At 45.5% G+C, this 144179-nt stretch overlaps 1 protein-coding gene across 1 annotated transcript; it reads left to right on the top strand.

Moving 5' to 3' along the window:
* The first annotated feature begins 28504 nt into the window (after positions 1–28504).
* On the top strand, positions 28505–83927 carry LOC124805043 (translation initiation factor IF-2-like). Its single transcript, XM_047265464.1, has 3 exons — positions 28505–28715; positions 70230–70461; positions 83702–83927. Exons 1-3 carry the CDS (start codon positions 28505–28507, stop codon positions 83925–83927), a joined length of 669 nt encoding a protein of 222 aa, XP_047121420.1.
* Positions 83928–144179: the final 60252 nt, after the last annotated feature.

Here is a 144179-nt window from a genome sequence, read left to right as displayed (position 1 = left end):
GCGCAAGGATGCGAGCTGGTGCCAGTGCCATAGAGACTCGCCACTTGCTCAAGTTCCACCAGCGCCACGGGCGGTGTTGAGGATGAAAATATAGACTTCGCCTACGCCAACTGCCGGCCTAGTACAGTACGCCAATGACTAGATGACAACGGACAGATGCCTACTAGCAAGATAGAAGAGCAGCTCTCTCGCGTACTTGGTTACAGATCATCGTCCAGGGCTGTTTCAGACAAGCAACGTCGTTTAGTTAACTCTTAGAAGTGAACAAACAGTTGTTGTAAATTGCATTTGCTACGTACTGTGAAGTTTAGCTAGGCTTATTTGCACTTAGCCATTGATGACCTTTTTTTGTGTTATATAACATGCACTGTTGCGGACTTCATTATTCGAAAAACCATAAAGTTAAATAAATCTTTTTAACTCCTTTGCGAGACTTTGTTACTAATTTGTTGAGTGTTGTAGAACCTTCGTTCTCCTATCCTGTTACCTGACCCTGGGGTATAGGTGTGTAATAGTGGCAGGGAGAAACTGCCTTAGCGGTGTACTGCACCTGAAGCCGTTCCACGAACTCACAAACTCGACCTACCTTAAAGCAGGCTCAGACATGGTAATTGGATGTCTGTATAGGCCCCCTGGCTCAGCACCTGTTGTGGCTGAGCACCTGGAGGATAATATCGAAAATATTTCGAGTAGATTTCCCCACCATGTTATAGTTCTGGGTGGAGATTTTAATTTGCCGGATATAGACTGGGAGACTCAAACGTTCATAAGAGGTGGCAGGGACAAAGAATCCAGTGAAATTTTTTTAAGTGCGTTATCTGAAAACTACCTTGAGCAGTTAAACAGAGAACCGACTCGTGGCGATAACATATTTGACCTTCTGGTGACAAACAGACCCGAACTATTTGCAACAGTTAACGCAGAACAGGGAATCAGCGATCATAAAGCGGTTACTGCATCGATGATTTCAGCCGTAAATAGAAATATTAAAAAAGGTAGGAAGATTTTTCTGTTTAGCAAAAGTGACAAAAAGGAGATTTCAGTACCAGACAGCTCAACACAAAAGTTTTGTCTCAAGTACAGATAGTGTTGAGGATCAGTGGACAAAGTTCAAAACCATCGTACAATATGCGTTAGATGAGAATGTGCCAAGCAACATCGTAAGGGATGGAAAAGAGCCAGCGTGGTACAACAACCGAGTTAGACAACTGCTGCGGAAGCAAAGGGAACTTCACAGCAAACATAAACATAGCCAAAGCCTTGCAGAAAAACAAAAATTACGCGAAGCGAATTGTAGTGTGAGGAGGGCTATGCGAGAGGCGTTCAATGAATTCGAAAGTAAAGTTCTATGTACTGACTTGGCAGAAAATTTGGGTCTTATGTTAAAGCGGTAGGTGGATCAAAACAAAATGTCCAGACACTCTTTCACCAAAATGGTACTGAAACAGAGGATGATAGACTAAAGGCCGAAATACTAAATGTCTTTTTTCCAAAGCTGTTTCACTGAGGAAGACTGCACTGTAGTTCCTTCTCTAGATTGTCGCACAGATGACAAAATGGTAGATATCGAAATAGACGACAGAGGGATAGAGAAACAATTAAAATCCCTCAAAAGAGGAAAGGCCGCTGAACCTGATGGGATACCAGTTCAATTTTACACAGAGTACGCGAAGGAACTTGCCCCCTTCTTGCAGCGGTGTACCGTAGGTCTCTAGGAGAGCGTAGCGTTCCGAAGGATTGGAAAAGGGCACAGGTCATCCCCGTTTTCAAGAAGGGACGTCGAACAGATGTGCAGAACTATAGACCTATACCTCTAACGCGATCAGTTGTAGAATTTGGAACACGTATTATGTTCGAGTATAATGACTTTTCTGGAGACTACAAATCTACTCTGTAAGAATCAGCATGGGTTTCGAAAAAGACGGACGTGTGAAACCAAGCTCGCGCTATTCGTCCACGAGACTCAGAGGGCCATAGACACGGGTTCACAGGTAGATGCCGTGTTTCTTGACTTCCACAAGGCGTTCGATACAGTTCCCCACGGTCGTTTAATGAACAAAGTAAGAGCATATGGACTATCTGACCAATTGTGTGATTGGATTGAAGAGTTCCTAGATAACAGAACGCAGCATGTCATTCTCAATGGAGAGAAGTCTTCCGAAGTAAGAGTGATTTTAGGTGTGCCGCAGGGGAGTGTCATAGGACCGTTGCTATTCACAATATACATAAATGACCTTGTGGATGACACCGGAAGTTCACTTAGGCTTTTTGCGGATGATGCTGTGGTATATCGAGAGGTTGTAACAATGGAAAATTGTACTGAAATGCAGGAGGATCTGCAGCGAATTGACGCATGGTGCAGGGAATGGCAATTGAATCTGAATGTAGACAAGTGTAATGTGCTGCGAATACACAGAAAGATAAATCCCTTATCATTTAGCTACAAAATAGCAGGTCAGCAACAGGAAGCAGTTAATTCCATAAATTATCTGGGAGTACGCATTAGGAGTGATTTAAAATGGAATGATCATATAAAGTTGATCGTCGATAAAGCAGATGCCAGATTGCGATTCATTGGAAGAATCCTAAGGAAATGCAATCCGAAAACAAAGGAAGTAGGTTACAGTACGCTTGTTCGCCCACTGCTTGAATACTGCTCAGCAGTGTGGGATCCGTACCAGATAGGGTTGATAGAAGAGATAGAGAAGATCCAACGGAGAGCAGCGCGCTTCGTTACAGGATCATTCAGTAATCGCGAAAGCGTTACGGAGATGATAAACTCCAGTGGAAGACTCTGCAGGAGAGACGCTCAGTAGCTCGGTACGGGCTTTTGTTAAAGTTTCGAGAACATACCTTCACCGAAGAGTCAAGCAGTATATTGCTCCCTCCTACGTATATCTCGCGAAGAGACCATGAGGATAAAATCAGAAAGATTAGAGCCCACACAGAAGCATACCGACAATCCTTCTTTCCGCGAACAATACGAGACTGGAGTAGAAGGGAGAACCGACAGAGGTTCTCAAGGTACCCTCCGCCACACACCGTCAGGTGGCTTGCGGAGTATGGATGTAGATGTAGATGTGGAACAGCGGCAACTCTGCCTCCACAGCAATAGCGACGATGACCTTACAAAACTGGCGACGAGGGTTTACAAAACATTCGCCTGTGACTTCAAATGTTCAAATGTGCGTGAATTCCTTAGGGACCAAGCAGCTTAGGTCATCCGTCCCTAGACTTACACACTACTTAAAGTAACAAACTAGCTTATGCTGAGCACAACACACACACACACTCACGGCCTCCAGCGGGAGGGGCCGCGCAGTGCGTGACATGACGCCTCAAACCGCGCGGCCAATCCGCACCGCTCTGTGACTTCATTTTTATGGATAACAATACGCGACTGCACCTAACAACGAAGGTGGAGGATCTCACGGTACGAGAGGATATTGTATCAATGGACTGGGCTATCCATTGCCCCGACATCAGGCACGTGTGCGAAACGTTGCGGAAACGTACCGAAGAACGCCCACATGCACTACCAAGCTTCCAACGGTTGCCAAACGAGCTGGTAGAGGAATGGAACTCGTTAGCACTGCAGCTCCGTTGCCAGCTGTGGAGAACATTGCCGTCCGCGGTGATCACGCACGCTGATAAGAACCATATCCCGCCTTTCGTAATGTTCAAGGGAGCATCATAAGTTGGTACGACGTCGGTGCAGCTTTATCTTTGAATGAAAGTATCATTTCTGTTCGTCTCTTGGCGTATTTCTTTTAGCTACCTTCTTTACTGTACTCTAACAGTCCTTTCTGTGTATGGTCCATGTTTCACCAAGCTATGCTACTTGGCAGTGACACATCGTGCGAAAGTTAAGTCTTGAGACAGTGTAAGTAACTGTCGTGATGCGAACGTCGGAAGACCCAGTAAGATGTTTGAGGCTCATCGCGTTGCATAAACGCTGCTTATAAAAATAGGAAGTAGTATCTGCCAGAAATAGAAGAAACGTTCCTACAGTTATACGTCGGGAAACCAATGCCTGTTGTGTATGGGCAGTTTTATTCGCTGCAAGTAATCCTGTGGCAGTAGACTTTCCTCACCACAACGTCTCAAGAGCAATCGATCGATCGAGACCTGAATCCGTCGAATTTCTAGTTGTTGTTGTTGTGGTCTTCAGTCCAGAGACTTGTTTAATGCAGCTCTCCATGCTACTCTATCCTGTGCAAGATTCGTCATCTCCCAGTACCTACTGCAGCCTACATCGTTCTGAATCTGCTTAGTGTATTCATCTCTTGGTCTCCCTCTACGATTTTTACCCTCCACGCTGCCTTCCAATACTAAACTGCTGATCCCTTGATGCTTCAAAACATGTCCTACCAACCGAACCCTTCTTCTAGCCAAGTTGTACCACATACTCCTCTTCTCCCCAATTCTATTCAATACCTCCTCATTAGTTATGTGATCTACCCATCTAATCTTCAGCATTCTTCTGTAGTACCACATTTCGAAAGCTTCTATTCTCTTCTTGTCCAAACTATTTATCGTCCGTGTTACACTTCCATACATGGCTACACTCCATACAAATAGTTTCAGAAACGACTTTCTGACACTTAAATCTATACTCGATGTTAACAAATTTCTCTTCTTCAGAACCCGCTTACCTTGCCATTGCCAGTCTACATTTTATATCCTCTCTACTTCGACCATCATCAGTTATTTTCCTCCCCAAATAGCAAAACTCATTAACTTCTTTAATCGTCTCTTTCCTAATCTAATTACCGCAGCATCACCCGAATTAATTCTACTACTTTCCATTATTCTCTTTTTGCTTTTGTTGATGTTCATCTTATATCCTCCTTTCAAGACACTGTCCATTCCATTCAGCTGCTCTTCCAGGTCCTTTGTTGTCTCTGACAGAATTACAAAGTCATGGGTGAACCACAAAGTTTTTATTTCTTCTCCATGGATTTTAATTCCTACTCTAAATTTTTCTTCTGTTTCCTTTACTGCTTACTCATTATACAGATTGAATAACATCGGGGATAGGCTACAACCCTGTCTCACTCCCTTCCCAACCACTGCTTCCCTTTCATGTCCCTCGACTCTTATAACTGTCATGTGGTTTCTGTACAAATTGTAAATAGCGTTTCGCTCCCTGTACTTTACCCTGCCACCCTCAGAATTTGAAAGACTGTATTCGAGTCAACATTGTCAAAACCTTTCTCTAAGTCTACAAATGCTAGAAACGTAGGTTTGCCTTTCCTTAATCTGTTTTGTAAGGTAAGTCGTAGGGTCAGTATTACCGCATGTGTTCCAACATTTCTACGGAACCCAAACTGATCTTCCTCGAGATCGGCTTCTACCAGTTTTTCCATTCGTCTGTAAGGAATTCGCGTTAGTATTTTGCAGCCGTCACTTATTAAACTGATAGTTCGGTAATTTTCACATCTGTCAACACCTGCATTATTTGGGATTGGAATTATCATATTCTTCTTGAAGTCTGAGGGTATTTCGCCTGTCTCATATATTTTGGTCAAGAGATGGTAGAGTTTTGTCAGGACTGGCTCTCCCAAGGCTATCAGTAGTTCTAATGGAATGTTGTCTACTCCCGGGGCCTTGTTTCGACTCAGGTCTTTCAGTGCTCTGTCAAACTCTTCACGCAGCATCATATCTCCCACTTCATCTTCACCTGCATCCATTTCCATAATATTGTCCTCAAGTACATCGCCCTTGTATAGACCCTCTATATACTCCTTCCACCTTTTCTGCTTTCCCTTCTTTGCTTAGAACTGGGTTTCCATCTGAGCTCTTGATATTCATGCAAGTGGTTCTCTTTTCTCCAAAGGTCTCCTTAATTTTCCTGTAGGCAGTATCTATCTTACCCCTAGTGAGATAAGCCTGTACATCCTTGCATTTGTCCTCTAGCCATGCCTTCTTAGCCATTTTGCACTTCTTGTCGATCTCATTTTTGAGACGTTTGTATTCCTTTTTGCCTGCTTCATTTACTGCATTTTTATATTTTCTTCTTTCATCAATTAAATTCAATATTTCTTCTGTTACCCAAGGATTTCTACTAGCCCTCGTCTTTTTACCTATTTGATCCTCTACTGCCTTCACTGCTTCATCCCTCAAAGCTACCCATTCTTCTTCTACTGTTTCTTTTCCCCCTTCTTGTCAATTGTTGCCTTATGCTCTCCCTGAAACCCTGTACAACCTCTGGTTTAGTCAGTTTATCCAAGTCCCATCTCCTTAAATTCCCACCTTTTTGCAGTTTCTTTAGTTTCAATCTACAGTTCATAACCAATAGATTGTGGTCAGAATCCACATCTGCCCCTGGAAATGTCTTACAATTTAAAACCTGGTTCCTAAATCTCTGTCTTACCATTATATAATCTATCTGAAACCTGTCAGTATCTCCAGGCTTGTTCCATGTATACAATCTTCTTTTATGATTCTTGAACCAAGTGTTAGCTATGATTAAGTTTATACATGTCTCAAAAAATACCTTGGCGGTAAAATGAGAGATATTCGAAGTCATACGGAGGAACCTTGGCAGCCGTCGTTCTTGTCGTACGCCATACGCGAACGGAGCAGGAAACGGGGAAGTGACAGTTGTACACTAAGTACCCTCCGCGACACTTCGTACCGTTGATTGCGGAGTACACGTATGACTGTAGAAGAACACAAGTACACGTAAGCTGCCTGTTGCAACTTGGGTCCCGAACAGTGTTGATTTGTAACTAACTGTAGGTCTCAGAGAAAGTGTCCCCCACATACTTATCGTGTACGGCCTCCGTGAGGTTAGTAAAACACGTTACGAACCCGAGCCTCGCAGGCTGACAACAGGATATATATGGCCAGAGAACGAAAGCACTGGCCAGTTGTGTGACGGTAGGAGACAGGCTTAAGTGCGCCTCTGGTAAGGGGAGACAGTAAAACTCGCCACAACACAGGGCACAATGCGCAGATGGTCCTTAGCTGTGAGCAAACTGGTTGCGCAGGGCGCGCCTTCCAAACTACGCCGCCGGCCGCGGTGGACGAGCGGTTATAGGCGCTTAGGTCCGCAACTGCGTGACTGCTACGGTCGCAGGTTCGAATCCTGCCTCGGACATCTATGTATGTTATGTACTTAGGTTAGTTATGTTTAAGTAGTTCTAAGTTATAGGGGACTGATGACCTCAGATGTTAAGTCCCATAGTGCTCAGAGCTATTTTTGAGCCAGACTACGCCGGTAAGGAGTTCTTCAGAAACGGGACAGCGTCTGACTGACGTCCCAGTGAAAACTGCATTCAAATAGCATTCGGTTTCTCTGCGTGTTTACTGAAGGAAACGTCTGGGCTTTCAATCGTCTGCAGATGTTTTGTATCCTCATTTCTTATTTCTAACGTGTAGTCTGCAGAAAAACTGAAGCAAGATGACGTTATTCACTAGAGGTAACAGTTTTCTTGCTATATGGAAATCATGAGGCAGGATATGGGAAAATTTGGGGGATATGGCATCCTCCTTACTTGGTGTACCTCTCCTAAGCTGTTCAGTGCTTATTTTCGTCGGGAAAGTCTAGGTATTCAGCCTTTTTTCCACTTTCTGGACAAGAAAACAGAGCCAGCGCGACAGAGGCTGCCTTTAGAGTGTGGCGCCTCTTGTAGCTGTACTCCCGTCTTCGTGTGTCATGACCAGTTCCACCGAATCTGCTGTTCCACACTAAGCAGACAAGTGGGTGTTTCTCTCTATGCACTCCTGTATCTTGTTACTAGGGAAGCTGTCCAGTTTGAAAAAGGGTAAGCGTAGGGCAGCTGCGTCTAGAAAAACGATGCCATTCTGTCGCTAAACTTGTGCTTACGGACGCTTCACGTCAAATTCATCTTTCTGTACTTAAATAATATTACATCACGTTACACTGCATCAGTAATGATGAGCAGAGTCGGGTCCGCGGGATATAAAAAGAAGACAAGGATGTGCAATTTGTTCGGGTAGAAGAATATGAAATTATTGAATATAGTAAAACATTAATCACAGTGCTAAATTTAATTTCCTAAAACATTAATTTTAAGAGTGTCTGTTTAGGTATTCTTCGATTGAATAGAAGGAGTTGATGAACAGAAAATTCTTGGTTCAGTTTTAAATCTCTCCACTTACACCTTCAGAGATTTGATATGCCACGGTAGGTGTACATTGATGTGACACGTTTCTCTACTGGGATTAAGCCCTTGAAGTCTTCACAGAGCTTAATTTTAGTCGTTGCATTATATTCACGTTATCCTTATTTTCTTAAGAAAAGGACAATATTGGTGACCACAAACGGTGGTAATGCGTATATGAATTGCCAAACAAATGTCAAAATATTAAGTTTTTAGAATAGGTCTCTGCAGGATGTTCTAGGCTTGACGCCAAATATAATTTATATAAAACCTTTCTGTATTCTGTAAATACTATCCTCATATGTTGAAATTCCTCAAATAAATCATCCCGTATCTCATTAGTGAGTGGAAATAAGCAAAATACTTTCTTGATTTTTAGATCATCCCTATCAGCAACCATGCCTACTGCAAACTTAGATGGACTAAGGCGCTCCATTAATTTAGATTGTCGCTTTTGAATTAAGAATGTGAGCTACTTGTTGTCCAAGTAGGTAACACTTTGCATTTCTAGTAGTTCATAGTTGGAACAGACTGTTTCTGCGGCCCGTGTTGTTCTATGAGAAGTACTGAACTGTACCTACCGAGTCCTTGTCACAACTTAATGATACTGTATTTGCCTTGAATCACGCGTTGATGCTTAAAAATACTTCGCTAGCTGGTTTTTATGTAAGAGGACGGTATACTAATACACAAACAGAAGTTTTTGCAGCAAAAGTGAAATTTCGTGAGCATTTGTAATGATGACAAATTGTTTCGTACAGGCTTCTGTTTGTGTCAACTTTATATTCACGGTGTCTCTAAGAGTCGAAAGGCGCATTTTCTCTGGCGTTTCGGCAAATGTCTGCAGCGTGCACCTGGAGTCAGTCCAGACAATATCTGTTCATCGCGGCTTTCATGTGACGCCCTGTGTCAACAGCAAGCTCCGCTTTGTTGCCCACTACAAACAAAAAAATTATTTTTAAATCGGAATTTTACGTGCCCATTCGAGAGAGGGATCCTAAATTAGTCTAGTCCGACATTCATTTTATCGACATGTATTAAAAGGGATTAAAAACTTGAAGAATAAACAGCATCCAGCAGCGACTTACTAGCGCTGCATGTTTGGCGCTCGCAGTCAACGCGTCCAAAGGCAGTACTGTCCCTCTTAATACACGTCGATAAAACTAATATCACATTAAACTAATTGGCACCGTTATGTTGAACGGGCACGTAAAATTCCGCTTTACGAATCATTTTGTTTGTAATGGGAAACAAAGGGACGCTTTCTGTTGACTGATGAACACTATTTGGGCTGACTACAACCATAAAACGCAAAAAAAAAAGCACTGAGAACATATGCTGAAACAAAAAGAAAACATGCACCTAGCGACTCTTACAACAGACATCGTAGATACTACGTACAGGCTGAATCACCTAAAACTTGCACCGCAAGTATTGCGGAAATGGAGAGCGCTGTTGACGTGCTGTTTTCACACAATGTATTGGAAGTCAGGGCCTCGTATTGTTAGCCAATACACGGATTGTAGCAATACTTAGAAAGCATCCTTTTTTGTGAAAACATACACTTTCTAGAAAGGAACAATGCCTATTGACACTAATAAACTGAAAGTAGGATAAATTAGGATCTTAGTTGTGTTTGTTGCAGGATTCTAGGGCGAGTCGTTTACGAGATATCGTATTTTGAAAAGTTCCCATACTGATACTTGTTCAGTACGTGTAGTAGCACACACTAAAGAACACACTAGTTACATAGATTCTGACCAATAACGAGTCAATTCACCATTACAGGTTGAGTTCAAAATGACCACCGGCAGCTGCAATACAAGCTTCCAATCTGGTATAGAACCACTGCTACCCACGTGCTAGCATTTCAGCGGAGATGTACGAGCAGGCTGTGTAATACGTCGTTGCATATCATCGGGTGCAGCTGTTATGTCCATGTACACAACGTCTTTCAGCTTTCCCCGTGGAAGAAAGTCTACGGCCGCCAAATACAGGAACTGCATCCAATCCAACTATTTGGAAACAATTCGTGGAGACACGCTTTAGTATTTTGTGCACTATGGCCTGGAGAGCCATCATGTTGGTACCACAGGTTCCTCCCAGTCTGCAGAGAAAAGTCTTCTACCATCTGTGGGAAGTGGTCTGTGATACGCATTCAGTGTTCCGTCTATGAAAAACGGTTCTATGAGATTCTGGTTCAGTATGCCACACCAGACGTTTACATTCCATGGACGCTGACGTTCCACCTAACGAAGCGAACGGAGATTGTCAACAGACCAAAAGTGCATGTTTCGGCGGCTTAGGTGGCCGTGATTGGTAAATGTGGCTTTGCCACTAAACAAGAGACACGATACATCTGGAATATCTTGCTTTACTGCCCATGTATTGAACAGAATACGATTCTCATCTTTTCCAGGCAGCTCTTAAGGGATACGGATATGAGAGGGGTAGTTCAAATGGTTCAAATGTCTCTAAGAGCTATCAGACTTAACATCTGAGGTCACCAGTCTCCTAGACTTAGAACTACTTAAACCGTACTAACCTAAGGACATCACACACATCCATGCCCGAGGCAGGATTCGAACCTGTGACCGTAGCAGCAGCGCGGTTCCAGACTGAAGCGCCTAGAACCTCTCGGCCACAGCCGCCGACTGTGATAGGGATGGAACCTATGTCGATAGACAATGTGTAGGATACTTGCCTGATTCGTGCCACTTCCTCGTGCGATTGTGCGATTGTGCGAGACCTAAGGTGCGGATGAAGTGTAACAGCAGCAAGAACATTAATTTACTCCTGTTCCATCGTCACTTGTTCCCTTCTATTACAATGCCTAGGACGTTACAGTACCACTTTCACGCAACTGGTTAAAGAGGTTGATCGATAATTGCCGAGATGGTTGATGTCTATTGAGATGTCTTGCTGCATATACCGTACAAGAACAAACTGCATTCTTCCTACACTCTCCATACCCCGTGAGCATCTCGGCTTTTTTGCATTGGGAAGTCCCATCGTTCGCTCAGGACCTACTGCTTGGACTGCCCCACATTGACTAACTACCAAGTCGCAGTGCACTCAAACGAACCCATAACCCCGCTGTAAGCCAACATAACAGCCTCGTACCTAGCGACTACGCTGACTGAATGGCACAAACTAGTGTCGGTGTGGAAATTTTTCAAAATACGATATCTTGTAAACGACTCGCATTAGTGTCCTGCAGGAAACATCACTGACACTCTGATTTACCACACTATGAGTCTGAAGTTGACAATAGGCACTGTTCCATTTCAAAAAGCGTATGTTTGCTGACAAAAAACACTTTCTAAATATTGTTAAAATCTGTTTATTTTCGAACATTGCGAGCCCTTTACTAGCAATCCATTCTATGAAAAACACATCAATAGCTCTTCCCATTTCCGCAGTATTTGCGGTGCAAGGTTTGGGTGATTCACTATGAATGATCTGGTGTTCCTTGCTTTCACAATTTGTTCGTTGCGCGACAGAGTGGAGCGGTGTCAAATACATTCTTGTTTGACTTGATCTTAAATACTGTGGTGAGGTCGAGCATGTTTAGGGAGTACGTAGCAGCCATTGTAAAATTTTATGCGAAAGTTACTGCCGAAAGTTTTCTCTCTCTCTCTCTCTCTCTTTTTTTTTTTAAATCGCGGTGATATATTGTCCGAGGAATTATTTAATTGCGTTTTCCGGCGCGGCGCACTTCCTCTCTCGCCCAAGTCCGCCGCCGCTCTGCATCTGGTGGCCCCCCACGTAACAGCCTGACAACACCCCCGGTGACTGCGAGCTTCCGCGACGCCCCGCCAGAGGTCTCTGCGGCGCGCGCGGTGCCGGCGCGGTCTGCGGTGACGCGCCAGTTGGCCGCCAGCCGCCGGACAGAGCGGACGTGTGGGTGAGTGGTCCGGCGCCTGTCGCGTGCGAGTGCTGCAGGGACGTGTCGACGGCATCCGGCCCGTGGTCCACGCGTCACTGCCAGACTCCTGCCGCCGGGGAAAGAAGAGGAACGCCTCCCGGTGTCCGTGGACGGCGCCGCCGTCGTTGGCCAGTCTCCAGTAGAGAGGTTAGTCTCTAGGCAGTGAAAGTGAGCTGCTGACAGTACCGTGCGAGTTGAGCGTGGTCGGCGAAATTCTGAGTGCGGCCTCTTGTCGTATCACTATATGTGTGCCTACCGTATTTAGTTTAGAACTTTCGTGCGTCCACGAAATGGAATTAAGGCAGTACTTTTTTCCGTTCGAAAACTTTCACCCTTCTTTCGGTTGCACCTTTTAAATGGAACTCGTAGCGTCAGTACAGTACTTTGCCGATTTCCTAATGCATCCGTAACAATGCTTATTCCAGTCGAGAAAACATGGTTTTTCTTTCCTTTTTACTTACAGGAAGTGATGCTAGTCTTTCCTCCTTTTCTGCTATTTATAGATAAGAACTGCGTCGGGAAAACGATCAGAGCTGCAATAATGTGCAATTTTTAAAGGAGTTTCGGTCAAATGAGCATCTTCAGTTCACCATTACGTCAGATTGCAAGCGCATACTTATCAGTTGCAGTATTTGTCTCTTGTACATGCGTCTATTGTATTACGCATTTTTCTGTCAGTAAGTGCACAAATTGTCGGTCCATTGGAGTGTGACATGTGCTGTATCACCAAGACAGTACATTGCCATTTGTTGCAAAGATCAGCTTTTGATTTTAATGTGAGTGGACGCCACAGCCTAGACAGGTCTGAAAAAAGACATCATTCATCATTCTATTGGGCTGTATTTTAACTTACTGAACTTAAGTTCGTGCACGGACCATTTTCAAATGCATCTGTAACAGATATTACACAGTCTCCTTATACGAATCTTTCTCGCCATGCGTAATTGTGCATAGCGTGGTCGTGAATGTGCGTGATCTCGTGATTCATAGCTACAAAACATATCTATACACAGCTGTTTATGGAACTGTTACATGTGGGCAAGTGCCACCATTTTATATCCAGCCAGAAATTTTTTTAACATACTCTGTCCCTATCCTGGTCGTTGGAGAAACTTTCTCTCTCAAACTGCAGCATCCCGTGAGATTTGGAGTAATTTCTTAGCGCCTTTCTGATCGAGTGGAAAGTCTTCGGCAGCCTTCTGTCCCAAAAGTCAGCTTCGGCACGCGATTGATTCACTGCGCTGCCTGTGTCCAATACACGTGTAAAAGAAGATACTCGTCGTTGAACTACAGGTGAAAAGCCTATCTTGTGTACACGAAGTCGAGTGCGTTTGTTTCGTATTTATTGTCCAGCCCTACTAACAAACTATCCCTAGCGCGCCTGTGCCCTGACGAACAGAACAGCTCATTAACTGTAGCACTGTGCCGGCAGACAGCTGTCTGCGCCGCACCTCCCCGCCCCCGCCACATCGTCGTTAAGCCCTCGCGGCCGCCAGAAGCCGGCGAGGACCGCTACGCCGACAATGCGTCGCTGGCGCGGGTCCGCGGCGCGCTCGTTTGCGTGCTAACGAGGGCGACATTCGCCCAAAACAATGGCTTCGTTTCCTGTTTACAAGCGGCGGCGGCGGCGGCGCTGCGCGTGCCCGCCAGGCAACCCGGCAGCCCGCACGCTGCTAACGACCCTCGCGCTAAGTGACGCCGCTCGCGCCCGGAGCACGTCTCGATAGCGGCCGGCCGGTCTCTCCGGCGCCACACAGTTCCGCCGCTCACCGTGCTAGTGCACTTACAGCCGTTAGCCCCCTACTCCGCGCTCTCGCCTAATACCTTCTACTTGCACGACGTAAAACTTCTTAAAGGAAAACAATAGATTCAATAGCGATTGAACGGCAGTTTAAATACGATTCTATTACGGTTTTATGTTTAAACTGCCACCAGTCGGTACACGGACACGTAATCGGTATCAGTGGTATATTATTTAGTGCAGGCAAAATTTTGGATAGGGCTCGTAACTTCCAGAGACTTTATTTTTACATTTTTATTACTAGTACCACACGTAACAATGAATACGAAAATGTTCACTTTCCTTGCTAAGTTTAAGAATTGATCACGACTAATTTTGCAGTATCGAACGCTAATCCGTTCACTGCTATTACGTTTAATTCACTCTGGCACTTTAGTAATCTAGTACTGGCTGGCGTGTGGTCATATACAGACACAAACACACTGTACGTACTTAATCCAGTAAGCTGAGCCCTCGCAGTTTCGGTAGAAATCAAGCGTACCAGGAATTAATCTGCTAGTTACCGTCTGGCGGCGAGAAAACACGTGTTGATCTTAAAATTTAGTCTATACCGCACCTACACGTATGAGTTTCTTAAACTGCACAGTGACATAGCTATTACTTTTAGTCCGATATTGTTTTCCTGCGTAGTTGGCGCATCTTGATCATAAAAACATTTAGCGCTCCCTGCATTTTGTACTGCTCAAAATCTTTTCGCTTTTCGCAAGGACCTAACAGACTCGGTGATCTGTAACGATCTCTCTGTAACGCAACTTCCTGAAAGATTACGCATATTACGAGCTTCGCGACAGTGAATGGAGCAGTGTTTCGTTCCATGCTAACGAGTGGAGTTGCACAACGAATGAGATGAAATACGTAAACGCGATTTCCTCGCTATAACTGCAGAGCTGTAATATATTTGAGAATCTTCCTCGTGCCACCAACACAAGCTATTTTTTTATGTTTTTTGACCGACAAGTACAGAGTGGCCTACATAAAACCGGCCTCTGCGCTGAAAGGACTATGAATGAAGAAAATCAAAGTACACCACCGCTTTCTTACGTTTGCATTGTACATTTTCATTATTAACTATGTAATTAACAGTTTGAGTAACAGATTTACTTGTATTCGTTTAATAAGCATATTTTAGAAAGGAATTTAAAGTCAGTGTTCAAAATGTTCTCCGCCAACATCCAAGCAAAGTTGTGCACGTCGAAGCATGTTAAGCAGAGCACTTTTCATTACTCTTTGAGCAACGTTCGAAATTTCTTCACATATGTTGATTTTTAATGTGCCAAGTGCTCTGGGATTGTTGCGGTAGACTGTAGCCTTTAGAAACCCCAGAGGTGAAAGTCACATGGTGGCAAGTCGGCAGAGCGGGGTGCCCACAAGCCCTTACTAATGGTCCTCTCTTCTGTGAAATCAGTGTGTATACGAGCTAAGGACAAATCCGACGTAAGAGAACTTGCCCCCTTTTGCAGGAAATATGCACATTTTTCGTTTGGAGTTACCAGAGCCGAAAATTCATTGTAGAGTTGCAAGTAAACATGTGTGTCGACAGTCTCGTCGAAGAAAAATGGCCCCATAATTCTGTTACCAGATACAGCACACCATACACCAATTTTTAAATCGTGTAACGGCTTTTGCAGTATTCCATCAGGATTCTCTGTAGCCCAGTGTCTTGCGTTTTGTAAATTAACGTAACCCGACAGATGAAACCAAGCTTCATCCGTCGAAAAAATGACGAACGGATCAAGATGTCCCCCAGCGACATTTTCCAGCAACCACTTACAGTAAAGTGTACGCTTACCCTTGTCCGTTTCTTTTATTTGCTGTACGACACTGAGACGGTATTTCATTTTTAAGCAGTGAATGACGCGTTGACACGAGCTGCGAGATATTCCATATCACTCTGGTAATCGTCGTGTTGACTTGTAGGGGCTTCTTTCAGTGTGTGCCGTCACGTTTCCCTCAACTTCAGGTGTACGTACAGTCGGTGCCTTACTTCCTCTTTGAATTAACAACACTGCCTGTCGAACGCCACACTTTCTCTACATCCTGAATCGTTGATTTTGGAGGAATAGTACTTTCAGGAAACTTTTCATGAAAAGCGTCACGAACAACTTTAATGGATTCAGACCGCACATATTCTTCAACAATGAACTCACGTTCTTCAATGGAGTAAGGCATGACAGTGAAGTACACGGTTTACAGCGACTGCTTTCCGTATGGAAATGGGAATGAGCGTTTGCCGTCATTGGCCGGGAGGCCACTTACGGGGCAGGTCCGGCCGCCATATCGCAGGTCTTATTACATTCGACGCCACATTGGGCGACCTGCGCGCCGGGTGAGGATGAAATGATGACAACACAACACCCAGTCCCTGAGCGGAGAAAATCCCCGATCCAGCCGGGAATCGAACCCGGGCCCCTTAGGACGGCAGTCCCTCACGCTGACTATTCAGCTATCGGGGCGGACACTTCCCGTATGAACTACTCACACACTACTGGTGTTGGATGGTGGCAAAGAAACTGACGAGCTAGTAATGCTACTCACGCGCGCTCGAATTCCCGTTCGAGCCGGTTTTGTGTGCGCCACTCAGTAGTTCCGCTCAAATAAACAGAAAATGTAAAAGACATCACGATGACTTACACCGTGTAAGACGCTTACTACTCCGTTTTCGTTAAGTTCAATACCTCCGGTGTTCCGACGTACCTTACACTTGCATAGTTTCCATAGCTCGTGCGAAGCGAAACATCGTTGCGAAGCTCACAATATGTGAGGTAGATACCTGATTACAAATCACCGACTTTCTTAGGTTTCTTTCTGAGTGTGAAGATTTACTAAAAAAAAAAAAAAAAAAAAAAAAAACACTATACGAACCGGCCCTGAATGCCCAACGGCACCGACTGGCTGCCGTGTCATCCTCAACCCTGAGGCATCACCGTATGCTCATACGGAGTGTCATGTGGTCAGCACACCGCTCTCCCGTCCGTTCTCAGTTTTGGTGACCGGTGCCGCTACTCCTCACTCGAGCAGCTCCTCAATTGGTCTCACAAATGCTGAGTGCAGCCCGCTTGTCAACAGCACTCGGCAGACGTGGACGGTGACCCAGTCAAGTGCCAGCCAAGCCCTACAGTGCTTAATTTCGGTCATCTGACGGGAACCGGTCTTACCATTGCGACAAGGTCGTTGAGGTGAAACTTTACGAGACAGTTCAAAATATAGCAGGTTTTATCACGTCCGTGGTGCATCAGTTGTGTTGGAAAGTCTCATCGTACGAAGAATTAAACCTTTCATTCTGTATATAGAATGCAAATATACGCGAGACACAGGCAGCCCTTAGGATTACCACCTGTTTTCTGCGTGCTGGACGGTGGTTAATTAATTCCACTCATATTAAAATCCATGGAAAAGAAATAAAAACTTTGAGGTTCGCCGATGACATTGTAATTCTGTCAGAGACAGCAAAGGACTTGGAAGAGCAGTTGAATCGAATGGACAGAGTCTTAAAGGAGGATATAAGATGAACATCAACAAAAGCAAAACGAGGATAATGGAATGTACTCGAATTAAGTCGGGTGATGCTGAGGGAATTAGATTAGGAAATGAGGCACTTAAAGTAGTAAAGGAGTTTTGCTATTTGGGGAGCAAAATAACTGATGATGGTCGAAGTAGAGAGGATATAAAATGTAGACTGGCAATGGCAAGGAAAGAGTTTCTGAAGAAGAGAAATTTGTTAACATCCAGTATTGATTTAAGTGTCAGGAAGTCATTTCTGAAAGTATTCGTATGGAGTGTAGCCATGTATGGAAGTGAAACATGGACGATAAATAGTTTGGACAAGAAGAGAATAGAAGCTTTCGAAATGTGGTGCTACAGAAGAATGCTGAAGATTAGATGGGTAGATCGCATAACTAATGAGGGAGTATTGAATAGGATTGGGGAGAAGAGAAGTTTGTGGCACAACTTGACCAGAAGAAGGGATCGGTTGGTAGGACATGTTCTGAGGCATCAAGGGATCACCAATTTAGTATTGGAGGGCAGCGTGGAGGTTAAAAATCGTAGAGGGAGACCAATAGATGAGTACACTAAGCAGATTCAGAAGGATGCAGGCTGTAGTAGTTACTGGGAGATGAAGAAGCTTGCACAGGATAGAGTAGCATGGAGAGCTGCATCAAACCAGTCTCAGGACTGAAGACCACAACAACAACAACATCCACGATTTCCGCTCAGATTATATAAAGTGATGCAGACGTATTGGTTAAGTATCCACAGTCTCTCTCTCTCTCTCTCTCTCTCTCTCTCTCTCTCTCTCTCTCTCTCTCTCCCTACCTCCCTCCCTCCCTTCCTCCCCCTACCTCCCCCCGCTTGTGACAAGCTCCCTTTTAAAAACAAAAGCCGTACAGAACGCAGCTTACTATACTACAGTCATGTTTGAACTGGCGTTCAGTCACTATTAAATCTAGCCGAAAAAATTCTCTGATTCATGTTCTTCATCTGTTTCTGCAGTTAGATGTAAATAGCTAGAAACTAGTTGAGTACTAGAGTAGCATGACAGTCTAGTAACGTTACATCCGCCAGTTTCCCTTCGTCCTGAATCTAATCTCTTGTTGGGGCAATAACGCCCATTCTTCCTGCAGAGCTGCTCACAAGCCTTGGAGAGTGGTTGGTGGATGCTGACGTGGTGCAACTCGTCTGCGTAGTGCACCCCAGACATGCTTCATGGGATTCAAATCGGGAGGGCGAGCAGGCCACGCCATGCATGCAATATGTTCCGTTTCCAAAAACCATCAACCACCCGTGCTCTATCAGTTCGAGCATAATCGTCCATCGATATGAAGTCTTTTCCCACAACACCTCGCAACAACCACGCGTTAGATCCCAAGATCTTCTCACGGTACCTGACAGCAGTTAAATCTTTCTGATTCAGCCGTACCGTTTCATGAAGAGGTGTTCGAGTGGTCAACATAATCCCTGTCCGCACCATTACGTATCCTCCTCGATATCGGTCTCTTTTCACGATGTTTGGGTCCTAAAATCGTTTTCCACAGGCCCTCTAGATGCGAATACCTCGAGAATCACTCTCCGAACTACATCGGAACTCATCTGTGAAAAAAACGTGTGGCACGTTGACGGCTCCACTCTAGGCGTTCCCTTCTGTGAAGACACGCCAGAGGTAAACAGACAGCATGTTTCCAGCAACAAAGGTTGAAGCCTTCCGTATACCGTTTGCATCTATACAACTCGTCCAGGGGATGCTGCGAGGTCAGATGGCAGTTGCAGTGCGGTACTAAGGCGGTACCGTCGGGCCCTTACAGCCTAATAGCGGTCCACTCTTTCTGATGTCACACGTGGTCTGCCCTGTCCTAGTCTCCGGGACACAGTTTGGTCTCCATAAACTGTCGCCTCATCCGAGAAACAACGATTCACATTAAGCTATGGGACCACATCAGTTTGCGACTGTTCTGCTTCCATTCTCTCTATGGCCCTCCACAGCATAGAGTCTGCACGCATCTTCTCTGTGCCAAACTGCGCTGTCTGTGACTGTGTACACAGCGATTGTGCATGTGGGACTAACCTGCACAAAACTTGATAGGCGCCCTGACGTCTTAGCTGTCGTGGCTGCCCGTTGATCGAAATGCCATCTTCCTTTCAGAACACGATGTTAACGGCATCTGTTCACTATTTGTATGATTATATAGTGAATTAGACACAGGATGGTGAAATACCAGTTTGTTGCTTTAATTTTGGACACCAGTGTGTAATGTGTATTTTCGTTCACCGTCCTACGTGCCAAGTTCCCAGTTCTTAGCACAAGTGACTAACAACGGCGTGAAATGGAACAGTGAGAGTTTTACCAGCTTATTGGTAAGAAACTTCGGTAAGATCTATATTATTAGTAAGTTGTAAACATTCCACTGATTACTCTCAGCAGCGGATCTGAACCACAGTATATGACTGTGGCCAGAAGTTTGATCTCGCACTTCGTAATGCTTCACGACGGTTCGAGGAATCTAGAGTCTGAAACTTATTAGACTGAACACTCAGTTACGAACCCGGCCAGGGATGCAGTGCCACGACACAGGTCTAGCTGTCGAAAGGATATCGGTTTAAATCCCCGGTCAGCCACCGAGTTTAAGGTTTTCGTTGGTTGCCCAGAAATGCCTAAGGCAAATTCTGGGATGGCTGCTTTGAAGAAACATATAGTCGATTGGCGTCAGCGTCCTATCCCAATCAGAGTTTATGCTCCATCTGTAATGATCGCGTCGCCTATGTAACGTTAGGCTGTAGGCTTTCTTCCCGTTAACATGATTACATACCTGTACAAAAAATTTGCATGTCAGTCGCCCTGCCCCTACTGTCTTACCACGCTTTCGATATAAAACTGTTCCAACAATCGAGCGAAATGAAAATGAGCATGAGAAGTACAACTAGGATGATCGATGAGTTAAATTTTGTGGCTGTTCCTGCCTTCTGTCAGATTGGCGCCGCGCGGTCCAGGGGCGTCTTGTCACGGTCCAGGGGCGTCTTGTCACGGTCCGCCCCCCCCCCCACCCCCGTCGGAGGGAAGTTCGAATCCTCCCTCGGGCATGGGTGTGTTTGTGTCGTCCTTAGCGTATGTTAGTTTAAGTTTGATGAGACAGTGTGTAAGCTTAGGGACCGACGACCTCAGCAGTTTGGTCCCATAAGACCTTACCACAAATTTCCAATTTTCCAGATTGGCAGTTTATGTGCCACTCACTCATCTGCCTCGAAATAAAGTATCGAACACTTTCTGTAGTCATCAGTCTTCTAACCAGTTTGATGCGGCCCACCACGATTCCCTATCTTCTGTCAACTTCGGTTCAGAGTAACTCTTGCTCCCTACTTTCTCTGTCATGTAATAAATATAGTCCAGTCTCTATCTTCTCCTGTGCTTTTTATCCTATATAAATCATTCTAGGACCACGGAAGTTACTTCCGGATATTAACTGAACTGAACTCCGTCCGCACAAGCCTTGGAAGGTCCAACGGTACCGACCGGCCGCCGTGTCATCCTCAACCACAGGCGTCAATGGATGCGGGCATAGAGGGTCGTGTAGTCAGCACACCGCTCTCCCGGACGTGTGTCAGTTTACGAGACCGCAGCCGCTACTTCTAAGTAGCTCCTCAGTTTGCCTCACAAGTGCTGAGTGCACCACGCTTGCCAACAGCGCTCGGCAGACCGAGTGGTCATCCATCCAGGTCCTAGTCCAGTCCGACAGCGCTTAACTTCGATCTGACGGGAACCGGTGTTACCACTGCGGCAAGGCCGTTTGCGATGTCTTAACACACATCTTAACAAGACGTCCCTTCGTTCTGTCCGTAAACTCCACATGTTCCTTTTCTCACCCATTTTGTGGAGAACCTATTCATTGAAACTTCCTGCAGATTAAAACTGTGTGCCGGACTGAGTTCGAACTGGGGACCTTTGCCTTTCGCGGGCAAGTGATGTACCAGGCTTAGTGTCTCCGCAATATTCTTTCTCCAGGAGTGCTGGTCTTGCGAGTTACGCAGAAGAGCTTCTATGAAGTTTGGAAGGTATGACACGAGGTACTGGTGAAAGTAAAGCTGTGACGATTGTTAGTGAGTCGCGCTTGGGTAGCTCAAACGGTAGACTACTTGCCCGTGAAAAGCAAATGTCCCGAGTTCGAGTTTCGGTCCGGCACACAGTTTTAATCTGCCAGGAAGTTTCATATCAGCGCACACTCAGCAAGCAGAGTGAAAATTCCATTCTGGACACCTCCTCACTCCTTGCCTTATGAGTCCATCAAATTTTCGAAATTCTTCTGTAGCACTACATCTGAAAGGCTCCGATTATCTTCTTTTCCGGTTTTCCCAGAGTACGTGATTCGTTACCATAAAGTTCTGTGCTCCAAACCTACATTCTCAGAAATTTCTTCCTCGAGTTAAAACCGATGTTTGATAGTAGCAGACATCAGTTGTCCAGGGATGCCCTCTTCGTCTTTCTCTAGGTTACCCTCAGTCCGTACTCTTTAAGGGTTATACTGTTGATTCCACTCATCATGACCTGTAATTCGTGTTCACTTTGTCAGGATAGCAATGTCGTCCGTGAATCTTATCATTGATATCTTTTCACCCGGAATTTTGATCATGCTCCTGGAACTTTCCTTTATTTCCATCCTTGCTTCATATATTTTACAGCAGGGGCTAAAAACTGTATCGCTGTCTTACACGCTTTTTAATTCGAGCGCTTCGTCCTTGGTCTTCCATTCCTACCGTACTGAAGTACGTACTAAAATACAAGACAGGTAACCACGTGTACTGTCGCCTCCTGAGGTTAGTGTTTAGCATTGGTGGTTACTGACACGGGCGGCCCAGGTTCGATTCCGGTTAACCAGCTCGAATTCTTTGTCGTGTGCAAAGTGTTGGAAATGGCTTGCACCAGGCTGTGAGCCATACTGCATTACTGTCTGTACGTAGACTGACAGAAGGAGAGAAAAAAGTGACTAAATTGGTCCTCCGTGCATTAATCTATTGTAGCTTAATGTTCACAAATGTAGTCACTAGCTACTTGCAAAAATGTTGTCTTTCTAATGAGCCACGGGAACGAACCTGACTGAAAAAGCATTCAGTGGTTTGAATGAAGCCTTTGTAAGCATTGTCTTGTGGACACTTTGCCTCCCTAAATTTTCGAAGTCGGAGTGACTCTCTCGCTTTGTTGTAGAGACGAATTCCTTAGAAGGGAGGGTTGGGCGCAGTCATTCCTTACGTCGCACTGGTGCCATTTCCTAATGACAGTACAGGCGCCATCTGAGACTCAGTTGTTCATGCACTGCGTGTCTCTAAGGTGGAGAATAAGTTTCTTTGCTCAAAGTGACCTCCACAATTTGACTTGGTCATTCTTCGGCAAATCGTGAAATTGCTAAGAACCAGAGACTGACTGACGAATTTAAAGACTCTGTACACAGACCTTGGCTTTATTTTGGAACTATAAATAGTAAAACACTTTCTCGCTACTCTACTCAATTTTAAAACTCATTCTTTAACCACGACACGTTTCAGAGGCGCTGCTCCAACTCGAGGTAACTTCGGCAGTGTTACTCTCTGGAAAGAATCGAGTTGGAATTTGTAAAGACGATTCACATTTGGTTTTGTGAGTACAACAGAATTTGAAGTATTAACAAAGTAACACACCGTTTAAAATTGATACGGACTCCTGCAGTTCTTTCATATCTGCGTTGCAAATTTTTCTAGAATGCTCACCCAGCGTCAGAAGTTTAGAATACGTACACTGTTCGCAAATGATAACAAAAATGCCGTTTATGGCTTAGAAGTGAAAATTGTCTTGCACTATTTTTATCAAATATATCATTGTTTTAGAGGCTGGCTCATTCCTAGCCTTTTTAGAAAATGTACCTTTACCTACAGTTTCAGATACTCTTCACGCTACAGCTTAAATCTGTAAGCTTCCCAAATAAAAGGAACCAACTTCCTGTGACCCGCGCGTGTCTATGAATTCCTCCCATCGCCGCATGTTCCACAAAAATAGTGACCTAAATGTCTGCAGTCTCTAATCTGACGTTTCGCACAGTTTTCTGTGCTAACCAAATCGAATCAGCAGAAACGACCTCCCCTGAAGGTAGTGGTAGGGTCCGCATGTTTTGCGGATACAGTTTCCGCTTTCATGGCGAGCATAATGGCTGCTGCTTAGTCGGCGCCGTTTTTACCGTTCACCTGCAGCGGCAGCTCGCTTTGTTTCACGGAACAAACGGCTGATCAGCAAGTCACTCGTACTAATTGAACGTCACGGTCATTTGAAAAGGATAATTAAGTGCGAGACGGAGCAAATGATGCACGGAAGGCAGAAGAAGGCAATCGACACTCTCTCTTTTTAGGGTCTTCATCAGCAGCACGTCAAAACACTGGCAGAGGAGACACGTGTAAGTCTGTTGAGAAAAGTACGCTGCTGTTGTCGTTGTAAGCTGAGTGGGGAATTTTGCTTCATTAGTCCTCTTCTTATTTCAGACGAATTTCTTTGGCCAGTGGTATTTAGACTTGCGTTCGCAGGTAAGCGAATGGTGAGGATAGGGCGAAGTACGTGCATGCAGCTTTCTTGACGGGCGCGTTGCATATTTTCAGATCTTCCCACGAATGTGTCCGGTGCTGTTCCTCTACACCGATGTAGTTCTTACACGAGGAGGTGAGCGTTTCTCTGCGAGATTAAAACTAGTAGCTTTTGTGTACCGCGAGACTGAGGAACGGAAGATCTGTGTATTTAACGACATTCGACTGCGTTTAAAAATAAAAATATACTGATATTACTCTTCTTAAACAGCGAATTAAAAAAAAAAACAAATACAGCGTTGAAATTTGCTAAATACGAAATCAAAGTTTCTAAACAGTGTATGCCGTGCTTTGTACTGATTTGATGATGCACCGTTTCATTAAAAAACACCGCAGTTTTCATCTCTTGGTACATAAAAATGTTTAGAATGTTCAAATTACAGAAAAATATACACTCTTTTACATAATGTCATCTCCGAAAATATTTCAGGTCTGTCGAGTGGTGTGATGCAGTGGTTAAAACCCTACACCGTTTTTGTAATATTGCAAAGACGATTGCAGAGACAGTCATATTCCGTATCGTAAGTTTTGTAATGTAACATAATCGAAAGTAAAGTCGGCAGAGGTAAGGAGGGTCCTGTAATGCACAAAAATCTGTCAGTCGTCATAAACAAGACACATCGCCTGTTTATACATTGATTGTTGTGCATGTTTGCCCATTTTGATACCTCCAAGAGGATTGGGTAAGGTGCAACATGCAGTAACTGCGTCCACGTTTGGGTCTCAAAGTAACCGTTTCGCCACGCATGTAAGACGCCGGGTTATCAGCTCTGTCGCTCGCTTTAATAAGGTGGATGCCAGCGGTTGTAACCGTGAGAAACTGCGGGAACCCAAGTCTTTGCTGAATGCCCCGATTGACTGACACAGCATTAAATAGTTCACACGAGGTCGCAACGCTTTTGTGTGTCTGGTTTCAATACAAAGCCCGCCGTTAGTTGGTTATCTCTTAGTTACTTAGTTACATAATCGCCGGCAATCCCAAAGCCTATACAGCCAACACGAGATAGCGTACAACGGTCCGTACAAAGTACTGCTCCCTCTTTTTTTCGTGCCCTTTTTAAATGACTTTACGTAGAAGCTGTTATTCATTTACCAGAAAATGCACAATTTTGCTCAAGTCTACCCTTGAATTAAAATGCACAATTTTGCTCAATTCCACCCTTGAATTTACGGTCATTCAGAATTTCCAGTAGTAGTACGTAAGTAATTGTTTTAGTGGAATAATTATCACAGCTGCGTTTCTGTCTTGTGCCGTCTTCTTTGTTCCACCCGTCATCGCTCATTGTTTCTTGCGGAATACGTAACAAGAATTGTGTGGAACGTAAGATATGCCTTTCACTTACGTGTTTTACGCTTTTTCAGATGCCATCTTATGAAATTCGGTCACCTTAGTAAAGTAAGCAATAGCTATATCCAGTATCTGAACACATTGTACACCAACTGCAGTATCAGCTCGCGATTAGATCAGCTCATATGAGCGGCGTCTGAGTCACGTTTGTCTTGCACTGGCGGTCCACATTTTCGCCGATATATTGCCGAACAGATGCCAAAGGAAATGGGCACATTCCTTCCGAAGGGCTTTAATATGAGAGCAGCCGTCGATGTGGTCAGAAGCTAGAAAAAAAACAACCAAAACATTCATTCTGGTTGAAAACATAATTACAAGGAATAGTCTGTAGAGGGAACGTGTTTCGAACTGAAATAGTTCAGCTGTGATTAGTGCAAAATTCTTAGTCTGGACTTGTTCACTGGTCGTGCCCATACTGCTTTTTTATATTTTTCTCGAAGTAAGGCATAAGAATATCCGTGCAACGTTTGTGTTGCAAGTCCCCAAAAGCCCCATACCTCTCCTGCAGAGCGGAACAGTACTCAAATAATCGCCCCCCTTCAGTTCCTGTAGGTATCATCGATTGCGGTAGATGTGATTTCCCCAAACTTCTTTCAAGCCTACACAATGCTATTGGAACACCACGAAGCACCTTATTCTACTGTTCCGCGATGAAGGATACAACACAGTGAGCACATTAAGATACGCAACTCATCGAGCGGAGTTGAAAACCTCGTCCGGCCATGTTGACTTTACTACTGTAAATCCTTTGCTGAAGTGTGACGTGATTAAGCCAGCGTAACATAGACACGCTTTGTTTTCGTAACACAGCAACGTTTGCACGAGGCCTTGATATTTTTCGTACTACTGTTCTTTCACAAGTGAGATCAAATATCTGATAATGAAAGGATATTTAAGTTTTATAGCACCTGTACGAAGAAAAGGTCTACACTGCAAACAAATAAGAACGCATATTGTATAAATGTTATTTTAATGAAAGCTCTTCAGTGAAAACGTTACATTTATTTGACGGCAAAAATATTTCTCTTTGTTACTCGGCACTTATAAAGAAAACAGGATACAAATGATAAAGTGAAAAGACGCTATTTACTGCCTGTTAATATTGTCTGATACACTCGAAAAAATAATTTATGTTGTTTTCAAATGTTTGGACTACTCTTTTGCTATCCTTTCAGTACATAGTAGTGTCGAGAGGTTACTACCATACGATCTTTGTCATGGACATCCGTTACGATTTTTATTTGGTTATCAACGTAAATGTCGTGTGACTAGAGCCTCCCGTCGGGTAGACCGTTCGCCGGATGCAAGTCTTTCGATTTGACGTCACTTCGGCGAGTTGCGCGTCGATGGGGATGAAATGATGATGATTAGGACAACATAACACCCAGTCCCTGAGCGGAGAAAATCTCCGACCCAACCGGGAATCGAACCCGGGCCGTTAGGATTGACATTCTGTCGCGCTGTCCACTCAGCTACCGGGATTAGTAATATTCCGCCGCTACGGGCCGTCGACAAGCAACAAACAATACCGAGTGACAAAACAAATAGCAAGTAAGTGTGTCAGTTTGACGCAACAATTAAATTATCGTAAACAAAACTAGAATATTTTCATTTCAATTATTTTTTAGAGGAAACAACGGACTGTCCAAAACAAAGTAAAAGTATATTGCTGAAATAGCTCCGTAACAATCTTAAAAACAAATCCATTATAACTACAATAGCTCTGGCGCAAATATATATCTGTCAGTCGAAGACGAACGCAAGTAACGACTCACTCAATAGTTTCGTTGTTTTCTTGTCCTGCGATACAGCGGTGGGTCTTGGTTCTCTAGATACTGTATTCCTCGTACCTCCAAGCTCGGTGGGGGTTCGAACATTCATTGCCTATTGTATGAAACAGATTTTTCCAAAAATCATTAATAAAAGGATTTTCCCCTCCAAGTCGCCCTTCTCCCAATAGTTAACAACAACTTGAAATTATTATGTTCGTAGATTTATATTTGAAACTAATGCTTTATCGGGGAATCAAAAAAAGTGTGTAACTGGATGATCACTGCGGTGTAGTCGAGAGGCGTAGCGCTGGCGCCAGCTATCGCTGGTGACGCCAGTGAGGCGGAAGTGGCGAGAGTCGCCCACGTAACTGCACGGCGCTACAAACAGAGAGGCACACGGACACGATGTCAGTCGTACTTGAGGCTGCGACGAGAGTTAGAGGGAACCATTTCGACTCATCCCGTTACTCTGCAGGTCCTTGCACATGTTTCTGGACTTGGACTTTGAACTGTGCTACGAGAAAGTGTTTCTCTTGAACAGTGCATAGAGGAATGTTGCCAACGATAGTCTGTTTCAGCGCAAGTGTTACACTGGCTCTATCAGTGTACGTAAGTGTACTTACGCTCTGACCAATAGTCACAGCAAATAAGTTGTGTAATGAAAGATAAGTGTTCAGTTTCACTATAAATATAATTCTTACATTTTACGCGCCCAATTATCATGTCATTTACTATCTGTTCAGAATCTAATTGATTTGTGACAACTCGCCACAACAATTACACCTGACCTTACCTAGACGAAACCAAACAGTGCTGCATTTTCTGAGTCGATGGATCCTGCTACAGAGCTGCGGGATGACGCAAATGAATCGCTCCGAAAGAACAGACACCACGCATTCACCCAAGTCCAGTGATTTTCAGGTGGCAAAAAATGGTTCAAATGGCTCTGAGCATTATGGGACTTAACGCCTGAGGTCATCAGTCCCCTAGAACTACTTAAACCTAACTAACCTAAGGACATGACACACATCCATGCCCGAGGCAGGATTCGAACCTGCGACCGTAGCGGACGCGCGGTTCCAGACTGAAGTGCCTATAACCGCTCGGCCGGCTCATGTGGCAAAAGATGGCTTAGGCGCAAGTAAGTGCGAGATTGCAGTGGAACAGTAGCATCTATCTGCGGATGTAGGCTCCATCTCTTTGTCTGGGCCACCGCTCTCGAATACGAATCGTCTTAGCACAGAGCATTACTTTATACGAGATACATTAATTAGCCGATCACACCGTGTTCTACTCAGGTACAGAGTGAAGAACTCTCTGAGAGGTGTAGCTGCTCTTGCCCTAGGCCTGAGGACGGCGCGCCCCTGCTGCCGCGGCGGCCGCTCGCAAACAGCGGCGCCGGCGGCGGTGGGGGGTTCCCCGCGACCGCTAACGATGCGCCGCGAAACGAGGAGCAGCCCGCCGCCAGCCGCCAGCCCCCAGTACTGGCGGTGGTGGCTGGCCTGGCCTGCCCGGCTCGTTACGCGGCTAACAGCCCCTGCTCCAGCTCCAGCTCCAGCTGCTGGTAGCGCCGCCCGGGCCAGGGCCCCCGCCGCCGCCGCCGCCGCCGCCGCCGCCGCCGCCACCGCGGCCGCCTCTGGACAGCGCTAATGAAGCGCGCCGCACCCCGCCAAGACTTGTCGCGGCTTCTGGCTGCTGCTGCTGCTGCTACTACTGCTGCCTGCCTGTCTGCCAGCCACCCGCATGCTCGCTATCGGCGCCAGACGCGAGCGGGCTTCATTAGCCGCATTCTGAGCTGCCGTACAAGGCGCGCGCGTTGTGTGGCTCCAGACCAAGATGGTACAGGAGCCCAACTGATAAACGCTGCAAAAGCTAAGCATGCTCAGGAAGGATCGAAAACGGAAATAACAGGATTTTTAATTATGTTTCTGTTAGGGCGCTACCTTGCCTCAGTCTTTTCGATACAAATTTTGGTTTGTTTTTGAACTAACTTCCCCATAAGCCAGAGCGTTGAGATTTCGAACACAGCTCAGAACTGGATGAGAATACAACATTAATTCGATTTCTTTGCTGCAGGACTGACATGTTGTTCAGGTATATTCCGAATGCGTTCTAAGTGACACAGAAACGGACGAGTATCACTGAGCGCAGAGAGAGAGAGAGAGAGAGAGAGAGAGAGAGGGACGGAGGGAGTTCTGTACAAATTTTGCAATTGATTTCGAGCTAACTTCCTGGTGAGCTACAGATACGACTTTCAACATAGCTCAGAGCTGCCTGGTAATGCAGTACTAACTCGCTTTCTTGTCTGGTGTGTGGCAGAGGGTACTCTCTGTACTGCTATCGTTTCTCTCTTTTTCTGCTCCGGTAGCAAACCGTTTGTGGGAAGAACGATTGCTGGCAAGCCTCTGCACGAATCTCTGTAATTTTTGCCTTCGCGGTCGTTTTGCAAGATATACGTAGAAGGAAGCTATATATTTGTTGAGTGAACTGGAGAAAAGCTAAAATAAACCTAAAATTTACGACGTGTCTCCATTCTAATCTCATAAAAATGTTTGAAATCGTTCGAAAAATTTCACATGCGCACAGGACTAAAAAGCAGAAAATAATTATTTAAACAAAAATGAATTTTTAATGTTCCACGTTTCCACAACTGTGTAAAAACTCTAAAATGTTTTATCTTAGCCTCTTGGAGACTCCTAACCCCATACACGTAGTCCTGAAAATTTGTGTCTGTGAATAACAATAATGGCCATGAAAATACTTGTAAGATTTAGAGCGAAGAATGCAGAGCACGTACAATATGGTTTGACAGCTCATCACCTTACTATTACACCATTTACTAATTTCTGCATCGATATTTCACCACCTCTACCGCATACGGCCCATTATTTTTGTTTTAAACCCTTCAAAGTTATTAAAAACTCACCATCACGCATTTTGAGGACTACTTCTCTAGGGTTAGGAAGGTGCATGGACGACAGGAGAAATTATTTTATAATTTGTAGACCGATTTAAGAACTCGATATGTCCAAAATTCATTTATATTTAAATAATATTTATTTATATGTTTCCCCATCCTCAGATCGCAGAGCGTAAACACTAGACAAGCGGCAGGCGCGTTGTGGGCTCTGCGGGCTATAGTGCACTCCCGGCTTCGAGGCGTCAGTCTGCGCTGAGTTTCGGTCACATAAGCAAGGCCGCCTCGATGATTGAATCTGCCGCCAACTGCGAAGTCTGAACCGTTCTTTCTTAACTGCAAGCAGAAGGGATTAGTGCAACAGAAATTTAGGCTATAAGAAAAATGTTTGTGCTCGCTATGTCCCAAAGATGTTAACTGACAACAACAAAAATTGGCGAACGGCTCCGGATTTGACGTTGCGCAATCATTACGTCGATAAAGAAGCTCTTTGAAATGAGTAATGACAGGAGATGAGACCTGCAGTCGGTATAACTCACCCGAAACAAAGCGACAATCACAACAGTGGATGTACGCAAATTCACCAAACCTTCAAAGAACCGAATGGTTATGACTACTGCTGTGTTTTGGGACCAGAAAACTTCATTTCGTGTGGAGTGTATCCAGCCACGGAATACGATTAAAGCAGCTGTTTATTGTGAAATGTTGCGACGCTTGCGAAGAACGGGAGGCACGCCTACTTCTGGAGTTGTTCTGATCCACGATAGAACACGTCCTCACGGTGCTGGCCCTCCTTTAACAATTTTAGTGAGGCATTTCCGATCGTCCACCATCCACTCCCGACCTAACGCCGAGTGACTTCCATCAAGAACTGAAGAAGTGGCTATGGAGGCAGCGCTTTCAAATTCACAAGGAACCTCAAGACAATACCAAGCCTCATTTCATTTCGCCGGGGGCAACGTTTCATGAAGAAGATATGGAAAGTTGTCCACAGATAGGAAAAATGCCTACATCATTACACTTACTTTGTCGAAAAGAAACCATAGGCAAACGTAACTTGAAATAATAAAATATTTTTACATACACTGGTCTTTCATTTATGGCCTATCGAAGGCTGGAGAAAAAGAAAAGCCCTCGTACGTGATCCATGAAATGTAAAATCCTGGCCGTTTTCTACTATATCTAGTACGTCAACGGCTCCTCAGCGCCCATGCATCCCAGTATCTAGCATCAGAGACTGAATACCTCTCATTATAATCCAAACACAAAGCCTCACTTATAGAATATCCCAGCTGTGTCCACAGCATCATCACTCGCAAACTCCTTGCCTGTTTCTGCGGTGCGCCTCTGAAACAGGCTACCCTGCACCCTGTGAAAAATTCGGTGTCCTATTGTACCTTAGAAAGAGTCGAAAACAATTCCTTCTGTCAGCCTCGTACCACCTCCTCAAAAAATAGCGCATACGGCGTTTTCTGTGCCGAAGACGCAAATGCTCCCCCCCCCCCCTCCCCCGCCCCTTTCACCGTTACGCTTCTTTCCCTTTTCATTTCTCAGTCCGTCACGCCACTTTCCTTTCCACCATCTTCAATAAGTGTTAGTTTCCCCATGTCCGGATGCTAGCCCAACTGTTGTTCTTTTAATGAAACACCGCCCCACTTGCTTTTTTTTTTAACTTTGTCACACGACCGGTTTGGACCTTTATATTACGCCATTATCAAGTGTTCTGAAACTGCCAAATGTTAAAGCCTAATACACTCATCTAGAAAAGTTTTGCATCACCCCGGTTCCCAGAACTCCTGAAGACAGACGTTGGCTGGATATTGTATCACAGACACAATCCGTTTGACTGTACAGACATGTTACTAAACACGCCCAGAGATGTAAACAACTATACATGAGCAGCGCCTATTAGACGGAGGGGGTCCGACAGCCGATCAAACCCAGTCATTCCACCAGGAAGGAGGTACACGGCTCTTGTTATCTGTAGTTCAACCATGCCTAGACGGTCAATACCTCGATTCGATCGCATCTGCATTGTTACTCTGTGCCAGGAACGGCTGTCAATAAGGGAATTGTCCAGGCATCTCGGAGTGAACCAAACATGTTGTTCAGACATGGAGGAGATACAGAGATACAGAGAGACAGGAACTGTCGATGACATGCCTCGCTCAGGCCGCCCAAAGGCTACTACTCTAGTGGATGACCGCTACCTACTGATTATAGCTCGGGGGAACCCTGACAGTAACGCCACCATGTTGAATAATTCTTTTTTTGCAGCCACAGGACGTCGTGTTACGACTCAAACTGTGCGCAATAGGCTACATGATGCGCAACTTCACTACCGACGTCCATAGCGAGGTCCATCTTTGCAATGACGACACCATTTAGCGCGGTGCAGATGGGCCGAACAATATGCCAAATGGACCGCTCAGGATTGGCATCAAGTTCTCTTCACCGATGAGTGTCGCATATGCCTTCAACTAGACAATCGTAAGAGACGTGTTTAGACTCATCCTGGTCAGGCTGAACGCCATAGACACACTGTCCAGCGGGTGCATCAAGGTGGAGGTTCCCTGCTGTTTTGGGGTGGCATTATGTGGGGACGTACGCCGCTGGTGGTCATGGAAGGCGCCGTAACGGCTGTACGACACGTGAATACCATCCTCCGACCGACAGTGCGACCATATCGGTACCATATTGGCGAGGCATTCGTCTTCATGGACGACAATTCGGCCCCCCATCGTACACATCTAGTGAATGACTTCCTTCAGGATTACGACATCTCTCGACTAGTGAGACATGAACCCTGTCGAACATGCCTGGGACGGATTGAAAAGGGCTGTTTGTGGACGACGTGGCCCACCAACCCTTCTGAGGGATCTACGCCGAATCGACGTTGAGGAGTGGGACAATCTGGACCAACAGTGCCTTGACGAACTTGTGGATAGTATGTCGCAACGAATACAGGCACGCATCAGTGCAAGAGGACATGCTGCTGGGTATTAGAGGTACCGGTGCGTACAGCAATATGGACCACCACCTCTGAAGGTCTCGCTGTATGGTAGTACAACATGATATGTGTGGTTTTCATGAGGAATAGAAAGGGCGGAAATGATGTTTATGTTGATCTGTATTCGAATTTTGTGTAGAGGTTCCGGATCTCTCGGAACCGAGGTGATGCAAAACTTTTTTTGATGTGTGTATAATGGGCGTATAGATATTTTTGTTTTTATAATAAATCAGAGACAGTGCTTATATATGAAGAGTCCAAGTGCAGGAATGACACACAACTTACATTTTGCTTTTGAGAAGCGACGCCAGATGATAAAACAGGAGTAGTCGAGTGGATATAAAGAAGTTTCACGCCCAATGACGTCATGAGAAAATAGGTGTGTCGTAATTATAAAAACGTGTAATCAGAAGAAAACTGTTGATTTGCTCTAGATTAAAATAGTTAAATTTCATATGCTTAAAAATAAAAGCTGGACGTAATTTTTTATAATTAATAAATTTGTAAAATAAATCGCACAACAGAATTAAAGGATCACTTTTTCGAAACCCGTAACTGTCTCACATTGCAACGCGTAATCCATTTTTTTTTTACTTTACACCTCTGTGATGGAGGTCAGAACTACGACGCCCAGCACTCAAATTCAAATTTGAATGTGTGAATTCCTAAGGGACCAAACTGCTGAGGTCATCGGTCTCTAGACTTACACACTACTTAAACTAACTTAACGCTAAGGAAAACACTCAAACTCATGCCCGAGGGAGGACTCGAGCCTCCGGCGTGAGGGGCCGCACGATCAGTGGCATGGCGTATTTAACCGCGCGGTCTCTCCGTCCGGCGCGCCCAGCACTAAAATCACGCAGTTTAATTATGGGTGGCCGAGGAAGACATTTCAGACACCCCTTGCCCACCCCCCCCCCCCCTCTTGGGGGTGGCACAAAGGGCGTTATTGAAACCACTCCTTCCCTTGGGGCGTTGACTGCCACATCTTTCGCAGTCGAAAGCGACAGTTTGCAGTGCGCAGAGCCACAAGACGAAGTTCTTGACAGTCTTTGATACTGCTGACATCTCCCAGATGCTGCAACCCTTTTCTAATGACAGTGTGGGGCTGCAACGTCACTGAAACTAACCGTAACAGTTTGGAGTGCAGTGCGACTGCAAGTTTTGCTCTCGTGTACACGGTGAAGCAGGAAAATGTGCTTATGCTTTTTCAGCCCTTCTGTTTCCCAGCCCCCTGTTGTCTGATCCTGGAGAATGTGCGACATTGACAATGCACGAATGAAATGGCAAAGAGTCCCTAGAAACAACCTCAGTGGCAGCTGCCCAGGTTTATTGAGAATTTAAAAAAAATTGTGCCTTATAGAGAGAACGTGAAGAGGACCTAGGCACCTGCAGGCAGGCAACTAGCATTGGAATGATGTCAAGTGGTTGACTTCCTACAGGCACCTGGGGCTACTCCACATGTTCTCACTGTACAGGCACATTTTTAAAGTCCTCAATAAATGTGTGAAGGTGCTACCGAGGTTATTACCGAAATAAGTGTGTTAGAGGCACCATTTGCCATTTTATTCACGCACATGTCAATGTCGGATTCTCCCCCGGCTTTCACGCCGTAGGAAGACGCAGAACAGGAGGGCTGAAGAAGCATACGCACTATTTGCTGCTTCGGATCAGATGCAGATTTCGTGGATTAGTTTTGAACAGTCCCTAGTGGTTGCTGGCGGAACAAGAGGGCTAAAATTGTGGCCACGCTGCTGCACTCCAAAAGTGTGAGATCACTTCCAGTGGGGACGGAGACCCCCTATGTCCTTACAGAAGGGATGGAACGTTTGGCCGTGTCAGCGGTATCAGAGGTTTCCAAGAATGTCGTCCTGTTGCTCATTGCACTGAGAACTGTCCTTTTCGATCGCGAAATGTTTGGGAATCAACGCCCCGAGGGAACGGGTTGTCTCATGAAAGCCTTTATGCCATACCTGAGGCCGTTTCTATTCCATTCTAAGCTGCAGTATGGCTCAAATGTTTTCCTCGGCTACCCATCTGGAAATGCCACGTGTCGCGTTTCTGAACTCCATCACAGAGGCTTCAAAGGAAACGTTAAAATGTGAATAAGACGGGCTGTGACAATCTTCCCATCGGGTGACACGTTCACGATGGGGTTGGCCACAATTGTGATGAAATTTCATGCCAGTGTGACATCATTAACCCACCTTACAGCTCGTATGGATTTATGAGCTCTGGCCTTTTCTTCACATGCCTCACACCATGTCGTCTGGAGCGTAGTCTCACCACGATTTGCACCATTATAGATGAAGGTTAGCCAAATTTCAAACTTATTTTTCAAGATGGGAAATAATTACGTTGTTTGGAAAAAGTGATCCTTCAGTTCTGTGGTGGAGTGTAATTGCAGTGTACGAGATGTCAAAGTACGACCTCTAACGAGCAAAAGTACAACAATTTGGAACAGTCTAGGGCTTTTGCATAGCTTGGACTTTGTTTTACATCTTAATGAGTAAACTGATTGCATTTTAAATTTTTTAAATTAGGTTAATAATTCTATGAACTACTGAAAATCAAATTTTTGTTGCTCCTGCAAGCCGTCAGATACGCATCTTTCGACTGAGTGAGGATAAGCTGCGTACCGAAAGGGCGGCACCTGTTGGGTGCCTTCGCCTGCAGAGGGCGTCCACACAGAGCAGCGATTCTCCAGGATTTCAGAGAGACTGGTGTAGAATCACAGCTGTGTGGTATGGTTCAAATGGCCCTCAGCAGTATGGGACTCAACATCTGAGGTCATCAGTACTACTTAAACCTAACTAACCTAATGACATCACACACATCCATGCCCGAGGCAGGATTCGAACCTGCGACCGTAGCGGTCGCTCGGTTCCAGACCGTAGCGCCTAGAACCGCTCGGCCACTGAGGCCGGCAGCTGTGTGGTAGCTTGCAGGTGGTTGTGAGCTGGGAGGGGCCGTGATGACACATCGTCGACAGGCAGAGACTTCCTGCAGGACGCCAGGTCTCGGGGCAGGGACTGCCGCTGAGCGCCGCCCACGCGTCACGTCCCCTGCCGCACTGGGGCGCCCGCGAGCAGCATGCTAGCGAGTGGGGGCGTAGCCAGCCAGGCCAGAACAGCCTCCTGTAGACTACGCCAGTCTGTGTACAAGCGGAGCACACCAAAAACACCAATGTACATACCCGTACCAATGAGGGGGTAACACGGTCACCACATCGCATTTGGAGGTGCCTATCTAACGCCTTCCAACGGCAGCAAAAATTTGATTTCCAATATTTCAAACAATTACTGACGTGATGTAAAAATGTGAAATGCTGTAGTAATATACTCGCTAAAAGTTATAGTCTTAACTTGGTTTAACACAATAAATGACGTATTGCAGTTAGAAACTATATATGCTTTTGAAGCAGCTTAACTCAGGGCCCGCAAAATACCCGGACTATATTGTTTGAGAACGAGACCACTTACCGACTTTGAAGAACTTTACACATAATTTCAAAAGTTTTTGAAACTCTTTCTCGATGTCATCCCGTATAAAATAATGAAAGGAAAAAATTATCGCTTACCCATTTTTCGCCGTACATGAAGAAAAACTTCAGCATCATACCTGACGTCTTAATTTCTTACTTCTTTTCTGCTAATCCTATTAGCAGTTTATTTGCAGACAGCAGTATTCACATATACCACAGAATGTATCTACAAAATTTTATCATTGTATGAACGTAATTTCATGAGATGTGGCGTCATAAACATTGAGACGCGTAAAAAACTAGCTTTTCTTAAAACGGAGATTATACTCATACAGTTCAGATTTTGCCTCTGTCTTTGCTCTGTGAGTGAATAATCCGAAACTAAGGAAAGCAACATAATTAGGGTTTTGCGTCCTCAATTATAAAAGTTTTAACGTTAAATATTTAACATATTAACTCATTTACAAAATAATCAGGTAACGGAATTTTTTTTAGACACTGCAGTTCGATTTTTTTTATGCAGTGTGATCATTAATGAAACCGACAAACCGCAGGGACAGATTCCTGACTGAAAATGTGTCCGGAAATGGACGGTGTGCTTGCAGTGACAACAAATCGTCCCGGAACACTTCTCGCGTCCGTCGGTCGTCGTAATTTAATTTATTGTTTACTACAGAAATTTATTGGTAGCGGTGATTGTTGCCGACTTACGTGGTGGGCCTTTATCAAAATGGTATTTCATTCAATTTTGATTTAGAATTAAATGCTTTTGTGAAGTGCTCTTTTTTTTAACAATATTGATCTTCAGTGAAAATTATTTCTTACGTTAATGAACGTTAGACTCGCTGAATCTTAAAACATGAACATATAAGTTGAACAGTGGAATAAACTTTTCATATTAATTTCCTCGGCTAGTCAGTTCACATTGCCGGCCGAAGTGGCCGTGCGGTTAAAGGCGTTGCAGTCTGGAAACTCAAGACCGCTACGGTCGCAGGTTCGAATCCTGCCTCGGGCATGGATGTTTGTGATGTCCTTAGGTTAGTTAGGTTTAACTAGTTCTAAGTTCTAGGGGACTAGTGACCTCAGCAGTTGAGTCTCATAGTGCTCAGAGCCATTCAGTTCACTTTAAAGCGAAAAATCTTTAGTTATTAATTACAATTGCGGCCCACAAACTCGAGAGAGTATTTTTTCTTACCTCCGTTAACCATTGCATTGTAGTCGGAGTCCTGGCTCTGGCTCTCGGCTGTGGTACTGAAAATAAGAATCTTAAAGCTACGTATTCTCTGCAACGTCGGGCGGCTGTGGAGAAAAATGTATATTATGTTAGCGGGCGAGTTTTTCGCTTCCGCTAATTTTTGTAAGTTAATATCGCCACGTAATGGCGTCGTTGGCTGCATCGGCCGCTGCGATTGTTGAAGTGTAAATTACTTGAATGCAGGTTAATTCAAAGGAAGGCGGACATGAAATCGGGATCACCTCTTACAAATTAAAAATGAAGAATAATATTAAATCAACATATTATCTGCTTAATTAGTACAAATATGCTTACATTTGCCAGCGCTCACAAGATGTTCGTCTACACGCAACCAAGACAAGAGAAGAAGTGAAGACGACTAAAAAATTAACAAAAGAGCGTATCTTGTCGTCTCTTTAGATCATTTTGTTATATTTCTTTGCCCTCGAAACTTACACAGAGAAATTATAATAATACGGACATATGAGAAAAATGTATATTATTCAACTTTTAAATGTCACTTCTTTATAAATAGTGTTTTTTAAGTCTTTTCGTATGATTTCACTGGGGACGCTATACACTGTACAGAGCTGCATCGCATCCACGTCACAACAGATGTTCAAAGTGGCCTCCATGGGATTGCGGGTGATGGGGATTGTAGCGGTTGTCGTGCAGGATACACACACTCGTACTTTGGCGGGCCACTTGTCTGGAGCCTGTGCTAGGGTTCGTCTCAACATCCTATAGACCCTGGTCCTCCAAATCAGGTGTACGCGCAGTCCGCCGCCCCCCTTTACGCTCGTCTGTCTGAAAGGACCCACGGTAACACAGACTCCCAAAAATTGCTTGAAACGTCACTGATGTTGTTGGTGTCTTGAGGGTTCTTGTTTTGGTACAGCCGTGCTGCCTCTCGACCGTTTCCATCCGCTTGGCCGTACAGAAACACCGTCTCAGCTTGTTCCCGACCACAACACCGGACCATTCTGCTGCTTCCACTACCCTGCGTCTATCACACAGCCTGCCATACAAAAGGAACGCACGGCACCTGGTCAGACGAACTGTGATTCGTCAGCGCCGTCTACCGTGGCAATGATCCATTTCCGGACAGGACGTTTTTCCTCCACTCCCAGCCAAGAGCCCGTCCCTGCAGTTTGCCCGTTTTGTTAATGTTCACCCTGTATAATGAGAGATGGGGGTAATTGGTTTATATTATCTTCTGGACAATACGAGAGACCTACTATACAAGTAGGTAACGCTTCATATGCGATCGGAAATTTGCCCGTCGAATTTTAACTCAAATTCTTCAAAGGTTTTCTGTCGGTCTGAGTTGTTTCGGCAGTTAGGCGTCATGTCGTCTTCAGAGGGCTGCTTAGGAACAATGGCCTGGTCTACTGCATCTTATTTTTATAATATTATCGCATGCCCCAGTCCCAGACAGACGGTCATTATCATCATTTTGCTGCCCCCCTCCCCACTCCCGTCTCCCAGAAAGGGGGCTTCCGTCCCTCGCTAAGACCAAATCTGCAGCCTTTCCTTATCAGGTTCCGCTCAAGTCTGATTCCTACCGCTGCTTTAAGCACACATCCGCGGAACCTTTCTTTTTTCACAGTCTAGCAGAGCTTGGTCGGATTTGGCTGCGCTGTTACGGCGTGGAGTATGCCGTGCTGCTGGCCGACTGCTGTGGTGTGAGACACACGCCGTGCCTCGGAGCGGTCAGCAGATCAGCAGGGCGACGCGCTCTCCGTGTTCCTCCCCTTCCCGTCGCGGTGTTGCGACACGGACGGCCGGCAGCCGCCGTCGCAAGTGCGTGAGGCACGCGATGTAATTACACCCCGCTCTGTGAGGAAAACACTAGCTGCCCGACCGGGATCAATTTGCCGCGCTCCAGTTGCTGTTAAATAGTTTTGCTGAGAGTCACCAGCACCGCTTTGATCTGAGACACAAGGCGAAGCCGATGCTGCTCTGGCATCACTAATGAGATAGCTGTGGCAATACCACTGCTCTCACGTGGCCTCTTAGTTCTCGTGGAGGCTTGGAAAAAATATAGGGCGAAGAAGTCCCTAGTTAACCTCCACAAAGTTCTTGTAACGTCCTCGGATTTTCGAAGGCGTTAAGTCTCAATGTAAGAGTCAAGCGCCGATATGAAATCAAGCACTGCACAGCATACAATACACTTGAATGAGATTTTCACTCTGCAGTGGACTGTGCGCTGATATGAAACTTCCTGGCAGATTAAAAATGTGTGCCGGACCGAGAATCGAACTCGGGACCTTTGCCTTTCGCCATGTCTCCGCTTTATCCTTTCTTTCAGGAGTGCTAGCTCTGCAGGGTTTGCAGGAGAGCTTCTGTAAAGTTTGGAAGATAGGACACGAGGTACTGCAAGAATTAACCTGTGAGGAAGGGGCGTGAGTCGTGCTTGGGTAGCCCGCGAAAGGGAAAGGTCCTGAGTTAGAGTCTCGGTCCGGCACACAGTTTTAATTTGCCAGGAAATTTCAATACACTTGTTTCCTTCCTGCCTCACACAACGTAGCTTTCAGGTTATAAGCCAATTTTTCCAGTTTTACTGTTTCAGAGATGATGTTCAGGTGTTGGGGTGAACTATGGAACAAACAAATTAATTGGCAATTCGAATATAATCGAGATCTCACAATATACCATAACGAAATGAGGTGATGATATCAATCAATGCTGTCGTAACATCTTACTTAATCGCTGTACGCTGCTACAGCTCTACAGAGCCTTGTCCAATCCCGAATTGACTATGGGAGTGTGGTTTATGATTCGGCAGCGCCTTCAGCATTGCATTTACTCGACCCTGTGCACCACTGTGGGGTTGGATTAGCGACAGGAGCTTGTAGGACGAGTCCGGTGACCAGCGTACTGGTGGAGGCTGGCGTCCCTCCACTGCAGATCAGACGTGCGCAACTGCTCGCCAGTTACGCAGCACACATTCATAGTCCCCTGAGCATCCGAATTATCGTCTCCTTTTTCCGCCCGCGGCAGTCCATCTCCCGTGTCGGCGGCCCAGATCGGGGCTAACGATTGCGGTTCGCGTGCGGTCCTTTCTCTCCGAACTGGAGTCCTTCCCTTTACCACCTCTACTTGCGGTCCGTTCACGTACGCCTTCATGGTGTACGCCTCGGCCGCAGCGTCGTCTGGACCTTTTGCATGGCCCTAAGAACTCTGTTAACTCCGCCGCTCTCCGCTGTCACTTCCTGTCGATTCTTGACGTGCTCCGGGACTCAGTGGCTGATGGTCACGTGGGCACATGTTGAGCAGCACTCCTTGCCAGTTGGCTGCAGTGTTTTCACTGCAGAGCTGGCGGCCATATCTCGTGCTCTTGAGGACATCCGCTCATGCCCAGGAGAGTCATTTCTCCTGTGTACTCACTCACTGAGCAGCCTACAAGCTATCGACCAGTACTACCCTCGCCACCCTCTGGTAGCGTCCATTCAGGAGTCCGTCTATGCCCTGGAACAGTCCGGCCGTTCCGTGGTGCTTGCGGGTGTTTGTGTGGACTACAGGACACGTCGGAGTCTCTATCTAGGTTTTAGCGCATGTCCTTTGTCTGTGTCCTCCACCCTAGTGCTTTTAGGGTGGAGGTTTTAATGTGTTGCAGAGTGGCTGGCCTTCCCTTTTTATTTTCGTGGTTGGCCAGCCACCGTATTCTGTGTATTTCATGTTTTACTCTCTCCTGTTTCTAGCGTCTGTCTGTTGTTTTCTTGCCATCTTTTGTTCCTTTTAGTGTTCGTTGTCTTCACTTCGTTCTTATGGCTTTTCCTTCCTTTCCGTTTTGTGCTATCGGAGTCGACTTCTCTGTAAGACAATGGGCGGGAATGACCGTATTCAGTTGTAAGGACACATCCTAAGGCATGAAAGGATAGTCATTCAGGCAATGGTGAGAACAGTGGGAGGCTCAGCACTGTAGAGGGAGGCCACTGCTTGTATAGAGTAAACAGCTGCAGTTTGAGAGTGCGGCAGTCATTCAGAGAACAGCTTAAAGAGCTTTGTCAAACACGTTCTAAGGACAGAAGACCAAGATGACGATGATAACGACGACAACAACAACAACACCAACATTATTATTATCATTTCGTAACAGCAGACGCCGTCCGGTTAGCGTATATTGTTGAGTGCTTCCGCCATCAGTGGAAATCTTTAGTGTACTAAGAGCGAAAACGCGAACGTCCTTAGAGACTGTTGGCTCTTGTTTGAGGATCTTCGGCCGACGTTTGTTTGATGATTTTTCGGGTCCGCCACCATCAATGGAGTGTGACGATGCCAGCCACGCTGGCGAAACATCATTAAACAAACGGAGGGAGAGGGTTCCGAGACGAATGCCAACATGAAATAGGTCAACAGGGGCCACGTGAGACTCCACGATTTTGTATTCTTAGAGCTTTTTGGTCGTGAGAGCGCTTGTGATAACAGCCGAGACTGGCAGCAGTGGCAAATGAAGCGTGATGCGAGCAGATTTTTGCCTCATATGCAGCCACTGTGTGCACCTGGCAACTAGAATAATCTCACGGCTGTGAGGGCGTTCCGGAGAAACGACGCAGTAGACACGCATCGTCTCTGCCTATTAGGCGATCCGCCTCGCTCGGAGCGTAGAATTGTTCCAGGTAGGCCTGCGGAAGAGAGCAACACAGCTTTTGTTTCCAGTCGTCGAGGGGAGTGATCTTCTGGGAAGAAACAGCATGGCAGCTGACCTCTGCAATGTTCGTTTGGGCCTGTATACTGCTCGATCCGAGTCTGCGCGGACGTGTCTAATGCGAGATTCAGCGTACTGCATGCTCTTCTTATGTGCAACTATTCCCCTACTACACTGCAGATTACTAGTGGTTTTGCGCGCGCGCCTACCTGTGTGTGTGTGTGTGTGTGTGTGTGTGTGTGTGTTTGTGTGTGTAGAGGGATTTGTGGGAGCCTATGCTTCGTACTTCTCCCTCTAGAATGCGTTTTTATTCGCGTAAACTAGTACTATCGGACTTCTAAAAGTAAGCTACCCATTATTATGGCAGGCCAACTAACTTTTGCCGGCCGGAGTGGCCGTGCGGTTCTGGGCGCTACAGTCTGGAACCGAACGACCGCAACGGTCGCAGGTTCGAATCCTGCCTCGTGCATAGATGTGTGTGATGTCCTTAGGTTAGTTAGGTTTAATTAGTTCTAAGTTCTAGGGAACTAATGACCTGTGGTTTTAAGTCCCATAGTGCTTGGAGCCATTTGATTTGAGTGCAAAACTCGCTTAGATGACTCAGAGCCATTTTTAGCCAACTAACTTTTATTGAATGCTTCACTGCACTTCAAACTGACACAGATACGTGGCACTATTTTTCAACATTGTCTCCAAGTCTCTGTAAATAATGGTCGCACGTCCTACCAGTTCCTCGATGACACAAATCCGCTCCTTGGTCACGAAGCCTTTCGAGAACCGCTGTGCCAACGTACTGATCGTCGGAATATCTGCGACTGCTTGGAATCGACTGTCCGGACACTGTCGACTGTGGTCGATGTCGACGTCGACGGCCTTCCTATCCGATCAGCGTCAGATACGTCTGTGTGGTCTCGATCAAACTGGCTGACCCATTTCATTGAGGCTGTACACGACATTTCATTTGGTCCACATACTAACATAATTTCACGGTGCACCTGTGAGCAGTTTAGACGACTTACCCACCTACCTTCTGACAGTGCACCGCTCGTGTTGCGCAATCGTAGCGTCGGACGACGATGTGGAACATACTTTTGAAAGCCCGTCGTATTTTGTAGTTAATTGGACGTGGGTATTCCTGTTACTGGGGCATTTGCGTACGAACTTGTCTGCGATTCTCGGTAGAAGGCACGGCACGGCTGGAAGGAATCCAAAGTGGTTGAGTCTTCACTCGTGACCAATTAAATTTCAGGCAGCTGCTTAATATTGTGGAGCGCTTCTTGCGAACGAAGCGGCGTATTGTAGCATGAACTTGAAATCATCGAGGAACTTTACCTGCTGCGCTACCATACAGCTGCCACTAACTCAGGGAGATGGATAGGATCTGAGTGCAAAACGCCGCCGCTGTGACCGAGCGGTTCTAGGCGCTTGAGTTCCGAACCGCGCTGCTGCTACGGTCGCAGGTTCGAATCCTGCCTCGGGCATGGATGTGTGTGATGTCCTTAGGTTAGTTAGGTTTAAGTAGTTCTAAGTCTAGGGAACTAATGACCTGAGATGTTAAGTCCCATAGTGCTTGGAGCCATTTGATTTGAGTGCAAAACTCGCCTAGATGACGTCCCAGACGTGCTCGGTGTGACTGCGGTCAGGTGATGTGTGGGGGCCGCAGCCGCAAAAGGGCCCTCGCGTAGGTGAAGTCGTCCTCAAACCATTCTGACGTTTCCTTGAGCGATAGGGGCGATGCATTGTTGTGCTGACGGAGCTTGCTGCCTGCGTATGCGGTGTAAACGCTCGAATGGATAGTCCCGTTCAGTGGATTTCTGTATCGTTCACTGTGTGGAAATAAACAAATCGAAAATATTAAACGAAGTGTGGTGAGCCTCAACAAAATCAAATGGAAAAATAATTGAAATCTCTGATTTATCTGTTACCGCATCACGATCTGCAAAACAAAATGGCTCTGAGCACTATGGGACTCAACTGCTGAGGTCATTAGTCCCCTAGAACTTAGAACTAGTTAAACCTAACTAACCTAAGGACATCACAAATATCCATGCCGGAGGCAGGATTCGAACCTGCGACCGTAGCGGTCATGCGGTTCCAGACTGCAGCGCCTTTAACCGCACGGCCACTTCGGCCGGCACGACCTGCAGATAAAAACTAGCTAACCGAAACGTCTTCTGTCTCCCGACCGTGACAGCATGGTAGATCGCACGTGCAGCAAGCGATTCAGCCTTATGGAGTTTTAGAATAATGGACAAGGAGAAGACCACGAACATGTAACAGAAAAGCAGTAAGTAAAGTGTGTAAATGCACTGGCCACTTTCAACAAACAGGATGCGTGGTAACCTGTTATAGTATGGAAAGATGCCAATTCACAATTCCAGATCATTCATCTTATAGCCAGTCCTCGATGGGCAGTAGGGTTTAGAAGAGAAAAATAATCAAACAAGAAATAAATGTAATATGTAAGGTCCGCCAGTTTGTGGAAATACGTGTTATACTTACGTGTGTATCACACCCCCTCACAGTGATGCTGAGGATGAAAGGGCTCTCCACACGAAAGCATGACAAGCTACCTGTAATAAGTAACACGCAAGTAGTCCTGAAAAATCGTGCACACCAAATGTAAAGATTAAATGAAACCGAAGCCCACTGATGATGGCACAGTGGTGCTGAAACATGTTTGGGAACTTGGAAGAAACCGTGTTTTGCATAACTGGAGGACCTAACATCCTACAATTTTAACTACAAACACGGTAAACACAAAGAGCTGCAAATCCAAGTGATGATAAAATAAATTGCAGTTCAAAGATGGTTCAAATGGCTCTGAGCACTATGTGACTTAACTTCTAAGGTCATCAGTCCCCTAGAACTTAGAACTGCTTAAACCTAACTAACCTAAGGACATCACACACGCCCATGTCCGAGGAAGGATTCGAACCTGCGACCGTAGCGGTCGCGTGGGTCCAGACTGTAGCGCCTAGAACCCCTCGGTCACCCCGGCCGGCTAAATGGCAGTCCAGCCCCTGGAGAGCCCTAACTATTTAAACATGGCGAACCGTCTTACGCTGGAGACTGAAGACGTTGACTAGTTTTGTTGCGCGACCTCAGTCCTGTCAATGTGATTCTACACGCGGGTGACTCCAAAGCACGGCTCATGTGAAGCTGGTAGCAACTTCGTCTCTAATCCTTTATAACGATTTAACAGTACCTTCGTGAACGTGAACGTGCACGTGGATGAGCCACGTGCCCACTGCCAACCGACACCGGCAGGCGGCGGCGCCTCATGGCGTAAAATGGCAGTCTTTCTTTGCACCTGCCATGCTAACTTTTCCGTTTTGGCTCAGTTTATTTTTAAAAAAGGAGAACGGAGAATTTCGTATTTATTGTCTTATTTCTGATTTGGTTTTGATTTGAAAGGGTTAATTATAATCCCGACATTCGTCTTGGAAATGGGGGAAACACCTCTGAAACTCCATCTGTGATTATCTTGCAGACAGTAGATGGACTTCGATTTTCCCAGTTTGTCTTCTTGGCTTCCTGTTAAGAGATGGTTGATAATACTGGCTAGACCTGTTTTCACTTGTATTTCATTCTCTTCGTCGTCTCTTTTTCTTTATGCTGTGGACTGTTGTACGCGGCGGGTAAGTGTACTGAAATTTTGGAAAACTGAGAAAAATAATGATTTTTTTCCCCTTAAGTATTTCCCCCAGTTGTCGTCGTCGTCGTCGTCGTCGTTGTCGTAGTAGTAGTAGCAGTAGTAGTAGTAGTAGTAGCAGTAGTCGTAGTAACGGCACACAGTTGATACAGCGGCATGTAAAAACCCCAGTGCCTCGACACTCACAGCTGGCCACCACGAAAATGGCTGAAATCGTGTCTGGCGCTTTGTGTCACAAAAGCGGAAAAATATCCTGGCGATCACTTGCGCTGTGTGAAACAGCGCCGTTATGTTTTTTTGTTCCAAAATAAATTAAAAAAGTAATCATTTCCAGAGGACTAAAGAACTTCAATATCTGGACATATTATCCTAGACATATACCATGTAGCTAAGTCACCATGGAGTGCTGACTTGTATAAACCAGCGGTAAAAGGCAAGGGAAAAAGCTCGTTGCATTGTACAGTACCAGCAATTGTGTAAGAACTGAACTACACGGTGCCGACGTGACTCAATGTACAGTCTTGTACTACGTACAGTTTCAGCTATAACGGGAGAGTTGCCAATGCCTCAAGGAAGAATGTTGTTTACAACACGGGCGTATTGTGCAGTCTGGCACTCTTTTCCTCCCGTACCATGGGAGCACACAGGAACTTCCTTCCTCATATCACAATTTTTACGTTTTTCTGAGGAATAACTGATAAGGAAAAAGATACGTTGCGCCGTTTTCGATTTGGCTGGTATTGAAGTTAGCCAATCAGGCCGTTGCGCTCACAAATTCAAGCGGCCTGCCAGAGACGGTGTCGCCAAAGGCGTTCTTCGTTTGCTTTCCTAAATCGAGCGGGAGAGAGAGAGAGAGAGAGAGAGAGAGAGAGAGGGGGGGGGGGAGAGAGAGAAAGGACGGAAGCGGAGCAAAAAACTAAGCAGTCTCGTGTGCTGCCTTCTTCTCAGCTGACCCTCCACCACCCTTACAAGCTTTGCAGACTGTTGCTGACCAACCTATTTATATATAGTGTGTACAAAAAGTGTCTCACAGTCATACAGGAGGTAGTATTGACCCAAATTAGAAGAAAAGTTCTTGTAATTGTACGTCCACAGGTCGCGAAAGTAATAGATATTGAGATAATGGCCATTGTTCATGTGACGAGCAGTGTGTAGCATTTACAGGAAAAGCTGGAGTCATAAGCGGTAGCATAATTAATTATCACGATACGCACGTCTGGGCTGATCGAAATGCTAAAGCAGTCGCGGAGATGAGCCAGCAGGCTCGCCTCAGTATCACTGTACAGGCAGGAATCTACAGCGACAGACTCATAGGGCCATACACGTTGCCAAGATGGTGCTTCGTGCTAGCTGTTTCTGTGCAATGTGTTACCACTACTAGTGAAAAATGTTACCCATGCAGAAAGACGACGCAATTTGGATGTAGTCAGGTGTATCTCAAGATTGCGTCAGTCACCGCGAAGAAAGGCTGCAAGGGTGTGTCAGGATGCGTGCTAACCACATCCAACACCTCCTGTTGTTTCTCCTTCTACGCAAGAGAGAGATGTTGATAACAGGACTGATTGGCCCATATCTCAACAGGTACCAGTGTCACATTGTGGGATGTTTTCTTCTACTTTTGACCAATACTAAGAGTAGCTCGTATAGCAATATGTGACACTTTGTTTTTAAACCCCTATATGTTATAAGAAGAATGACTGCTAATGAGCATGTGCTTGTGGTAAAATCTCCTTAATCTTACGTCCACGGTCCTAAGCTGTGGAAACCGAACGTAAATCATTCTGTGATCGAGACCGCGTCTCTTGCAATGTCTGCCACTGAAGTTAGATGATAATATCCGTGACGCTTTCACACCTACTGAACAAAACACGCTACTCTCATTTAGAAGAAGATATGAGAATTACATTGCCGCAAACGAACAAAGTTTTCTGCAATAAAAAATGTCTTATTGGTATCAGATACTTATACCGAACTGAGACAGCAGTTCTTGAAAGTCTGGATCTGATGGTACTACAGTATAGAAATAAATGTCGATACATCTACATGATTACTCTGCAGTTCACATTTAAGTGCTTGGCGGAGGGTTCATCGAACCACAATCATACCATCTCCCTACCATTCCACTCCTGAACAGCGTGTGGGAAAAACGAACACCTAAACCTTTCTGTTCGAGCTCTGATTCCTCTTATTTTATTTTGATAATCATTCATACCTATGAAGGTTGGGCTCAACAAAATATTTTCGCATTCGGAAGAGAAAGTTGGTGACTGAAATTTCGTAAATAGGTCTCGCCGCGACAAAAAACGTCTTTGCTTTAATGCCCTCCATTCCAACTCGCGTATCATATCTGCCACACTCTCTCCCCTATTACGTGATAATACAAAACGAGCTGCCCTTTTTTGCACCCTTTCGATGTTCTCCGTCAATCCCACCTGGTAAGGATCCCACACCGCGCAGCAATATTCTAACAGAGGACGAACGAGTGTAGTGTAAGCTGTCTCTTTTGTGGACTTGTTGCATCTTTTAAGTGTCCTGCCAATGAAATGCAACCTTTGGTCCGCCTTCCCCACAATATTATCTATGTGGTCTTTCCAACTGAAGTTGTTCGTGATTTTAACACCCAGGTACTTAGTTGAATTGACAGCCTTGAGAATTGTACTATTTATCGAGTAATCGAATTCCAACGGATTTCTTTTGGAACTCATGTGGATCACCTCACACTTTTCGTTATTTAGCGTCAACTGCCACCTGCCACACCATATAGCAATCTTTTCTAAATCGCTTCACCTGCCACACCATATAGCAATCTTTTCTAAATCGCTTTGCAACTGATACTGGTATTTGGATGACCTTACTAGACGGTAAATTACAGCATCATCTCCGAACAACCTAAGAGAACTGCTCAGATTGTCACCCAGGTCATTTATATAGATCAGGAACAGCAGAGGTCCCAGGACGCTTCCCTGGGGAACACCTGATATCACTTCAGTTTTACTCGATGATTTGCCGTCTATTACTACGAACTGCGACCTTCCTGACAGGAAATCACGAATCCAGTCGCACAACTGAGACGATACCCCATAGGCTCGCAGCTTCATTAGAAGTCGCTTGTGAGGAACTGTGTCAAAAGCTTTCCGGAAATCTAGAAATACGTAATCAACTTGAGATCCCCTGTCGATAGGCGGAAATTAGAATAAGGAGACACTGGAAGCAGTTGAACTGTGGTTCTGTGCAAGAATGTTAAAAATGAAGTGGACAGGTAAAGTACGAAATGAAGAAGTGCTGAAAAGAAGCGCCGAGGAAAGAAGTGTATGGAAGAGGGTGTAGGCATCTAGGAACAGTCTAACTGGCGCCAGGAGACGCAGAGGGAAAACGTAGCAGCATGGGCTACATACTCTAGTATCCTAGACGTATTACAACCCTATATTGGGTGCAGTAGTTACTACTTGTTCTTCTGCCTTCGTCTGCCTTCGTCTCTTATCGGCGCATGGTCGAAAGGTTAAATGCGTATCTGGCGCGCTTAATATAAGAGGTAGCCAGGCCGCATGCCCTTCTTGTCGCCACCGCGTTACTCTAAGGGACGGAATGTGTGTACCACAACAGTCTACAGGTAGTCTTCATCACGTGAAGGTGAGTGAAAGCTTTCTCAGTGTTTGCGAATCGTGCAACTGAGGCGCGACTTGGCTGCCGGCCCGGTGTTCGCCACATCCAGGCCTGCCGGCAGAGCGACAACTCTCGTCGTTTAAACTGCCGGACAGATTCGATCCCGCGCCGGAGCATCACCCCGTCTCGGAGGCGGTCCCTCCACACTCACCGTTATACGGGGTATAGGACTTACTTAGAGATGAAAAGCATAGCACAGAACTGGGGAAGATGGAGTACACCAACAAAGCAGTCGGAAGCAGCTGTCGCATCCACCAAATGCGCCTGCTGTCAGACATAACAGGGAGCCAGGAAGAGGACACGTTACCACTGAATGTGGTTGCTGTTATCAGCTGGCTTGTTTGCACGCAGCAACTCTGCACTGTCGTCACAGTGACAGACAGATTTAGGCAACGATGGGGCAGGAAAAATGGCAACACGAATTAGAGACAATTTGCAATGATTTATTAACAGCAAATTTATAGTACGTAACTGTAGTCTGAAGATAATACGTGGGAAGACATCGATGTTCACTCGCACTGATCTCTCTCTCCAAATAAATGCAGTGAATGATAACTACAGTCATCTGGAGAGTATCCTGTGGGTCTTTCTGACAGTGACTGTAGACAGACATGGTCCTGACGCTTTCTACAGACAGGCTGTGAATAGTGTCTGACGGCAACCGTATGTCCACTTAACGGATCGATGTGCACTTGTGCTTCGTTTGAGTGACTTCAGACAAATGCACAAAATATTCTTTGCCTTCTCGCGCCCTCTCTGGAAACTGACCGAAATTGTTAATTTTCAGTTTACTTCTTATTTATTAGTAGAACTCATGGACAATAAGTTGCCAAAGTTTCATTGATGAAATCCCACCCGAAGTGCCTGAAAAATAATTAAATGTGTGACGTGACCTTCCTGCCACGCTCACTTCTTGAAGCAACACGTAAACACCAGCTCTATGAACGATGTTCAAACTTGCACGGAATACACCAAGAAGGGTGTGATATATGGTCTTTGATTTTATAGATTATCTGTGACTCTGTTCCCTATCTTACAATCAATAAAAAGCCAGGTGCTTTGTCTATGAAGAAGCAATTCTGTTTTGCCTTGCGCTATTGACGGAGATTCGCGAAAGTGAGTCTTTCATCATCAACATTGCCAAAACCTACCCAGTGTCACTGACATGAAAGATGCTTATGGGCTACTACGTATTACTACATGGTGCCAACAGATTCGCCATATGTGCCACATTCCCTGTTGCAAATATCTACTAACGGAGAGGGATATCAACCTCTAATTTCACAAGCAGAGGCTTCCACATTATACCAAGGATGTTTTCAAGCCAACTTACAGGTTTCTCGCAAAAGTTCTAAAAACGTGTGTTCATGGCAAAATGCAGAATCCAAATGAGTCTCAATTCACTCATTTGGAAACGATATCATGGAACGATATTTCCATCTGATACGGTTGCCAGAATTCCAACTTACGATGTAATTCTTGTATTTTTAATGATTGTAATTTGCGGAGCAAGGTATTAGGGAGAATGGGCTTCAAGACAGGAAATTTCACTCATGACATTTTGAACAAAAGTGTTTTACAGTACCTCTCAGCGGTTGAAAAGTCAGTTGAAGACCTGATAAAGGAAAGAAATCAGACAACAGGAAACCAGAAGAGAAGCCTGGGGCCTTCTGAAGAGATAACAGGACTAAACGTCGCGTTGAACTTTAAATTGTATTTCCTGAAAATCAGATTTTTTAAAATTTATGTATATTTTTCTCCCAGTCTGTGAAGGCTAGAACTATAAAAATTTGTATACTTCTTTCTATAAACCCAGTAAATGTTATCTCAAGATCAAATTTTGGAATTCTGAGTGTAAGCTGAGAGACGGAACAAAGTGCTTGGAATTTCGCATGAATTTTACACAGTTAAATTATTAAAATACTCCTATTCGATATACTCAGAAAGCTATTGAGGGAAGTTTACTATATGCAGAGAGATTAAACAGTGAAACTTTTGTTGAAATCTCTTGAATAGTTTCTGATAAAAAGGTACATATATTATTTTTGAAAATAAAATGGTTCAAATGGCTCTAAGCACTATGGGACTTAAGATCTTAGGTCATCAGTCCTCTAGACTTAGAACTACTTAAACCTAACTAACCCAAGGACATCAACACATCCATGCCCGAGACAGGACTCGAGCCTACGACCGTAGCAGCCGCGTGGTCCCGGACTGAAGCGCCTACAGCCGCTCGGCCACAGCAGACGGCGAAAATAAAATTTTTATATTCCACAAAAAGGTTAAATGTATGTAATCCAAAGAACTTAACAGTAAATGTGTTAATTTTATGTGAAGCATGATACAGAATTACGTGCGGTATCTACAAAATTGTAGATGTGGTGCATGTGTTTTTCATGAACTTAACTCACAACCGGTTGCGCCTGAGTAGTAGGCAGCTCGGCGGTATTCGAAGTACAGCTGTGTTCCGTATTTTCTGGAGGACACAGCAGCAGCAAACAAATGAAACCAAATCTGATTTAGAAAATTTAGAAATAATCGCTGATACGGGTTTCTCGGACCAAGTCCGGAGTAGGGACGGCGCCGTCAGTTTGCTTGCAGAGGGAGGCAGCCGCTCACAGTAGCTGGGAGCGGGGGGGGGGGGGGGAGGGGGGGGGGCAGCAGCGGAGCCGCGCTGACCTTTCGTTCCGTACCCCTCCCGCGCCGAAGCGAGCTCGCCAAAGGCCACGCGTCGTTAAAATTGCAGCCCGGTTTGTCTACCGCTTGACTGACGCCGACCCCATCAATGAGGGATGGGCAGTCTTCCCGTGCCGTGCCACTCCCGACCTATTACGCGCCCTGCCGGTGCTTCATAACTCACCACTTCTTGACAGACCAGGAACGACCTGGAAGCGTCTATCAGCACGAAAGTCATCGCCGAGTATCGGCGGCACAGCTGTTGGGTGAAAGATCAGCGGAAGTGCGTCCCCCTGCCTTTACGACTTCCCCCCCCCTCTCTCCCCCCACTGCCCCCGTCGCTCCCCCCCCCCCCCCCAATTCCGTTAACCATCCAGACTCACGTCTTTCCGTTCTCACTACTTAAGACAGTGCCGTTTACATTAGTGGGACGTCACCTTTTCTTTGTGAGTTTTGTACGTTTGTAACAGATCCCAATAAAGTGCTAAATTTCTTGCAGTGCTTAAATCTTCTTACAGGCATTTCAGTATAAGTTCGGGGTCATTTTTATAAGTCACTGTAGTCAGAAATATTCAAGCGACAAAATGAAACATTATTCCGTCCCCAACTGCGATAGTTGCGTATTTCTCTGCTTCTGAAGACCAAGCATTACGGTTAGATCTAAAATATCTTCTTTCTTTCAGAAATTAATCTTAGATAAAAATGCACAAATATTTCGTAATTAAGCTCTATATCACAAGTAGTGCCATTCTAATAAGACACAGAAGAATATTTCTCGTTGTGTCCTCTTTCGCGACGGCACATCTGAATAAAATCATCTCGGTTTTCAAGCCGCGTCAGTTCGAATAAAATTCTGGAGCTTTCGTTGGCTATCGACGTCAGGAGTAAAACCACTGCCTGCGGGGGACTGGTACGGTTCTCCGCTTGTACAGCCACGATGGCGGCCGAAACGCAGTTGGGCAGCGCTCGGCAGGTTCGGCCCGCCGGGGGACCGAGTGACGTCAGGTGGCGCGAGGGGCCGGCGCCATGTTTCAAACTGCCGCTCCCGCCTCTCTCAAAGCGTCGAGCATTCGCAGTTGCTTCTTTCAGACATCCTAAGCCGACCCCCACGCCCTGCTAAATGTGTAACCCTGAAATCTGTTAAAATCTCCTTTACTTTACGTCCATGGTCACAAATATTTTGTCATCAGACTACCGGTTTCGGTCTATAGTGACCATCTTCAGATCTGTTTTATAAAAACATGTCATAATGTACTACAGCCATAGCGGCATCGTCAAATGTTCAACACAAAAATCAGCACCAGCATCGTCTCACAGAGAGTGAGAGAGAGAGAGAGAGAGAGAGAGAGAGAGAGAGAGAGAGAGATAGAGATCAAAAAGTCAGTATAAATTTGAAAACTTAATAAACCACGGAATAATGTAGATAGAGAGGCAAAAATTGACACACATGCTTGGAATGACATGGGGTTTTATTAGAACCAAAGAAAAATCAAAGTATTGCTAGACGCGTGAAAGATCTCTTGCGCGCGTCGTTTGGTGATGATCGTGTGCACAGCCGTTACTTTCGTCATGCTTGGCCTCCCAGGTCCCCAGACCTCAGTCTGTGCGATTATTGGCTTTGGGGTAACCTGAAGTCGCAAGTGTATCGTGATCGACCGACATCTCTAGGGATGCTGAAAGACAACATCCGACGCCAATGCCTCACCTAAACTCCGGACATGCTTTACAGTGCTGTTCACAACATTATTCCTTGACTACAGCTATTGTTGAGGAATGATGGTGGACATATTGAGCATTTCCTGTAAAGATCATCATCTTTGCTTTGTCTTACTTTGTTATGCTAATTATTGCTATTCTGATCAGATGAATAGCCATCTGTCGGACATTTTTTGAACGTTTGTTTTTTTTTTGTTCTAATAAAACCCATGTCATTCCAAGCATGTGTGTCAATTTGTACCTCTCCCTACATTATTCCGTGATTTATTCAGTTTTCAAATTTGTACTGACTTTTTGATCACCCGGTATATAACAGCATATGCGTCTGTTAAATTGTTGCAGTTCATTCTAATCACAGCCGCCCCTCTTTCATAACGCAATCCCAGTGTGTTGACGCATGAACCAAGACTTTCGTGTTTTCAAACATATTTTGTGTCCGTTTTCCAGGCACTGATCAGCTGTGGCCGATTTTCAAGCTTCCTCACTTTAATATGTCGCTTGTGTTCGGTACAACGCTTTGTAACTGTGCAAGTGTTTGATCTCCATTGACGCTACTGCATTCGCAAGGGACTTCGGGCACACGAAGAGCTGTGGTCTTTAACAGGGCGCAGGATATCTCGTATCTTACGGGCGGGACGGAACCCTGCTCTCAGTCCATGTCCCTGCAGCACACGTCCTAACTCGCTGCTCGTTGCCCCTCAGTATGGCGGGAAAGCAACCGGCTTGTCCACTTCTGCCGATTCACAAGGCGTCCTTCCGTGGCACCTGAAAACGTTTGCAATGTCTCTCTTGCTATAACCATTCTCCCTGAACACGTGTATCAGGCGCTGCAATTCAGACTGTAGGTGGTCATTGTCAGAAATAGCTTTTTCTCAGTGTATTAACGAGATCACGACAGTTTTCCTGTGTGCAGGTGGTAAAAACCAATGACGTTAGAGTATCGATCAATATACCCCTGAATGACGATGCCTTCCGCTCCACTAAAACATCCAAGAGTGGAAGCTTGCCATCTTTCTCCGTCTCGATGGTAAATTTAATTTTGAGGTGGACACCGTTCATGTGATCGACGAAATTTTTCAGTATGTTTTTCGCCATGAGACCATATGAGTAAGCTGTCATCGACGTACCTTAGGAAGCAAGACGGACGCAACGCCGCCGAGTTCAGAGACTGGTCCTCAAATACCCCCAGCACTCTTCGGCAACTTCGTGCTTGGCTATCTGAGGCCCCATCCTTGGCAGCAGTTTTTCCCTTTCCGTGCTGCATGTCTGTCCAATTCTTTCCCCCTTCCTGGAGGATATGTCTAGGATATTTTTGGGAATGTGTTTTGTTTTATTAGTCTGACATCAGAACAGTCTCTCCAGTGTTTTTTTTCTTTCTTTCTTTGTTCTCAATTCCTATCCTTCCTCCGCTCGGGCGTTTGAGATTCCTTTTTGTTTCCTCTTTCTTCCTGTCAGCTCCTGAAGACACGATTCAGACGCGTGGGCCTAACAGGTTACTGGGTAATGCGTAATTCCCAGGTAAGGAGGGATGATTGTGCCTGAGCTGCCACGTTGCCAAATTGCCAACTGGTCCCGCTGTCAAGAGTTTGGGAGGTGAGGTGTGCACAATCCCGTAAGACGGGTGAGCCCTCTCCCCCCCCCCCCCCCAGCCCTCCCCCCCCCCCCTCCTCTGAGGGATGGCCCCGAATTGGAACAACCGCACAGTCGGAGGCGCTAACAATCATGGGCGATTTTCTCGCAATGAGCCACTCACCATCTCAATCTGCGTCTACTAAATACAAACGAAATGAGGCTAAAGATTCCAAGATTCTTCCAGCTGCACCTCGGCTCTTCGTGTTATCAGTCCTTTGTTTACATAGCGGCACTTTGCTTTTGCAGACCAACTGTGATTTTCAACCCAAACAACTGCTTGCAGCTTCGCTCCTCTACGGCTATCCTGTTAGCGTCGAGGCCCGGCGAACGCTAAATTCTTCTCTTGCCTGCTCGATTGTTTGCTTACAGAGGAATTACGTGGCACAAGTTAAAGCGACCCAGTCACTTGCATCTAAATCTCAAGGACATTTGAAGGTGTGTGCCTGAAAGTAAATACTTTACCAGCCTAATTTGCTGCACTTCCACACTCCGTACTTGCTTCTCCATTGCGGTTGCTTGGAGGAAGAACTACTTTGCACCTCCCTATAAGCCCAAAGTTCTCAAATTTTTTTGCCACAATTTTAATATGCGACACGAAGTTTAACTTGCAATGTAAAGTTGTGTACGTGGCCTGCCACCATTCCATAAATGAGCTTCCTTACCACCTTTCTAGGTATCTAGTGGTAAGTGTGTGCGACTTGTTAGAACTTTTTATTGACTCGTTTCAGGCATGGCCCATCTTCGGAATGTTAGAGGAAAAACTCGGGCCGGCCGGAGTGGCCGAGCGGTTCTAGGCGCTACAGTCTGGAACCGTGTGACCCCTACGGTCGCAGGTTCGAATCCTGCCTCGGGCATGGATGTATGTGATGTCCTTAGGTTGGTTAGGTTTAAGTAGTTCTAAGTTCTAGGGGACTGATGACCACAGCAGTGAAGTCCCATAGTGCTCAGAGCCATTTGAACCATTTTTTTTAAAAAACTCGATACGGAGAACAGTGTCAAGCGGTAGTGTAGCGCTTCCCGTAAATAACATCATTTAACGAGCAATAATTAAATGGAGGTTGTCACGTAATTTAAGTATGCTGATTAATTTAGGTTCATTAAAACTTTATGGTGGTATTTTATATGTTTATTATGGATTGACCAAGGAGCGCTATCAATAACATCTCCAGGTATTGGAGACACTGCATCCGAACCTTCAGTTGGATGGCATTAGTTGTTAATTGTTTAATTAAAATTCACTAGTTGGCGGCTAATGAGAAACATCCGTTGCACAGTTTGAATGTGGCTACATCGTTAAAAGCTCCCCTGCACCGCGCACCCTGGGTGCCAACCGAATGCAGTTCCAGCGGTTACTCCCGGGTCCAGGCGCCGGCTCGAGGTACTGGCTCCAGAGGGTCGGTAACTTGCAGACTTAGGCAGTGTGCTGTGTTTCAGAAACCGCGCAAATAAAACTGTGAGCGCACCCCGCGTCTCTCTCTCTCTCTCTCTCTCTCTCTCTCTCTCTCTCTCTCTCTCTCTCTCTCTCTGCCTGCACTCCGTTCGGATCGGAGACAAGTCGTTCTGTATAAGACAAAGGAGATGGATCGCTACCACGAAAGCCGTTAGCGTAGGGCGTCCGTCTTCGTCTGTTTTCCTATGCACATGTTTAGCAAGTGTTTGCGCATTAAGCCACCTTTTAAGGAACGTTGATTTCACCATCCGCGTCGCGATGTTGTTAGCAACTCATTGCCGCCGTCGCTGCTGCAACGCCAGATACACCTCGCAGCCAAGCCAGGTAAACAGCTCATGTGGGTGTCAGCTTCCATAAGAGTTTCTCATCATTGTTACTCCTCCATTTCTGTTTCCAACTACTTATCAGTACCTCGGCCTTGAGGATTAATCTTACAATGTGTTAAGAGCTTTAAGTCAGTAGTCGCCGAGGGTAAGAAAAGACAGTTGGGTTCACCAACTTGCGTGCTATAGCAACAGATCGTATTCCTAATTTTTTTTATTATAATTTTTGTTACCGATTCTCAGGAAGTATTAAGATCATTTCCTGTGTTATACAGCGTTTTTCCCTCACTGTAAATCCCATTGTTTATTGAATAATACAGCCATGTTGTATCCGCACGGCTGGCTTCGTATTATGTTAGTTTGTTTGCTTTCTTGTTTTCCGCTGTGCATTCATTGCTGCCACAGTCGTATTTTGCTCGAAAAACACCACGTATGTAAGTTCGTGATAGATCCGACTGCCAGTTTCTAGCAGTTTTAGCAAATAACCACAGCTGATAGATGACCTAGTATATATACAATAAAATCGTTATTCATTCATGCAGAGGCAGTTCAGTTGTAGCTATTGTATCACTGTCCTTAAGACTCTGCATTAAGGTTTCCACTGATTTATTGGGAATATGCCTTAAAAAGCGTTAATGAAAACTTTTTAACAACAAGTGATGTATTGTTTTTAGCGATATGAAGGGGGGCAAGGATGTGCTCAGTTAAGCGAGACAAAGGTGTAAACAAGCTTTACTGTAAGAGTAGTGTTTAGATGTTGACACCTGAGCGTTACGAGTACCCTAACGTGGGACATGACGTCATCCGTGTAACGCTGACAGTACCTGCAACGCCCTCACACTGACTACACGACACCGCAACGAATCCCTCAGCTCCTTTTTCGATACTCTCTTCCTACCATTTATTATTGAGATAGGTTAAACCATCTCAACCAACACGCACATACCGGTTTTGTAAAATGTGAATGACCGAGTGCGTGGATTAGTTACTATGCACCTTTCTCAATGATAGTCTTACATCTCCCTTTTCCACAGCCAGATTACACTCAGAACAGCGCTGGATGGATGTCTCCAGACATTTGAGAACTTTGACTTATTCCAGTGATTGGTCGTCTGTGATATTTGACAGTCTCGTCAGCTGTCAGTGGTTGCAACGAATCCTGTCATCCGCAAGGCTTCCAGCATGAGGCAAGAACTGGCATGTATTGCGACGTTCTTCAGTACAGATGCGTCGCCCACGAACAACCTCATAAAATGTTATCTACTAGGTTGATTATAATTTACACGTCCTGAGTAATGACGGGTGCATTACGCTGTAGTGAAACACATCGGATGTTACTTTCTCTGACTGGGAACAAATTACAAATTTCTGTTATCCATGCAATCTTGATTGGCATTGCAGTGTTGGCAGAAAAGCCAACACCGTGTTGAGGCCGAAATGCACCCGTTTTAGCTCACGCAGACTGGCGTGAGGAGGGAAGAACTATACTGACGTGAGGTCTGGAACATGACAAGGAAATTAGAATTCAGAAAGCGGACATAGCTGGTTTGATACTTAACTTAAATCCATTAATGATGAACGTCGCTCTTGACGGTACATGATTCACAATATCAATATCAATAGTAACTGAATATGGCGCCTTGCTAGGTCGTAGCAAATGACGTAGCTGAAGGCTATGCTGAACTGTCGTCTCTGCAAATGAGAGCGTATGTAGTCAGTGAACCATCGCTAGCAAAGTCGGCTGTACAACTGGGGCGAGTGCTAGGGACTCTCTCTAGACTAGACCTGCCGTGTGGCGGCGCTCGGTCTGCAATCACTGATAGTGGCGACTTGCGGGTCCGACGTATACTAACGGACCGCGGCCGATTTAAAGGCTACCACCTAGCAAGTGTGGTGTCTGGCGGTGACACCACAGGCATTACTTACTCGGTCCAGTGTTCCGTAAGGAAGGGCTTTATTTGCACTGACACACACATTTCGATTACTGAATTGTTCACTATAGAGCGAAGTGTGTGCTGTTTTGAAGTTTTCTGTCAGTTTTAAACTGTGTACAAGGCCGACAATCGAACTCTAAACTTGGCGTTTTCCCAGCGAAGTACTTACCGACTGAGCTGTCAGGCTATGACTGAATAACCGCCCTCACAGCTTCACTACTTTTGAAAGAAAAGTCGATGGATGAGGGTGACTGACAACTTACATGTTTCTTTTTATTTTAGACATAATATTATGATACGCAGAACCACTTTTGCCCGTATGTTGACCAAATTCACGTTGTATAAGTCGTAGACGCCATTTAGTGTGGCAGTGTTTTGTTGTGAAATATCGCCTATGACTTGCAAAATCTGAAGTACCATTGTATCGTCCGAGCCGGATATGCTGTAAGTCATTATACTGCTGTAAGGCCACTTGATCACGCGTTCCCAGTTCCAAGTTTCCTATCCCACTACGTCCAGGAATATCAAATATTTGATTTTTCAGTGTTTCATGTAAGTACTTGCGGTTCCGGGCCACACATTTCTGAGGTTCAGTCTGCTTAAACAAAACGAAAGAAAAGAGAAACCACACGTTTCTAATACCTATGGGAATTGAATATACGTGTCCCAGCCTCCTTCACCTTCCTCCCCCCGCTCCCCCTCCCCCCCCCCCCTCTCTCTCTCTCTCTCTCTCTCTCTCTCTCTCTCTTTCAGCATCTTTTCCACTGCTTTTTGACTACCTCCTCCACCTCCACCACCACCACCACCACCACCACCTCTCTCTGTCAATCAACTTCCTCCTCTCTCTTTCTATTTCCTTTTTTCCGCTTTCTGTGTTAATTTCCTCCCACCTTTCTGCCCATGTCCTCTTGCCCTCTCTCTCTGACCTTGAGCCATGTTTACTGCCATTGCAAAGTCAGATTCGGTAATAGTATTCTAATGATAAGCTGGTAAGCCATAAATACAACTATCCTATTCGATAACAACGTTTCACTTTATATTTTGTCCGGATGTTCATTAGAGTATTGTGTAAAAATATGAAGTAAATCAGCCAAGAACGTTTGGACATTTTTGGTAATAACGTTTCCCCTTTATATATAACAAATTTATTTATAAATTACATATATTAATAATAGGAATACAAAAACAAGCACATATTGGAACTCAACGTTGTGTCGAAATTCCAAAGCAATCGGTGAACAACTTTCGAAGATTTACGATTTTTGAACAAACGAACATTTTCATTTTTATTTACACAGATTGACCTAATTTAAAAATTTAAAATGTTGTGATAACGTAGTCACTAGGAGATATAATCTTACGTCACAGTTCATCGCAAATATTCAAGAACTTAACTTAGAAACTGCATACATGTCTGGAAGTATCGTAAATCACAGCTTCAAATTATCCAGACTATATTCGAGGAAATACATCTATTCACCAGTCTGTATTTTAACATACTCTATCCTGCACCGCTAGTTTCGGGTATGGTCCATTTTCAAGTGCCTCTATAAGAGTTGTATATACATCTTCATCGTCTCGTAATTCAAAAATCGCGTGCCGTGCGTATTTGTGCACAGAACGGTCGTCAGCGTTCTGTTCACAAACATTTTTGAATGACGGCACGAGGACAGATATATCCACATACGTTAAAACAGAGCCCATAGGACTGACGTCCTTCCTTGAATTTATCGAGGCTGAAGCGTTCGCCTCCAAGAAAATGATTCAGCCACTATTTGAGAATGGGAGCACTTAGTGACTCTGAATAAACTTTACACGTAATTTCAAGTCTTTATGACACGTGCAGTGCTCCGATATGATATCGAAAGCAAGACGTATTCTCTCCGCCCGTGTAGCGAAGGAGCTTACAATTTTTTTGCTGTTTCTGCAGTAAAATTCCAGCATCAGGCACGAGGTTACAAAAAAAAAAAAAAATGTTCAAATGCGTGTGAAATCTTATGGGACTTAACTGCTAAGGTCATCAGTCCATAAGCTTACACACTACTTATCCTAAATTATCCTAAGAACAAACACACACACACACACCCATGCCCGAGGGAGGACTCGAACCTCCGCCGGTACCAGCCGCACAGTCCATGACTGCAACGAGGTTTCATTTAATTATTTTTTTTACTACTGACTCTATTGGCTTCATCCATCCACATATAGCACTGAATTTACCTGCAAAATTGTATTATTGTACGGTATCTAGTTCAGGGGATATGATGTCAGCGCAAAAACACAGGCTTTCCTCAAAACTGAGCGCAAATTACACACAGTATACTCATTCATTGTTTGATAACGAGAGCCGTGTTGTATGAGGAAGTTCTCTTCTTTGAGGAATCCGGGGAGGTGGTTGTGGTTTATTGGTTGTCATCATATTATGTGATTGTTTTCTAAAATGAAAAGAAATAGCACTTACCGCAGTATCTCATTCTTGCTTTACAAGCTTTAGAGAATCTCCCAGGTTGGAAGCTTGGAAAGTGGGAAAGAGGAACTTGCGCAAATAGAGCTGTGATTGTCTCGATACGCCAGTCGATAAGGAGAGCAGCTCTGCAGGTACGAGTCACGGTTCCACACACGGTTTTAAACTGCCAGAAAGGTTGGTGGACGAAACGAGTTGGTGATATGGCGTTTAATTCATTGAGAAACCGTCGCTTCATGACACTCGTTGCCGGTTATGGCGTGGCGTTAACAGACAGTTACGTGTGTAGAGGTGTGCTACAACTTCCAAACGAGATGAGGCGTCGAAAATCGAAATGGTTCAAATGGCTCTGAGCGCTATGGGACTTAACACCTGAGGTCATCAGTCCCCTAGAACTTAGAACTACTTAAACCTAACTAACCTAAGGACAACACACACACATCCATACCCCAGGCAGGATTCGAACCTGCGACCGTAGCGGTCGCTCGGTTCCGGACTGAAGCGCGTAGAACCGGTCGGCCACACCGGCCGCCTCGGAAATCGACCACTTCGTATCTGCTGCATTGTTGGACCTATGGTGCCGGGGTAGCTTGCTAGAGTCGTGTAATAATGTAATCATAGCAGGAATGTTTGATGGAACGTCTTGGAGCGCGTCGCTTTGACAGCCAGTCGAGGATCGGCCCCGCGTGACTGCGGACATGAATACGTAAAAGGGGGTGAGAGCGCGGACGTGTCGGCAGGGCGGACAGCATACGCTGCCGGGAGCTGGTCTCTGCGATTCCGCGCGTCCGCGAGGCCGGTTCTCGCCCCGGAGAAGCCCACACGCACTTCCAGTCGACCTCGCTGGAAAAGGCGGGCTCGGGAAATCGGTTAGAGCACTGAACAGCCTTCGGCGTGGTATGGGCCTTCGAAAGGCCTAAAGCTACGTATAAACGCACGAGATCGTAATTTCGAAAAGAACGTTGTTATGTTACCCCTCCTACTCCTGATCTTAGATTTCATAAACGAAGAGATTATATTGGTTGTCAATGCGTTGTTCTGTAAAAAACAAGTCGCAAATACTAAATTAAAAAAGAAAAACTTATGTTATTCAAGAAAATTTTAGGGCATGTAGCACATATGCAAAATCAGGACGCGTACATTTCTTAGCTTATTAATAAAATTGTTTCAAGATTTGCTTTGATGGATTTTATTTATAAATTGGCAACTGAAAAAGATATTTTTATACAAGTACCATAAAATATTATTTCATCATCATATGTGAAATTACCATCAGAAACTTTTTCACAATTATATTTCTTATGGAATTGCAAAACGTTGTTCCTTTTTTTGTGAAACAGAGATCTCTGTTTCGTACTTCGCACTTTGTGCACAAATGGGAAAGCCTTACGTTGAGGGCTACATCTCAAAGAACTTTCCTGAGATTGCTTTGTTATCTCAAGTATTTGCACGGTGTAGAACTCCTTAGCTGTCGGCGATGAAACAGTCTTTGGTGTTCTCCGGCGGTTTGCATCATCTTTGTCATCACATTCTTCTTCCTCCTTCGCTCTCTTCTTCCTCTTGCATCCTCTCTTGTTGATGTGAAAGTATAGGCCGTTGTCGAAAGTGGACTCAGTACTAAGAAAAAAGTCGCTGTAGGTGTTCTGATGGAATAAACAGTCGAATATTCGATATTATACATTACCATATTGTATTGTACTTTATGGAACTGGGGACCTAGAAATGACGGAGAGGCTTCGTCCCCGCCGTAGCCCGCTGTGGTACACAACCCCACAGCAGACCGCAGCAGTCCATCCACCCCACCGCCGCCCCACACCGGACCGAGGGTTATTGTGCGGTTCGGCCCCCAGTCGACCCCCGGAAACGTCTCCTACCAGACGAGTGTAACCCCAATGTTTGCGTGGTAGACTAATTATGGTGTCGCGTATGTAGAGAAAGTGTTTGCGCAGAAATCGCCGACAAGGGGAACCAGCCCGCATTCGCCGAGGCAGATGGAAAACCGCCTTAAAAACCATCTACAGACTGGCCGGCAGACCGGACCTCGACACTAATCGCCGGGGACCGGCACGCCTTCCCGCCCGGAAAGCAGTGCATTAGACCGCACGGCTAACCGGGCAGCCTATATAGGATACTCTATACAGATTCTAGTTCAAGATTACTAAAAGCAGTTACTTTTCTTTCTCGAACCAACGGTGACACTACGATAAACAATGTTCTCCAAACAGGTCCTGCTACCTGTAGGAGCGAGCAGAAACGAAAACAAGTGAGCACAAATTGCTAAAATCGAGTACGGCGAGATTAGTTTATTCCCTAAGCCATAAAAAGATATTACGTAGGGACTAAGGTGGATAATCGCCGTATGTGGTTTTTGAGGAACTAGGAAAATAACTAATTTTTGAAAAATATGGAAATTCTCTGCTGAGATTTTTCCACAAAAGTCGCTGTTTACACTGACACGAACGTTTCTGTCAAATTAAAATAACTGTGACACAGGAGTTCACACACGAAGGAAACCTTTTCCACTAGAATCATGGTGTTGTGTCCCACATAAACTGTTCAAACGTTCGATATTTCACTGCCTTGGAGCTACCAACTCCACGGACAGTTTCACGCGATAATAAGTGGTTGTTATCCTTTGGACAAACCACTCAGCCTGAAACTGATTCAAATCGGTCGCTTTCAGTCATTGCCCCTGTGCCCAACTATACAGCAGTCTTTGACAACAGTGTATCTATGAAATTACAGTGCGCAACAATCCTAGAGGATCACTATTTCGAAACCCCGCAAGTATCTCCTGTTGCGACACATAAGTTTGAAAATTCGGCAAAAGGTGCGTACAGTCTTTCTCTGTTGTGCTACAAAAGCGTTGGTCCTGTGGCTTCACCCTCGGGCTGCTTCAAACTCGAGGGAATCGACAGACACAGAGAAAGGCCACAGCCCAGAAGTTCGTGTGACCTTTAAGATGAGTTAATGTCGTCGCGTTGGGACCAAACTTCACCGCAATTTTACCCAACCCCAACGTGAACTTGTCAGACGATAGGAAGATCTCCACATCGCATCTTATCCACATTTCACCTCTCCTTTTGACGTCTCCGTGATTGAGGACAGGACCACTATACCGTGTGTTGAAATCACGCGGTTTTCTTGTGAGTGACCAAAGAAGACATTTCAAATACACCACCGCTCATAATTGACACGAAAAGGTCTTAGGAGGTGGTATAAAGGGTGTGAATTAAACAACCCCTATCCTTGCGGCGTTGATTACCACACATTTAGCGGTCGACAGCGGAGTTTTTCAGTGAAATGAGCCGGAGGACTACTTTCGTAACAGCGTTCGACATTGCTGGCGTCCCGTGGGCGTTTCAGTACTACTCTATAATGACACTGTGGTGTTAAAACCCCTCTGAAGGTGGTGAGACTGCGGTATTTGTTCTGATCTACAGGGTGTGACACACTAAAGGACCACTGAAAATCATTCGACGAAATTTGGAAGTGATCCTAATCAGCAGAGGGAGTTACATGCTTTTTCAGCCCTTCTCTTTCGTGCCCACCTGAGTCATGCCACAGAGAAGCGGAAGGGAGAGGGAATGTGCAACTATGACACATATTTGAATCTGTTTCGAATCCTCCTGTGGCGTGATCATTGGGGATGCTACATTATCATGTGCGTGGTTAAGACGGCAAAGGATTCCTCTAAGACTTCACATTTCGGCCACACCCTCGGTGCCACGAACGCAACTTTGTTGAGCACTTTAAAAATGTACCTGTTGGAAACTTGGACACCAATTTACTCTCGCGGCTGCTCTAACGCGCTTGACACTCGTTAGGTGCCTTCTGCCTACAGTCAGGCGCTAAAGCAGCCGCCAGGCTCACATTATGTCGCAGTTTCCGACAAGTGTATTTGTGACATGGTCAAGTGGGAGATCATAGAGGAATCCTTTGTACTTTGCCCTTTTATTCACGCAGTTCATAAATTAGCTAGTCCCCCGTGATCACCACATGTCAGCACGAAATTCAAGCGCCGGAAAAGCATAGAAACTCTTTTCCTGCTTCCAATCACGTTCATATTTCGTCGTATTATTTTCAACGGACGCTTAGCTGGCCCACCCTGAATATCAGAGCAATAATCGCGGGCGCGCTACACTCCAGAAGGGTCAGATCACTTTCAGTAAGGTTGTAACCCCGCGGTGTGTTTACAGTAGGGTCGAAACACCTTTGGGATGCCGTCAGTGTCGAATGTTGTCAAGAACGACGTCCTGTCGCTCACCGCACTACAAACTGCCGTTGTCGATCGCGAAATGTGTGCGAATCAATGCCACAAGGTAAGGGGCGGTTTCATACATGCCGTTTATGCCAACCCTGAGATCTTTTCGTGTCGATTATGAGCGGCGGTCACTCACAAGAAAACCGCATGATTTCTATTGCAGAGACGCCAGTAGAAGGGGTGAAATGTGGATAAGATGAGCTGTGAAGACCTCCCCATCGTGCGATATGTTCACGGGGTTGTTGGGTAGAATTACGGTGAAATTTGGTGGCAATGTGGCATCGTTAACGCACCTTAAAGGTCACATGAACTTACGAGCTGTAGCCTTCCTGGGTTTCTTTTCCCAGATCTGTCAATGCCTTGCTGTTTGAAGCGTTGTTGTGCCCGAGGGTGACGTCACAGGGACCACGCCTTTGCACCATTACAGAAATTCGCAGGCACTTCAGAAGCAAACAACAAACTCCTACGTCGGAATGGCGTTTCCTAGCGCAGTGTATGGCTGTCTAGAGCAGTGGGCGGTTATTAATGCAGACACTGCACTAGCAACTATACAGCTGAAAAGAAAAGGAACAGGGAAGGACATTAGGATTAGACATCCCGTCGACGACGAGGTCACTACGGATGGGGTGCATGTTCAGACTGGGGACAAATGAGGAGACAAACCTGCCATATTCTTTCCAGAGATTTGGGAATATATTTATCTTGTTACTGCGGAAATGCATACAGCTGTAGTGAACTAGAGGTGTTTCTTGGCTTCTGCCAGAAGCTAGAAGCTTCATCGTAGCGAAAAGGATCTGCTCACAGTTTGAAGCTTCTCTCCACACAATACGGATACTCTGTTTCGAAAGATGGAACCTGACGAGGTTATAAGCGAAAAAAAAAAAGGTTTCTCGTCCATTCCACACAAACATTATAAATGGCAGAGTTAAGATTTCACGATTAAACGCTGAATCGGTTTCGACGAAGTTTGGTATGGGCAAATCTTGAACTCCGATGAAGAACAGGCTATTCCAGAAAGTGTGTAGAACAAGGTATTTACTGATTTGAAGAGTTGTGCGCGTAGTAGGAAAGTGTTTACCCTCCGAAGAAGATATTTACTCTTTGACTTGCAAACTTCATGATGTCTGTGAAAATGCTTTTCTTAGTTGATATGTTCTGTGTAATAGGATTCAACATGGTGAAAATATTGCTTACAGAATCCTCAACGCGTTTAATCCATATGAACATTATTAAATGCGAAAGTAACTCTGTTACGTTTTTACGACTAAATCGCTGAACCGATTTCGATTATATTTGGTGTGGAGATAACTTGAACTCTGAGGAAACACACAGGCTACTTTAGAAAGTAAAAAAAAAAAGGAAAAGTTGTCTAAAACGCTGAAGCAGGGAGCAGAGCATCTTTTGTACATCAGTAAAAAGTTATTGGATTTGTTGCTAATGTAAATGTTGTATAATGTGTAGCTACTTCAGTAGCACGATGGCCAGTTGCGTGCTGCTGCCCACGCCTCTCCGCACGCACTGCTCGGCAGAGATGCTGCGTGCGTCACGTCTTCGTGCACTGGGGCAGTTACAAAGAAACGGAGATGGCACGTTACAGGGTGTGCTCACCCAAAAGGGCTGACATGTGGGCGTTGCTGACGTTACTGCATGTACAGTCGCTTAGTTACTCAGCATCACTCACCGTAACAAAGCTACTGACATGGCAGCGCAGCTGTGGATAACAGCTAGTCTTCAATAATTTTACGACTCGGCGGATCCTGGGTCATTCAGTAAGGATGGGTGGCTGAATTTCTTATTTCTTAGCCCACAGCTGCCTCTCACCGCCTTCTGGCCTCGTCACTTCTACAACAGTCAGGACAAAACCAGATTCCTTCGTCTTTGTTATATCAAGCACCATATCTCCATATTCCAATCCCAAAGAAAGCAGGTGGCCCGCATCTCGTGGTCGTGCGGTAGCGTTCTCGCTTCCCACGCCCGGGTTCCCGGGTTCGATTCCCGGCGGGGTCAGGGATTTTCTCTGCCTCGTGATGACTGGGTGTTGTGTGATGTCCTTAGGTTAGTTAGGTTTAAGTATTTCTAAGTTCTAGTGGACTGATGACCATAGATGTTAAGTCCCATAGTGCTCAGAGCCATTTTGAAAGCAGGTGTTGACAGATGTGAAAATTACCAAACTATCAGTTTAATAAGTCACAGCTGCAAAACACTAACGCGAATTCTTTACAGACGAATGGAAAAACTGGTAGAAGCCGACCTCGGGGAAGATCAGTTTGGATTCAGTAGAAATGGCTCAAAATGGTTCAAATGGCTCTGAGCACTATGGGATTTAACAGCTATGGTCATCTGTTCCCTAGAACTTAGAACTACTTAAACCTAACTAACCTAAGGACATCACACAATACCCAGCCATCTCCGTAGAAATGTTGGAACACGTGAAGCAATACTGACCCTATGACTTATCTTAGAAGAAAGATTATAAGGAAAGGCCAACCTACATTTCTAGCATTTGTAGACTTAGAGAAAGCTTTTGACAATGTTGACTGGAATACTCTCTTTCAAATTCTGAAGTTGGCAGGGGTAAAATACAGGGAGCGAAAGGCTATTTACTATTTGTACAGAAACCAGATGACAGTAATAAGAGTCGAGGGACATGAGAGGGAAGCAGTGGTTGGGAAGGGAGTGAGACAGAGTTGTAGCCTATCCCCGATTCTATTCAATCTGTATATTGAGCAAGCAGTAAAGGAAACAAAAGAACAGTTTGGAGTAGGTATTAAAATCCATGGAGAAGAAATAAAAACTTTGAGGTAATTATGTCAGAGACAGGAAAGGACTTGGAAGAGCAGTTGAACGGAATGGACAGTGTCTTGAAAGGAGGATATAAGATGAACATCAACAAAAGCAAAACGAGAATAATGGAATGTACTCGAATTAAGTCGGGTGATGCTGAGAGAATTAGATTAGGAAGTGAGACACTTAAAGTAGTAAAGGAGTTTTTCTATTTGGGGAGCAAAATAACTGATGATCGTCGAAGTTCAAATGGTTCAAATGGGTCTGAGCACTATGGGACTTAACATCTATGGTCATCAGTCCCCTAGAACTTAGAACTACTTCAAACTAACTAACCTAAGGACATCACACAATACCCAGTCATCACGAGGCAGAGAAAGGTCGAAGTAGAGAGAGGATATAAAATGTAGACTGGCAATGGTAAGGAAAGCTTTTCTGAAGAAGAGAAATTTGTTAACATCGAGTATTGATTTAAGTGTCAGGAAGTCGTTTCTGAAAGTATTTGTATGGAGTGTAGCCATGTATGGAAGTGAAACATGGACGATAAATAGTTTAGGCAAGAAGAGAATAGAAGCTTTCGAAATGTGGTGCTACAGAAGAATGCTGAAGATTAGATGGGTAGATAACATAACTAATGAGGAGGTATTGAATAGAATTGGGGAGGAGTTTGTGGCACAACTTGACTAGAAGAAGGGATCAGTCAGTAGGACATGTTCTGAGGCATCAATGGATTACCAGTTTAGTATTGGAGGGCAGCGTGGAGGGTAAAAATCGTAGAGGGACACCAAGAGATCAATACACTAAGGAGATTCAGAAGGATGTAGGCTGCAGTAGGTACTGGTAGATGAAGAAGCTTGCACAGGATGGAGTAGCGAGAGCTGCATCAAACCAGTCTCAGGACTGAAGACCACAACAACACATCATCTCCATATCTAGCACGACAACTTCAATGAGCCAAAAAAAAGGCAGCCAACAACAGGAACAGCGCTGCGCTGTGTTTAGTGACAGTGTGGGAGCCGCCACGAAGTTGGCCGGTCGGCCGATAAATATGTGCCTATGCGAGGCCGTAGCCACTCGCGTATAGCGCGTTTTCGCCGCGGGAGGTGGCAGCCGCAGGGCTCTACGCCGCCTGGAAGACGCGAGCCGGCAGCTTGTTGGCCTGTGTGCTAGGGCGGGCTGTGAGGAGTGAGTGGGCGGGGGGGGGGGAGGGGGAGGGGTGGACGAGTATCGGCGAGCTGGGCGCAGAGCAGCCGGCAGCCAGCAGGCAGCACGCAGACAATTTCCGCGCTGCGGCCGCATTAGAGTACGGAAGCGGCGCCGGCAGCTCATTTCCCGCGCCGCGCCGCGCCGCGCCGCGCCTCCCGAGCCGGGACCGCAGCGGCCCAGGACAGGCGCCAGACCCACACGCCTGCTCACCCGGCCGCCTCGCGACTGCCCCTGTCCGTGCCCGGACCCGCTATCAGGCGGCTACCGACGAGTGTCGTGAACAAGTCGCTAAGGACCGCGGGAACTGGGTAACTCAGCGTGGGGAGGGGTGGGCCGCGGTTGCCTCGTGCGATGCACTGCTCGTCCGAATAAAGGCCGCCATCAAACACTTGGCACATTGCACAGCTATTGTCCGGAAAGCTGTCTCGTACTACCCTGCCCCTATTTTGTGCATCCGATGGGGCACTCGGTGTACTGGTCAGCACGAAAAGTACAGCAGAGGATCGCTTAAGCGCCTTAATTCGTAACTCGCTGTACACAGCCAGACGCAATCTTGCGAGTAGTATCTGACTTAGTTCCTATACGAAATGAGTTCAATACTACGACGATCTTGTCCTTCGTGGCCACGGCGAACTCCCTCGGAACACTCACCAACAGTGTGTCGTCAAATGTGGTGTGAGGAATCTTGCCGATAAGAGCACCTTCTTGCGAAAGGACACCTGTGGGGTAATTGCTGATAATCGACTGAAGTGTCCGACCTCGCGCGGTACTCAGCAGTACCAGAGTTCTTTTTCGGAATCCATGATTCCCCTTCGCAGACTGCACGCTGGTTACCCACAAAACTGTCTGGTATCACCTTATCCTTTAACTAGGTTTCTAAGGCATTTTCGGACAGTGTGAGATGTACGGTAGAGACAGCGTGTAAGCGTCCTTGACTGCTACTCGTCCGCCGGCCGGGGTGGCCAAGCGCTTCCAGGCGCTACAGTCTGGAACCGCGCGATCGCTACGGTCGCTGGTTCTAATCCTGTCTTGGGTATGGATGTGTGTGATGTCCTTAGGTTAGTTAGGTTTAACTCGTTCTAAGTTCTAGGTGACTGATGACCTTAGAAGTTGAGTCCCATAGTGGTCAGAGCCATTTGAACCGGTTTTTGCTGCTTGTCCGGCATGGTGAGAGGAGTAACACCAGCAAGAATAGCAATGCATTCCTGGGAATGAAGGTTAAAAACTGGCGGCTAAATTGTAATGAATCCGACGGGACATGGGCTACCGACAGTGCGTGTGTCGGATATGCCACCTTCTATAGGCCGCAGTTCAGTTGGACGTCGTACTCAACTGTAGGGATGTCGGAGATGAATTCCATCGATGCTATCGAGGATTGTGACTTTGCTCAGTGGTTGCCAACACCACACTCCCTCTTTCTCGCTAGTGTCTGCAAGGACAAGCTTCGTGGTCCGTAGAAAATTGCGCTGCTATAGTGGCGGAGGGGGGTGGGGGTGTCCAGCCCCTGCTTGAGGAGCTGTTCTTCCTAGCACGAGTACCAGCTGGTGGTGAGGAATGCAGGTGGTAGCTGACAGCTGACAGGAGGCACCAACGCCTGAAATCAGCGAGGGCGATGGGTATGTTAATACTAGAAGGTGCAAATACCGAGTCTGTGTTACGACTGACACACACCCACAAGCCCAGCTTTGCGTCCTTCTCGTCTCTGCGTCATTGTGTGATCGGTGGAATAACTACGGCACGGTAGCTGCTGCGCACGACCTGGTGGCCATTTCCATGGCACTCGGCTTTGCAACAGCCAAAATAAAAATAGACAGAGGTAAAAGAAAGATAAGAGATACGTATTCTTCGTTTCGAGATGCTTGCCGCCTTTTTTCGGCTAACAGATGGGGCCAGACACGTTACGTGTAATGAGCTAACGAAACGAAACTGGAAAGACAAATGGTTCAAATGGCTCTGAGCACTATGGGACTTAACATTTGAGGTCATCAGTCCTCTAGACTTAGAACTACTTAAACCTAACCAACATAAGGACATGACACACATCCATGCCCGAGGCAGGATTCGAACCTGCGATCGTAGCAGCAGCGCGTTTCCGGACTGAAGCGCCTAGAACCACTCGTCCACACCGGCCGCCCAAGCTATTCGAATTTCGTTCGGTGGCTTACTTAACTCAGGAATAGCACAGTAAGTGTGACCATTAACGGAAAGGGATTCAGTTCACTGTGAAGCTGCCAAATGGAGCTGTAAGAAATTTACTGAATAGTTTCTTTAAAAATGTTTCAGGAAGACTGCAGCGTGACGCGCTGTCGTCAACACAGTGCAGAGGGCTGGCAACCGGCCGCACCGAAACGTTTCGTTCGCGCTGGCTAGGCGGCCGGCGCTGCCCCATTACGTACTCTTCGCGCTGCTCCAGGCCGCCTCACACACACACATCGAGTACTCTGGTAACTGGTGACGTGCTTCGTTTCTGTTGTGTGCAGTGTGACGCGGCGGAGCCAGCCACTGCTGCAAGCTCGCGGGCACTGTGCGACTGGAGGAAGCGGCGCGGCGCGGCGCGGCGTGGCGCCAGCAATTAAAACTTTTTAATGGCGCCACAGCGGCAGTCAGGGCAGGACGCGGGCGTGGAGACCCCAGGCGGCCGTCGCTAGGAGCCTACACCTGACTTCGCGATATTTTTTTAACAATCGTAGATGGGCCACTAGCTCTCCTTGTGGGTGGATACTCCTGTTAGGTCACGTAATTGCCTTTGGCTCGAATGTACAGACTCGCAGCCCTGCTATGCGCTCGAAGCTTCAGAGGGCACGAATTCATTCCGATTCAGCGTCCACTGTTACCGAATGTTCAACGACCGCCACAGAACTAGGCTGGACGATGGACGAATTACCTCACCCTGTGCACGAGCGAAGGAACTTTCGAAGTGACCTAAGCTAGCTTACTTCGTAGGCGGTAGTTATCGACGGTATAGTATGCGGTTAGTAAGACGTCCGACAGGATACTTTGCACAAAATACCTGATTGCTAACGCAGCGCTTATAGTGAGAATAGAAATAATTGTTCGCATTAGTTCGCCGCGGACGTAGGCTAATTAAGTTCGGTTTATAGTGGAATGTACTGTGTTCTTCGAGTGATAAAAGCCGACCAGTCCGATCGGCGAATAAACCGACAGGCATTCGCTTGGCTTCGATTGAATCTCCCGATGCTGAACAAGTCAGAGTAATGGAATATGGTGTGGCGCTTCGTTAACTTCGAAGTACCACAATAACTGTGACTTTCAACGAAAGAAAATGTGCGTTACTGCAAGTAAGATTTCTAATCCACGTTCTTTGGGATCGCCTACTCACAATCCAACTGTCACCTTCCATCCTAGACTGCAGTAGAGTTGGGGAAAGGAATCCTTGGCTGCTTTCAACTCTAAAGCGGAAACGGCTTTGCAGGCGAAAAGCGAGAGTCGTCCACAGCACCGCGACAACACTCACACTTTGCCGTAGAGGAGCCTACAGAATAGCGTTTCGTGACTGGCTGAGGTAGCCGCACCAAGCAGCCGCGCCACACCAACTGCATTTCCCAAGGATCTTCTTTTGTCGACACTCTTCCTTATAGAGAAATGCACTGAGTTGTTTACTTTCGAGCGAGGTCGGTGGCGCTAGACATCAGGTGACATTTTTACTTTCCTTGACTCGTGCGGGAGACCGGCGCGACTTAATTCGGCCGATTGATGCCTACGAAATACAATATTCATTGTCACAGTTACCTGCTGATGGTGGCGACAGGGAAAGCCAGCTAAAAATTTAGTTCTCATTTAAGCCTAACGTGGCAAGAAAAGAGCACTTGATCCAGAGTCCTTGTGATCGGCATAGATGCACGTTGTCAGGGATAGAGGAAATGAGGCGTTGTGTATAGGGTTGCCAGTACTGAAACTGTGAAACCCGGACTCGCACTCGTATTTGGCCGGACATTTGTCCTGAAATTAGGACAGCCCATTTTAAATAGTTTGTCGGATATTTTCAGTCGTTTATTAATAATCTATTACTGTCAGTATTTGCGAGAACTACCTTAAACGCGCTTCATTTTTTTAATGTTGAAACACTCTTATACTTTGCACTTAAGATAGAACTAAGTTCTCAGTTTTGCTAATTGTTCAGTCTTCTTCCTAAGACAACCTTATGACAAAATAAACCAAAAGGTTTCCATCAAACAAAATAAACAATTATCTGTTCTTCTGGGACAGAAACGTAAAGCTAGTCAGAAACTTTGGTCATCTTGTAAATGTTGCAGCTTCCCTCAGTTCTCTTTTAAAAGAACGAATGTGCCGCAAGGGGTGCTAGAAACTAAGTTGGATGTTATAAATTCACTCTGATGAGGACTTGTATTGAGTGAGTGTCTCTCTCTCTCTCTCTCTCTCATATATATATATATATATATATTTCCCACACCACCTTGTATTTGTCTTTATATGTATGAGTGACTGGACTGTGTGTGCTCTGTTGTGCTGAATACCCACACCATTGGTCTGATACAGGGCGATGTGTGAAATTGCTTCCACACTACAAGCTTCCGTTGTTGTAGCGATCTGCTCCAGCTGCTGCAGACGCTGTATTGAAGCTGAAAGTGTTAATCAGAGTTGCGGGGAAATATTCGTTTGGGCTCTGTTGCATAGCTATCAGATTTGCTTTCACTTCTTATAAATGTCCAACATTGCTGGATTAAACGCTCCATGAAATTATTCCTTTTCCGAAGAAAGCATCAAACTGTTTCATTAGAAACTTCCTGGCAGATTAAAACTGTGTGCCCTACCGAGACTCGAACTCGGGACCTTTGCCTTTCGCGAGCAAGTGCTCTACCATCTGAGCTACCAAAGCACGACTCACGCCCGGTCCTCACAGCTCTACTTCTGCCAGTATCTCGTCTCATACCTTTTAAACTTTACAGAAGCTCTCCTGCGAACCTTGCAGAACTAGCACTCCTGAAAGAAAGGATACTGCGGAGACATGGCTTAGCCACAGCCTGGGGGATGTTTCCAGAATGAGATTTTCACTCCGCTGCAGAGTGAAAATCTCATTCTGTTTTTATTAGAACTGAACGCTCCCATCGGAAATGTTCTCGAGCTGAAGTATACGTCAATTGTGGAATAAACACGTACCTTCTTGAAACGAAAAATCTTTTATTGGCTTTTGTGTCAAGAAATTCTTCTCGTAACATGAATTATCTGTTCACTGGCTTATATACAGATATATAATACAATTTCCTTCAAAATTTCGCAATGGCGTCGATTTCTACTTCATAAGAATGAAAACTCTTAATGAATTACTTCGTAATAAGAACAAAGACTTCCTACACTAAGAATATTTATCTGAGCGCTAACCGCCACACAGAAATAAGGAATATCTTTGTCTCTCTCTCTCTCTAGCACTGTCACGTCAAGTCACGCTGCTTTCTGTCGTCTTGCATGATACATCATACCGTCCAAGCAGTAAGCAAGCACAGAGACATAAAAATGGCGGCAGCTTCTGTGCTGCTGAACTCCACAGTCCTACTCGAACTAGCGACTGCAAGCAGCTGAAGACGAGAAGGCTTCTCTCATTATCGCAATCCAGGAGGAGACCGTCGGCAGGAGAAGGAGCCCGCAACACATCTAACCAGAGTGAAGGTTTTGTTCCGGCTCCCAAGATCAGTTCTCACGGTTCCGTGATTGGGTTGCCTGGAATGACGGCAATCCGGCGAAAAGGGAAGGACAGATCGTGTCCCTCCGCCACGAAGTAGCCGAAGTCTGGAATACGAAATAACGGTTTGAACAGCCTTTGTGACTGTTCGTCATATAGCAAATTACTGCGAACATCTAAACCAGGGCTCGGAAAATTACTGCGCCCACCGCGAGACAACAGTTCAAAATGGTTCAAATGGCTCTGAGCACTATGGGACTCAACTGCTGAGGTCATTAGTGCCCTAGAACTTAGAACTAGTTAAACCTAACTAACCTAAGGACATCACAAACATCCATGCCCGAGGCAGGATTCGAACCTGCGACCGTAACGGTCTTGCGGTTCCAGACTGCAGCGCCTTTAACCGCACGGCCACTTCGGCCGGCCGAGACAACAGTCCTCTGGTTAGGCAAGCCTATAGTGATATCTGACTGCCGGGGAAAATTAGTTTGATATTCTTTAATTGACGATTGATTTCGTCGACTACCTGAATATTAGTCGGGGTGACCTTTCCTATATATCAAATGACTCATAAATTTGCGTTTGGTTTGAATCTACCGTCAGAATCGTGGAACATGGGCATGATGGCAGCGTTCCTGCTGCACACCTTGGGATAGGCTAGAGAAAAGCGCCTGCTCTACAATTTCAGTTAGACTTTTAAAGAAATTACAGTGATCTGTAGTTAAGTATTAATATTTCTCATTTAATTATACAATGAAGTCTTTCACGACCGGATGTTTCAGCTGTTGAGAATTTTTCCGGCAAGACTCAGCACAACCAGGAGCACCTCCGAAGATGTCCGACGTAGCCTTGGACGAAACGTTAGGGATTAAAGAGTTCCATGGACCACGGCCATACAACCCGGAAAAATTCTCAGCAGCTTTCTCATTAAAGCTCACTGTATGAAGAACTTTATTGCTCTTTGAAATTATTTCATGTAACTCTTGGCAGGATAATTTGAAATTACACATCATTGTTTTTTTCTTTGTGATTGTGTCGCTTTGCAAATCATTGCGTTTATCTATTTGGCTCTTTGAAAGATAACTGCCTTTCGACGTTGGCATTATGGCCCGAATTTCTAAGTAATCTCCTGCCAGTTTCAGTAATTCCGAATAATGATCTTCATTATGCTGTGTTTTGCAATAATGAGTCCACTTTCATCTGCCGAAAGCTTTTTAAAACCGAAGTCGGTTCTTTTTCCCGCTGATCAATGTATTTACTGTCTTCTAACTCCACATTTCGTCAGTACAAAATATCTATGGTTTCCGCTGCTTGTTCAGAGGTTGAAGCAACAGCTAATGCCAACCACTAAAATGCTTTCAGTGGATGATATATTCCCACGTCCAGTTTTTTAAGTATTCTTTGGTAATTACGTAAATGTTATTCATGTTTGGTGTAAATGCTTCAACATGATTTTACGTGCCTCTGATAACCATCTTAAAATTCCTAGAAGCTATAACTGGACAAAACTTTTGGTGCAATCTTTTCAGCTGCGTTATCAACGATTTGTTGGCAGCTGCGTGTCTCAACACGGATGGTTAGGAGCGACGGGGGAGGGGCTGGTTGGCACCGCCTGATCAGCACTTCCTGCTTCGTCTCGCTAGCACTGCGCGTAGCGTGCTTGTTAGGTTGTGTAAGTTTGACTCGGCCTACGAAAAAAAAAGACACAGACATAAGAACAGCATTTTTTGGCATGTATCCTTGAATCTCCTCAGTTTTCCTCATACTTAGTCTTCGCGCTTACGTCATTAGTTTGGAACAGATCTTTGTTGTGGGTTCTCTACTTCATTGCTAAAAAGCCTAACGAAGTCCTGGCAGGCCGGACTCGTATATATTTTACCGGACACGACGGTAACAAGTCGAATACAGTCAACGATAGTTGTGGGGCCATGCGGCATACTTTAACATACGAGTAGTATCTTGCGCCTGCAGCTTACGGGGCCCGCTCACCGCCACAGCTGGGTAGGTAGCGAGAGGCGTAGGTACAGCGCGGTGTGAGCACGTCTCGCATTTCTCCTGTTCCTCTGGTAGGCTACCGGGGATCAGGGCAAAGTATAACCTTCCCGATTAAGGAGGCTTTCTTCTGTCGGCGGATGTGCTGTTAAACACAGACTGTCCTAGATCATCAAAATAAAGAAAGGGCAGGATGGTTCCTTAGGTCCGATCAATGAATAGGTGACTGTCGGTATATGTCTGTACTCCACGAGCCACCTTAAGGTGCGTGGCGGAGGAAACTTCTGATGCCATTAGCTTCTCCACCCTTTCCCTATTCGCGAATGTCCCGAGAAGCGAATGGTTGTCGGTAAAACACCTAACGAGCTCTAGTTTCTACGATTTTCCGTTGCAGTCGTTTCACAAGTTGTGAGTGAGATTTTACTGCGAGATTCTTCCTGGAACGTACGCTCTCGAAATTTCATCGGTAATCGTTTTCGCGGTCCACGACGCCTCTGCCGTGGCGACTGGCACTGGAGCTTGCAGAGCATCTTCGTAACGCTCTCGCGCCCGATACACGAGCCCAAGACGAAAAGTTCCGATCTTGGAATTTCTACCTCTTTTGTATTTGACCAATCTGGTACGGTTTCCAGACTGATTAGCAATTCTGACACATGTTTTGTTATCCATTTTTATGTAACTCGGAGGCCCGTTATTGTCACATTGCAGAAAGCTCAATATGGAGCAGCAGTGGCCGACTTATATTAAATATTTACCTGTTCTTTTACACTACGTTTCGCAAGGCCGTGGACTCATATTTGTATTTGTTTACGTAAAAAGTTCTGTCAGAAATCAAAATCTGGAACTTCCTATCAGACTAAAACTGTGTGCCGGAGCGAGACTCAAATTCGGGAACTCTACCTTTCGCAGACGAGTTGGAAGGTAGGAGACGAGGTACTGGGAGAAGTAAAGCTGTTAGGAAGGGTCGTGGGTCGTGTTTGGGTCGGTAGAGCACTTGGCCGCAAAATACGAAGGTCCTGAGTTCGAATCTCGAGACGGAACAGAGTTTCAACCTGCTAGGTGGTTTCATATTAGCGGACTCTCCGCTGCAGAGTGAAAATTTCATTGCAATCAAATTCTGCGTTACTGATATGGCGTTCTACTAAGGCCTCTTGCCTGAATAATGGCCTAATTCGGCAAGGAAGGTAGTCGAAAAGTTTCCTTAGGTATGTCGTATCCACCTGAGGTCAGTCGTTCATTCATGATCAGATCCCATACAGGTACCAGTCCGCGTTGATGTGGGTTACTACTTCCCACTCGATCGTTCATGTAGTACCGCACATGTTCTGTCTGATGACAATCACATGATACGGCCGACCAGTCGACGTGCGACAGGGTGCCTGAGTGTTTGTCAAACCAGAAAAATATCTACCGTGAAGAGAGAAACTCGAGAACTGGCTTTCTTACATCTCTAACAGATGGTAAATTTTTCATTTCTTGTGTAGCTGTTGCTTTATTTGTTACTTGTCGTGTGCCATAACTATCTGTGGTCTTTTTACATCTGATTTGAAATGAATTTCTCGAACTTGCAGCGGACATAACTTATGTTACATAATTTATGTTATATACATAATTAAAAATGTAACATTTAAACGAAATTTGTTTTACTTGTTTTGATTTTATTATTATTACATAATTTAATACAGAGATCATCTAATATGAAAATTGCGTTGAGTTCCTGTTATCTTCCGCCATGCCTCTCTATTCAGGGTATCCTCATTGAATACATCGCGATGCCCATTATTTCCTTTATGTCTTTGCCAGAATGTCGTGATCTGCGGTATTTACGTGTGCCAGATGGTCTTAAATCAAAAATTACCTTTGGTCATCAGTCAGCGTTCTTATACATTCACATCATACATTAACAAGATCGTATTCATCTCGTGCTAGAATCGCTTGATCATCAGCGAAACGTAACAAGAACGCCTGCACACCATTAACAAAAATTCTCACTCCTATAGAAGCTGATTCAGATGCCGCTACCAATAGGTTTCATGAAAGCCACAACGCCTCCAAGTACCACACGCAAATTTTCGTATTCTCCCTCTCGCTACGTGCAAATTATTAGTCCTACGGAAAAAACTAACAGAATCATTTGTGGGAAATTTAATGTAGTATTTGGGAGACGTTTTCACTAGACGCTGGGGCCATAGTTTTCGGATTATTCAAGATACGTACAAAATTCACTGTGAAACGCGTTTTTCTTGGATGTCTCGAAGATCTTGGCCTCCAGCGAAAATGTATCCCAGTACAAAAATAAACTATCTTAAATTTCCTACAAAAAGATCCTATTCATTTTTCTGTAGGACCAATAGTTACAGCGTAGCGATTGAAAGGATATGAAAATCGGGCGCGTTGATTTTGAAGGCGCTGCATAAAACACGTAGGTAGGGGCAGCAGCATCAATCCGTATACTGTATCTGCTCGACTGCTATGATGTCCTCAGTGCGGCTGGAGGATAAGGTCCGAACTTCTCGTCTCGTAGGAAGACGGGAAATGATGCGAGGAGATCAGGTAAGTTGACAGGGACGCCACTTCATAGTGCGTAACCAGTTCGAAATTTGGTTCGGCCGGTAAGCGTGCTCGGATAGCCGAAGCGAGTGAGACGACCACTAGCTTAAACTGGGAGGTCCGGCATTAAACCATTCCCACGCCCAGTTGCGGCTGACGGTACCTGCCTCGAAAAATTTACATTCCTCTACAGTTGTTCTTCCATAACCGGAAAGCCACCTCTTGTATAAACTGAACAAGATGAGTGATATATTGCAATCTTGTCTCAGCCCCTTGTGTCAAATTATTAGATTCTTATAGTAATTTCGTCCGTCTTATAATCTGTACCTTACTACTCCTCTACATTTAAATAATAACTCGTTTGTTCAAGTTCCTCATACAGATTATAAAGCCATGTTGATCTTACACGAATAAACAGCCTTAGGAACGATGAGGATCAAATAAAATAAGAACTGGGATACGTACAGGGGCATTCAGTAAATAATGAAACACATTCATTTTCTAAAGCTGGTTGGTATTATTCAGCATTCTAATACGCCATATTATTCCCCAGTCTTTTGGCTACAATCTCCGTTCAGTGTGACGGCCTTGAGCCACCCTAGTGGGAGGGCCCGTATGCCGGCACCGCTGACTGGTCGACGTCGGAACCAATGTCTCGCTGCACCAGTAACCTACCCATCATCCAGGCGCTGCTTCCCACAGAGTGACTCCGCCATTGGGCCAAACAGATGGAAGTCCTAAGGTGCGAAATCAGATATGTGGATGAGGAGGACGCTCGTCAGCATTTTTGTAGCGACGTACATGCTGAAGTAATTTCTTCAGTTTTCTAAGGGTACGACAATAAACTTCAAAGTTTGTCATGGCATGGTGAGGAAGGACGTCACAAAGAATCACCTCTACAGATTCCAAGAAGACCGTTTCCATGACTTTACCGGCAGATGGCGTGGCTTTGAACTTTTTCTTCGGACGAGAGGTGGTGTGACGCCACTCCATAGATTGCCGTTTTGTTTGAAAGTGGATAACCCATTTCGTCGCATGTTTTGATGTTGGATAAGAATTGTCACGGTCAGCCTCGTAACGCGCAAGCAGTTCCTCACAGATGGTGCTTCGTTGCTCTTAATGGTTTTCTGTCACGTGGCGACGAACCCAGCGGGCACAAAACTTTGAAAAGAATGACTGTTGGATGAGTATGTCAGCACTACGAACAGAGGCGTCCAATTGTGCAGCGAAGTTTTTGTTTGTGATTCGTCAATAACCTCGAACGAGAGTGTCCGCACGTTCGAACGCTGCAGGAGTTTTAGCTGCGTGCAGCCGGCCGGCACGCAGGAGATCAGACTGGTCTGCGAGACGTCGTTGCCATGATGACAGACGCCTCACCCAACGACTCACCGCGCTTTTGTTCACTGTCATATCTCCGTAGACATTCTGCAACGTGGTTTCGCGCCAAAAGAAGCTCGATGACAAAGCCACTGCCTCCATTACAGACGCTACTCCGAAGACTACGTATGGCGCCGCCACCTATGGGAACTTCATGAAACGGTAAGAGCTGAAGCGGACGTATTTCATGATGACCGACAGTAAACTGTGCATTTTTTCAACCGAAACTGGCCAAGAAAAAATGTATTTAATTACAAAGTAAAATTAAAGCAATAACAGCAAGAAAGAAGGCTTTTGACCTAGGTTTCGGCACTACTATGAGTGCCTTCATCACAGGAAAAACCCTCAAACTGGCCTATAAAGTAAGTACAAAATTATAGGAAAAAAGTTTTAAGTGTAAGTACTGACTAGTAGTACAGAAAAGAAACAGTACTTACATGTCACGTATAAAACAAATATCAAGCGATAAAGATTTAGTCAAATAATTTGTCAAGTAGAATACATAGAAAGCAAGCCATTATGGGCTGCTGACACATGTCAAGGTACGGTAGCATCAGACAGAGGCGCCCGCATTAGCAATTGCAGGCAGGTTCAAATGGTTCAAATGGCTCTGAGCACTATGCGACTTAACTTCTGAGGTCATCAGTCGCCTAGAACTTAGAACTAATTAAACCTAACCAACCTAAGGATATCACACACATCCATGCCCGAGGCAGGATTCGAACCTGCGACCGTAGCGGTCGCTCGGTTCCAGACTGTAGCGCCTAGAACCGCACGGCCATGCAGGCAGGTGAATATTACACCACGTGTGCCGCAAATACAAACAGGCTACTTAACATTCAATATACGAACAGATGAACATTATCAAGAACATTATTTAGTACACGAAGTAAAAGGCAATATCATATCTGACAGCGGCAGACATGGTAACAATATGTCTACATAAGAGCTTTGAAGTACAGTTCAAAGGCTGAAAACGCCATTTCAGAATTACAAAGGGAGCTGAATAACTGGGCGAGTAGAAAAACAGTGTAACATGAAATGTAGGTAATGTAAACCATTTAATGAACGCTCTGCTTAAGTCCACAGGAGAGAAGAGGTAGTTGGAACTTTGGAAAGGAACCAGAAGGGGGCTGTCAGCTACACTCACACACATAACTTCATTTAGTTGTCCAAACAATAAAAGTAAGGAATTTTAATTTTAAGACGGACTCTGGACATTAGCCATTTACGCGGTATCACTAAATTCAAATGAAGGTGTATATGCCCAATCGTTTTATTACAGGTTAATATCAGGTGTTAGACAATGGGAGTATATAAAAGCTTAAGCGACAAGCCGTTACTCTAATCGATAATAATATAGACGTGGAAAAATGTAATTTTATTTTTTTTAAATAATGAAATATAAAAAGGAGAACATACGATTGCCAAAATGACTTATGTCCAGAGAGATGGCATTTTAACGGAAATGACCGAAAATATAATTAGTTTCATTAAAATTATCCATTATGTAATATGGTTATAATAGAATTGTTTTGCATAATTACTGTTGTTGCATTGATTATGTATGGTATGTTGTATTTAGGGCCTGAAGATGATGATGTAACAACACTGAAACTAGTTGCCAATGAAACCAACACCTTAATACAGCTGGAGGAATTTCGTCATTTTTTAACATATATTATACTAGCTGACGTCCCAAGTCGTGCGTTTCAATTATGGATATAGGAAGAAAAATTATGAGTCGACCGAGATAGAAAAAATGTTTCGGTAAGTTCAGGAGGAAACAAAAAATCAAATATCAAGTAATGGCTTTATACCGTTGAAAGAGCGTTTACTACGTGATTGTAGCTGCTCATTAAGAATGAGGCTATCATTTCGAGAAAGATGTTTAAAAATTTGCAATTCTTCGAGACGTCCAATCTTCGCCCTTTCTTATTTTATTATTTTCTTATTGTTGAATTACCTGTTGGACGCCCTTCGCACGTAGGGTAGAAAGGTGTTTCGTAAAGGCAAAGTTTGCCCTGAGCGCCACTCCTAGTGGATACCACGGCCCTGTACTGAAAACCGAGACGTCGCAGAACCTGCTGCTAGCCGCCCAGACGCGGCTCTCGCTCGCACCACTAGAGGTCACCTTCCCGGCAGGTGGATTCTCCAGGAGTGCCGCCAGCCAGCCGGGCGACGGGGGCCAGAGGCGCTCTGCCGTCGCCAGATAAGGCCGCCTCCACCGGTACAAATGTGCGCTGCGCGTTTAATTTACTGTCCCGTTTAAGTCGCGTCACCGGATCTAGTTTTTCGCTGGCGGGCTTAACCCGCGTCACCTTCCCCTACTCTGAATCCCTCCCTCCCTCCCTCCCCCCTCGAGCGTCCGATTAGCCCCCTCGACGCCAGTGCTGGCTGCGGGCGTTTACCCGTAAACACGGCGACCCTACCCCGGCGCAGTAACCCCCTGCGCCCCCGTCTCTCACCTACCCCCTCTCCCCCCTCCCCCCCGCCGCCCACGCCCGGCGGTGGCCGCCGCTGATAAAACGCCGTCGCCGCCAAAGAGGATTAAAACGCGACAGATATTTTAGCCAAACAGGGCGCGAGCCTCAGGCGCTGTCGCTAGGCGACGCCCGCCAAATCGCGCGTTGCGCCCGCTGCGCCCGGCCCGCTAAAATATGACGCCCGTCCCGGCCAAATTATGACGGAGCGGAGAGGGCACTGCCTCGCGCCGCGCCGTGTATCTGTTTCATCATTTCATTAATTTTGACAAATCCTGCGCAGCGCGGCTCTCCTCTGTCCCTGCCCGTCAAACCTGGCAGTTCCACCGCCCGCCCTCCTCCCCTTCTCTCTCTCTCTCTCTCTCTCTCTCTCTCTCTCTTTCTCTTTCTCTCGGCACACAGCGCGGGCCTTTTTTCCCCCCTTTCTTTATTTATCTGGCTTCGCATTTTGCTTTAATTTTTATAAATTACATCATGCGTTTATCGGATTAGCGAGAGGAAAGAAATGCGCTGTTATTTCATTAATTCTGAGAGGGAAAATTTCACAGCTTGCAGTAAAATAAGCAGGCGCTGTTTTGTGACAGGCGAAAAGAGAAAAAACGCGTCCATTAGTGTGGCGGCGCGAGTAATTACCAGTGGGGCGCAGTCGCGCGGCAGCTGCGCCGCAATTAACCGACGCCGGCAGGAGGTCCCGGGATCCTCTGTACTGGCTGGTCGGGGCAAGAGCGCACCCGAGCGCTCTGGACGAGGGATGGAGGGAGGGAGGGAGGGGAAGGGCAAAACTGAGATTCCGTTGGAGGGGGGGAGAAGAGGGTGTGCTCCAGCTGACCAGCCATCATGTTCGCAGAAGCAACACTCACAACAGAGTGGCAGGTAGCGATGCATACACGCAGATGCGCCAAGACATCGACATCATGGCCACCAGAGTAATAACAGCGCCGTGCTCAACGTGTATAACTCAGTACAGCAGGTTTCCTGGCGTTCCCGTAAATTGCAGACCGGTGGATCGAGGGCGCAGAACTGATGCCGCTAACGACCTAAATACGCTCGGCCAGGTTCAGATTGGGCGAATTTGCTGATTTCATTATCACGCTCCACAAAACAACGTAAAATGATTCTGGCCAAACGACGCAGGCAGTTACCTTGCAGGAGAGTGTCCCCGCTGTGTGGTGAGCCATGGAGGTTGAAGTGGTGCACGTATTCTGTCATAATGTTCACGTAGCTCAGTGCTGCGCTGAAGCGCCACGGAATCATGGGCTCGACATAATTCTTTCCCTGTTTATGCAAGACACGAGCGAAGCAGATCAGTACCCGACAGCGAGTTGGAATGTCAGCAGGGCCACAAGACACTTGTTGGCTGCATACCATCAGAACTGGCCCCCAGAGGCGTTAGCAGAGTGACAGCGCACGCAGTGTTACGCCAGAATTCTGATGACCGCACAGAGTGCAGCAGGAAGGTGCAAGTCAGGTGGAAGAAAATGTAAAACTGCAAATGTGTCCAGCACCAGTGCTGCGGGAAGCCTTTCAGTTGCAACCACAGTCACCAGAGAAACTGACCGGACTAGAAAAGTAGGCCAAGCCATGTCACTGCCACCTTACAGTGCAACGTATATCGGCCATCTGAGGTCATCAGTCCCCTAGAACTTACAAGGGGAGGCTGCCAATTGTGAAATTCAGGTTCGATTCGTACTGCGCATAATAAAAGCTCATGGCCAGAGGTGTAATGTGGCAAAGCACCAAGATCCACTTCTCAGCCGTTGTAGAGAAAATCGACAGTTAAAAGAAACCGTTGCGGTGAAATACTCTCTACGACTAACAATTTTTTACAGCGTCGTGGCACAGCGGTAAGCGCTCGGGTTCGTAATCCGAAAGTCGCCGGATCGAATCTCGCGCCATGCAATTTTTTTATTATTAGTTTTTTGTAATATATATATATATATATATATATATATATATATATATATATATATATATATATATATATATATAAACTATTAATGAATTTCTTATGCATCTTGGTGAAGGCGGATCGCTCTCCAATTGTACCGCCTCCATTTTTCCGTTTGTTTAACAGGGTGTACCAAAGCTCTCACGCCCGCACTGATTATATATACATATATATAATTCCCGGCAATCAGTTGCAACAATTATGCATATAATAAGTTGTTGAAAGTCGTTTGTCGTGGAAAAACTGGCGACTTTGAACATCATTATGTTTTCCGCAAACAAAGTTGTATTTCAAAAAAAAAAAATGGCTCTGAGCACTATGGGACTCAACTTCTGAGGTCATTAGTCCCCTAGAACTCAGAACTAGTTAAACCTAACTAACCTAAGGACAATACAAACACCCAGGCCCGAGGCAGGATTCGAACCTGCGACCGTAGCGGTCTTGCGGTTCCAGACTGCAGCGCCTTCAACCGCACGGCCACTTCGGCCGGCCAGTTGTATTTCACAAATGTTATTAATTGTCTTCATAATGTTAACCACGTGTAGTTAACGGAAGACGTAGAAACGATATTCCGAAACGAATACGTATAGCGTAAGTCAAACGTTCGCATTAGAATAGAGACTCCCCACGAACACAAATTCGCTGTGGCAGGTATGAAATATAAACTCCGTTACTCGCTCGTTACACTTGAAGGACAGATGTTGAATGGGCCGAAACGAGCCGCCGCGTAACAGCGTAGTTGCCTGCTAACTTCGAAAGAAGGTAGATGCGGTCCCTAGCGCAACTTATAACATCGTCGAAAATCGGTGCGGACGTGAGAGCTTTGGTACACCCTGTTAAACAAACGGAAAAATGGAGGCGGTACAATTGGAGAGCGATCCGCCTTCACCAACATGCATAAGCAATTCATTAATGTTTGAATTACAAAAAACTAATAATAAAAGAAATTGCATGGCGCGAGACATCACACACATCCATGCCCGAGGCAGGATTCGAACCTGCGACCGTAGCGGTCACGCGGTTCTAGTCTGAAGCGCCTAGAACCGCTCGGCCACAACGGCCGGCCTGCAACGCCCACATCAACCTCGAGTTCGCATTTTCTAATAATTGGTTTGGACAGTAACGACAAGTAGCAGCATGGATCTGAACAAATTTGCGGTTCATCGCGCTATGCTCACAGAGGTGGCTAACAGATGACCAGTGAAAATGCACTGCTTTGCGTTAAGTGCAAATAATTTGTGCCCACAGACTTTCGTGCGGTATTTGACTCCAGGAGCAGGTGGCGTGAAGCCAGCAGCGTGTTAGCCCGAGCGTCGAGTGTTACAACCCGCAGCAGCACCCCGGGAGGTGCTAGCCTCGCCTCGCCTCGCCAGGGCGGTCTCCAGCGGCAGGGCTTTGATGCTGCCCAACAAGCAGGCAGCATTTCCGGCAGAACAGTGTGAGGGAAGTAGAATGTCTCCTCAAAGTGAATAACGCAGGGAGACGCTGTGTTGCACTGTGCTCGCAAAAGCATCGCGGGCGACATTGCCAGTAAAGAATGTACCTCCGCGAATGCCCCACTCCATATTTTTTGAGCTTGTGGCAGAGGTGCGGAATGTGTCCGTTTAGACGTTGGCGCCGAGGAAGCGTCTGCAATGTTTTTCGGATGAGCGGCGACTTCGACAAGCGACGTGACGTTAGCACTGTTTCCCGCGCAGTCAGGCGGCCGGCAGTAGTGGTGGTCGGTTAAAAATTTGTTAAAATGTTGCGATTGGACAGCCACAGCAGCGGAGCGGCTCGCCGCAGTAGATTATGGTAGAAATAGGACACTCGCGTTTCAGCGTCCTTCCGATAAGGACACAGTAGTGTACCAGGATACGGAGTAATAGCGGAGTAGCTGTGTACTTTATTTTTTTTTATTTATTGCCAAATTATAGACCTGTTACCTGATGTTCAAAACAGGTCGTACATCTTACAATTTTCGTTTTTCATCTTTTTACAGTTTTCTTTCCTTTTGTTTTATCTACAACATTTACACAGAATGATACTTTTCAAAATAACAATAATTTGAGGTAGAAATATAAATAAAATCTTGTTTTTTAACAAGAATATAAAAAGAAGATAGGATAGATGAGAGATTTGTTTGTACCATCACCGAGTGTGACACGGTGAATTCCTCGGAATGGTTTCTTCGAGCCGTTGACCGCCAGTCACACACACACACACACACACACACACACACACACACACACACACACACACACACAATGGTTATTAGTAGAGAAATAATGGTGTTTATCCTATTTGTTACTACTCCTATGTATTAACTACTTTAGGTGCCCATCCATGTACAGCATTTGGTGTTTTCTTGGCTAGCTTGCCAGCAATTTGCTTATTTATTATCACATCTCAGCTTCCTCCTCCTGTTCCTCCTCATTGTCACTATTTTCGTTGTCACTGTAGGTATCGCTGTCCATCCTCTGGAGATTTCTGTTACGCTGCACATAATGTCTGTGATGTCGTGTCCGCATATACTCTTCATGTGTTGTTTTTTAAATACTGTTTGTCAGTGCGTTTAATTGTGCCCATTGTTCTTCGTCTCATATTTCTGTGTATATATCTATGTCTGTATCTGTGTAATCTAAGTGTAGTGTATGTCTATTGTTCGCGTATTGCCCGCAGAAAAAGACAGCGTGTGCTGGGGAACCTTCTTCTCTGCATGTATATGTAGGTGTCTGCCTCAGACTCACACGGTTTACTTTATCCAGAACTCCGACCGACCAAGGTGGCGCAATGGTTAGCACAGTGGACTCGCTTTCGGGAGGACGACGGTCCAAACCCGTCTCCGGCCATCCTGATTTAGGTTTTCCATGATTTCCCTAAATAGTTTCAGGCAAACGCCGGGATGGTTCCTTTGAAAGGGCACGGCCGATTTCCTTCCCAATCCTTCCCTAATCCGAGCTTGTGCTCCGTCTCTAATGACATCGTTGTCGACGGGACGTTAAACACCAAGCTCCTCCTCCTCCAGAACTCCAGATAATTTCGCGGAATTTTGTCGTACACGCGCGCCGCCGTGGTTCCAGCAACATCACACTTGATCAGCATAACAGCGCTATGAGAATAGCCGGCTGGGGACCATCTCGTGGAGCGGAATAGCTAACGTACGCAGCTCCGGCCGCAGCACGATCAGCCTTCCAGTTCACAGAAGTTAAACAGGTGGCCAGTGACCCACTGAGTATGGCAGCACATTCTCGCATTATTTCTGTGATTAGATACTGATGGAAGGGACATGACCTTGAACCTTGTGCCCTCACTGAGTTAACGGGAAGTCCCAACCCTCATCGCTTGACTCTTGTTATATTCCTTTCTCTTTATTAAGATATAAACCTGTCCACACTCGAGACGCATCACCTCATTGATTTAGTTTGTTACTATATGTAACAGCCAAATGGAATGATCATCTTTCCCGATATTTGCCGACCGAAGTGGCCGTGCGGTTAAAGGCGCTGCAGTCTGGAACCGCAAGACCGCTACGATCGCAGGCTCGAATCCTGCCTCGGGCATGGATGTTTGTGATGTCCTTAGGTTAGTTAGGTTTAACTAGTTCTAAGTTCTAGGGGACTAATGACCTCAGCAGTTGAGTCCCATAGTGCTCAGAACCATTTGAACCATTTTTTTCCCGATATTTCAGACTACTCGTACATCGACACATCAATCCTTTCCTAAAACAAAGTCACAAATTTTGGTGGGATTAACGTGATGTCAATAATTTACATGCATAAATACTTTCTATGAGGAAAGCGACTACACCCAATCCGATTCTGTAACACTTCCTAGGACTGGGTAGTCAGACGACATTAAGTGCATAAGAATCGCATTGGAGGAATTTATAATAGAATTCCGAGTTCAGCAAATAATTCATTTCCCTGACGATAGCAAACGAAACTCGGAGGTCGCTTCCCAACAGTAGCAACGCACTTAGGTCATTCTTGTATAAACATTACATCTTTTCTTACAGGGGATCTACTCAGTTCGCAGCCGTCCAGCCTGAGGGTTGGACGTATGTCGGTCTATCTTCTGGTCGTCTAATCATCAATGTCCGACGGTGCCTTAAGTCACACCTGAGGTACGCACTCCCCGTGAACCGCATCAACACCATCCTAGTCGACACTGTGAGCGCAGTCATCCAGTGGGGCTTTTGGTGGGTCCAGAGAGCAGATCGCCATCTTCCTTCTGTTCCTGCGAGCAGACTTCGATGCTGCCGTCAGTTCTCGCGTTCGCTGGCCACAACGTGACCACACGACTACACGCACACCGTGCCTGTCCCGTGTGCTGCCTATGGTAGAGCCAGGCTTCCGTCTTCGCCCACTTGTAGTACTTGCCAGCAGCCTTGGACGCAGCCATTGACGCCGCCTGCACAACGTCCTCACTCGACCTGTGACGTTGCCGGATGGTGAGGCCGCGCTTTCGTTGCTGCCGTGGGTCGAGACAGCATGCCGCAAGCTAATGTTGCCACATTCCAGGTGTGGCGCACACCACTCCTTCCCCTGAGAATCAAGAGAACTGTGTGTCTTCGAGCAATAAATGTTTATTGTGTTAATGATGTTTCACTTTTACTACGGCCGTCCGACAGGTCGTCCCACACAGAGACACTGCTCGCCACGTCCAGGAGCGCTCAACCAGCTAGACCCTGACCTCGACAACTTGCCGTCGCCACCTTCCATAGCGATCGACGCCTCAGTACACTACAATGCCTTCCCCATTATCAAAGCTCCCATGGAAGTCCTAGTGAGAAAGTCGCCCGAAGCATAATACCGTCTACACCAGCCTGCACTCATGGGACAGTGCGTGTTCAAAGCAGCTGCTCGCATTGACGACAGTGTGTCCAGACACGACCATCGACTTAGTGTCGCAAGAAACGGTATTCACTCGACCAGAAGACACTTTTCCATTGATCCGAGGTCCAGTGTCGATGATCCCATTCTGACTACAATCATAACTGACGCCGTCATTCAGTCTACATGGGAATACGACGGGGCCATCTACTGTGCAGCTCCACGGTCAACAATATGCGCTGAGCTTCGAAACACTTGTTCCAGCACCTGTATTGTACACTGTCGTCAGTTCTTCCACAGATCGCCACTGTTGTTGATTCACGAAACGTAAAAGTCTTCGACCTCCACATTCTATGACGAGGTACAGAGGTCAGACACCTTGTCGCCTAGCTATGAGTACACCGTCCTTCAACGACTTCCCATAAATACTCAGGGCATCAGCAGCTGGCAAACAGTCGAGCAGCTGCCCCGTTTCGAGATACCCTTTCCCAGCTGGCAGTCATAAATAATCCGATCTGTGTCAGAAGCTGCTTACGTTATTGCATTTCCCCACATGTCGCCCGTATCGCCGCTAGAATGATTCCCCAGTCTTTTTTGTGGCGATTACACATTTTATATACAGTGTCACGTGCCCGTAACGCCACAGTCACTCACTCGATCTCGTGGCGGCTAGTGGACATAATGTTTTGGGTCTTAAGTGTCTACGAGCTGTTAACCTTCTAGACTGATGACCACAGTAGTTAAGTCCCATAATGCTCAGAGCCATTTTTTTGTTAACCTTCTAGATGCAGAACGGAAGGAGCCAAGGCCGTTTAAAAAAATTGTCGATAAGACAAAACAAGAATTGCCTTAGTATTATTAGAAAAGCAACAGTGGTAGGTCCTATCCTCATATGGCCGAAAACAGTTAAAATTGCTAATGTGTTATATGAATGGGACAAAAATAAATACATGTATTCGCTCAAACTGCATTAGACATGACTTCTCTTTCCAGAAAAACTTTTCTTGTTATTGCCATCCGACATTTTATATCCCCTTTATTTCTCCATCTTCAATTATTTTGCTACGTAAATAAATTAAACCATGTACAACACTTCAGTCTGTCATTTGCATACGTAATTGCTTTAGGATTCCAGTACATTTCATTACCGTTGTCCGATATGCACTGAAGAGTTGAAGAAACTGGTACGCCTCCCTAACATCGTGTAGGGCCCCCACGAGCACGCAGAAGAGCCGCAACACGACGTGGAATGGCCTCGATTTATGTCTGAAGTAGTGCTGAAGGGAATTGACTCCATGAATCCTGCAGCGCTGTCCATAAATCTGTAAGAGGGGGTGGAGATCTCTTCTCAACAGCACGTTGCAAGGCATACTAGATATGCTCAATAATGTTCACGTCTGGGGAGTGTTGAAACCCAGAAGTGGGTTTCTGGAGCCACTTTGTAGCAGTTCTGGACGAGTAGGTTGACGCATTGTCCTGCTGGAGTTGCCCAAGTAAGTCGGAATGCACAGTGGACATGAATGGATGCAGGTGACCAGACAGGATGCTTACGTACGTCTCATCTGTCAGAGTCGTATCAAGACGTATCAAGGGTCCCATATCATTCCAATTGCACACGCCCCACACCATTAAAGAGCCTCCGCCGGCTTGAACAGTTCCCTGCTGACGTGCAGGGTCCATGGATTCATGAGTTTTCCTCCATACCCATACACGCCCATCCGTTCTATACAATCTGAAACGAGACTCGTCCGACCAGTTATTTACTGTTTCTTTTTCCAGTTTCTGCCTGCTTCTTCTAACTGCGCCATCTGGTGATATTCCCGAACCTTCCGTTCGCAACGCTCCGAAAGAACAGGCACCAAATATATAATCAAGGCGAGATTGGCCAATGATCGCTTTAATCCAGATGCTCACAAGGCTTGAACTCTTACGGGAATCTGCGAAAGGCCGCGAGTAGTAATGGGCAGGGGCGCCAACATACGCTCAGAATGTGAATCTTACGGGAGGCGTGCTACGATAGCCCTTGCTGTTGCGATCACCGCTCTGACCGGATTGCTCGGTGGTCAAAACATCTGCCTACCGAGCAGAAGACTCGGGTTCGAATCCCTGCCCAAATTTTCAAGTTCCCCGTGGAGTAAATCAATGCCCATTAGCAACTACACGTCGTAATTACTTTGTGTCATGAGATTTTAGCTCAACGTGGAACCGATATAAATCAAATAAGACGATAATCGAAATACACCCATCTTTTTTATGATTTTAACACTCCACTGCTTATAAATGAAGTTAGGCCCGTACTACACTGTTACTGTTCTTCGAAATCTTTTATAAAATTCGTATCACAGTCCAACTTTTAAGGTATGATAAATATACCCCCAATAAACCACAAAGATTTTGTAGAACGTCTTTTACAGGATGTTTGACTTGGATATTTAACAGACGAATACGGGCCTTCAGCAATATCATTCGAAATAGTTTTGTGGGTGAACAAATAAATATTCTGGAAAATTCGATGAAACTGGATTGGACATCTCATTCATCTGACATTAAATGACGCAAATCCTTAATAAAATGAAACAGGTAATTGCTAGAAATGATCCCAGCTGCAAGTATACCGACTGATACCATGTGTGTCCAGCAGAACGAACGTCCCCCGTCTTGTGACGTATGTAGAACGTCCTACTTCGTCCTCAAAGCACTGGATTAAGGGTTAGAAAGCGGTACCCGCGTGCCAATGAGTTACAAGTATAGCTCTGTGAATGGAAAGTGTCGCCGCACTTCTACCCGATGTTTGTGGCCATCTGCAGTCGGTGATTGGCTGAAATCGAAGCATTTGATACTTTCCGCCATATTGGTCCTATACATTGCTTGTGTAACATTGAACGCAGTGTGCATTTTCGTAAGTTTACTGTTGAATAATGTCGGCTGTATTTTTCAAGTCCAGAATGGAGGGAAACCTAACAGGCTTCCTTCTGAAGCGAGGACAAGTATGCAACGTCTACGTTTTTGTCAACTTAGTCAAGGTGTGTTTTTGTGGTCTGTCAGTTGTGAAACAAGGACGCAGTGAATTCCTCATGGTTTAGTGATACATCTGTAAGGAGGGCACCGTTCGTTATTTTTCCCATTATCACATCGCATTTGTTTTGCACAGTATTTTGCTTGTGTAAAAATTCCTCGCCAAAAATAGAAAACTGTTACTCCTTACATCAGTATATAACATAACATAATGTGATGTGATTCTGCCATGCTAATTATTCAGCGATTATGAAAGCTGTGCAATTAAAAGCCCTGTAGGATCTTCCATGACATCGTCTCCGAACTCGCTGTCTCTGTACGCTCGGATCTCTGTACTCACGAATCCCCGCCACTCCCCAGTTACATCTGTACACTCGTTGCTCAAGGCTTGTCGGGCACAAGTGAACTCTTCCAGCGTAGAAAGGAGAGCTGCTCCTACCTATGGATTTTATGTAACCAGCTCGCGAAATTTTCATATTCTCTGCCTGGCTAAACGCATATGACACTAAGACAAAAAGAAAAAAAAATGCACCACGTAGTAACTATCTGAACAGGACGGAAATATGTAAATATGATGTACAGACAAACAAAAAATTGCATAAGATATTCAAGAGAAAGAGATTCACGAACTGAGCAAGCCAATAACGCATTGGTCCACCTCTGGGCCTTATGCAGGCAGTTATTCAGCTTGGTACGTATTGATAGAGTTGTTGAATGTACTGCTTAGGGATATCGTGCCACATTCTGTCCAAGTGGTGCGGTAGATCGTCACAATCCAGACCTTGTACAGGCACATTATCGCTGGTGATCGGGGCTCAGTTCGAAACTGGACTCATCACTGAAGACAGTTTTACTCCAGTCAGTCAGATTTCTGGAGACGCACAGAACAGCTGTTGGATACTAACTTATCTGTCCGCCACACTACGGCCCGACACACAGGAGTGATGGTCTGGGGCGCCATTTCTTTCCATATCAGGACACCTTTGGTTGTGATCCGCGTCACCCTTACAGCACAGCGGCACGTTGGCGATATCCTGCGCCCCGTTTTGTTGCCCTTCGTGGCAAGCCATCCTGGGATTACGTTTCAGCAAGATAACAACTGTTCACACACGGTGAGAGTGTCCGCTGCTTGTGTCTGTGCCTGCCGAACCCCACCTTGACCAGCAAGGCGACCGGTTGTTTATCCGTTGAGAACGTTTCGAGCATTATGGGCAGGACCCTCCAACCAGCTGGGATTTCGACTATTTAACGCGCCAGTTGGACAGAATTTGGTACTATATCCGTCAGGAGGACACCTTAAGAATTCTACCAATAAACTTCAAGCCGAATGACCGCTTGCGTAATGGCCAGAGGTGGACCAACGCATTGTTGACTTACTGAAACGGTGGAGCCCTCTCATGCAGCTTCTCTGAAATTTTAATCATTTATTTGTCTGCACATGTACATCACCCCTATGAATTTCTATACCATTCAGACAAGCTCAGTGGTGCGCCGTTTTTGTCTTATATTGTATTAGTTGAACAGAAAGAACGAGGACGTTTTAGTACGAAATTTAATGCAGTTAAATTTTGTAATAGGATACGTTTCCAAAAATGGTTCAAATGGCTCTGAGCACTATGGGACTTAACATCTGAGGTCATCAGTCCCCTAGACTTAGAACTACTTAAACCTAACTAACCTAAGAACATCACACATATCCATGCCCGAGGCAGGATTCGAACCTGCGACTGTAGCAGTGACGTGGTTCCAGACTGTAGCGCCTAGAACCGCTCGTTCACCGCAGCCGGCTGATACGTTTCCGCTTGAGGCCAAGGTTTTCGAGTTACTGAAGAAAAATGCGTTTACAGGTCAGTTTGAAGAAAATTTAACTACATTTAATTTCCTACAAAAAGTTTGCGCTTATTTTTTCTGTGCATAGCGAGCGAGATGCTACGAAAATTTTGTACGTGATATTTGAAGGCATTGTGGGCTGCATAAAGTCCATAGGTAAGGGCAGCCGAAACATTGTGGACATATAATCGTGTACAAAGAGAGTTATAAATTCATTTTAATATTTAACCTCTGTTCACAGAATGTCTGAAGTTACCTTGAGCTACATACACATTTGACACATTACGCAGTCCATGCGAACGGTACAAGAAAACAAAACACGAGGATAAAGTGTTTTCAGTAAATGGTGATTAATCTACAGCACATCTCGAAAAAGGTACGGTAACGAAGGACAAGTTGTAAAGTCGCTATTAGCGCAAAAGTTGCCATGACAAAAAGAACAAACAAAGAGCGCGCTTTTTTTGTCGCAAAGGCATGAGAGTGATGATGCTCTCTACCCTGTTTTCGTTTGACGGAGCACATACATTTTCTCGTGGTGGAGCTTGAATAAACAAGAATACAATCATTTTGTTTGCGCTGAACGAAATTTGTATGTCGTCCACCTGAAGGTGGAGTGCACCATCGAGCTTATTCGTGACATCATTCTTCCTGTAATGGAGCACATTTACAAGTGTATATATAATTTTCGTTGTGCAGCCTCCACTGTCTCACGAAAGACAGTTTCGCCTGAGGCCATCTGATACCTCAGCCCGAAAATCGATCATTTCACCCTGACAGCCCAGCATTGCAACGGCAAGATCGTGCACTCAGCTTCTGCACCGAGTAACACCACTGGACGCTTCACTATGGGGGAACGAGTCGAAGCACCACCGTTCTCAAATTCTTTCAAATGGTTCAAATGGCTCTGAGCACTATGGGACTTAACTTCTGAGGTCATCAGTCCCCTAGAAGTTACAACTACTTAAACCTAACTAACCTAAGGACATCACACACATCCATGCCCGAGGGGGATTCGAACCTGCGACCGTAGCGGACGCGCGTTTCCAGACTGTAGCGCCTAGAACCGCTCGGCCACCTCGGCCGGCCCCTCAAATTCGTCATACACTCGTAGATGCAGTGAGAAGGAAGGAATCCAATACAGCACTGACTTATTAGTGGCGCATTGATTTCTAAAGTATGCAACCCTCAACACGAGACTCACACTCGCCCCGTTTTGGACACTAGTCTGAACGGCTGACGTGACCGCGTCTACCAGATGCGCTACGTGTAACGTTGGGTAAATAAAGTGGGTATTACACGAAGATCCGCCGCGAATGGTACTGGCCTGGCGCGACGCGAAGTTGGCAATCGTTTCTTTCTGAGTAATATGCATATAAAGTTACACGGTGATTTTCGATTTGTTTCGCAATGCATTAGCTTACGAAAGTTCATGTTTGATTTTCTTGCATCTCTTGCTTTATTTCAGCATGCTAGAAAAGAGAAACTGGCAGTGATGGCGAGAAAGTCCGTGCGGTTTAGCCCAGTGCAACAGACGAGGACTGCAAAACTCTGAATAGCATATTGCACATTGCATTCCTTTTTCAAGCTTCGAAAATTAACACAAGTGCACCTTTAAGTATTGGCCCTCTAAAATGTTGCAAATTGTAGTGCATACACCCACAACAACTTTTGAAATGGTGGGCTGTGCCTGTGGCTAAAAGCCAGACTCCTAAATGATTCCCAAGTCGCCAGGAAACGTAATGTTACAACCACTCTGCAACATAACAGGGCATGTACTGGTATTTTACCAGTACCCTAGACTGGTATGAACACAAAACATATAAACGTATGATTTAATTCTTGCCGCGCGGGATTAGCCGAGCCGTCTGAGGCGCTGCAGTCATGGACTGTGCTGCTGTCCCGGCAGAGGTTCGAGTCCTACCCCGGGCATGGGTGTGTGTGTGTTTGTCCTTGGGATAATTTAGGTTAAGTAGTGTGTAAGCTTAGGGACTGGTGACTAGCAGTTCAGTCCCATAAGATTTCACACACATTTGAACATTTTTGAACATTTAATTCTTACTTTCGAGAAGGTGAGATAGTCTCCCTCATAAGTGTCACACTTCCTAATTCCGTCGTCTGTCATAGACAGCAGCTTCTCGAGACAGGCCATGTCCATTCTCACAAAGTTCCGAAATTCTTGCTGATCTTCGTTCCTCATTTCTTTCATGAGCAGTATAATCATCTGCCTTCGACCCTTCTTTGCCGCCAGGGCCTAACACAAGAACGTTTGGCTTTTCGTTTTCGTCGTCGTTCTGCCCAAATCCGAAGATTTACTACCACTGCCAAGACAACAGCTCCAAAAACAAGTGGGTCCTCCATATGCAAAATTTAAATTCAGATACACATGTATCTGGGTAATAAAGGGTTGTAATACAAAACTAAGTGTTGAGTCTGTGCTTCAGAACAGTAGTAACTTACATAAGAGAATAACAAGTCACTTAATAAATAATGATAAGAAATTGTTTTTATTAAATAGCAACCTTGAGCTCACATAAATGTTTTGAACGAATGACGTTCCAATATGTAACACGGCGCCCCTTGGGTTTGGCGCGGTAGAACGAACGACTTTAGAAGAGATCAGACAAAAAAAAAAAATGGCTCTGAGCACTATGGGACTTAACTTCTGAGGTCATCAGTCCCGTAGAACTTAGAGCTACTTACATCTAACCAACCTGAGGACATCACACACATCCATGCCCGAGGCAGGATTCGAACCTGCGACCGCAGCAGTTGCGCGGTTCCAGACTGTAGCGCCTGGAACCGCTCGGCCACCCCGGCCGGCTAAGAGATCAGACACTTTGCGTTTCGTGCGTTGTTGAGGTCTGCTGCGAATGTGCGGCAGGTACATCCCGTGTGGATGGTGTGATAGGTCTACGTGAACCAGCTTCTAGTTACAGATATGCACGCTTGGGGCGCTGGTGCATAGGTGTACTGTTTACGCACACCGTGTAATAGGGACTTAAGTCACATTTTGGTCAGTATTGCGCCCTCTGGCACTTGGGTTATGAGTGAACGAAAACATGTGCGAAGTGACTACCCCGTGCTGGACAAGTGCTTCGCCGCCGCCGCCCGCCGGCGCGGACGGCTGATCCCGAGGTGTCAACAGCTGTAAACAGCTCTGGGCTGCAGCGCGATGAAAAACAGTTTGGCCGCCGGTCGCTATTCAGCGCTGCCGGAAGGAAGCGCCATGCGAATGCGGCCAGGTGGCCGGCTGCCCTCGGCCCTGAAAGGCGCCGGCGACGGCGACTAATGAGCGTGTTTACCGCCGCTCCTTAATGACGCGCTCTCATTACGGCGGGCTGTTTACACGGCGCGCACATCGCCGGCGCAGCCACAGGTGCCGTTCGCATTCACTGCGCGCCGCTGAACGGCTGCAGCCCGCCTTAACCCGCAGGCGGAGCAGTCGCCGCGGTTAGGAATCTCATTAGCGCGCCGGCTGCCCGCCTGACATGTGTCGCTGCAGTACACAGCTTTGTTTGCCACAAAAAAATCCTATTTCTTCGACTCATTCCTCTACATTTCACCCTTTTCAATCACAGTCTCCCTCTCCACCTGTTTTTCTTTCTTTAGTACACTTAAGTCAAAACAGGAGCTTCTACTCAAAGGGCGCAATATTAGATCGTGCCAGACAGCGGCGACACGCGGCTCCTGTATCCACATTACTGCACAAGGCTCACCCAGTTCCAGCTACACGTCGCCTATCTAACAAAGCTTGAATTCCGGTGTTTCATCCAATTATTCACAGAATGTAAAACTTTAAAATGCACTCATAATCTACTCATTACCAAATATAATTTTAGATAAGGTTTAACACAATAATTTCGAGGGGACTTCAGACTGTCAGTCACACGTTATAATGGCTGACCCAGTAACTTTTAACGAATGCTGTGCGACACTTCAAAGTGACACACATCCATGGCACAATTTTCCAACATTGCGAGTCTCCGGAAAAAAGGGTCGGAACTTTCTACCTATCATTAAAGTCCTCAGTGTGTGAGGTGATCCACATGAGTTCCAAAATAAATCCGTTGGAATTCGATTACTCGATAAATAGTACAATTCTCAAGGCTGTCAATTCAACTAAGTACCTGGATGTTAAAATTACGAACAACTTCAATTGGAAAGACCACATAGATAATATTGTGGGAAGGCTAGCCAAAGGTTGCGTTTCATTAGCAGGACACTTAGAAGATGCAACAAGTCCACTAAAGAGACAGCTTACACTACACTCGTTCGTCCTCTGTTAGGCTATTGCTGCGCGCTGTGGGATCCTTACCAGGTGGGATTGACGGAGGACATCGAAAGGGTGCAAAAAAGGGCAGCTCGTAATAGGGGAGAGAGTGTGGCAGATTGATACGCGAGTTGGGATGGAAGTCATTAAAGCAAAGACTTTTTCGTCGCGGCGAGATCTATTTACGATATTTCAGTCACCAACTTTCTCTTCCGAATACTAAAATATTTTGTTGAGCCCAACCTACATAGGTAGGGATGATCATCAAAATAAAATAAGAGGAATCAGAGCTCGAACACAAAGGTTTAGGTGTTCGTTTTTCCCGTACGCTGTTCGGGAGTGGAATGGTAGAGAGATAGTATGATTGTGGTTCGATGAAACCTCTGCCAAGCACTTAAATGTGAATTGCAGAGCAATCATGTAGATGTAAATGTAGATTTAGAATGACAGAAATCCGTCCATTGGTCCCAGAGCCATTCGAGAACCACTGTGTGAGCGTACACGTCGTCGGAAAATCTGCGACTGCTGCGGGTCGGTCCCAAGACTGCCGGGATGTTGTCGTCTGCGGTCGTATAGGTGGCGTTCTCCTACGTGTTCGCGAATATAGTCAGTTTTTTTGCTACCATTTCACTACGGCTGGACGTGACGTTGCATTTGGTCGAATACCACCAGAATTTCACGGTGAGTCATGTGCAACTGAGACATTTTTCCCAAAAGAACCGTACTGTTCCGCATATTTCCACTTTTGACTACGTATGCAGTCGTCGTACCATTTCACTCGCATTATGCACTGAAGAGCCAATGAAAATGGTACACCTGACTAATATCGTGTAGGGACCCCGCTAGCACGCAGAAGTACCGCAACGCAATGAGGCATGGACTCGACTAATGTCTAACGTAGTGCTTGGGGGGAATTGACACCATGAATCCTGCTGGGCTGTCCATAAACCCAAAAGCGAACGAGACGGTGGAACTCTCTTCTCAACAGCACGTTCCAAGGCATCCCAGATGTGCTCAATAATGTTCATGTCTGGGGAGTTTAGTGGCCAGTGCAAGTGTTTAAACTTAGAAGAGTGTTCCTGGAGCCACTCTGCAGCAATTCTGGACGTATGGGGTGTCGCACTGTTCTACTGGAAATGCCTGTCGGAGTGCAAAAAAAATGTTCAAATGTGTGTGAAATCTTATGGGATTTACTGCTAAGGACATCAGTCCCTAAGCTTACACACTGCTTAACCTAAATTATCCTAAGGACAAACACACACACCCATGTCCGAGGGAGGACTCGAACCTCCGCCTGAGACCGCTCGGCTAATCCCGCGCGGCGTCGGAGTGCACAATGAATGGATGCAGGTGATCATACCTGTCACCTGTCAGGCGTATCTAGACGTATCAAGGCTCACGTATCACTCCAGCTGCACACCACGTATACCATTACAGAGCCTCCACCAACTTGAACAGTCCCCTTGGATTCCTGAGTTGTCTCCAGACTCGTACACGTCCATCATCTCAATACAATTTCAAAGAGACTCATCCGACCAGGCAACATGTTTCATCAACAGTCCAATATCGGCGTTGGCGGGTCCACGGCAGGCGTAGGGGTTTGTATCGTGCAGTCATCAGGGGTATGCGAGTGGGCCTTCGGCTCCGAAAGCCCACACCGATGGTGTTTCGTTGAACGGTTCGCGCGTTGACTCTTTCTAATGGCCCAGCACTGAAATCTGCAATTCTTCTGTCACATTGAACGATTTTCTTCAGTCGTCGTTGGTCCCATTCTTGCAGGATCTTTTTTCGTCCGCAGCGTTGTCGGAGATTTGGTGTTTTATCGGATTCCTGATATTCACAGTACACTCGTGAAATTGTCGTACGGGTAAATCCCCACTTCATCGCTGCCTCGGAGATCTGTGTCCCATCGCTCGTGCGCCGAGTATAACACCACATTCAAACCCACTTAAATCTTGATAAACTTCCACTGTAGCAGCAGAAACCGATCTAAGAACTGTGCCAGACACTTGTTGTCTTATAGAGGCGTCGCCGACCGCAGCGCGGTATTCTGCTGTTTACATCTCTCCGTATTTGAATACCCATGCTTATATCAGTTTCTTCGGCGCTTCAGTGTATGAAGACCTGTTATCCAACAGCAAAAGAAGTGTGTCTGCGGGAAACGCAGAATATGCACACTGTTCTGACACCGACCATTCTTGTTGCACAACGGTCTTACCGTTGGACGTATGAAGTTCCCTCTTGTTGAAGTTAGGAACTGTATAATGACTCGAAGCATCGTAGCTTTCTATATTTATGTTAGACCTATCTGGCGAACAGTGCGTGGTGTCAAACCGTTAACTGCAGGGTTGATAATAGCAAAAGTAAGTTATAAAAGCAAAGTCATCAAACTACTCTTTAACAATATAACTTCTTGCCGATAATTCTACAGTTGAACCTGTTTTATACTTGGGAGTTCGACTCTTTGGAGAGTCGTCGTTTCGGAGACTTGACAGAGTGGGGAGAGGGAACTGTCGTTCTCAGACATGCTCTTGACTATAGCAGCAGTGAAGCTGCCGAATTTATTGCTTAGGAACGAAGATTGTCCGGCGTGTGTACAGAGGAAACTGCACCACTCGCAACGATGTGACAGACAAGGTGCAAGAAAAGTGGGCGAAAAAGGAACATAACCGACAGCAACTTCACGCAAGTGCCACGTCTTGTCAGTAATAGTCAAATTCAGTTCTGTTCAAACCCGAGAGAAATATCTCCTGTCACTAAATGCAGGTCCATCACAACCAGTTCCGCTGACATTTCAAATAACGTATTACACAGGTTTTAGCTTCACCATTTCCTTTAGTTTCTTTTTTGTGCATTTCTCGTAGCAGATATTATCGGTAAGACAGTTATTATAATATAAACTGGTTATATATTACAAGCATTTTGTTTGTCTCATAAAAATAAACACGGCTGCATTGTGTAAAGTATGTTGTCTGACTCTAAGAGAGGGCGTAAAGGACACGGCAATCATGTGGACGGAGTGGCATTAATACAAAGCGTGCGCATACGAAAGCCACTGTTCCGCACCCTCGTTCCCTAAACGACAGACGTGAAGCGTGCTGCTGCCGGCTGTTGCGAAACAGCCCAGCCCAGCCGTGACAGACACGCCAGTTCGCGCCGGCTTCTGCGCAGCGCCGGAATTCGTCAGGAAGTGAATGCCGCTTTCGCGCGCCGCCTCCCGGAAAAACGAAGGACTCTGCAGCGCGCAAGAAACGGCGCCCTCCGCTGGTTCTGGGAAAGCCGGCGGTGTGTTTTGTGAGCGTGCTGCAGGTACCGCTCCACCAACGCGGCTGACTATTTGTTCCTTTTTTTTATATAAATTGTATTTATTCGTCTACACGAATGTCACCACCTTCAGAAGTCTCGTTGTATATTGTATACTTGTGTTAGCGCTTTTTCCAATCCTCCAAACACTGCGGCAAGTTTGTCTATGGGATACATTTGAGCTCTCTCGGCGATTCGTTTTTAATGTCGTGCTTGTAAAACGATGGCTTTATATTGTTTTCTTTGTTTTTGGGAACAGCAGAAAAATCATTTAGTGCCATGTGTAGCGAGTATACAGGGTGGTATATAATTATAGTTTTGTTTTTGGCAAAAAACTACGAAAGAGTAACGAAGTGTGAACAGGTGCATTACCCTGCTGCAGAGGCCATGTGGATTATCCCTCCAGAAATCTAGCCGTTATTTTCCACATAGCTTCACGAAAACTGGGTTGAACTTGTAAAATTATCTTCCTTCCTGATCGTTCGATCTTTTGGTAAGCATTCGAGGTACGGTGTGTCCTCAAGATTTAAGAACACAGTAGGTCCTTGTCGAGAATTTTTTCGGTCTCGGCGATCGAGAATGCCTCTACTGGACCGACTGAGGATGTTGCATCGTCTCTCATGATATGCTTCAGTAGTTCTGCGTCTTTATTGGCTTCATCTAGCAACTCCTGAGCAGGGTGCATTTGTCTCGAAGCTGCGTTTGTTCGAAATTCCACAATTTTTGAGTAAGTTCTGCTGCCACACGTTTCATATTTCCAACATCAGGAAAAATTTCGTTGTATTAGCCAACTGACATGCTGCTGTCATCACTATCATGAGCAATTTCTCTGACTGTGATTATACAATCGTTCATAATCAGTTCTTCCGCTTTTTCGGCAATTTCGTCACTTGATGACGCGCTGGGGCGTCCAGGGCGCTTGTCACTTTCATAGTCCTCACTGCCTCTTTCGAAACGTCTATACCGCTCGCAAAGTTCAGTATTACTCGTATCAGACTCACCAAAAACAATCTATAACAATTCTAAAGCCGTAATGAACTTTAATCCGTTTTTACATCAAAATTTAATGCAAATTGTGTGATCCATTCCATACATAAAATATACGATATACTATACTACTACTCAGTAATCTTTCTGACAGCTGACAGCAGACTAAATATCCAATGTGGCCGACACTGTTTTACCACCACACAAAAATAATCGTGTGACCTCTGCTTCTCATATGTTGGGAGGAGGTCGAGTGCCCCAAAATTAAAAAAAAAAAAAAAAAAAAAAAACCTATATAGCACACATTGGCTAAAGCGCATATCTTGTGAGCGTGTGGGGTTGCTATTCTGTCATTCTGCGCAACGGATTAATCTGAGATGTACCCTCTACCCTATGGCTCCTGCAAGATGCAATTTCCACCCCCACACTACTACAGAAGTCTGACAGACGCTCCTAACATTCTAAAGAGAAATGCCTGAAAAACTTTCAGCAATAAATATCTTCTGGAGTCGTCTGCTGTAAAGAAATGACACAAAAATTCACAAAATTTCTTACGTAACTAGTGGGATACTTGGGTACTGGAGTAGTGCTAGTTAGTGTAAGAAAAACTAATTTATTTTGCAAAATTCTGAGAAATCACAATGGCACTTTTAGTTATGAACTGAACACGTTATTTCCTGGATCTTTTCGGAATGTGAAGTTACCTTCAAGGATAGGATTCACTAATAAAATTTCTATACAAAGTTTAAGATTGTTATTGGCTTGACAGAATGGCTGAGAGCCGCGCCTACTCAACTTGAATAATTATCCGTTAGAATGTTGCTAGCTACGGTCGAGGCTGTCGCATGTGAAATGCAGTGAAGTGTACTGTTGTGGAGGAAATATGGGGCTCGCAAGAGCTGTAGCGCCCAATACCGTAAGCTGCGATGACTGCTGTCTGCGCCGCTCGCTGCTGACAAATAAGATAACTCTCGTTCTATCTGGATTGACCTTCGCCGATCAAATTCTCCCTACGCCTTGATGAAGTCAAGGATTCCTATTCGCCCCTAGTCTAACTATTGGTGTGGTACACCGGTCAGATAACCAGTCCACTGTGATGCCTCTCAAAATTCGCTCGCAGGTGTTTAACTCTGTCCGTTCACACCGCACAATAAGTGTGGCGGTCAACACAGTGAACAACGCTTAATCGCAAGGACTCAATATAGAGTCGCTCTTTGATTCGCTCTCGACAGAGGTGCTCTCCCAGTGAAGTACTGAGGAGAGACTTGTTCCTCACTCTTTGAGTACACGTACGAGCGCGCACGCTCTCGTTACGTGTTCTCGCTCGAAGAGCGACCACGGAACGGCCCCTCTTCATGCCAGACGTGAAGGGGTATATCTTTTGGTCTCTTCTATTACTCTTTTAGCTCAAGTCGTCAGGAATATTCGTCTGGCAATCAGCGTTGCTCTTCTAAAACGGGAGAATGACGTTTCGTTTAAGGCGACCAATCCGGAAATCTGTAGTATCGGCGTTTGGCGTTTGCTTTGCCCCTGTGAAAATCTCTGAAACTGCGTGCTATGTGTAAAGAGTGAGTAGGCTTGCCGCTCCCACACAATGTAGCGGAATTTGCTTTTAAGCCGAATATGGGGTCGTCCTTTCACTCGGTCAAACGTTGTCTGCACTACGGGCGGTCACCGGCCGACGTAGATGGGTTGGGACCGGCCTCCTAGCGTGCGGTTGCCTCTCTCGAACTAAAAGCTCCTGTGACCATCGTGTCTGAAATGTATGAGTGTACGCCAACCTCGAGTATTTCAACCACGGTGCTCTTACTTGTTATTTGCATATCGTTTACATGAATTCATACAACATTGACTTTATCTTATCGAGTTTGGGTTCAAATGAAGCGTCTTGATGTGTGGAATATGATTTTGAGGGCGGAATATGTAAGCAATGAAGGTCAGGAGACCACAATGTCTTACAACCTTAAGAGCTATGAGTAGCTGTCCAGTAGAAGAGATGTTTCACAGTAGTAAAGATAAAGAAGAGTTCATATCTCTTAAGGTATGTACTTTATAACCCATGTTTACACGAAAATTTTTTCTTGTTTTGGTCCATATTACCGTCTCTCAAAATATTGAAAGCAAAGAGCGTAGAGCCCAAGAGATTTTTTCACAGTATCGAAGATGAAGTAGAGCTGATGGTTCTGAAGGAATGAATTTCAGAGTCCATGTTTACGAGACACCCTTTATATGAAACAAATCTGTTCAAACCCCTGTATAAATACAGGGTTATTACAAATGATTGAAGCGATTTCACAGCTCTACAATAACTTTATTATTTGAGATATTTTCACAATGCTTTGCACACACATACAAAAACTCAAAAAGTTTTTTTAGGCATTCACAAATCTTCGATATGTGCCCCTTTAGTGATTCGGCAGACATCTAGCCGATAATCAAGTTCCTCCCACACTCGGCGCAGCATGTCCCCATCAATGAGTTCGAAAGCATCGTTGATGCGAGCTCGCAGTTCTGGCACGTTTCTTGGTAGAGGAGGTTTCAACACTGAATCTTTCACATAACCCCACAGAAAGAAATCGCATGGGGTTAAGACGGGAGAGCGTGGAGGCCATGACATGAATTGCTGATCATGATCTCCACCACGACCGATCCATCGGTTTTCCAATCTCCTGTTTAAGAAATGCCGAACATCATGATGGAAGTGCGGTGGAGCACCATCCTATGGTACGTTTAGCTCCCTGCTTGCTTTATTCGTCGACTTCCGCGGGCTACGCGTGAAACTTGCCCACACGCGTTCAACCGTTTCTTCGCTCACTGCAGGCCGACCTGTTGATTTCCCCTTACAGAGGCATCCTAAAGCTTTAAACTGCGCATACCATCGCCGAGTTAGCAGTTGGTGGATCTTTGTTGAACTTCGTCCTGAAGTGTCGTTGCACTGTTATGACTGACTGATGTGAGTGCATTTCAAGCACGACATACGCTTTCTCGGCTCCTGTCGCCATTTTGTCTCACTGTGCTCTCGAGCGCTCTGGCGGCAGAAACCTGAATTGCGGCTTCAGCCGAACAAAACTTCATGAGTTTTTCTACGTATCTGTAGTGTGTCGTGACCATATGTCAATGAATGGAGCTACAGTGAATTTATGAAATCGCTTCAATCATTTGTAATAGCCCTGTACATTATGTTTGTGACTATATGGTGACACACACACACACACACACACACACACACACACACACACACACACACACACACACACTAACCACACACTTGCGGGTGCAGCATTATGTTCGCAGAGTCAGAGTATATTTTTTTAATCAGAAAGGGAAATACTCCACAGAACATAAGTCACCACCACTCCGAACCAAGTGCGCCTCATCTGGGCAGAAAATAATGTCGCCACACGTAGAAAAACTTCCTCTCACCTCTATACTCTCAGGAACTTCCAAACATATTTGCACAGGACGTGAAACGAAAATTTTTACTGTTTCTCATCCTACCCAACCTCTATTAGTGGGATACAACCCAACACGGGATAAGTATTGATAACACTAGATGGTCAGAACTAACCACGAAGGCTTGTGTGCTTTATATATGCAAACATCCGTTTGTTTGTCCATGTGAGTGCTTTATATGCCCTGTTAGGTTGGTTACAGCCAGTCAAGTTACCTGACTATCATACGTAATGCCTACTTCAGAGGCTCCTCGATGTGAATGCTCCCCAATACGACACATCAGAGATGAAGTGAGAACTTGATGGGTGGCACTTGATGTCCTAAACCTTAAACAATGATACCTAACGACCTTTTCTGCGACTTGGCTGGCTGCGATACAGTATCAGAAGGCGGAAGCACAGTAGTTTGCAGCTGACAGTGTTCCCTATTGGCTGCTGTCCACACTATTGGCGGACCTACACAAAGCGCTGAAGCAAGTGGTGCGGAAGCAGGTAGAGGTCCGGAATGCGAGCACCGCTTGCAGGCTGCCGCATGCAGCTGAGAGGAATCAGGGAAGTGTCTGCGCCTGTGTGGTGGCATTTGTTGTGTACTTCTTGCTCCTTACGCAACATTTCGCCCATTCATAAAACAAAAACATTAGCAAACTCCCTGTCTGTTGTTGCCATCCGCCTCTAGCACAATCTTTCTTGCACGGTATGTGCAGTTTAATGCCCTGTTGCTTTTAAGACGATGCTGAATCACTTCCTTGGGTCACCCTCACAATGTTTCCCCAAACAGCTGTGTATATGGCCAGGTTTTCCCTCTGTCAAAAAGTAAAGTAAATGCTAACATCTTCTCCCTTTTGCACTTTTTTGATTTCTCATCTAGTCATTCGCTTTCTGTTCCCCTATTCTAACCTCGTTAACAGTACACTCTCTCTCTCTCTCTCTCTCTCTCTCTCTCTCTCTCTCTCCCTGCCCCCCCTCCCCCCCCTCCTCTTCTAGTCTATCATGACCATTGTGGCTAGATTTCGGAGTTTAAATCTACCTTGTGCGATTGGTCTCTGTTGTTGCACTCACAAACGAATCCAGATTATACTTAAGTTTTTCCTCTTTCTGCACTATAGTATCTACTAAATGTTTTATTATGCTGTATGCACAGTGTGTAACCGACAACATCCTTATAGCGAGTAACGTAGTGCAGAAGACGTTGATTGGATAGATACATCTATCAGAGGGCCTGATTTGTCCAGTGTTGCCAGGTTAAACAAATGGAACATTTTTTAATTGTAATAACCAATATAAGCATGAAATTTGAACTTCTAAAAATGAAAAAAGTGTCGAAAACATCGCTAGCTCTTCGTCGTTGATAGCTGTGTAAAATCCGTCTGGGCTTCTGCCAAAGACAGTCTATACCCACAAACATTTCCGCCTTCTAATGCGCTCAGAGTCGTGATACAGTGGGCAGACAACGAAAGGTGACACCAAACACTTCACAAAGAAACAGAAACACGCCGACGATATATTCCACGCAGTGAAACAGTCATTCTGTCGAAAGCCACAGCTTTCTTTGTTCTCAACGAATAAGCTGCAGATAACATATGCTGGGATCAGGCATATTCGGTCGTTACAGGTCTCCAGAAAGGCCAACGGCCTCGCCGCAGTTCTAACACCGGTTCCCGTCGGCTCACCGAAGCTAAGCGCAGTCGGGCTTGGCTAGCACTTGAGCGGGTGACCGTTCAGCTCTGCCGAGCGCTATTGGCAAGTAGGCTGCACTCGGCCCTCGTTAGGCCGATTGAGAAGGTATGACCACATGTCCCACTATGCCTCCCATCCAGTGACGCCTGAGGATGACAAGGCGGTAGGTCGGTACCATTCGCCTTCAAAGCCTGTTCGGATAGTGTTTGTGTGGATCTCAATAAGGCGTTCTGTGCTGCTCTACATATTCGACTAATAACCAAGATCTCAGATGATGTGCAAAATACCTCGTTAGATAGGGAACTGCCTTTATGACCACTTGGCTAGCAGAATCCAGCACGTTCGGGTGAGCAGAGGGTTTTAACCAGAAATGGAAGTTCAAATGGTTCAATGGCTCTGAGCATTATGGGACAACTTCTGTGGTCATCAGTCCCCTAGAACTTAGAACTACTTAAACCTAACTAACCTAAGGACATCACACACATCCATGCCCGAGGCAGGATTCGAACCTGCGACCGTAGCGGTCGCGCGGTTCGACACTGAAGCGCCTAGAACCGCTCGGTCACAACGGCCGGTTGAACCGCCACATCTCCACATTTTTGAGCTTTTCGAGAGAAGTGTGCGTGAGCGCTGGCCACCTCCATTATCGTCACCTAAACGCACCACCCTCTGGCAGGGAGAATGATTGCCTTGAAAACCATACAGGATCTGTCTCTTTCCATTCCGAGACCACCGGAGGCTGTCTCGAATTCAAACAGGTGTCGTAAACCATATTACGCATGGTAATGTGTTATGCTTTTCCTAATTCGCTATTTTTTCCACCCCCTGTATATCTAGCGCAGGGATGAGTAAACGACAGATTAGGGCGCGTACTGCGGCTGAGAGACTAATTTTCAGTACTATCAGACAACTGATAGTATTGCTACGGTGAAACCTCCTTCCTAAACTGTACAGTGCTTTCCTGAATATTTATGTACTTGTAGTTGTGGATATATTAAGGTCTAGAGGCACAGATAGTTGTTACTTAGCCTATGACAGCGGTGTAGTACATCGCCCGTGTGTTTCTTCTGCGTGTTGCAGGTGAGTACGTTGGAGCCTCGGCCGCAGCCGCTTCCCCGTGTCGCCGTGCCACGTCAGTGGGCTGTGCTGGGCGCTCTCCAGGCCACCGCACCCCCTGGCGGAGGGGCCTCGCTCTTTTACCTTCACTTGGTCGCTCTGCTCAAGCAAATATCAGCTGAAATGCGAAAAGCTACGCGCAAACTGAGTGCTCGGTGGAGCGTTCCCCGACACAGCATTGCTCTGGTTCGTTTTCTACTCACATACAGACGAAAACGTCACATTAGACTTTATCCCGTGACCGCTCCACCCCCGATTCTTTATAGAACTCAACTCCCACGTATAGAACACTTTCAAAGGTTTGGTTACTTATGATTCAAGATGCAAAGCAATGATTACGCTGGCTTTATTATTTTTGGATTATTCACTTAGACTCATGAAAAAGTTTGGAAAAGGTTTGAAGTTATGTGCTAAGTTTGTTAGAAATCTCTAAGTGCTCTCATTCTCAAACTCTAGATAAATATTGTGCCCGTAATTTTCATTCCCTGAGGAACAATCTCTCGCGACATACAGGATGAGTCAGGAGGAAAAGCATATGCTTTGAGCGGTGATAGTATACAAACTGAAACTGGTCGCGTCTCGGTCACCTGACGCGGTAACAAATGTATGTAAGCGGAGCAGGCATGGACGAGGGATCACTGTAGCGAAGATGTGGGCTGCAAACGGGGAAATCCATTGGAGTAAGCGACTTTGACAAATGGCATATTATTATTACGCAGGATCTGTGGACGAGTATCTCTAAAAAGACGAAGCTGGTTGAATTTCCACGTTCTACTGTCATGAGCAGGTACGTATAGAAGTAGTGTTGACATTGTAAGTAGGCTGTTTAAGTTTTTATATTGGTAACGCCACGTAGCGCTCTGTATGTGCTGTGTGCAGTCTGTGGCTGGTTTGCATTGTTGTTGGAATATCTGCCATTGTAGTGTTGGGCAGCTGGATGTTAACAGCGCGTAGCGTTGAGCAGTTGGAGGTGAGCCGCCAGCAGTGGTGGATGTGGGGAGAGACATGGCGGAGTTTTGAAATTTGTAAGACTGGATGTCATGAACTGCTATTTATATTATGAGTTTTCAACAATATTAAGATAAATACATTGTTTGTTCTCTATTAAAATCTTTCATTTGCTAACTATGCCTATCAGTAGTTAGTGCCTTCCGTAGTTTGAATCTTTTATGTAGCTGGCAATAGTGGCGCTCGCTGTATTGCAGTAGTTCGAGTAACGAAGATTTTTGTGAGGTAAGTGATTTGTGAAAGGTATAGGTTAATGTTAGTCAGGGCCATTCTTTTGTAGGGATTATTGAAAGTCAGATTGCGTTGTGCTAAAAATATTGTGTGTCAGTTTAAACACAGTCATGTATAATTTTTCTAAGGGGACGTTTCAACATGTTGACTCAACGTCATCGTAAATTACGACTGCAGTGGGCGCGGTACTATTGGGATTCGACCGTCCATCAATGGAAACGTGTCGGCTCATCGGGTGAACCACATTGGTGCTACACTAGGTCGATGGTGGTCTCCACAAACGCCGTCATCGAAGTGAACGGTGGCGCGAATCGTGCAGCACGACGCAGACGCTGGCTGGTGGGTGCAGTATTATGCATGCTCCTCCACTTGCATGGGCTCAGTGGTAGTAATCAAAGACACGCGGACAGCTGCCACCGCCTGCATCCTTTCATGCTTGATGTCTTCCCCGACGGCGGTGTCATCTTTCAGCAGTATAATTGTTCGTGTCTCGGAGGCAGAACCGTGCTAAATTCATCTGAGGGGCATTATAGTGAACTCACGTTGATGCCTTGGCGACCAAATTCGCCTGATGTAAATCCTATGGAACCCATAGGATCGAACGCCATCACCTCCTACGCAAATCAGCGGCCCCGTTCTTTTCGCGGCGTGACCTGTACGTAGACATCTGTCACAAACCTCCATAAACCTACCAACAAACTGTCGGATTGCCAATACGCAGAATCAGTGATGTATTTCGTTCCAGAGACGGAAACACAAGCTATTAAGCAGGTCATCATAATGTTTTGGCTCATCAGCGTATTAGTATTCTGAACTACAAACTTCATATGGACTCAATGCCCTAATCCAAATGGTTCCCAAGGTAGAACAAATTTAATGTACTTTTTGTTTATTTTCTGTGTTAGTCAAACATTGTCATTATTTACAAGGTCCCACAGCAGTGTAGAGGAAGTTGAGACTAACAATTTGATACAGGATACTTGTCGTCTATGAAGTCGGGAAACTGCCTCAAATTGGCGTACAAAAACTATCTGAGCTACAAGCGAATGGGCGTCGCTCGAGATTTCCAATATTCTCGCGCTCTCTTCGCGCAGTTAATCCCAGAGAAAAAAATCAATAGGACTTTTTTTTGTAGAGAATTTAATGTAGTTTAATTTTTGTCGTTGGGCAGAGTTCCGCGCCCAGTCAGTTGACATAAGTCTTCTGTGTATCGCACAGCGTCGTAATGTAAAAAACTGTACTGGAGACCGACGTTTCGACTACGGTCCCTGTTTCTCCTCCTGAGTCTAGTGATGTGCTTTAGCTGTGTGAAGTACCTCATATTTTGCCATTTCTTCTCACTGAGCATGACGTAAGCTCGAAGTTTCTAAAAACGTCGTTGTTATGATTGGTCACTTGTGGTGTAAAGAGCTGGAACATTATCATAGCAGGTTGCTGCAGTGGAGGATCTGCTGTTTGTTGTCTACTGGTTCTTGCGTTGTTTGTTGTGACTGATGGTCGTCAGCGACAGTGACAATGTATAAGCGACTCCACACAGCTGAAGCACATCAGTAGACCTAGAAGGGGGCCACTGTGACCGTGGCCGAAACGTTCTCTAGTGCTGTTTTTTATACTATGACGCGGTTTGATATTTAAAAAAGTTTTAGTTTTAGTTTAATTTTGCGCTACAACACGTTTTCGCTTGAGGGTGCGGTTTTCGAGTCATTCAAGAAAAACGTTCAAAAGTGAGCCGCCCGGAGTGGCCGAGCGGTTCTAGGCGCTACAGTCTGGAACCGCGCGACCGCTACGGTCGCAGGTTCGAACCCTGCCTCGGGCATGGATGTGTGTGATGTCCTTTGGTTGGTTAGGTTTAAGTAGTTCTAAGTTCAAGGGGACTGATGACCTTCATCGACAATACTATTATTTTCAATTTTGCTGATTCAAATGAAGTATCCAATAGGGTGGGAAACAGAATTTATTCCATGATTGCTCGGTTTGTAACCATTCTTTCTCATATAATTACAATGAATATAATGGTCCCATGGTGCTCAGAGCCATTTGAACCATTTTTCGTTCAAAAGTGATACTAAATGTGTTCTACGTCGCAAACAATTCAGAATCGGGCATATGTCCGTATGAAGGTTTTTGTTCAGAGTTACTAACACTCTCACACAACAAAGAATTTATCTTTCCTCCTGACTCACTCTGCACACACAATTTCTCGCGTAAATTCTTGTTTTATTGTGTAAAATTTTAATCTATGATTATAGCTCTTAATGAACCGATTGTAACAGCTTTTTGAATTCGACCAATAAATTAATAAAATATAAAACTCCACTTTTTGTTGCCCCTGGAAGCCGTCATATACACCACCTTCAGCTGGGTCAGTGTGACTGTTTTAGCTGCTTGCTAGTGTAAATTATGAGTTTGTTTTTCAAGGTGCTTGGATATAAAACTGGCGGATTTGTGAGTGTGAAAGCTGACAGGATGGGATACGAGTGATGTGCTGCAGAGGTCCACCGAAGGGAACTTTGGTTTCGGCGCGTCATGCTGGTTGACAGGAAAAGGCCGAGGGCGCTTATGTGTCCTTGGACGCGTTAGGAGAGCGTGGAGCTGGAGACCTGCTACACAGCCAGTTGAAGGCTAGGTGGTCTCAGTGTAGAGGGCATAGTCGTACAGAAAGTGGTCAAGTTACGTTTTTCTTTTTTGTTAAAGTTTTTATTCAACATCGTATTCTTAAATCCGTATGCTCAGTTCTATGTATTACAGAGTGTAGAAAAATTTTCACGCTAACAGTCGTAATAAAAGATTATTTATTTGTCACACGACCGATTTCGGCCTTGTGCCCATCCTGAGGTGCTTATACATTCCTGTACATGTTTATATTGCTGGAGATCACCGTATAAACACAAAGAAAATTGTTTGCTGGTGACTAAACAGATACAAGATGAACAAATTAAAACTTACAGTTCTTCCACTTGTATCTGTTTAGTCACCAGCAAATAATTTTCTTTGTGTTTATACAGTGATCTCCAGCAATATAAACATGTACAGGAATGTATAAACACCTGAGGATGGGCACAAGGCCGAAACCGGTCGTGTTACGTATAAATAATCTTTTATTGTGACTGTGCCCCTTCAAAGGCACCATCCCACCATTTGCTTTAACTGATTTAACGATAAACATAAATTCGTGTAGGTTTATAAAATAAAGGAATTAAGTTTCTGTTGTATTTGTTTATTTTGAACGGTTTCAGGTTTATTGGAAAATCGTGTGGAAACAACTCACTAGTATGCACTACAGATACCAGTGTCTAGGAAACCAAACATTAGGCAACAAAAATACTATAAACGTACTCAGAATTCCTGTTCGAGGCATTAGATGATAAATGTCAAATCGAGTTCTCAAAACCCACGTCATGCAAGAAACATGTCAAATTACACTGTTAAATCACAATTTACATGGTAGATAATATAAAATACAATACAGTACATAACGAAAACATACAATATCTAAATATTACAAGCATGAATATCACAAAAATTCTAAGGAAAATAAAATAGGGGATATACACTGATGTGGAAAGGTTAAGGACTATAGTAACTTTCACTGGATGTGTCAGTGGCAAGTAAAATAGCCCGAAGTATGTTGATAATACATGGAAGCAACTGCGATTGTATAGTACAGTGCTGTTCAAATATAGCTGAAAGAAATACACAGTGAGATGAACAGGAATGACACTTGCTCAGAGACAGTAATTACTCTGAAGTCACCGCGATCCATCATGGTCCCATGGACGTTACAAAAGGTGGGTCGTGTGTGATCACCAATGATGGCAATGCCTATTCTGCGACGTGCTCCCACACTGGCCCAAAGGTTGGTATGGAGGTCTTACGGTAGAGTGTCCCATTCCTCCTCCAGCGCCGTTGAAAACTGCTGGTGAACAAGGAAGTACTGCTACTGCAGTACGTCTTCCCGCGTCCCAGACCTGCCCAATGGGATGTAAGTCGGGCGGGGGGGAGGGGGGGGGGAATGGGCACGCCAGTCCATTCGCCGAATATCGCTTCTTTCGGAACTCCCCCACCTGCGCTGCTGGACGCGCTCGTGCGCTGTTGTCCTTAAAAGCGATGCCAGAGGTGAATGTACCGCTGAAAAGAGCCACATGGAGGAGGAGGGCAGTGTCAGAACAACGTCGACCGGTGAGTGTACCATATTCAAAATTTTCAGGTGAGCACGCCCATGCAACATAATGGCTGCTTACACCTGGAGCACTAAAATGATCGAGCCAGGCAATGCTGGTCGTACTCCCATATAGCGAGAGGTGAGAGCACGTAATGCACCCACACGGTGCACTCACTGGTACCCACCATTGTCACACTGTATTCCCTCCGTATGTGCGTCTGTCCAGGACTGCACTTGGTCCTGACATCATTTTTAGGAATGACAATGCCCGATCACATCGAACAGTGCGGGTGGCGCAGATCTTAGAACGGGAGGATGTATGGGAAAGTGGAATGGAGCGCCCTACAGCAACCATTCCTTAACAGTCTTGCGGCCATGAGGAAAGCACGTTGCAGAGCATGGTTTGCTGTCCGTTGTGAAAAGGCTGCACCTGGCTCTTAGTGGAATGTGTGGCAACACACCCTATTAAGAACCACGGCCCGCCTTTTGTAATATCCAGGGGGCCGTCATAAATCACGGTGTCTTCAGCGTAATGATCGTCTTCGAATAAGTGTCACTTCTGTTCGTCTCACTGCGTATTTCTTCCAGTTATATTTTGTAATGTTCTGAAACATATATTGTGGTTCAAGTTCCTGGAGGAGAATGTGGTGTTTAGGATTGACGTCTGTGAGTGTGTGGCTGGTTGATTGGCTCCTGTGAAGCTCATGACTGTGGATGTGCTCAGCTGTAACTGTCCATCTAGAGCCATGTTTCCTGCTTAATGTCTATCCATTTGAAGTGTTTCGAGTGGGCCACATTCCGTCCATCTGTTGACTATATGTGACACTTTTGTGTCGGCTGTGTATCCATCACCTTCCTTCAGCTCACGTTCAGCAAAAGTAGAGTTTGACTTGTATAATCTTCAGCAACGTTGATGCTCAGTCAGTCTAGTTGCGGATGGGCATCTCAAGTGCCCTCACCGCGAACATTTTCTAGGTAAACTACTTATTTTATGGTTGTTACGTGGAAAATATTTTCGTTCACAGCTTGAAATAAACCTAATCTGAAGTGCACAAAGCTTATTATATCTTAAGCATCTCCTCCAATCAATATTTGTTTGAAGGTAGATTATGCTCTACCTTAAAAGTAAGCATATTTCATTAGTGTATCCAAAGTACATATTTTTATTTTGTAACTATGAGTACAGATGTAGAAAACCTCGGAGAACCAGCATCAGATTGGTCGATGAAACCTTTTTAACAGCCTAACACTCAACCAAAATGGTCCTCGTCCCTCTGCTTTAGCACGTTATTGTGTAGCCATGGCAACTGGACTACGGGGCTCACACGTAGCTCTGTGGTTTGATGTCGCGATCGGTTGCACCGCGTTTAGTTCCAGGAATACATACGTAGTTTAAGAAGGTATAAACATCTTATAGACCTTGATATTTCACAATCTTTTCTTCTCCCGCATTTGGGACCGCAGCTACAGTAGCATACAAGTGTGTTCTTCATACTCTACAACAGTCGCTCTAGCGTTTAAAACTGAATCGATCTTCATCAGCCATTGATGGGTCAAATGCAAACCTACTGTTGAGTCTAATATGTGCAGAAGGCGTAGGGTCTGCTCTCGTGTGAACTGGGAACCAGTGTCAGACAGGTCTGCTCTCTACTGTGCTGGGTGTTGGACCTGTCCATTTGTGTATCTAGTTGAGGGCTACAAAATGAAGCGACACATACTGTAATCCATTTTTGTAAAGGTTCACATACTAAAAGTTCGCAAAACAACGTCGAAATCGCCTCCACGACACGAAAAACGGTATAATTTCTTTGTAACAAACTGACAACCAAATTGCAGTGTTTAGTGAAGCCACAGTGTTTCCCCTTCCAGTCGGAAATACTAAATCACAGGCAATAATTTGTAGAAATACGTGAGAATTCTGAAATTAATAAACGGTTTATTACATATTCGAGGAGTGGGCAAGTGGCCCCCTTGAACCTCCTATCCGACTTGCAGTCACGTGTGAGTAGAAGTTACGAGAAAGCTCATTGTGATCTATTTCCTGTGCTACAGTAGATGGAGTAGATGTTGTCTACTGGCCCTTACATTATGTGTCCGCCCCGATACCTGAGTGGTCAGCGCGGCGGTCTGTCACGCCAAGGGGCCCGGTTTCGATTCCAGGCTGGGTGGGAGATTTTCTCCGCTCAGGGACTGGGTGTTGTATTGTCCTCATTATCATTTCATCGTCATCAGGGGAAGGCAACGGGAAACCACCACTGGCATCACTTCCCTAGACGCTCTTGCGGTGGACCTCTCTGACGACGCTTCCCCCATGACAAGACCTGCCGTAAGGCACAACACGAAGTTAGGTAGTTACACTATGTGCCGCGATTGGCGGTTGCTCTGTCCGGCAGGAGGTAGAGACAAAGCCACGTACTGTGACGAGACCACAAGGCAGAGCCAGCCACTAGAGAGGCGCAACGTAGTTACTGTAAGGAGAAACCGAAGACAAAAACCGTGTTATGCTTCCGTCTAACGCCACGTAAGTACACCGAAACTAAAGGATGAACCTAAGTTTCGCTTGATGTATCACGTCAGAGACCCGAAGCTCGCAGAAGCTTGGACCATATACAGAAAGAAACTGGAAGGAAAACACAATGAGACGAACAGAAACGACGCTTTCATTCAAGGAGAGTTTTGACACTGAAATCGTTGTAATTTATGATGGGCCCCTGGATATTAAATAACGCGGGTCACTGCTCTTAATAGTGTGCGTGGTCGCCACGGGCGCCTCCCTAGCTGGTTAGGAAGTTGGAACGGAGATCTTGTAGCAGGATGTTCCATTCGTGTGTCAGCGCGGTTGACTAGAGCTTGGATGGTCGATGGCGCGTGTGGATTTGCGGCAGTACGTCTTCTCCAGGCATCCAATACGCGCTCGGCGGGATTTAAGATGGACGAACGGGCAGGCCAGTCACTTCGGTGAATATCCTCTCGCTCCAAGAGCTCCTGAATCTGCGTTTTTCAACGCTATCGCGCATTGTCATCAAGGGAAATGGAGGCAGGGCTGAATGAAACGCTGAAAAGATGTCCGGGGGGAAGGAGTACAGTATCACAATAGCTTTGAGAGTGAGTGTACCGTGTTCAAACATCTGGAGTTCAGAACGCCGGTGCAACGTCATGCCTCCCACACTAACAACACCTGGACCAGCAAAACGATCGCGTTAGACAGTGTTCCTGGCTCCATTACGTATTCCTACTTCTTGCCACTTCTCGGTCAGAATCTGTTCTCATTCGAGAACAGCACGCGACTCCCCCCACCCTCTTTCGTCCAGTCGCTATCCACTTGGCACCATTGCAAACATTGCCGCCATGCGTGTGTTTAGGGGAAGGTCTCGAAGTTGAGTGACTGTAGGACACAAAATGTGTTACAAAATAATTTTATTTAGTCAGATGAAAGAGAAGTGTTGAAAACCGTGAAGTTAATGTGAATGAGTACGTAAATGAAACCTGTAATGTTCGGATAGACCATTACAAGCGTCCTGCATGAAACAGTCATATTGTTTAAATAACTGGGCTGTAAAGCGCTGTGAAATAGGGGAGACGTGGGACGGAAAGCGGAAGGTCGACTTCAGCTTATTGGAAGAATTTTGAAAAAGCGTGGTTCATCTGTGAAGGAGACGGCATATGGGACGCTAGTGCAACCTATTCTAGAGTACTTTTGAATACATTGTAGGAGCCAACAGTGATCAATTTTATTACTAATATTTACTATTAAAAACAGTCTTGATCACAAATTATTTATTCCGGTGACTGGTTTCGACCACAACTGTAGTCATCCTCAGGCCAATGTGCAAGAACCTCCTCCTGGTTATAAATCACTAGTAGTGATTGATCACAAATTATTTATTCCGGTGACCGGTTTCGACCACAACTGTGGTACAACTAGTAGTGTTTTACCACCAGAAAGAGGTTCTTGCACATGGGTCTTAAGAGACCACAGTTGTGGTCGAAACCGGTCACCAGAATAAATAATTTGTGATCAATCACTACTAAATGTAGTTGCATTTGCACCCGGTGATTGATACGAGTCCCTTCACACCTGTTGCACAGTGTAGCGGTCACCTGCTGCTGTAGTTGATCGTAGTATACTTCTTTGTCTTCCGGGCAGCAGCGTCTGTGCTTAGGAGTGCTCTCTAGGCACGTGAAATGTTTCTGTGACTAATGCCTGTCTCAAGAGCTACACTCGTCCTTCCTCCACTTTCCCGAAGTTTCTTACCCGTGTCAAATCATGCAAATGTTGCTTCTGGGACATGCTGAAATTAAGATCACCAGCACTGTGCATCGCAACTGCTAGCTGATCGGACAGACACTGCCTTTCTTTTCCCCGTTCCTTCAGTTGCCTCGAGTTGGGGTTGCCACTTTATCTAATTCGTGATTAGCTTTTGCAGAGTAGTGTTTATTGTGAAAACTAATGGTCCTGTAAGATATACCTTGGGGATGGTGGTACGTCTGAAGATTTCTCCGTTAGGGTCAACATGTTGTGTTCTATTTATCTATACATTCACGTGTATACTCGGAAAGTCACTGTACATTGCACGCTGGTCGGAGTGGCCGTGTGGTTCTAGGCGCTACAGTCTGGAACCGAGCGACCGCTACGGTCGCAGGTTCGAAACGTGCCTAAGGCATGGATGTGTGTGATGTCCTTAGGTTAGTTAGGTTTAATTAGACCTAAGTTCTAGGCAACTGATGACCCCAGAAGTTAAGTCACATAGTGCTCAGAGCCATTTGTACATTGCACAGCAGAGGGCACTTCGCACCAATACTTCGGTTTTCTGTGCCGTCAGCGTACACACACACACACACACACACACACACACACACACACACACACACACACACACACACGCGCGCGCGCGCGCAGACGACTGAGAGACGTCTGGTAAGCGTTTCCTACACTTTCATTCATCCGCTCCGTGCCTAGTTAATGATTTATTTATTTTTATTTATTTATTTATTTATTTATTGTTCCGTGGGACCAAATTAAGGAGAAGTCTCCATGGTCATGGAACGAGTCAATACATGAAATTATAACACGATATTAGAAACAGATAAAATGAAATATAAAAAAACATATTCAGGTGACAAGTCGTAAGTTTAAATGAAGAAAATCAACAATGTTACACTGGAATTTGCTTAATTTTTTAGCTCTTCCAGGAGCTCCTCAACAGAATAGGAGTGAGCCATGAGGAAACTCTTCAGTTTAGACTTAAAAGTGTTTGGGCTACTGCTAAGATTTTTGAGTTCTTGTGGTAGCTTATTGAAAATGGATGCAGCAGACTACTGCACTCCTTTCTGCACAAGAGTCAAGGAAGTGCATTCTACATGCAGATTTGATTTCTGCCTAGTATTAACTGAGTGAAAGCTGCTAACTCTTGGGAATAGGCTAATATTGCTAACAACAAACGACATTAAAGAAAATATATACTGTGAGGGCAATGTCAGAATTCCCAGATTTTTGAATAGGGGTCGACAAGAGGATCTCGAACGTACACCACATATAGCTCGAACAGCCCGTTTTTGGGCCAAAAATATCCTTTTTGAATCAGAAGAATTACCCCAAAAAATAATACCATACGACATATGCGTATGAAAATATGCGAAGTAGACTACTTTTCGTGTTGAAGTGTCACTTATTTCAGTTACTGTTCTAATGGTAAATAAAGCAGCATTTAGCTTCTGAATAAGCTCCTGGACATGGGCTTTCCACAACCCCTTACTATCTATCCGAACGCCTAGGAACTTGAACTGTTCCGTCTCGCTTATAATATGCCTATTCTGTCTGATCAAAATATCGGTTCTTGTTGAATTGTGAGTCAGAAACTGTAAAAACTGAGTCTTACTGTGATTTAGCATCAAATTATTTCCCACAAGCCACGAACTTATTTCATGATCGTTAAATTTTGCAGAGCAGTGTAGTTCTTGTGCGGACATCCATTTGCCGAACACGGATATAAGCTGATACACAGCTCCACTCAGACACAGTATACTTTCATTTAGTTTTGCAGTATCAACACCGCCTACATGAGCCCAATTGGACATTCCAGTAGTTACCATAATCGACATTTACTGATTCAGTACACCAGTAATCTAAGTTAGATGAGTGCAAGGGAGCTTCTAACAACATTACCAAAAATGGTTCAAATGGCTCTGAGCACTGTGGGAGTTAACTGCTACGGTCATCAGTCCCCGTGAACTTAGAACTAATTAAACCTAACAAATCTAAGGAGATCACACACATACATGCCCGAGGCAGGATTCGAACCTGCGACAGCAGCGGTCGCGCGGTTCCAGAATATAGCGCCTAGGACCGCTCGGCCACCCCGACCGGCAACATTGCCACGCATCGTCTTCACACTGAACGTAATCATATATATTTTTTTCGTATTTGTATTGCCTGACGTTTAGCGTGTAAGACGACTGGCAGGAGCAGGAGCAGCTCGCCACTATCGGAGGGAAGTAGCGACCGCGGAAGCTGAGTGTGTCGGCCCGGAAGTGGCGCGCAGGACACGTGACAGGCGCAGAGCAGAGCAGAGCAGAGCAGAACAGGAGGAGGGACGGCTGCGGGCCGGGAAGGATGTGAGAGGCGAGCCGAGCCGAGCCGAGCCGAGCCGCCAGCCGCGGGGCGCGGAGCTCGCCCGTCGATGGCCTCTGTAATCCGCCGTAATTGAGAGGAATGGCGGGCCGAAATTGCTTGTATCTGTTAAACCGGGGACCTCCATTAGGAACCATTAATGGATTGAGTGGCAGCGCCGCCACTGCCGGCACGGGCGACGTGTGCGGTGGCCCGGCAGGGGGTGGGAGGGGAAGGGTGGGGTGGGGAGGGGGGGGGGCGAGAGGTGGCGGAAGGGGTGCGGAGGGGAGGGGAGGGGGACATCGATTATAAAAATCGCGTTAGGCCGGCGCTCTCTGTTGCACACACGCACGGCACGGCCGAGGGCCCGTATTGAGAGCGCTTCGGTGCAAAGGCGAACTAGACAGGAAGATAACCACTCTGTTGCCGACTAAAACTGCGAGACCAGTAACGCAAAGGAAATATTAAAATTCTTTGTCTCTTATATCCTTCATGTCGTTGTTGTGGTGGTCTTCACTCCTGAGACTGGTTTGATGCAGCTCTCCATGCTACTCTATCCTGTGCAAGCTTCTTCATCTCCCAGTACCTACTGCAGCCTACATCCTTCTGAATCTTCTTAGTGTATTCATCTCTTGCTCTCTCTCTACGATTTTTACCCTCAACGCTGCCCTCCAGTACTAAATTCGTGATCCCTTGATGCCTCAGCACATGTCCTACCAACCGATCCCTTCTTCTAGTCAAGTTGCGCCACAAATTTCCCTTCTCGCCACTTCTATTCAATACCTCCTCATTAGTTATGTGATCTACCCATCTAATCTTCAGCATTCTTCTGTAGCACCACATTTCGAAACCTTCTATTCTCTTCTTGTCTAAACTACAGGGTTATTACAAATGATTGAAGCGATTTCACAGCTCTACAATAATTTTATTATTTGAGATATTTTCACAATGCTTTGCACACACATACAAAAACTCAAAGTTTTTTTTAGGCATTCACAAATGTTCGATATGTGCCCCTTTAGTGATACGGCAGACATCAAGCCGATAATCAAGTTCCTCCCACACTCGGCGCAGCATGTCCCCATCAATGAGTTCGAAAGCATTGTTGATGCGAGCTCGCAGTTCTGGCACGTTTCTTGGTAGAGGAGGTTTAAACACTGAATCTTTCACATCACTATGGCTCACTGCAGGCCGACCCGTTGATTTCCCCTTACAGAGGCATCCAGAAGCTTTAAACTGCGCACACCATCGCCGAATGGAGTTAGCAGTTGGTGGATCTTTGTTGAACTTCGTCCTGAAGTGTCGTTGCACTGTTATGACTGACTGATGTGAGTGCATTTCAAGCACGACATACGCTTTCTCGGCTCCTGTCGCCATTTTGTCTCACTGCGCTCTCGAGCACTGTGGCGGCGGCAACCTGAAGTGCGGCTTCAGCCGAACAAAACTTCGAGTTTTTCTACGTATCTGTAGTGTGTCGTGACTACATGTCAATGAATGGAGCTACAGTGAATTTATGAAATCGCTTCAATCATTTGTAATAGCCCTGTATTTATCGTCCACGTTTCACTTCCATACATGGCTACACTCCATACAAATACTTTCAGAAACGACTTCCTAACACTTAAATCCATGCTCGATGTTAACAATTTTCTCTTCTTCAGAAATGATTTCCTTGCCATTGCCAGTCTACATTTTATATCCTCTCTACTTCGACCATCATCAGTTATTTCGCTCCCCAAATAGCAAAACTCCTTTACTACTTTATGTGTCTCATTTCCTAATCTAATTCCCTCAGAACCACCCGACTTAATTCGACTGCATTCCATTATCCTTGTTTTGCTTTTGTTGATGTTCATCTTATACCATCCTTTCAAGACACTGTGAAGTTCAATTGCTCTTCCAAGTCCTTTGCTGTTTCTAACAGAATTACAATGTCATCGGCGAACCTCAAAGTTTTTATTTCTTCTCCATGGATTTTAATACCTACTCCGAATTTTTCTTTTGTTTCCTTTACCGCTTGCTCAATATACAGATTGAATAGCATCGGGGAGAGGCTACAACCCTGTCTCACTCCCTTCCCAACCACTCCTTCCCTTTCATGTCCCTCGACTCTTATAACTGCCATCTGGTTTCTGTACAAATTGTAAATAGCCTTTCGCTCCCTGTATTTTACCCCTGCCACCTTCAGAACTTGAAAGAAAGTGTTCCAGTCAACATTGTCAAAAGCTTTCTATAAGTCTGCAAATGCTAGAAACGTAGGTTTGCCTTTCCTTAATCTCTCTTCTAAGATAAGTCGTAGGCACAGTATTGCCTCACGTGTTCCAACATTTCTACGGAATCCAAACTGATCTTCCCCGAGGTCGGCTTCTACCAGTTTTTCTATTCGTCTGTAAAGAATTCGCGTTAGTATTTTGCACCTCTGACTTATTAAACTGACATACAGGCTCTAAAATCATTTTTAGTGATTGCTGATCTGCTGCCTTCGACACAAGTTTCAGGAAAGCTCTAATCTGTAAACTTCTACAAATCATATGCTACAGGTCGATGGGGCGGCTTGGTAACAGCAATGTAAATGATCGAAAGTTCCAAGTAATCATTGCAAACAACATAACGAGAGGAACCTCAGCAGCCGATTACGTCAAGGACCAGTTCTCCCACCGCAGGCGTTCAGTTTATACCTATTTCACCTTCCTGACACTTGGTCCTGAAAATTCTGCTATGTTGACAAACTGTTTCTTGCTATATAATATAACGAACTGGATAAATTAGAAGAGATGCTGACCAAACCATTGTCTGTGCTGACTGCTTATTTCAGAATGCGGAGACTCCAACCCAGTGTGAGTAACCATCTGGCGAACGTTAAACTGTACCCAAAATATCCGATCGTTTTCTTGGACCAAACCCTGTCCTTCAAGCAACATCTTCTGAACCTAGCTCAGAGATTGAAGACCCATAACAACATCCTCCACAAGTTCATTGGAAGTACCCTAGGATCCGGAACAACCACCCTGTTTTCTTCAGCCTTTGGTTTGGTATACTCAGGTACTGAATACTGGAAACATGTCTGGATGAACAGGCACCGTAAAAAACTTGTCGATACTCAACTAACTATTATCAAGTGCATAATATTTGATGGCATCACATGTACCACAGTTCATTGCCTTCCCTCATCTGGGTCTATTTACTGCTCTTGTCAGGATATTCAGAAAGATTTACAGGAATACTTACGTACCCACGCATGGGGACCAGCCAAATCCTAAAGGCTACCGATCACGACATCATACTCAGCTTGTCGCATCTGACATAGCTGCCAAAGGTTTTATACCCCTTGAATGTGGGAAGCAGTTGCAGGCACGCACCTGCTTAACATCTCATGTGCTAAGCTTCCAAGTGGATCATAAGTGCCATGCGAGACGAGCCGTGTCAGGGGCATGGATGCGCTCCACAAGGCAAACAACCTCTGCGTTATTGTTATTGCGTAACTCGACGCAATCACATTCTCAGCGACAGCCGAATTCGAGCACATCATGATAATGAACATGGTTTCCTGATAGCAACACAACAGGCTGTACACTCGATTGAAGTGGACATTCAGTTACCAAACACGTGTAGCCGTATAGGTTCATTATTTCAATTTTTATATGTAAGGTGATTCGGCTGCCCCTACCGATTTCATTTTATGCGACCTGCAACGCTGCCCCTTCCCTTCAAAAGGCATGCGTGAGATTCTCATATTCTCTCGCTACGCGCAAACTAATAGTCCACAGAGAAAATGAACAGGATCTTTTTATCGGAAATGTAATATAGTTAAAATTTATACCGGGATACGTTTTTGCTAGAGATAGTAGTTTTCGAGTTATTCAAGAAAAACGTACAAATTTGACCGTAAAAAGCACGACCACCCAAAATTCATCTATCACCAGTCAGGATTTCTAGTATGTTTTTCGTGGCACTCCGTCCTATCACTGTACAAATATTTCCAACTAGAAATTCTGATGGGTGGGTGTTGAGTGTGGAATTGGATCGGGAAGGGAGGGGGGGGGGGTGCTTTGGAAAGTCGCTTTTGTAGATTTTTCTTGAATAACTCAAAAGCTACGGCCTTTAGGAAAAACGTTTCGCAGCGCAAAATTTAACTACATTAAATTTCCTAAAAAAGATCCTGTTCATTTTTTTTTAGGACTAATAGTTTGCGCCGAGCGATCCAGGGAATATGAGAATCTGGCGCGTGATTTTTTTTGAGGTCAGATATAACACTGCGGGCTGCATAAAACGACATCGGTAGGTACAGCTGAATCATCCTGTGTGTACATATTTGCATGCATCTGCTGACAGCTGTATGACCCGTGCGCTAAATAAAAAATAATTGATATTTTGCTTATTGTACGTATACAGAATACATTACTAAATTAGTGGGTCTGGGAGTATACAGGGTACGAAATATAGTACACAGGACTGCCACCTCTGGTACGAGCAACGGCTGTAACACAGGTGAGCAGGGAGTCGAACTCAGCACAGGTACAGGTTTGTCATTCCTTACTGTTTCTATGCTGTCTTTGTGTTCACCGACGGTAGTAGCCAGCGTGAGTGTAGGCGTTCCCGTATCTCGTCAACCCACGACCAATGGGTGCGACATATGGAGCATGTGCTGACCGGGATGGTAGTTGAGGAGACGAGGTAAGTCAGGACAGTCGCGGTCTTCGTTTTGTTGGAAGACAAACGTCACGGAGACCTCGACAATAGGACAGACCTACTGGGCTTAACATGTCAGAAATCAAGCGGCTGCCGTACAAGTTACTGCGTATACGAACCAGAGGAGATCGTGTCGCGTACGCGCTGGTACCCCATGCCATCACGCCACATGCTGGCACTGTACGACGACAGCTGGTGCAACCAGGCAACGTCCGCTCTGCTCGGAGCCTCCACGTAGCGGTCGCGTCCGCCGTGGAGCTGTACGCAGAATCGGTACGCGTCTGAAAAGATGACGTAACGAGCTGGCACTTGTGAGACCAGAGTCGTCGTTTCACTCGCCACTGTCTCTGGGAGTCGCGAGGATGGCCATCGTGTCTGGTGCTCTCCGTCTGGATGCTCCTGACTCATTACACGTTGATGCTGCTACAGTCTTTCAGGGAGAAGGGCGAATGTATCAATTTGAGGTAAGGGGGCCTGATCCGGAAACGACCGAGTCGAAAGTTTGAAGCGAAGAACGTTTAATGCATTAGTGTTTATCAGAGACGTACTACCCTCGTTCCTGGAAAATATCCCATTTCTTATTCGCCAACGGATGTGGTTTAAACATGATGGAGCCAATCTCACTTGTGACCGAGGCTTCGTGAAGGCCTTAATCGGATATTCCCTGGAAAGTGGGTAGGTAGAGGAGGCTCTGTTTCGTGACCGGTACGTTCTCGTGGTCTCATCCCACTTGACTTCTTCTTGTGTGGCAATGTGAAAAGTCTTGTGTACGAGACGTCTGTTGAGACTCAAGAATATCTCCTAACAAGAATTCGCGCTGGGCCTGCGACACTGTCCAAACGACACTGTCCAAACGACACCAGGGTATTAGAACGAATAAGACAGTATTCTGCGCAACGATGCCATTCCTGCAATGACGCTGGGCTGGGGGGAGCCATTTTGAACAAATGATGTAATTTTAACAGCCTGAGTAACTTGCACACGTTAGTGGAATTCATTATTACCTTAGATTTTCCGTCTCTCCAAGACCAAGTTACATGCGACGTTATTTGTCCATCAGCAGGGTAAATTATCTTAGGGCACTGGTGTTTTCAGCGGGATTTCTGCATATCATAATCAGGGTTCGGAAGTTTGGGCTCTTGGTTTGAGCGCTTCGCCAGACTAAGGCGAAACTTGAGTGAGTTTTTGCTTGTATGTTTGAACTGGGTGGTTTATGCTCTAGGTTCCCTTACCTAAATAAATGTATGTATGTATGTATTGAAGTGGGGACCTAGAAACGACGGAGAGGCTTCGTCCCCGCCGTAGCCCTCAGTGGTACACAACCCTACAACAGGCTACAGCGGTCTATTCACCCCACTGCCGCCCCACACCGAACCCAGGGTTATTGTGCGGTTCGGCCACCAGTGGACACCCCGGGAACGTCTCATTCCAGACGAGTGTATCCCCAATATTTGCGTGGTAGCGTAATTATGGTGTACGCGTACGTGGAGACTGTTTGCCCAGCAATCACCGACATAATGTAACTGAGGTGGAATGAGGGGAACCAGCCCACATTCGCCGAGGCAGATGGAAAACCGCCTTAAGAACCGTCCACAGGCTGGCCGCCACACCGGACCTCGACACTAATCCGCTGAGCGGATTCGTGGCGGGGACCGGCACGCCTTCCCGCTCGGGAAGCAGTGTGTTAGACCCTGAATATTTGTAACCCCACGGCGCAGGCGACCTCTATGGGTTGTGATTGTAGAATTTTGCACTGGCGAGTGAACAACACGTTTGTTTCTGCGGGATCTGGTCATGTGGGGCCGTTGGGTCCCGTATGGCGTTGAGTATTTCACTGCTGTACCTATCCATTGCGTATTGGTATGACAGTTGTGGGGCCACGTCTAGAAGAATATGAGAGAAACAGTGCTTCCCCTCGCTCCCTTCCCATGGCCAGTGGTACCGACTGTCCGACAAATATCCTCATACTGGGAGACTTGATAGCCTTGCTGCGTCTCGTATCGTTGCTCCCATTGCGTTGGTATATGCGCAGGAAGTGCATTGTGGACACTCATGTGCTACTGATGTCAATAGTTTATTCGTAGTATAAAATGTGTATGAAGCTACTTTAATGCGTTTTTGTCCCCGAATACGTCACATCCTATTCACTTAAAAACTTGTCAGTGCAGACGTTCTGTGTTCTGTTTCTGACTTACAAAGGGATATGTCGACTACTTTTTCGTTTCACACGAATGTTTACCTTTGATACTCGTTTTCTTGTCCCTAATTTATTTGCATCATTAGGGCCAAAGGTAAAAATACATGTGAAGCGTGCATGTAGACATCACATCCTTATTGTAAGTAAGAGGTAGTGCACTCAGCCCATCCCCCCCCCCCCCCGTCCCCCCCGCCTCCCCCTCCCCCCCCCCCCCCTACCGTCTCTCTGCTCACGATGTTTCATCTGAATAATATGAAACCTGTATCGTGCAGAAAACACGCGTTCAGCAGTTGGAAAATTTTTTGGTAGGGACTATGGGACCAAACTGCTGAGGTCATCGGTCCCTAGGCTTACGCACTACTTAATATAACTTAAACTAAGTTATGCTAAGGACGCCACACACACACACACACACACACACACACACACACACACACACACACACACAGTCCGAGGGAGGGCTCGAACCTCCGACGGGGGTAGCTGCGCGAACCGTGACAAGACGCTTCAGACCGCAAGGCTAACCCGCGCGGCCTTCAGCAGTTGCAACAACATTACCAGAGTTAATATAGCTTTTACAGGAGTTGCCGACTCCACGGCCACATATAGGAAAATTTCCACTCATATTGCTAAGGAAGTATCAGTACGTTGAACATGTTTTGAAATGTAATGTATTTACATTGTTTTCATGTAAACAGGTCAATCACAGAATGTTGCTCCATTTGCATTAGGCGTACATAGTAATGCTTTTAGAGTTTAGAGAACCTAGACGTGTATTACTTGCTGTCACAGCAGGGAGTAGTTTAGCCTTCTGTTGAGTGTGCCCCTCTCCCCCGCGAAGCTGAGGGGCGACTTTTGCTTGGAAGGGACCGGAGCAGCGGAAGACGCTGGTACGGCGCGGAGCGGAGGCATCGGCCGCGGAATAGTTTATGGCTTTGAGCTGTCAGCAGCTACAACGTTCGCCCATTAGACAGCCAAGTCTCCGGGCCGGCCAGATGCCGCGCCGTACCGGGGGCGGCGTTCTCCATCTTCGGTCTTCATACACCGCGACGGCTGGAAGCTCTGCCCAACTCACGGACCGTCTCTTGGGGACTGGCTGACCCTGAGGTTGCATTGTGCTGCGTGTCGCCACATTTCGCAACAAATACAAAGATTTGTTTTTGTTACTAATATTCTTCATACAAGGTATTGAGTTAGTGTAGACCTGTCAAAAATCTTTAGTACCTGTTCACTTTCCGTCGCCGGGAGAAAGGTATCACAGTTTTCCGCTCATGAATTCCGCAAACTTCGTGTTCTTTACAATGGCATTTTAAACCTCTTTCAGATTAAAGGATTCGTCCATACCGGCCGGAGTGGCCGTGCGGTTCTAGGCGCTACAGTCTGCAACCGCGCGACCGCTACGGTCGCAGGTTCGAATCCTGCCTCGGGCATGGATGTGTGTGATGTCCTTAGGTTAGTTAGGTTTAATTAGTTCTAAGTTCTAGGCGACTGGTGACCTCAGATGTTAAGTCCCATAGTGCTCAGAGCCATTTGAACCGTTTTTGATTCGTCCATGTTTTGTCATAAATCGGCTCATGAACGATGGCGGTTGATTATAGGCTTGTTGTGCGCAAAGAAATCTTCTGAGCGCTCTGCTGTGAATGTCGTGCGCAGTTCGAACATTAAACGTGACCTAAGCGGGTTATATACCGAATTCTAGTTCCATTTCTTGCGAGTTGTCATCGCTGATTGCGGTAGTAAGTGACATATTTTACATAAGCAAGCGAGAAACACGGTTTCCTAGATGCACACTTTCTTCGAGCACAAAGCAAGTGTGTGCGCATCCCGCAACTGTCGCTTGGAACCGGCAACAACGCTAATCCCGCCCGTGCTTGGACCTTCGCGAACCGCCATCGTTCGTGAATCGGAGTATAGCTGTCTGGAATGCTCCGCAGCTACGCATAACATCCTCCTGATACCCTCATGAGACCAAATTGTTCAGCATATTGAGACTCCTGTTGTTAATCTATAAATAGTTTCTCCAAGTAGTTCATGGTATGTGGTTACTGCATCTAAATTCATCCCTCGGAGTGATGCCCTTTTGTTTACGAGCACTTTCTTGCCACAGGAAAACACGTCTAACAAAAAATGGTTAAATGGCTCTGAGCACTATGGGACTTAACTTCTGAGGTCATCAGTCCCCTAGAACTTAAAACTACTTAAACCCAACCAACCTAAGGAAATCACACACATCCATGCCCGAGGCAGGATTCGAACCTGCGACCGTAGCGGTCGCTCGGCTCTAGACTGTAGCGCCTAGAACCGCACGGCCATTCCGGCCGGTCACGTCTAGCATCTGGATTGACACCTAGTGGCACAGTTCTCTACAAAAACGATTTTACTGCACTTAACGCAACGAGCTGCCTGTGTGTAGTAGTGCTAAAAGTCTTTCGGGTTTTCGATGTGCTTTTTCTGTTCTGTTTCTCCTGCCACTTTGCGTCTTACCGGTAGGGATGCAGTTCCGACCAAGAGCTAGATCCCTTGGACTAGTTTGACCTAATTCACCCTGTATCCAAGCGTTCAGATTCGTTTGAGCCCATGTTCATAAGGCTGGTGTAGGCCGACACCCTGGAAACTGGTGTTGCACACTTTCCCACAGAAAAAGAGAGTCCCAACGCGGTTGACCTGAGAACCTGGGGATCTCCTCCTCATATAGAACCTTTCAGCTTTCTCAAGGTGTTGCTTTTGATGTGGAGTATTCTATTCTTACCCTGCAGTGTATTCTGAAAGATCGGGCGCGACCCTAGCAATTTTCGGGTATTTTGGGGTGTCACAGTGCTGAATTTGTGATACTCTCCACTCAATATTGTTTTTTTTTTTTTATAGCCTCTTTGTTTCTGAAGTGGAAATTATCACGATGTTCTCGCAACCTTTCAGCCGTGTTGCTGATTTTGACTTCAACTTTCTCGAAGGTCCTACTTTGGGCTGTGTCACTCGCATAGATCATATCTTTGTGCCTGGATCGTCTCGCTGATCATTCGTTTAGTTGTTTCACAGAACCATTGACAACGCATTGCCTTGAGGTAATCCGTTCTTCTGATTTCTATAGCGGCTCTTCTTACCTTGCGGCACTACGTACAATCTTCTGTTTTGGAGCATACCTCTGATTACGTTTGTCAGCCTGAAACCTCTTGTTATCTCGTACAGCTTTTGGATAAACCTTTTGAGATTCACCGTGTCCCTTACAGCTCTGAGGTCTATAAAAGCTGCACCAATGATTTATTTCTTCTAATACCCATCTTCGAAGTGATGTGTAACGTTAAGTACCTGTCGCAAGCATTAATTTGTTGGTCTAGAGCCACCACTTTCTTGTCAGTATTATCGTCTCAAACACTTCATACGGGTGACATAAAAGCGAGATCGAAGGTTCTTTAGATCTTTAGGTACATTCCCCAGCTTGAGAATAGCTATAGATGTGTACTTTTCTCCACAACTTAGGCATATGGTCAGATTCAACCCATTCCTTCATTAATTTAATGAACCACCTAATAGCCCCAGATCCGAATTTCTTCAGCTGCTCTTTTCTTATATCGTCAGGGCCTGCAGTTGTATTGCTTTTCATACTTTTAACGTGTTAACAAGAACATTATCCAGGATGTTATGATCTTTAGAGGTTCTTTATTTACAGGATTATGATTTTTTATCCTGAGTATCCTAGTGATTATTTCGTTGTAAACGGCTGCGGTCGATTCAGTACAGACGCGGGTATTGCGTGATATGTGTCTTGTCACAGAAATCGCTTCGGTTGACTGATGTTACTCTCTCTTAACCCGGTTACCGCTGCTGATGACTCCAGGCTTGACCTCTGATAACATGAGGACAGATACCAAAAACTAGTAAAGCAAACGGTAATGTATCAATAGTGTACCTGACCAATGCAATAACTCTTCTAGTTGTCGACCCCCATGTTTCTGATAATTTGTTCAGCGACGAACCACGAATTTTCTTACAAGCTCAAGAAACTCGGGACAGTGCGTGTCCTAGCAACCAGGTCCACTACATTACTGACTGCACTTTCGTAGAGACTGGGCTCTTTATGTGACCCCAGAAGCAGTGTCCTTGGTATGACGTCAGGTGTCCTAGGTCCTCACATAACAACTATGAACAGATGAGGCAGTGGGAACTTTTTCTTAACAGGTGCGACACACGTTCCGTATTTCACGCTTTCCAATCTTCTCTTTAATTACTTTATTTTAGTGTTTATACACTTCATCCGCCCACCCGCTTCAGTACCCGTTAGATTGTAATACAGCAGTGATTCTGCGTGGCAAGGTTTCCACGGATCCTCGGTAGGTTTCCGGAGGTAGTGTGTGGCACCAGACGTGTACGCACATGTCACTCAGTTCAGGTAAATTACGGGCTGGAGGTTTGCAAGACATCGACCTTACCCTAACACGATGCTCCTCAAACCACTGTAGCACCATTGTGACCTTGTGACACGGACAGTAATCTCGCCCCAGGATCCCACCGGCGCCAGGAAACCCTTCAAAGCTACAGCCGGTCCTGAGTAGTGTTCACGTTGTCCACGGCTGTCATTACTACCGCAGGTCCCGTGGAATCTCATGGCAATGTCTCCTATAGCATAACATAACGCGCTGCATGTTTGGGGCAGCCGTTCGGCTGGATGGCGGTGTATCCAGACGCGGCCGTCGACCTTGCGCAACAAGTCAGGTGATTACTCCGACCAGGCGACACGTTTGTACAGGTCCTCCGTCCAGTGTCGATGATGCTGTGCCCACTGCAGTATCAATTGCGGCTGGTTGCTGTCTTCTTCTTTGTAAGAATCAACCAACATTAACTGTACACAGACATGGTCTCACCATGTCAGTTTTAGACAAAATAGCGCTCCCGTTTGTTATAGAATCGAACTACCATTCAGCGATATGCTACAAAACAGTTTCAGATATCCGACTACTTTACATATGGAGTTAATGTCTCGTACAGTGATATAATTTTGCAGTTACATTCTGTGGCACATGTGGATATTGCCTGCAAAATGTGTTGCGAATAGTTAGTAAGTAAGGAAGTAATAAATTAAAACATCCTGCCTAATGATGACGTTTTAGTGCATATACTAAGTGAAAAACTCTTTTTCTGTTCAATAATTAATGGAGATATCAGCAAGAAAAGGTGTGTGAAGTTTGTTGAAAGTGGCTTAATGCATTTATTCCGAAACACTGAATGGATATATTGTGGGCAATTTTCACGCTATTAAGCTGGCTCAGATGTATAAACTAACTTTAGTACCTGACTTACTGTGTTAGACCTTTAAACATAAGATTATATCTCTTAATGAGTGAATTATGACCGCGTTTGAAATTTTTAAATTTTTTCAGCAGTCATATGGGATTAAAATTCTTGTTGCTCCCTGGAAATAGATAGGAAGCCTGCAAATGAAATCGCAAGATGCCGGCCGGTGTGGCCGTGCGGTTCTAGGCGCTTCAGTCTGGAACCGCGTGACCGCTACGGTCGCAGGTTCAAATCCTGCTTCGGGCATGGATGTGTGTCATGTCTTTAGGTTAGTTAGGTTTAAGTAGTTCTAGGGGACTGATGACGACAGATGTTAAGTCCCATAGTGCTCAGAGCCATTTGAACCATTTTTGATTTGAATCGCAAGAGCAGGTGGTGATCTTAACTGTTGGCTAATACAGATGCTTTCGAAATGTTGGCATTACGTATTTCTGATACGTTCCACATGTTCCAAGATGTCATTATATGTCTTGGGAACGAACAATGTATATAATCTGACCAGAAGTAAATCGGCTTGTCGATTCAGTATTACGGCCAGAAGCGGCCGTTTTGGGGCCGAATACGTAATCAGCGAGCAAGTAAGAGAGACTCGACGGATTAAGGTGTGGCGGGCAGCGCAGGGCACGGGAGCCGCACTTCACCCGTGGTGGGCGGGCCACCTTCTCCCCATTCACAGCCGCTCATTACCATACATTTCCATGAAGCAAAATGTTTGCAACTTCAATCACATTCTGTTCTATACTGATTAAATGAGGTAAAATGAGTTCATTATGTGGTCACTGTGTGCTGAAAAAACAGGTCTGCCTGCACATTGCAATAATGGTTCGGAAATAATATTCCATTTAGAGTCGTTTGCATTCATCGCGCCGTGTCACGGTCAGTGTAATGTATACGCCGCTCCGCGGTAATTCAGCGACGGTAAATTCATGCAAACGTTCGCCGGCCTGCCGACTGCGTCATCATTTTATTTTATTTTATTTTTTGTTTTGTTTTCGGTGCACCCCGCTCCCCTCCCTCCCTACCTCCCACAGCCCGTATCATTGCTGGCGCATTAAAATTATAAGCTTATTCCGCTGTTTGGCGGCGCCGCCCGATGTTATCTGGGGCGCGCGCGCGCGGCTGGCTGTTTGCGCAGCGCGCTGTGTTAACCGCTCCGTGCGCCGCTCCTGACGTGTGGGCCCGCTGCAACGCTGCGTAAACAGGTCGGCGCGCGAGTGCGCCAGCTTTTTGGGACGCACAGAAACGGCACGTGTGTCGGGTATTGTCCACTCGGTGGAAGCGTTCGGTGACCAGTTTTCTCTACGAGATCGGTCACTGTACTTCGCTCTTGTGGCATTAAAGCCCATGTCAGCCCACATTTTATTAGATTTCATCACACAGTATCAAAAGGCTAAGGCCGCTGTAGGCCTGCAAGCAGTTAAGATCGGTAGCACTCCCCGGCACACACGACGACAGGTTGCAAGCTCCCAACGACTGGTATTTAGATCGTAAATGTCGTTAATTCTCCCTGTCTGTGGCAGGCTGAGAAGGGAGTTTGCTTAATTTTATCGACAGGGATTACTTTTATTCATTTTTACGTAAGCCTGCCGTGGAGAAGGATCTTATGCACACTTTTTCTCTCTCGGCAGCGTAACCTTCCCTGACCATTCTGCCCGCTTTAGAATTCATGTTTAGGCCCATCAAAGTTCAGAATACAATCTTATCGATTGAATTTGAAGTCGCTACGGATAAGTCAATTGTAATTTTGGGGATGGTCAGAGAAAACTACATCCTGCACAAATCTAGTCTTGTGCCAATTTTAGTAAAGGGACAGCGTGATTGATATGATTCTCTTTTCTTAGGTATGGTTTAAATCAGCAAGACGAGAACAGAAATTACTTCGAAAAACAAAGTTAATTTTATTTTAGCCAACATTAGACAAATTTACGAAGTTGCTTCTTAACTATCTTTTGAATACACATTAACTATGGACAAAGATTATTTAACTATGCACATAGATTATTTCTCCTTTGAATTACAAATCGTGTTGCCTTTGATTTGCATCGTCCTGTGGGGGGAAGGAAAATCTTGGAGAGCACGTGGTCACTACTACTATGCTGATACATGCACATGCACTAAGTTATCACTGAAATGCAAATATCGAAACTATTACTCTATGCAGATTTTATATGTACAGTGGCTGGAATCGAGCGGGACTCGCGGCTGGTATCTCCAGCGCGAAGTGCTTGAATACGAAACGATTCATCTTAAAAAAGCTACCCTCGTCACTAAATTTTCAATAAGTTGTTAAACATCGACACACGCTAACATAAATGTTGACCAATCGCAAAAACTGGCTACAACTCCCTCTATTAAGTTTCTCGGCGGTTGCAGTTTGAAACTATGCACCACGCGGCGGGTCGTAACGGAAATCTCGAACGGAGAAAATTATTCTTATATCGGATAAATTGAACAAAAATCAATAAATGGTTCTTAATTAATCAATCGCGAAAATAGCTTCTGATAAATAAATTGTTAACATTAAACATATTTAAACATTCAAATACCTTTGTCCTGATTTCGACGCAGCGTTCTGAAGGAACGTCTGGTCGCTCACCTGCCTTCCAACAAATTCCCTGTAACCGTTGCGCGGCTCTTCCTCTCGAGCAGCGGGAGGTGGTGGGGGAGGCCCACGACCAGCCTCTGGTAAGAAAACGTTTTTTTAGACTTTCGCACCTCTGGTCGAACCATCCTGTTCCTGCTCTTTGCCTCCCACTGACTGTGTTAAAGTTGGTAGAAGATTCTGAGACCCATTACATCTCTGGTTTGTCTGCTACCACACTCAAAACATTCACACCTGACCACGTACTTTAAGGAGAGGTGAGAAATGTAAATAGGGACATGAGAATAAAAGACTTTGATCCATAATTGTTTCTACATGCATGTAATTTGGGGCTGAGATTATTTCACTGTTCATTAATTATGTAAAGTTATTGAATTTACGATGATAATGTCTATCAGCTGATAGCAACATAACACTGATTTTAACTATGTAACGAAACCTATTGTGACGTTACAAGGTGTTCACGGAGCGTGAGAACATAGGTGCGCCAGGGTACAGACAATGCGGCGGTAGACACTGCGAGGCTCGGCGGCAAACGCATGACTTTGTTTAAAAAATGGCTCTCAGCACTATGGGACTTAACTTCTGAGGTCATCAGCCCCCTAGAACTTAGAACTACTTAAACCTAACTAACCTAAGGACATCACACACATCCATGCCCGAGGCGGGATTGGAACCTGCGACCGTAGCAGTCGCGCGGTTCCAGACTGCAGCGCCTAGAACCGCTCGGCCACCCCGGCCGGCGACTTTGTTTAGAAATAATCACTATTTAAATGTATATATACGCCTCCAACTGTTCTGTCGACAGCTTTCTAACCGTGATATTAGTAACTCCAAAATAAAGCTCAAATATTAACCAGAATTTTAGGGCCGGTCATTGGCCGAGTAAACCGACCAGTCACAAACGTGCCCTGTGCACTCTGGCAGGAAACGCTGAAGTCTTTAATTAGTATTCGGACAGCCTAGAACTAACTTCACACCATATGTTTAGTGCAAGTGAATGTTTTCTGTTGTTAGGCTCAAGAAGAAGTGTTGTTTGGTCTCATGAAACGTTTACATGCGACCTAGCGTGTGTGCGATCTCGTATGGAAATTACGAACGTCTGGAAATGTTTGTGAACTTGCAATGGTGTACGTTGAGGGGCGGGGGTTGGGGGTGGGGAGAGGGTAGTTAGGACGTCAAATGGGACGACTTGGAACAGGAGAGGCATCACAGGACATTTTAATTTCCACTGTCTATACTTTTACAAATAAATTCATAAAACTTTGTCAGCATTACCAGGAAGGATTCAGGATTCAGACTCATATCAATGGAAGTTTAAAAATACAACAAAATAATGTTTTACATGTGAAATTTCATCATTTTTTCACTTACTATTGCCTGCATTTGTTGCTATAGGTACACTTTTCTTCATAAGTGACAGAAATTGTTCAATGAATTTTGCACAGCATATAAACCGTACTCACAGGTGTATGGAGCTCTAGAATTTTCCAAATCTATTAAAAACTGTGATAAAATTTGAGATCATTATCTGTAAAGTTTCAGTTTTTCTAAACATGAAGTTTAAAATGTAACAGCTCATTCATTTTTCATAAATTAAATAAATTCTAGAGTTTCATACACTTGAAAGTAAGGTTTGTATGCTGCCCAAAATTCATCAGAGAATCTCTCTTGTTTATGAAGAAAAGTGTACCTATAGCAACAAATGCTGCCAACAGTAAATAAAAAAAAAAATCAGTGCCCTCCAAAGTTTATATGCGTTGTACACTGCTCATCCCTTAGTGCAGCGGGTCCATGAAACCTGTCACTTGCTCACTCTTGGTGGAGCCAGTGTCACGTTTCTGTGGGTCCCTGGTCATGTCGGTCTGCCAGGAAACGAGGCTGCTGACGCTGCTGCCAAGGCTGCAGTCCTCGTACCTCAGCCTGCGGGTACCTGTATTTCCTCCGGTGATCTCTGCGTTGCCCTCTGCCAGGAGGTGATGTCCCTTTGGCATCGCCAATGGTCCTCTCTTCAAGAGAATAAGCTTCGGCTTATTAAACCTCTCCCAGCGCCTTCGACGACCTGCTCTCGGCCCTCCCACCGGCAGGAGATTATTCGAACTCGGCTGCGTATTGGGCACTGCCTTTTTAGCCATCGTCGTTTGCTCAGTGGCGCTACCGCGACACTTTATATGCATTGCGCCCAAATTTTAACAGCCCACCACTTCCTGCTGGAATGCCCTTTCTTTCATCATTTACGTTCCAGCTTGGATTTGCCGTCTGATTTATCAGCCGTTTTAGCTAACGACGCGCGGGCTGTGGACCGCGTTTTACTTTTTATCCGCCGAAGCAGTATGGCGAAAGCCATTTAATTTTTGGTTTTGGACCTCCATTTCTGTATGGTGTTTTTTTAGCCCTTTTTCCACGTGCCTGTTTTTAGCTGTCTTCTATTCTGTCCACGTATAGTCATTCAACTCCTCTCTGTGTCCGTGTTACATAGTTTTGACTTGGGTGCGTATGACCCCAGTTGTTTTTTGCGCCCTAAAACAAAACAAAACTGTTCACAAACATCAACTTGTGCTGTTAGCATGTTCGACGCAGTAATGTGTAACGGCAGGAACATTCCACATCTCATTCTAATAAGTTAATTAGTTAGGAAAGTATAGGAAACAGTAAAATTTGTTTACTGAGAGCTGCACCTTGTAAAAAAAAATGTTCAAATGTGTGTGAAATCTTATGGGACTTAACTGCTAAGGTCATCAATCCCCAAGCTTACACTCTACTTAACCGAAATCATCCTAAGGACAAACACAAACACCCATACCCGAGGGAGAACTCGAACCTCCGCCGGGACCATGCACCTTGTAACTTCGGGTACTTACGCGATGGGCTGCAGCAGTGTGGGCAAACATTTGTGGGACTGTGTTTCTCTCAGACTATTGGTTTGAAAAAGAAGGGAATGTTGCGGTCTGAGGAGATTCCATTTTAAAAATGAGGATCAGTCGGCTTCACTTTAACTGTAACTGGATAGCCTAGAATCGCGACCGCTATACCTGATCAGAATAACAAAGTGATGGATTGTCGCTATGGTAACCGTCGTGTAAGCAACTAGTTGTCAATCAGAAAACGTTTGCGCGACGATACTCTTGTGTAACATTTCATGGAAAAACCTCGAGTTTTCGACGATCACCACCATCTTCGTTGTCAAGCGCAACTGACCGGGGCCAGCGAGATGTACGGGCCCTGCGATGAACTCGTGACGTCACACTAGTAGGCTTGTACGCCACACTTTTGAAACGATCGGCACCGTGCAAGGCCCACAGCAAATCAGTACTCAATTGAAAAGATACCCCCTAAAAGCCTTTGTCGTGCGCTGTCGAGAACTGGCATGCATTTGAACACGCAGCCAAGAATTATTAAACTTGTCTGGAACAGTTACTCGCTCCCTTTCAAAGGTGGCTGCTCGCACTCGGAAACCCGCATTGTCATTAGTTGTGACTTACACGTCACGGCCTGTCTGTCTCGTGGGCTTCGCAACTGTCCTGTCCTGTCTTGGCTGCTGTTGTGGTGGCCTGTGGACTGCTTCTGACTTGTAGGCAATTACGTCTCACTGCCACAGTTTGAATCAACGTTTGCGCCGGTGGCCAGAGGAGGATAAAACGCTTAGTTAGGAGTACCATTTATCGCGGTTACTGTTGGCTTTTTATACCAGTTTCGTTTAACAGTTATTTATAATTTTAATTTATTTGTAATACCGCTTTCCCCAGACGAGCATTCAGTTAACTTGGAACACCCTTGATACGCGAGCTGCTAGATTCCCCACCTTTCACGTTTTTCCTAGCTCAGACTTTGAAATAATTTCTCTCCAATGTATTTCTTCTGGGCAGGCTTCATATTTTGCAGGCTTCTTGAGGCAGCCAACTGGCAGTGGCTCGCCGAGCTAGCACAACTGTGTGACATCATAGACCATTTTGAAACTTCATAGCTACTTAAAATTTTTCAGTTTTTTGTTGTGGCCCTATAATTAAATCTGCGAAACGTGCCTTGAGATATTAAACTTTTTTTATTTGGTTTGGTAGTCGTGCAAGTCGATTCTGGCGCACGGTACCACGCTAACAAGGGTAGGTTAACGGCAACGGGACGTATGGCGGCATGTGGATCACGCGAAGGGCAATAACTATCTAGTTATTTCTAAACACTGTTGAACCCCTAACGACCGGCGGTTATTTTCGTGGAAGTACGAAAATATTTGTTTCACTCCAATATCCATCCTGTCTGGAAACGTCATCATCTGCTACTGCTTACTAGAGTCCGGGAGACAGTTGTCAACTTCTTGGTTGCCTGTAAAGGTAGGCCGTACGTTCCATAAATACAGAACTGTGAGCGTAAAGTAACTGGTGCAGAAAAATAACTCACGTTTCTACTCATCTACTGATGGCAATATCCATAGTCGCACGAATTGGTTCAAATGGCTCTGAGCACTATGGGACTTAACTTCTGAGGTCATCAGTCTCCTAGAACTTAGAACTACTTAAACCTAACTAACCTAAGGACGTCACACACATCCATGCCCGAGGCAGGATTCGAACCTGCGACCGTAGCGTCGCGCGGTTCCAGACTGTAGCGCCTAGAATCGCTCCGCCACTCCGGCCGGATCGCTCGAATTCCTCATAGTCACTCTACGTAGTTAGATAACACGAAATCGGAGTACATACGTAAACAGTTGGCGCGCAGCTACTACCATGAGCTGTACACTGCTTCCTAGATGGTAAATCACTCTGCTGTGTGAATTAATTCGTAATAAGATCTCAGATGATGCGAAAGCGTGGTACACACTTTGCTAAACGGATGACACCATTCACTAGTTATTAAGGTAACAGTTATTACAGTAAATACTACTACTACTCAGTAACCGGCTATTTCTATCAGTTACGTTAGCTTTTGCCACGTCTACTGGTGGGACCATCGCTCTTGTAGGAATGTAAACAGTGCAGAGAATTTGTGTGGTTCTTTTCTGCATCGAGAGCTCACTTCTACACGCCAGTTATGTTATATCCGCTGTGCCACTCAAATTGTTCTCGCACGTTCTTATTTCTGCTGTCTCTCTAATAACAGAATCCCAGGATGCAGAAGACTGGGACAAAACTTCTGTTTCTTCGAAAACTATTTTAGTTTTATTTGTGAGGCTTGGCTGAGAAACTGCAGATTACTCAAGTTCCCAGATATCTATGTGCCGCTGATGTTGTGCACTTCGGTCGGAAACACTGTGGGTGGAGTGACCGATGTAGTTGCATCCGAACTCACGGGCGCTATGATGAGTCGCAGGGACACTTGAGGCCGAGACTGTCCCCAACCGGTCGCAGCATCTCCTCTGTCAGTTTGTCGGAAAGTAGGTGTCATTGTTCGCCTTCCCAGGGCCCCCTCATTTTGTTAGCTGAAGCTCCGCAGAAACGAAAGAGCTCTCCACGTGAATGTTTCGTGTGTGAAAAGGACCGCTGTGTGAAATGCAAGAGCCTGTTTGCTGGATCCAGCGGTCCGAAGCTTCGTATCTGTGGTATCTTGTAACTTCGGCAACTGTACCGTTTCGAGTTTAACTGTGTCGTCGAAGCAACAAGAAACGCCACGTTCACAACCCAGAAATCACCAGTTATCCATCACACATCAATCACAACACTCCGTGAGTATCCAGGAGGTGACTCAGACATATGGGCAACCCTGTATCTAATAGATCTCTACCACCATCAGTGTTGTCCATTGCCGACATATTGTAATCGTTTTCGCGGAGGGCACAGTCGAAACTCGTCATCAACCATTCCGTGATCTTCCAAAACCATTTCTGGGAATTTCCGAGGCTGTTAGCCTTTCCTTCCTCTCCGTCCGCAGCTGAAGAGTTTCCCAGCTCTAATCTCAAGATGCGATCACAGCATCACTTTCTTTTCCTCCACCTGCGTCGTTGTTTCCTGCCTGCCTACCTACCTGCCTACCTTCCTTCCTTCTTTCTGTCTAGGCTTACATCTGTTCACCTGCTTACTACTGGACCTATGCATACGTTTACGTCAACCAAATGGAGTACATTCGGAAGCAGCAAGGATGCAATCCTCGTACGGTCGTCCAGATTAAGGTTTTAGTGTTTTCCATAAATTACTTCACTTTTTTCTTGTATTTCGGCATATGATACGTGTAAATCCCCTATCGATAGCTGTATATAAGCCAAACACAAAGCTGAAAACAGTGCGCTCTGGATAGTACGACACCGGGTTGTATTGGGTTGTATGCTCGCTTGTGTAAAGGAACATCTGTTGCTAAGGACTCCGCTCTGTGTTGCAGTGTTTCCATAGCGGATGACTTGGGCATTCTGATCGCTGATATCGGATGTCCTATCCAAGAGGTACCAGAGAAAGGCCACTCGTTTCTAAACGGGTCTCACGGCACAAAATGTAACACTAGCAAAGTGGCATGTTAGGAGTACTGTAGAATCATCCGTCTCCAATCTTCGCGGAAACTACAAGTGACTATTTCTTCCTTTCTTTGAAATTCATGGAGTGTATCAAAATACACCGTGATGTCTTACCCCCATTGCAGCTCAAAACTACCTTCGCTGTATGGTGATTAGCGTCGCTGAGATCTGACGCCGTAGCCTCTTGTGATCATCTGCAGTAAAAGTCAGGAACGATGTTCACTCAGTGTAGCCAAATGAGTTCAGGCAGCAGAGAAGTGGAACGAAAGGCGCAGCAACGGTAAAAAATCGACAAACTTGCTCAAGCTGGAAGCTACAAGGCATTAATTTATTTCAGCTCAACTACAAA

Source organism: Schistocerca piceifrons, chromosome 7 (genome assembly GCF_021461385.2).
Source record: "Schistocerca piceifrons isolate TAMUIC-IGC-003096 chromosome 7, iqSchPice1.1, whole genome shotgun sequence".
In the NCBI taxonomy this organism is placed as follows: Eukaryota; Metazoa; Arthropoda; class Insecta; order Orthoptera; family Acrididae; genus Schistocerca; species Schistocerca piceifrons.
Note: the sequence above shows the minus strand (reverse complement) of the source record. Positions and strands in the feature narration are given on the sequence as shown.

What these genes read in the sequence shown, in the direction of transcription:
- LOC124805043 (XM_047265464.1), top strand. Translation starts at nt 28,505, where the DNA reads ATGCGCCGCGAAACGAGGAGCAGCCCGCCGCCAGCCGCCAGCCCCCAG. An exon ending in CGCGGCCGCCTCTGGACAGC is followed by an intron (nt 28,716 to 70,229) that starts GCTAATGAAGCG and finishes CGGCCGCATTAG; the next exon opens with AGTACGGAAGCGGCGCCGGC. An exon ending in GTAACTCAGCGTGGGGAGGG is followed by an intron (nt 70,462 to 83,701) that starts GTGGGCCGCGGT and finishes CTTCGCACGTAG; the next exon opens with GGTAGAAAGGTGTTTCGTAA.